Consider the following 144,179-nt stretch of genomic DNA (forward strand, 5'->3'; position numbering starts at 1 on the left):
CGGATTTAGAAAACAACTCTATAATCTAGGTAGCAAGCCAAACAAATATAAATCGCTGAAGGAACTTTTTGATGCACATGATGAACTGATCTGACAGCTTGAAGGTATGGGTGAACATATTTCAAAGATGGAGAAAGTTAACACCTTACTTGTGGCCATTCCAACGGAGTTCAAACACATCATCGGAGCACTATCAGTCGTAAGGAAGGAAGAGCTGGAGGCAATGACGATCGAGCAGGTGAAGCGGTTATTCCTGGACGAGGAAGCATCCACAGCGAAGACATCAGTTCCCTCTTCGGTTGCACTGATAGGAGTTATAAAGAACATTCAGTGTTTCGAGTGTGGGAAGATGGGCCATAAACGGCGAAACTGCTTCAAACTAAAACGGCAAAAAAGGATGGAACAACAGAAGGAGGAAAAAGATTCGGCCTTGAGTGTTGCAATGCTTGCACGACAAGAGGGAGCGTTTATGGTTCGTGTACCATTAGGTAGGCTCGACTTGTCACGTATAGCAGGAATCAGCAAAACTCAAACGAAGCCGATGAGGACTGCAAGTTCAGTTAATTTAATGAAAGCCATTGATTATCAACAAGACCAGAAAATTCGACAGCTGGACCTATCGAAAATGCCAGTGCGATTTCCATGCTGTCTTGATTCCGGAGCTACCCAACATAGGATAAAGGACCTTAGAGCATTTTCGGATCTATGGGAGATAGAGAGATTAAAAATTTCTACCGCGAAAAATGGAACCGAAATTTCTTGTGGACAGGCCGGTAACGTTTTCTTAAGAAACAATACAAATAAAAGAGTGCGTTTAGAACTCTACAATGTTCTTTTCATTCCTGATTTGCATACTAATCTTCTTTCGGTTTCAAAAATTGAGTCTGCTGGATTTTCCATTTTGTTCGAAGATGGTGGCGTTTCAATTAAAGACAAACACGGTAGGTTAATTGTGCAAGGAAAGAAAATAGATGGATTATATCAATTAGATGTACACACTTAATTTTTTTAGCTGAGTCTCGGCAAAAAAATGCCGAGATTCGCACAGCCGAGTAATCAGCAATCATCTCGGCAAAAATAAAATTACTGAGCGTCTCGGCACCCTAAAATTTGATAAACGTTAAATATTGCCGAAATCGTCAGCATAAGATTTACTGTTTGCTCAGTGAAACGTTCACTGAATATTCGGCAATCCAATAAAACGAAAAAATGAAAAAAATAAATTACCGAATCATCAGTAATTAAAAATCTAGTCAATTAATTTTGTATTTTCTCAACATTATAAACACGCCATTCAGGATAAAAAATTCATTTTATTAACACTTAAAGGAGGCTTACAAATTGGTTGCCAGTAGTGCTTAAAGCCTACCTGAAAACATGTAGCATAAATAAAAAGCGGCGTTTCCAGATGCGGCCACCTTGAGTCGAGCTGGAAATATGAAAATAAAAATATGCATTGATTTTCGGCTTACAAAAATGTTCAATATTTAATGATGCATATACGGATTGTTCAAAGAATAAACTTACTTTGATCTATTGAATTATTCCATGCATTGGGTTATTTTTTCGCATATCCCCCAAAGTTTTGTCTCGAGGACGCTTTCCACACGGTTCCACCGACGACACGACCTGCCACTCGTCTATCAAAACTGTATCGTAAATTTAACTACCCCTCAGTAACTGGAAATGTCAAATCGAAAACGCTAGTGAATTTCTTTAACACTCCAAATACCAAGCCTCAAAAAAAGTTGGAACGGTAACTTTGAGCTGTCATAGCTCAGCTGTTTTCCAACGAATCTCAATAAATTTTACACCCTCGAATTTTGTGAAGTTCGTAGATTGATTCCAAAACTTTGTAGCAGACGATTGGTAAAGGAAAACCAATGAAAATTTGATTTTTCCCGTTCCAAGTTTTTTTTACGCGTCCAATATGCCCTATCTGCTTCCCAATTTTCTTTCCTTTGGCATAATCGTCGCATAGAAAATATTGAATACTTCAACTTTACCGAGTCATAACTTTATTGTTAGTCAACCGATCTTCAAAATTTGTTCACCATTGGAAAGGTACTACTTCCACAAATAAAACGCACTGAAAAAAGCTAAAAATAGGGTTGTCTACCCAAAGTTATAATAAAAACTGTAGATAGATGACCTAAGAAAAGATGAGACTTTTTTACAATGATCGTAAATATTTCGAAATTCAAAGCGATGACCTATATATTTTTACACATCATTCGATTGCTAGTGATACCAGCTACAATTTTCGCTCAAGTACCATTCCTATATAATATATATGAAGTTTTCATTTTTTTTCACATGTTTGTATATAACTCAAAAATTAAAGCGATGACATGTACATTTTTTTGATTCAAAATATTGGAATCATTACCAGAAACAATGTATTGATGATCAAAATTATATATCCGTTCAAAGAATTTCAAGACATTTTGTACAAATACAGAGAATTTCTATTATTGGGAAAATTTTTCCAAAGAAAAAACAAATCAAAATTTTGAAATTTTATGACATATATTTTTCTATTATTATGGTTGGAAATTTATTATGAACAAAATTTACAAAAAAACTAAAGCTTGGATTTCACTGAAAATTTTAAAATTTTTAGTAAATAACCTAAAACTCTAAAAATAGTTATATTTGCGTATTGAACAAACGATCTAAACAATTTTTCCCAAACGCAATTGATAACTACTGAAATTCTGATTTTTTGTAGGTTTGCCATAGAATCTCAAAAAATAGGTAAAAGATCGGAAATTTTAAAATTTATTAGGTTATTTACTAAAATTTTTAAAATTTTCAGTGAAATCCAAGTTTCAGTGTTTTTTTTTGTAAATTTTGTTTATAATAAATCTCCAACTAAAATAATAAAAAAAATATATGTCATAAAATTTAAAAGCTTTGATTTGATTTTGTTTAGCAAAATTTTCCCAATAATAGAAATTCTCTGTATTTGTACCAAATTTCTTGAGCTTCTTTGAACAGATATATAATTTTGGTCATCAATACATTACTTCTGGTAATGATTCCAATATTTTGAATCAAAAAAATATACATGTCATCGCTTTAATTTTCCTTTTGAGGGTTAGTTCTGACTCCTACTGCGTCCATTAGTTCATCTAATAGCAAAATTTTTATAAAAATGATGTGCTGATACAAACAAACTCAAAATAGGTTACGAAATCAACAACAAAATGTATAAAAATTTAAGCTTATCTTATAATTTATAGTACTAAATCGCTTGGTTCAAATAATGTTCTTAAGTAGATTTAATAATAAATAACGAAATAGCTAATATGATATTTAAAAAATAAGAGGAATATGTTTTATTAAACTCAAATCGCTGTTACTATATTAGTATTATATTAGGTTAAGAATTCTATGTAAAAGTGATGATACGGCGAAGAAAAACTTATGTAAATTGCCTTAAGAAATAAACGTATTTATGAAAAAAAAAAATCGCTTTAATTTTTGAGTTATATACAAACATGTGAAAAAGATTAAAGAATCACATATATTTATAAATTCATCGATTTCTTAATGTTTTCTTTTGATTGTGCAGGAATAGTAGTTGAGCGAAAATTGTAGCTGGTATCACTAGCAAACGAATGATGTGTAAAAATATATAGGTCATCGCTTTGAATTTAGAGATATTTACGATCATTGTAAAAAGTCTTATCTTTTCTTAGATCATCTATCTACAATTTTCAATATAACTTTGGGTAGACAACCCTATTTTTCGTTTTTTTTTCAGTGCATTCTATTTCTGGAAGTAGTATCTTTTCAATGGTGAACAAATTTTGAAGATCGGTTGACTAACAACAAAGTTATGACTCGGTAAAGTTTAAGTTCTTAATTTCCGATTCACGATGCAGGTGCCGCATGAATGCAGATAGGGCACATTTTTAGCTTGAAAAAAAACTTGGAACGGGAAAAATCAGATTTTCATTAGTTTTTCCTAAAAGATCGTCAATAATGATATACTTAAAATAATCTACAAACTTCACAAAATTCGAGGGTGAAAAATTTATCGAAATTGGTCAAGTAGCAACTGAGCTATGATAGCTCAAAGTTACCGTTCCAACTTTTTTTGAGGCTTGGTGCTTCGCGTAACTTTTTTAGGCTTGGTATTAGGAGTGTTAAACTGGCAGCACAAGTTGATATATTTATTGATTTTGAATAACAGTCACCATAACCTTGGTTACTGCATATCGAAGGCAAGATGAATGTAAACAAAATAAATTTCAGATCGGTTATTATATTACGGAACATTTTAATGGATTTACCTGACTCGAGCGGAATGTAAAAATTGAGGAGTATGAGTTATGTCTTTTATAAAGCCAAGTTCAAAATTCAGGTCTTGACTTGAAACCGTTGTGTGAGAAGGAAGACATGGAAATGACCGACAACGAGCTGAGCTAGGCTAGTGCTCTGCGGTACCTGCATAACGTACGGTAAAATGGTTTTCTTTGTGGAATTCCACTAGTAATCCTCGAATAGTGGCTAACAAGGTGAAATACTGTTTCCACTGCTGCGCAATCAACCGACACAAAACAATTTTGACACCGGCATATTACACCGAATTCTACTGCCCAGAAAAGCTAGCAGTTGAAGTGTACGGATGAATCGCTGGAAGCAGATCATTGTCCTCGTTCGTTGGTTTCATCCATAGTTTCGATTAAATTCCGAAAATCGAGTTCATTTAAATGCATTTCTGCTTAATTTGGACAAAGTTTAACACTAATAGAACTATTCGACCGCTTTCAAAACATGTTTATTTGTTTTGGAGTTCCTTGGTAACTAGTCCATAGCAACTTAAACAGTGTTGTTCGAGAAGATTATTTTTATCATTTACAAGGGGTCGCTAGATTTGTGGTAACTGGCGGTGAATCGTTAGAGAACAGTTTTAATGCTGATTTTTCTTCGGAGTGCCTGGTCGTGTCGTCGGTTCCACGCTTCTTCGAAGATTATCCATTTTTTCACTCGAAAAAATTCAATAGAAAATAATCGCACAATGCGAAGCGAAAATGTAACGCGGCAATAAATGACAGCTGTCGTGCTGAATCTCGGCAACAGCTAGCGCATATTCCGAAATCTCGGCAAACGTCTCTGCTGATGTCGGCATATCTGTTGTTTACTGATAAATTCAGCAAGCAATTATGCCAAATTTCGGCAAAGTGAAGCATTTTACCGAAATATCAGTGAATGCATTTAACGAAGTTCAGAAACATGCGTATTGATTGATGAGCAATCAGCAAATTTACGTGTTGCTGATCAGTTTCGGCATTTTATTATGCCGAGCTCAAGAAATGGTTTTAAGTGTGTAGTTCTGGAAAAAGATGATCGAGTTTTTATTGGCAAAGTGAATAGTTCGCTGCTGCTGTGGCACAGACGGTTAAGTCATTTGGGTAACATAAATTTGAGAAGGTTAGTATACGAACGAATGGTTGAGGGGTTGGATTTACAACCATCATCTTTCGTTGGGGAACCAACTGTATGCGATTCTTGCATAGCTGGTAAACAAACAAGAAACCCTTTCAATACAGTATGTGAAAAACGTTCAAGAAAACCACTTGAAATCATTCATTCAGATGTATGTGGTCAATTGCCAGTGGAAACGTATGATGGATTCAAATACTTTGTAAGTTTTATTGATGACTTTACTCATTTTGTCGTCATTTATCTAATAACAAGCAAAAGCGACGTATTCCAAAAGATCAAAGAATTTGAAGCATTGGCAACAAATCATTTTTCTATGTCAATCTGTAATTTGCGAACAGATAATGGGACTGAATATTACAATCATAATTTAATCACTTTTTGCAAGGAAAAAGGCATATGTAAGCAACCTACAGTGCCTTACACCCCCCAACAAAATGGGGTTAGTGAGTGTATGAATCGTACGCTACTAGAAAAAGTTAGGTCTATGCTACACGAGAGTCATGCTCCCTATTACTTGTGGGGGGAAGCATTATATGTAGCTACGTATACAACCAATCGAAGCCCAACAAATAGTTTGGATTGTTCAAAGACACCTTATGACATGTGGTTCAATTCCAAACCGAACTTAAATAAATTAAAGGTTTTCGAATGTATTGCTTATTCACATATATGTAAAGAGCATCGTTCAAAACTAGACTAAAGGAACCAAACACTTGCTTTCATTGGATATGCTCCTAATGGTTTTCGATTATGGGATTCTGATCGAAAGATAACAATTATTAGCAGGGATGTAATCTTCAATGAATCACAGTCTTTCTTTGATCATGAGAAAAATGTGGCACCTGAAAAGAATTCGGAAAATTATTTTGAGGTAGACTTACCTACAACTGAGTCTAACAAGACGTGTGGTGAGCTGGAACTTGATGTAGTTCTTAATGAATCTTCGGAGAGTAGCCATGATGAATACGCTGAAGCCGTTTCTGGAGACGATTCTGACCTTGAAACTGGCGGAAGACCACAAAGGATGATCAGGCGTCCAGAATGGTTAAATGATTTTGAAACAAGTTTCATGATGTTTGGATTAGCAATGTTTGGGGATATTTCACAAAATATAAAATACCTGAAAACGCGAGCAGATTGGCAATTATGGAAACATGCTATTGATGATGAACTAAAATCTTTGATAGAAAACAACACATGGACAATGGTTAGCGATCTTCCTCCTGGAAGGAAAGCTATCAATTCAATGTGGGTGTTTAATATCAAAGACGAAGAAGGCATTCCTAGATACAAAGCTAGACTAGTGGCAAAAGGTTGCTCCCAACGACCAGGTGTAGATTATAGCAGACCCTGTCAGCTTGGAGCGAAGTCAATCTTCAGTTCAGCAACGCCATCGCACGGCATCACATTCAACATATCATGTCAATTGTATGGGTGCGCAACCCTGCTATTTTGGCGCGCACGAATTTGACATTTTGCTCCCCTACTTCTATGTATAAGATTCGATGCGGGCTCGCCTGGGGGCGACATGCTCGCAAAAAAGGATGTTGCCAATGATTTGTTCGGGAAATGTGAGAGCTGGATATCTTGTTAATATGATGTCTTTGATTATAGTGAAACTTTTGCTCCAGTTGCTAAAATGACGACAATAAGAATTATGCTGTCTATAGCAGTCAAACAAAATTTGATAATACATCAGATGGATGTAAAAACGGCCTTTTTAAATGGGAAATTGTATGAAGAAATTTTTATGAAATTACCTCTAGATGAAATCGGAAATTCAAATTTGTGCAAATTGAATAGAAGTATATATGGTCTGAAGCAAGCTGGTAGGAGTTAGAATTCTGAATTCAATAAAGTAATAACTGAATTAGGATTTAAAAGACTTAACAGTGACACATGCTTGTACATTTCTACTGGAAAAGAATTGTACGTAATTCTTTACGTTGATGATATTTTAAGATTTTTAAGATGAAGGATTTAGGAGAAGTGAAACATTTTCTCGGCCTAGATATCCTTCATGATCTTAAAAGAGGAATCATAGAGATATCTCAAGAATCATATATTTTGAAAGTGTTAAATAAATTTGGCATGAAGGATTGTAAACCCATATCAACTCCAATGGATGCCGGTTCAAAATGGAAAAAGGCATCGAAAATATCTGAAGAAAAATTCAAACAGTTACTCGGATGTTTGCAATATATGGCCCTTATTTCAAGACCAGATATAGCCGTATCAGTTAATGTATTAAGTCAATTTCAAAGTTTTTCAGGGGACGAACATTGGACAGGATTAAAAAGAATTCTAAGGTATCTACAAGGAACTAAGAAAGCACGGCTGGTGTACTACAGGGACAAACTTGACGTACCATTGGAAGGATATCAGACGCAGACTTTGCAAATGATAGTGAGGAGCGCAAGTCTATTTCTGGTAACATATTTACAGTTTTTGGCAACGCAGTATCTTGGAGCAGTAAGCGGCAGCAGAATGTTAGTCTGTCTACAACGGAAGCTGAATTGGTATCTCTTTGTCATGCAACTAAAGAAGGGATCTGGTTATCTCAGATATTGAGTGAGATTGGAATTGATTCGATTCCATTCACAATATATGAGGATAATATTACCTGTATTAGGATTGCTGAGGAGCCTAGAGAACACCAAAGGACTAAACACATCGACGTTAAATATATGTTCATAAGAGATTTATTAAAGACAAACAAATTAAACTTAAAATATTTAGAAAGTGAAAATCAGCTTGCTGATTTACTTACAAAAGCTCTTCCAAAAATAAAATTTCAAAAATTTTTCAGTTTGATAGGAATGACAAATTGAGGGGAGGTGTTAAAGTACAATTTGTTTATCAAAGACTTTTAACCATTTGTAAACTTAGATATCTTTCCGTGTTTATATCCCTCTCAAAGTGTTTTTGCATAGCTTGAACTAATACATAGAACCCAGTGGTAGACCATAGAGAGATTAGAACAATATGCATCGCTATTGAAACAGAGCAGTAATAATAGTCTTGTGAGTGATAATTTGATTGATGTATTGTGAAAACCTTACATGATTGTTATTCTTAATAAATACGATTAAGATAATACGATCTTTTTTGATTGTTGGATGATGGACTTCACCTCCAACGTAAGTAAAGAAAAGGGTTTTGGAAAGTATTTCTTGGAGAAGGTTTTCTCAAGAAATACTTCTCTTCGCTTGTTTGGTGGGTGGTGAGAATTCTTGGAGAGAGTTTTCTCTCACGAATTCATCCCATTCCTTTTATATTGTGCGCTTGCTTCAACATTGACAAGATTTTTTGAATTTCCAACTATTCAATATATTGTACCTACGATTCTACAATTGAATTTATTGTATACTAGCTGACCCGTCGAACTTCGTCTCGCCTAAAAATTATTTGCTCGAATTTATGTTTTCAAACAGCAGAATTGTCAAACGACTAAGTGGTTAACATTTCTCTCCATTATTTTTCTGAATACTATCACCAACTGAGAAATATCATCAAAAATTAATGTGAAAATGTGAAATACTTCTAATAAGCAAATTCACAGATTGTCATCTCATCCTTTAAGTCAATGCACTGAACAGAGTTCCCTTTCTAATGGCTTCGACATAAACGATATAAGGTGCCACGTTTTCTCTTCCAGATGTGATTCTTGCTTTCGGTAATCGACAAAAAAAAGTCCTTAACCAGAATTTTGTATTGATAAACTTAATACAATGTTGAAGAATTTCTCTTCTAGGGTTGTTTATTCGGTAGAGTAGGATGTATTTACAATTTGTATTTAGTCCAAGTAACCAGAAGTTCGTAAATGACGATTTGGCTTATGAAGCATACAAAGTATTTTAAGAAATTACTCATACTTGAATGTTCACCCGATGCAGCAGAACAAACTTCGAAGCGGTCCCTTGTACAGCTTTTAAGCAGCGAGAAAGTTTTCCCAGAAATTTTTCTGTGCGTTCATGTTGCCAAAAAGTGCCACACGTACTCTATAGCTCTAATAAAGTGGATATTTTTCAAGCACTGTGAAACTTTTGGTTGCTTGGAGAGACGACTCTTAAATTTTAATTTGAGAATTATCATTCCAATTCGAACATTCTTCACAGAATATGAAATATAAAATTGCAGTCTCAATCCATTATGGTAATCATCTTGAACATTGTTGTAATTGCCATTTATTATGTGCGTTTAGTGTAATCTAACTCATTCTATGGCAAAATGCAAGGAATGTCTCTTAGTTTGACCTTAGCACTTCTACTGCACGATCCTTTCGTTGATTCATTCAAAAATTTTCTAATTTGTTAAACTCACAATGCTCACAATGACCAATATTATTCATCTGACTCCATTACACAGAATCCATTAACTGGTGAACAATATCAGAACTTTTTCTCCTGCCTAACTGCTGTCAAACCGTTTGTTTGAAGCTAGTTTCGAACCTAGTTTCAACATTGTTGAGCTGAAAATCGAATCTTTTTCAAACATATTTTGTGAATTTACATTTATTTTCATGCACATATTTGGAGCAGGCAATTAAACATAGACTTACTTTACAGTGCTGTACGTTTCAATATAATTCAATCGTAAAGCTAAGCGTTAATTGAAAGATACAGTTCTATTCATTGAAATTTCAATGCAATCCAGTTTAGTTTAACAACGATGATGGTTTTCAATCAAACTTTCGATTCAACCCATTTCTATTCCATGTTACTATTAATTTACATGTCGTGTAAATTACATTATTTCTTTCTGTGAGGTTTGCTCAGATCCCATATACTAAATGCGAAACCAACACAGCTTCGTTAAAAGTGTTTGATGAAACTACCCTGGGCCAGTTTTAACTTTCTGAAGCGAAAACGACATTAGGAAGCAATAATTTTGATACCCAATTAAGCACGTGGCTTGAAGTGAATAATCACATAATTCAAGTATGCATGTTCACACAAAACTACTCGCTGCGCGCCAAAAGATTCTTTCAACGATCTAGTATTCCTTTCTTCGACGGCCAAACACTTATGCAACTCGTTATGCGCCAAACACCTATCGATCATCTAGCAATCATTGGCGACTTTTTCAGTGGAAAATTCCATTGTCCATACAAAATAACTTTATTGGTTTTTCCCACTTTTCCGGTAAGTTTTACTAATTTTTTTGATGTACGAACCCGGTGGGGGTAAAAACTGATCAAACAAAAAAAAGCATCTCAATCCGTCCATCCGTTCTTACGTAATGCGATTACAAAGAATGATCTCTGCATTTTTATATATATAGATGTGGTGTTTCAGACAATATGCAAACTGTACATTTTATTGTTTTCCAAGAAAACACGTATGAGAAAACTTTATGATTTGAATTGTTACGATACTTAACAACCTATACATTCTATTGTAAAAAGCATTTTCACAATTGATTGAACCCAAACAATCAGAAGTTCCACAATTATTTAAAAAGTCCACTTTCTTGCTGCTTAAAAGTACACGTGGAACTTTTGAGAACTTGAAAGTACAGATCAAGTTTCGCGTGAACTTTCTAGCGGCTTATGCCCCGTTTACACTTCTGCTGGCTGTCAGCATGCTGGTGACAGTGTACTGTCCTCTTAGGAAAAAAACGTTCAACGGTGGTCCTTCGTTGGTCTAATACTTTGGATCATTGGACCACAGTTGAACGTGTTTTCCAAAAAAGGCAGTTCACTGACACCAGCATGCTGGCAGCCAGCAGAAGTGTAAACGGGGCATTAAAAAAACACGTGGAAAATTTTGACAGTTCGAAGTACAGAACAAGTTCCGCGTGAACTTTCTCGCTGCTTAAGAGTGCACGTGTTACTTTTAGCAACTTGAAACTACAGAACAAGTTCCGCGTGAACTTTTTCGCTGCATAGAAGCTGAACAATGTATTCTAGAAGCAGCTTAGAAGTTCGTTCCGCTGCGTCGCGCGAACTTTCAAGTGTGGATATTTACTTAAACAATGGGCTGCTTAGAATGCTATTGATTAACTTTGAGAGCTGCTTAAGCCAAATAAGTCCCTTTTATCCGAACTTTTGGTTAGTTGAGAATAGTGTATAACAATATATTAAAATATTTTTCAATGGTCAAAGCAAAATTGTGGCAGGTTTTGTAACAGCAAATCGTATTGTTTTTCTACAATAATTTTTATTCGGGCGAATATTACTCACGTACCCGAGCACTCAGCGCGATCGATTCGTTTTTCTTTCTTCTCGTTTCGTGCATGCGTGGTATTCTACTTCCCTTGCATTAACGAAATAGCAACGTATAGTAAAACACAATTAGCCTTTGCTGAGCACTGACTTTTCTTTACAACGTTAGAAAACAAGCCGAACTCTAACCAAACAGCAACTCCAAATGACGCCAGACAAAGCCACACAAGACGGTGGCGGAGGACCGTCCCCATCGCATAACCTACCAGCGTATCTAAACATCGGTGATGTTATTGATACTCTAACGCTCCTACTGCGAGCAATTAACCTCGAGGGAGAAACAGAAATTCGCTAGCCATCTGACCCGTTCCTCATATATCAGTATGTAATAGCGGTACTACAACGGAACCCAAACGATGTACTATCCGCCGCTAAAGAGAGCAGAGGCAGCAGATACATACTAAGGCTGTGAACCATTTTGCCGTTAATTTTAACTTCTGGTTGAAATCTGACACTTGAGTGGTTATTTTGTGTCGAGTAGTTAAATTTAACTAAAACTGCGGCCCATTTGCCGGACGGAAAGTTATTTGGGTTTATTTTCCACGGGCAATAATTTCAACTAAAGAATTAATATTAGAATTATCATTGCAAGATTTTTTCCAATGTCGGAAAATAACCATCGATCTGTTAAAAATAACCATGCTCTCGAGCAGGGTTATTTTTCCAACATCAAATTAACTGCTCGGGTGTCAGATTTTAATGAAAAGTTAAATTTAACCGCGAAATGGTTCACAGCCTAAAAACAAGAAAAGTATATGGAACCCTACTTAACATGAAGAGCATAATAAACGTACAACCCGTAGAAGTCATCTCTCACCCCACACTGGATGTGTCACGTGGCATCATCTACGACCTAGACACAATGGGCATGACAGATGAACAAATGACGGAAAAATTGAGCGATCAAGACGTGATAGCGACTAGACGAATTACCAAAATGGTCGACGGTAAGGTCACTAATACGTCCCTTACAGTTATCTCGTTCCCCGGATTATACTAACCCAGTCATATATATATATATATATATATATATATATATATATATATATATATATATATATATATATATATATATATATATATATATATATATATATATATATATATATATATATATATATATATATATATATATATATATATATATATATATATATATATATATATATATATATATATATATATATATATATATATATATATATATATATATATATATATATATATATATATATATCGGTCTAGTACGCACCAGAGTCGAACCGACGACACGACTCAGAAGAAAAAAAAAAGTATTAAAATGCTGTGTACGATTTACCGCCAGTTACCACAAATCAAACGACCCCTTGATAGTGATAAAAATAATCCTCCTGAGCAACATTGTTTAATGTCGTTTTCGTTTTTAAATTGCACTACACCGGTGTAGCGAAAGCTGCACTGAAACCGTTCGTTTTTACCAATTGCACTACACCAGTGCTACACTTTTTCTGCACCGATGCCACTGGTGTAGCACTCATCAAAAGTTTGGTGTAGCTCTGTGCAATGGAATCGTTTATTGTAGTCAATGGTTACTGTTTTTGTTTTCGTCGTTTTTGTTCGTTTATTCATGCCTCAGTGTAGCACTGCACCGGTGTAGTGCAAATTAAAAACGAAAACGCCATAAGTTGCTACGAACTTGTTACCAAGGAGCCTCAAAAAAAATAAACAAACGAACCAACTCAAACTATTTCTGAAACTGTCGACTGATAAAAGCCTGTGGTTGTTTACATTTCAGATAAAAAATGGTACAAATTATTATCTAATTATAGTTTCACATGTGTGGCGTTAAAAAAAATCTCTCCAGGATTTCTCCATATAACGGCATTGTGCTCAAAAGAAAATTCGTTATCCTGCTTTTCGAATTGAAATCTCGCATGATGAGGATCTGTTTAAATTAGTCACTGTTCTAGATAAATTCACGCAACTTTGCGGTGTATAAGGTGAAATCAACTGCCCTTAATCAATTATGAGCTGTCTCTGTCGAATCATTGGAATCATATGAAACTAGAATTCTGTATAAAATGTTCAAAACGACGAATGTAACAATGAGATAGTCTCTTTGTTTATTTTCTCTTTCAATTATTATTTACTTTCTCTTTCAATTTCTGCTTTTTTCGATAATTTCATCAGTGCAGATTCAAAGATGATAGCTTTAGTTATTATTAGCGGTAAATAATAAAGGATTGCTGAGTACCGTAATAATGGTATGGCAATCGATGTGACGATGTAGTTGCCAAACTGAAAACGAAGCAGAATTACATTGAAATGAACTCGATTTTCGGAATTTCATTGAAACAATCCTTGCATCAATAAAAGTATAGTGATTTTCACTGTCGGCTAGAAAAGATTGCGATGCGATAAGATAGCGACAAAATGCCGCAAAGATAGCGAAACTGTCATTCGCATCGATTCAACCCCTTCGAGACCACAAGCCAGAAAAAAATATTTTTCAAATTGACCGTTACAACAACTAATTTTTTATTTATTATTAAGAAAACTTCAGTCATAACTAATTCATATTGATAATGCGTATGATTACGGCTTCAACTTGCACGGATTTTTTAGGCGTGTGCTATTTATTTGACTTAATGTACGATTCAAACGAACCGCCTCCTTCCGTCACCGTCACCGGAACGTCAGCTTCCGTCAAATTAGTTTAATACTTTCTTTACCGGAACGTTCACACGCTCCGTCCGTCAAGACGATCCGTGACGGTGATGTTACGTGTGAATGGCTCCATAAGAATGCATGTTATTAATGTTGACGGTGCCGGTGACGGAGATTAACTGTGACAAATAAAAGGCGGATCGTCTGAATCGTACATAATGATTATTTTGTGCTTAGTATGTTCCCTTTTCATTTATATTTTGTATTAATCGACGCCTTGGTTTTCAAAACCTCGTGCTTTAATCGATTGTGCTATTTGTCTACTCTAAAAAGTTGGTCGTATTTGACAGATATACATTTGTTGATGCTTTCGATGAACAATGAAATAACAATTGTCGCTAAGGAATTTTACCAGCTGAAAATGCAATTGGCCTCAATCCAACAGCCGATTAATTTTTCTGTTGGCTCTAATGCTAGTTAATTTCAATACAACAGACAGCGAAGGGGTTAAAACAACTGTCCAATTTTCTGGCAGCGATGCCAGGTGAAATTTTAGGCGTCTGCGTATTAGAAATGGTCCTACACTCAGGCAAATTGAGTAGTGAAAATCATAAGGCAAATCTTATGATGCATCAAAAATCACCAAAATCGAAATTTCATAAGATAAATATGAAAAATATACCTCTGCAATATACATCTTATCTATCACTATTATAGTTTTCATACGAACAACTTATGAACTTCACAATATATGAGAGAAGTTATGTTTATCATAGAATTTTCGCACAATGTTCCTAAAAATTTCGTATAAATTTCATAAGGCGTTTTATTGGAATTCCTGTTTTCGGGATTTCATAAGGCGATCTTATGATTCGCTTACGATATTCTTGTGGCTAAAAATCATACGAAATCATTATGAAATTCCATATATTTTTTGCCTGAGTGTATGCGACCTCAATATTTAGAAGTATGACGAAAAAACCAAACGAAAACCCTACAGTAATAGCAAAAGTCATTAAAATGGACGATTGTTTATAAAAATTTCGAAAATCTGCAAAATAGTCGGCTTAATTGCAAAGTCTACTAACAAACGAAGTTGCAAATTTACATACCAATCTTCAAACCTGGCATCAGTGGTTCAGACGCTCATTATTTCGCAATCCTGCGACGATTCCGTCGCGTTCTATGTCAAGCTGAAAACCACTATATTCAGGAGCAAGACTCTTTGCAAGCGAATGAGTAATGTCAACAATGTGTGCGTAAAAACAAATTCCGGCGCTTCTTTTCCTGATTTTGATTTTTGAATCAGTTTATTCTGTTTGAATTGCAATTCAAGAAAAGCGGAAATCTTAGTCTAATACTGTTTTCGTTTATTGATCAGAGCAACCCGAGAGCCGCCCAAACAACTTCTGATATGTTTGTTTTAGCAACCTGGGGTCGCTCTAGATCGTAATCCAATCGCGTAGTTTCGCTCTGAAAATTTTCTCGGGTCGCACTACGCATCCATGCAATTTTGTTTTTTTTTCTATTTTTTCATGAGTTGTTGTTTAGGGCGCGTACCACGTGTACGTTTTACTCTGAGTCAGAGTCACCCGCATGTAGGTTCAAAAACGAAAACGGTATAAAATTCTTCCGTTTTTCTTAAAACTGCTAGGGAAAAAATATTTCAGTTTCAGCTTACTTCCACTGACACAGCAACAAACACATTCCTATATGGATTTCCTTTTGCAGAATTTAATAAATAAAGATTTACGTACCTTCTGTAAGTGAACCCGCAACCTTTAATTTAATAAGCGAAAGGCAATGGATATGGAATGTTGTCGTAAAACTATTTATTTCTCCGGAAAACTACTTTTGTAACAGAAAATATCTAGTTTTGTTTATGTATCTAGTTTTGTTTATGTTGTATAATACAAATGCATTGAAGCAGGGTTGTTAACTTTTATAATAAGGAATTAAAATCTACAGTCAGCAATGTACACACTTAAAACCATTTCTTGAGCTCGGCATAATAAAATGCCGAAACTGATCAGCAACACCTAAATTTGCTGATTGCTCAGTAATCAATACACATGTTTCTGAACTTCGTTAAATGCATTCACTGATATTTCGGTAAAACGCATCACTTTGCCGAAATTTGGCGTAATTGCTTGCCGAATTTATCCAGTAAACAACAGATATGCCGACATCAGCAGAGACATTTGCCGAGATTTCGGAATATGCGCTAGCTGTTGCCGAGATTCAGCACGACAGCTGTCATTTATTGCCGCGTTACATTTTCCCTTCGCAAGTAAAAATATAATATAAAGTAAAAATATAATATAAATAATATAATGATTCGCTTTATAAAAAGCGACTTTATCAGATCACATTATAAAGGAAAAACACCCAACACGGGGCTCAAAGAGTTCTCGAGACAAAACTTTGGGGTATATGCGAAAATATAACCCAATGCATGGACAAATTCAATAGATCAAAGTAAGTTTATTTTTTGAACAATACCGTATATGCATCATTAAATATTAAAAATTTTTGTATATTTATTTTTATTTTAATATTTCCAGCTCGACTCAAGGTGGCCGCATCCGGAAACGCCGCTTTTTATTATGCTACATGTTTTAAGGTAGAGGCTTTAAGCACTACTGGCAACAAATTTGTAAGCCTGCTTTAAGTGTTAATAAAATGAATTTTTGATCCTGAATGGTGTGTTTATAGTGTTTAGAAATTACAAACAAAATTAATTGACTAGATTTTTAATTACTGATGATTCGGTAATTTTTTTTTCATATTTTCGTTTTATTTTATTGCCGAATATTCAGCGAACGTTTCACTGAGCAAACAGTAAATCTAATGCTGGCGATTTCGGCAATATTTGGCGTTTGTCAAATTTGAGGGTGCCGAGACGCTCAGTTATTTTATTTTGGCCGAGATGATTGCTGATTACTCGGCTGTGCGAATCTCGGCATTTTTTTGCCGAGACTAAGCACTTTTCAATCAAACGTTGGTGAACAATTGATCAAAACTGATATTCATCCAAAATGCCAGGCTTAACATTCATTAGTGAATAAATTATTGTTAAAAAAGATTATTTGAAACTCAATCGTGCAAGTCACTTTGATAAACTCGTTGCACTGCATATATGAATACATAGATCTATGACATACGTACCAAATAAAATGTACGTAATATACAAATTACCAACACAAGTTAACTTGGTTTACTCTTGATCCTTAATAAACCGAAATATTTATCATTACAGTAGTCTCACAGCTTCAATGTGTTAACCAACATTGCCGCCAAATGTACTTTGTGGGAGAATTTAATCAGTGAGGAGGATTCATTCAGTGACCCGTTCCGATTGACATCAACTACAGACACTTTGTGTTCAGTGATCCAAATTTGTTGTTTTATTGTTTCTCAATGAAAGTGGAAGTTAAATAACTTGCTCCAGCTATTCATCGATACACATCAACTACTAGCTCCAGTTGGCCCGGTACAGGAAAGGCTTATGATCAAATCAACTATCTTTCGAGCTGTACGATTTAGTTTGATACGCTGGAGTCAGTAACTCGTTGTGTTATTCCCATGTCCTCCTCATTGGTTTGCACCGAGCTATTAACACACGATGCACAGTGGGGCAAAAACGATCAAAAACGCGACTTTGCTCAATAATTTTATAAAAACCAAAGCAAATATTTTTAAAGTTAGTATTTCTTATGCAAATTTTTCCGTATTTCTGATATGCTCATAAGTTATATGAATGGATTGTTTTTAATAAGATTAACCACAAATAACTATATTCTGTTTTACCCCCAGTCATCTTCTTCCATGAATTTACAGAAAGAAAAGTTCTACTGATCGGTGTTTGGACCAATATTGGTTAAATAAGACAGTTCTATGTTTCGCATATAACCTCAAATAATAATTAACAGATAGTCTTCATGATCGCATGCGTCGTGCTACATCGTTTTACCCCAATTTTCCCACAAATATAATTTTATGTTGAATTCAGATTTACAATCCCGAAGCAGATCCAATATGACCTACCAATATTGGTTCATATCACGTACAAAACATCTGTAATCCAATGAAACACAATGGGAATGACAGTACTAGCAAATACAATTTCCTCCTATATTCTTGGACACTAACTCTCGGTCACTGAGAATAGTTCAGTTATCGGAAACAGTTTGAAGTAGCGGAAGAAAGATAAAGCAGAAATATAGGAGAACAGGAAGACAGAGATATAGATTGGAATAAGAGTACTAAACTAAGTATTCGGAAACCACTCTTATTTCCATCAGCCACAAATTGAGATTTTAGAGAACTAATTTCGCGGTCTTTGGCGTTATCGTTTTGGCGGTTTGAGTTGTTCTGCCGGAGCTTATTTATTTCTTCTCTGAGTACTTTTATTGTTCTGTCCTTGTCGTCGGAGTTGGGGTTCAGCCTATCCATAAGGGCATTGGCGTAACTGGTAGTTTTGTGTTCTTTTTCCACGATTGCTCTCGCTTCAGGGAAGGTGATGTTGTTCGAGATTTTTACCTATATGACCTTTTCTTCCATGACGTATGTTGGACATTTACAGTGCCGGGTAGAATGTCCTTCACCACAGTTGATACACTTGCTGCCGCCCTACATGGTTCTTCTCGGTTGATGTCGTGTCTTTCGCTGCATTTGAGACATGTCGTTGGTTGTTTGCAAAAGTAACTTCCGTGACCGTATCGGCCGTAGTTGTAGCATAACATTGGTCGCGGGAAGTAAGGTTCGACCGACGACACGACCTGCCACTCGCCTTTCAAAACTGTATCGCAGAGATGCCAGGTAAAAATTTCAAATATCTGCAGACAGGGCTTCAAAAGTCTGTAAATGTGAAAAAAAATCTGCAGTCCACTAGAATGCCTGATTTGGTAAAAAAAGGTCGCGGCAATTGCAAAAGTCTGTAAATTTTAACGAAAGTCTGCGACAAACTCGATTGTCTGCAGAACTATACCCGAAATCTGCAGATTTACAGACAAATCTGCAGATCTGGCATCTCTGCTGCATCGTAAATTTAACTACCCCCAAAGACATCATATTAACAAGATATGCAGCTCTAACATTTCCAGAATAAATCATTGACAACAGCCTTTTTTGCGAGCATGGTGCCCTCAGGTGAGTCCGCATCGAATCTCGTACATAGAAGTAGGGAAGAGAAATGCCAAATTCATGCGCGCCAAAACAGCAACACTGCGCACCCACACAATTGACATGGTATGTTGAATGTGATGCCGTGCGATGGCGTTCCTATACTGAAGATTGATTTCGCTCCAAGCTGACAGGGTCTGCTACCCCTCAGTAACTGGTAATGTCAAAACTAAATCTCATGAAAAAATTTGAAACTGGCAACACAAGTTGATAAGTTATTGACTTGAAATAACAGTTACCATAACCTTGGTTACTGCATTTATATTATATCTTGAAACTGACCTAAAGCGCTTTATACTGATTGCCAAAGAGAAGTAAATGTTTTTATATATCGAATTTTCTCTTCCAATAACTTCTATTCTTTTCGGTCAGGTGCAGCATTTCGATCGTAGGGGACATTGTGACACCATCCACTGCTGAGTTAAACCCATCGCACAGTGGGGAAAAATGCACCAAAAACGCGACGATATTTTTGGAGGCATGATACAGCTGACCACAAAGCACTTTTTTGGTGTAAAATGGTCAGTAAAATCGATTCCATGTATTTTGAAGGACCGCACGAAACGCTATCGTGTTCATTTTACCCCAAGTTCCCTTTTTATACTGCATTGTATTCAAACTTAACTATATTGCTAAGCGCTTCACAGATATATACTGTTTGAAGTCGCTCTACTGCTCTCTTGCTCGCTCAACACTCGAATACTGCTCGGTGATATGGAACCCTCAATATGTTAACGGTGTTTTGGTGAATTGAGTTAATACAACAACGTTTCGTTCGTTTCGCTATTCGCAAATTGTCCTGGACCAACCCTCATCAGATGCCGTGCTACGAAAGCCGTGGGATGCTTATCGGGCTCGATACTTTGCAAGTGCGTCGTGACCTGCTCCGTGCAATGCTGATTGCCGATGTCTTGACGAACAATATCGATTGCCCAGCACTTCTTAGTCAAATCAACATCAATGTTCGTTCCAGAGCTCTCCGCAAGAACAACCTCCTCAGATTGCCTCTACGTCGTACTAACTACGGAATCAACGGTGCCGTCATTGGATTGCAACGAACCTTCAACGGTGTTTCTACGGGATTCGATTTTCATTTTTCCCACAGCCGAATAAGAGGAAATTATTTAAATATATTGGGATTCGATATCCGGAACGAGAAAGAAAAACTTGTAGAACTTGACTAAAGTTTATTAAATTACATCTGGTTCATACGGCTTACAAGTTTGGAATGAATATTAAATTTTCCTGAAAACTAGGTCGTTGCTATTAGAAACTATTGTTGTCAATAGCGATCAGAATAGCCGATTGCTACTTCAATAACACCCCCTCTCAATCTGATATTCCAAGACGTTTTGCCAGTTTTTGCAAGCGACATATCTCCATTGGTTTGGTGAAAAGATCAGCCAGCTGTTCCTCAGTCTTCACGTACTCAATTTTCACCTTTCCGCTTAAATCATGTTCTCGAACAAAATGATGCTTTACATCGATGTGCTTTGACCGTTTGGATTCGCAATTTTTGGCCATTTCAATACAACCCTGATTATCTTCGTAGATAGTAACTGGGTTACTGGAGCTCAGGTTCAAATCATCAAGGATTCCAGACAGCCAAATGGTTTCTGAAACGGCTGACCTAAGAGCAATGTATTCAGCCTCACTAGACGATGTCGCAACTGTACTTTGTTTCTTGCTCGACCAGCTGACAAGATTGCCGAATACGAAGAATACGTATCCACTTACAGACTTGCGATCCTCTGTATCAGATGCCCAATCTGCATCAACATAACCTATCAATGGTTCTGCTGAAACATTTCTCTTGTATTCTAAGTATTTCGATATTGTGCCCTTGATATAACGAACCACACGTTTTAGGCATTGCCAGTGTTGAGTTGTTGGATTTTGTTGAAAACGTCCTAGAAATCCAATCGGGTAGCATATATCCGGTCTAGTAGACAGCATCAAGTACATCAAACACCCAAGAAGTTCTCTGAATGGATCAGTTGTTGGTTCTCCTTGTTTTGTAAGCTGTATTCCTTTTTCCATTGGGCACTTTACTGGATTACAATCTACCATCTCGAAGCGCTTCAGAATTTTATCTATATTCGCCGTCTGCGATAGCCGCATGTATCTTTGTTTAGTATTGTAATCTACATCAATACCCAAGAAATGGGCAACTGCTCTACAGTCTGACATCGCGAAAATAGTCGTCAACTTTTGTTTTAGTTCCAGGATGCTTTTCAATTTCCTTTCGCATATCAATAGATCGTCCACATATAGGATTAAGTATATTTCATCTCCAGACTGTAGTCGTGTGTAAAGACAATAATCATGTCTGGAACGTTTGAAACCCAAATTCAATAGTTTATCATTTAGCTTTTCATTCCAGCATCTTGGTGACTGTTTCAATCCATAGAGTGATTTCAGTAGTTTACATACTGTATTCGGTGGTGCTTGAACTCCATCAGGTACCTCCATGTAAATTTGTTGTTTAAGTTCACCGTACAGGAACGCTGTCTTCACATCCATATTGTGAAACAGAAAACTTTGGCGAACACCTACAGCGAGAATAATCCTTATTGTGGCTAGCTTTGCTACTGGAGCAAATGTTTCTTCATAGTCCGGACCGGCTTTTTGGAGGAACCCTTTTACCACTAATCGCGCCTTATATCTCATCGTCTTCCTATTGCCACCATCCTTTATTTGAAATACCCACTTGGCCTTGAGGGGTTTGACATCATTTGGACACTTTACGAAGCACCAAACATTATTAGATCTTATTGATTCTAGTTCTTCTTGCACTGCACTCAGCCTGTTCTGGTGGTCTTCACGTCTTAAAATGTCGTGATAGTTCATCGGGACATCTGAGAAAGTAGAGAGCCCAGTAGTTGCTCCATAATTTACAAAATAATCGAACAACTTACCGGGAAGTCTGCGCTCCCGTTCGCTACGCCTAGACAAAGACTCATCAGAGTTCATTTGTCCTTCCATTTGCAAAGGGAGCGCATCTGCTGCCTCCACAAACGGATTTCCGTGGTTTTCATTATCAGCTTCTGTTAAAATAACATCTTCATCCACCATTATACTATTGTCAGAATCGTTTTCGAGAACAACAGGACCAATTTCTGTCTTATTTTCCCTCTCTTGCTCGAACGAAAAATCTACGTACGTAACGTCTTTCAGTAATTTTTTTTTGTGCATACGGGAATGAGCATTCATCAAATTTTACGTCTCGAGCAATTGTTACTTTATGCGTTTGAAGATCCCAAAGTCGGTAACCATTCGGTGCGTAGCCAACCATGACCATCTCACGGCTTTTTTATCTAGCTTTTTCCGTCGTTGATTCGGTATCCATTCAAAACATCTACAACCGAACACTCGTAGTATATCTAGATCGGGCTTGCTTCCATACCATTTCTCTGCAGGCGTCTCACCATCAGATAACGTAACTGTGGGGCTTCGGTTCAGCACATAAACACATGCCAAAGCTGCTTCACACCAGAGATTCTTCGGTACATTAGAGTCAATCAACATAGCTCGAATTCTTTCTTGCAGAGTTCTGTTGAATCTTTCTGCAACACCGTTTTGTTGCGGAGTATATGCAACAGTCACTTCTAATTGGATCCCTTTCTTCTTATAAAACTCTTTTTGTGCGTTTGAACAGTATTCTGTTCATTGATCAACAGTTAGCTTGGAAATTGACAAGCCGAAGGCTGCCGATACTGACGCATCATATTCACAGAACTTCTCGAAAACTTCAGATTTCTTTTTCAGTAAATAAATCATGGCAAAATGGCTGTAGTCATCTATAAACGAAACTATGTATTTTGAACCATTCCAGGCAGGAGGATGTATTGGCCCACATACATCAGAATGAACACGTTCCAAAAGTCGACTAGCACGATGACGCGTTCCTTTGAACGGCTCACGGCACTGTTTTCACAAAAAGTAATTACAGACGATTTCTTGATACCCGCTATCATTCCTTCACGAATCATAATGTCCATACCATGTTGGCTAATATGTCCCAACCTTTTATGCCATAATTTTACAGATTTCTTCTCACAACTGTTGGTCAAGCTTTGTCCAACGTTAGTTCGATTTCATATAAACTGCCAATCATTTTTCCGGATGCAATAACATTTTTATCTCTCTTCAAGACTACCGAATTTCCAGAAAAAATAATATTGATTCCCGCAAGCGCCATTTTTTTAACTGACATTAAGGTGAAATGTAGCGTCATAAAATGCGCGCAAAATTTTATCCGCTTCAGTTGAACGAACCCTCGCACAAAGCATACCAAGAAAAACGGACACATAGAAACAAGAACTTTTTTCAATGATTGAGCGCAGTGGGTTTACCTCTCGTTATATTAGCTTGTAAAAAAGACTGAACGTAATGGATTTTGAATCCTTCACACTTTGAATATATGCTAATACAATCGTTATTGTTAGTGATTACTCTTACACTAGAGCTATAAATCATGAGTAATTATGAATGACTAACATGAGGTTATATATATATGTATTAACCAACTTGATAACCATGTATATGCCTATTGTTTATCAATGTTTATCACATTGTTTATATCACGATAATACTTGGTTTGTATTTCATTCAGTAGCTTGTCAATGACGAAGTTATAGTTTTGCTATAAAAATTGCTACAATCTAAAATAATACCTGTTAAACGATATCACACAGCCAAGTTTTATTGCTTCAGCAACATCAATGCATTGAACTCAACAGAATTGGACATTATTAGCATTATAAATGACAGTTACTTAGAAAATAAACAATTTCTTACAATACCCATTTTATTGTATTCAACTCGTTTTTATTTCAACACAAAACCCAATGCTGCATAAATTCGCGTCATATTTTTACATGTAATTTTTGCTCACGATATAATGCCACCGTGCACACCGTGCATTTCTCACACCACCTCAATACGAAACAGCAGCGCGCAAGCAATAAAAAAAATGCGGAAAAGTTTATGTAAACTTTTTCAAATTTCGGTTGTTTTAGCTAAAATTTTATAATTTTGAGTTGCATTTTCAGATTCTTTGTGAAATTCTGCTACAAACACTACTTTTCAGTTCTAAAATCATCCCCGTGGAACGGAACAGTTACCGTTTATACATTTCAAAAACCAATTACGGCTCGGCAAAGCAAAATTTCAAAATTCTAAGAATACTTAGTTATGATAAATTTGATTTCGAAAACTTAAGTGTTTTTGGTTTTTCGAAAATCGGTCTAGTTTTTGAATAATTGATCAAAAACGCGATTTTCGCATTCCGCTACATTTCACTTTAAGTTCTCCCTTAAGTTTGGGACTAGAAGAACATCCTTCATGTAAAACATAACATCTTTATTACTGATAGCATTGATGTTCCCAATCGTTTCAGCTATCATTGATTGACCTTCCTTTGCCACCTTTATCTCAATTGGATTCAACAAGGCTTTAACGTATGAAAAAACTGATACATCACTCACCAGGTGGTCGCTGCAACCAGAATCTAACTTAAACACCACCTTGTTAGGATTTCCACGCTTAATTTCATTTGTGTCTGCCATGAAGGTCTCTGCATCCTTCTTCACACAGTTTGCCACGCGATTTCTACGTTGGTAACTTCGCTCATTATAACGACCATTAGTATTATTGTATCCTGGTTTATTATAATTACTGTTATGATTTTCCTTATTATGCTGCGGACAGTCCTTTATCATATGTCCACGAACTCCACATTTGTGGCACTTTCCGTTAAATTGCCTCTGACTTTTTCCAGAAAACGCGGCCGGACTTTCTTTACCAACATTCTCTTCACGATCCGATCGTTTCGATTCTTCAGCAAGCAATCTATGTTTTACCAGATCTAGGGTCAAATCCTCTTCATTCACATTCTCCAGTGCTGTCACCAAAGGGTCAAATGAATCCGGTAACGTCAGAAACAGATGAGACACCAAATCACTCTGAGTTAGTGTGGCACCAGCCGTCTTGAGCTTCCTGACTAAGATGTCGAACTCGATCAAATGATTACGCATAGTGCTTCCTTCTTTCATTCGAAGACGTGCCAATTGTTTCCTTATAAACGTCTGACTAGCAACGGACTTTTTTGTGTACGTTACTTCTAAACTTTCCCACATCTCCTTGGTAGCTGCCTTCTCACGTACGACTTCCAAGCACTCGTCTGATATGCAACTCACCAGAATCGATTTTCCCTTCCGGTCTAGTTCAATAAATTTGGTTCGCTCAGCTGCTACTTCCGGAACATTCTCGGTGAGCACTTCTGATACACCAGCGGCTTCAAGGTATAGCTTCACTCGATAACTCCAGTTCTGGAACTCATTTCCATTTCCTCGGAACTGCGGAATTCCATGTGTCAGCTCCTTCTGTGTGGTGCCCATAACCTATTGGGATTCGATATCCGGAACGAGAAAGAAAAAATTGTAGAACTTGACTAAAGTTTATTAAATTACATCTGGTTCATACGGCTTACAAGTTTGGAATGAATATTAAATTTTCATAACAACTAGGTCGTTGCTATTAGAAACTATTGTTGTCAATAGCGATCAGAATAGCCGATTGCTACTTCAATAACAAAATATTCTTAGAAACAATTATTAGGACTAAAATTTGTCTATTGATTAAATAAATAAAACAATAAATAAATATAACATGAAACCGAAGAACTTTCAGAAGAGCGAATAGTGTTTCCGATGTAAAAACAAGTCTAACAAATCGATTGCATATAGTTTTATTGACAGCAGAAAACTAATTGTACCATTTTACCCTATTTCTTTTCTAGTTATAATACTCATTTGAAATATGATCTGCGAATCGAAGGTTGAGCTAAAATCAATGTCCTTATTACTTGTGATGATTGAAAATATTGAACTTTGCTTTCCTAAGACCCGACGTTGAAATCTACAAAATTTACGCTGCATTTCGCTCGACTGATAATCTTTGGTCCCGAAATGTGCAGAACATACGTGCCAGTTCTTTACACTATTGACTCCAGTCCGCAAAAAATAAATCAGTTTTTTTTTAATAACCAGGTTCTTCGATGCTCGATGATATGAAATAGACAGATAAATTCCTCGAATTCGACGATTGAAACATCCCGTAACAAAACACCACATTTTTGTGGAGAGGTATGCGGCAGATTGGTTTGTCGTACCCGAGATAATGAAGCAGACAGGACGAAATTTCTAGTGGAATACCCACTCAGAAATTCCTACCTTAAACCGTTGTTTATTGAAACACTGATAACTGTTTGATGTATAATTTATTTATGGGTTTATTAGAACTAACATTTAAACGTTGACTGAACCTAGTCTTTATTGGCGAACAAATTCCTTTAGTGATGTATATTGAATATCCTTAAATCATATCCTAATATCAAAGTAACATGGGCCTATACCTATTTATATCATTGTGGTTTCTATGGAAAGAATAGTTTATTTATATCTTGTTTTTCTATTTATAGATCAGCATACTATGTTATTATAGTTTCTATGAGAAATGATAAATTGTTTATATTTTCACAATTTTACTGTCAATATTTTCGCAAACAAAACCAACTCTAAATATTTTCATAAAACCAACTCTCGCAACGTCACTTGTTTATGTTTTTTCTTCTTCACGTCTCACTGTTATTCCGAAATAAAATGACAACCGCACTAACATATACAAAAACGTTACGAGTGCAAATATAATGCACATTGCTTTAAAGTATGTAGGATTAGTGTAATTATACATTAACAATGTACAAATAGAGTTGTACATGTGCAGTGATATAATGCATATGGTTATTTGGGATGTTCTGTTAATCATTTTCAAAATATTTTATTTATAGCGTACTACATGAAATGTTACTCGAAGGACCGTACATATGCACAAACCGAACCAAATATGCGATATTATGATGAGAAATAGTTTTATACTGCCTTTTGATTTATTTCTCTAGCGTTTAAAATAACCTCAACCGAACCGAAATAAATCCCGGATCTCAGTATTTGTCTACATATCACGCGTATTTTTTTTAGAACAGCTAATAAGCCACCTGTCAACATTCACTTTGAAGAGTAATTTCGAATGACTCGATACTCGCTGAGAGTAAATTATGAGAGTAAACGGCAGAGAAAAGTTTTCTCTTTCGTCTGGTGTTAAATTTAATACTCTATCTTTCATAGCTCGCTTGCAATTTCTTTCGAAAGTGGAAGTTGATAGGTTGATAGGATAGCCGTTCTTAAAAAACGCGTGATATCATCATACAAAAATTAAAAATGATTACACAAAATAAAAGAAAATTAATTTTCTTGTATTTTCAAATGAATAGTTCTTGAAACAGATCTCAAAATTCTACAATGTAATAGTCAATAGATTGCCAATCGGTTCTCGATCCTATATTGGGAAACTCTCGCAAAACTAATTTTACCAGATGCGTCTGTCCTGTCTGATAGCATAAATCAAATAAACATAGATTTCTCTCTGTACGGTGACACTAACAGCACCTTTAGTGACAAACGGGTGTACTTTTTTCCATTAGCTACTGTGGTTGTGTTAAATGCGCAGACAACTTTTTGCATGCATTTTAGGAGCATTTACGCACTCATTCTCCACCAGACGGTGCTTTTGGTGTCACGGGTTGCTCAACTACATTACTATTACACTGGGAAATCTATGTTTATTTGATTTATGCTGATAGTCTGTATAAAAAATTCTTTGTTTGAATCAGAATCTAGTGTACTGCAAAAATATCAAATGTGGAAAATGATTTTTCTCGCAAGAATATAAGCTTTTCGCATGAACAAATGATTTTAATAATAAATAAATAATTTGAAAAATTTTAATTTTTCAGAATAAAAAAATTTTAAATTTTCAAAAATAGTTTCTAATATTAAATTTTTGGTGATAATTTCTTTCAGTGTATACTCGTATATGCCAGATCTGCAGATTTGTTTGTAAATTTGCAGATTTCGTGTGTAGTGCTGCAGGCATTTTTTGTTGTGCAGATTTTTGAAACTCGAGAGTTTTGCGGACTTTGAGCAAAATTTACAGACTTTTGAAATTTCCGCGACCTTTTGTTTTTTATTTTGCTCGCCAAGTCAGTTTTGCGTATTATACTTTATAGAGAAACTGCTGCCATACTTGCTGACTGAAGATTATTTTTCGGGTTTACAGACTTTTTCCACCAAGTCTGTAGATATTCGAAATTTTTACCTGGCATCTCTGGTTTTGACCAATACATATGAAAATGTTGTTTTTTGGGCAACCTATTCTCTGGTTCGTTGTCATACGAGTCAGGGTAGAGTACACAAGTCATCACGAAAGTTTCGTAAGCTTGATGTTTTACGAATTGAGGTTGATTTTTAGTAGTTTCATGTGTTTATAAAGAAAAGTATCCTATATGTGTCATGTCGATCGGTATTAATTTACGTGTAACTGGTCACACTTCGATTGGTGGCAGAAAGTATCAGGAAGATTTTTTCTCCGTCGCATATCAGCAGGCAGAAAATGACCAGAGCTTGGAGTACGCCTTTTTTGGGATTTACGATGGTCACGGTGGAGCGGAAGCGTCTCTTTACGCAAAAGAACATTTAATGAATACAATAGTCAGTCAGAAGCTATTCTGGTCTGAAAACGATGACGATGTATTGAAAGCTATCCGGGAAGGTTACATACAGACTCATTATTCAATGTGGCGTGAACAAGGTAAGTCGAGAAAATTCACGATTTATTGCATCTCAGAATAGAGGTATCGCGTCTAAAGTTGGAAATTTTCTAAGCTTATTAATGTGTTGGTGTGAGTATAAAATGTGATGCTATACTGATTCGCTTGGGATTTGTTTTGTTTTTTTTTTGTGTAACAGCAGCCCTGTATTATTAGAGTCCCTGATATATTGAGAGTCGCGCGAAGAAGAAGCCAAACGATTAAACGAGCCGCCAATCGTTTAACCAAAATAAATAAACATTATTTGTTGATGAAAAACTCGAGATGAAAATTGTTATCAAAGCAGTGTTTTTTTAATTAAACGAAATGTGAAAGAAACGATTTTGCCTAATATCGATCAAATTCATCCCATGCAAATATTATTTTATGATTTTGATAATCAAGTAACATAGATCGAGCGTGTATGCTAAACCCAAATGTGATTCAAATTATTTCTTTGGCGGTGCATAAACCAAAGATAAACTCAAGATGGAGTAGTCTGAGAATTCTTATGTATCATTTGAATAGCACCCCTTGATGAGCTCGATTCACTGTCAGCCTCAGTGTTTTGAAGCAAAACAACAAGCGTCTGATCCAGCCCGGTGACAAGGATAAGGCGCTGCAGCAAGTGCTATCGTGCCAACATCTGGGGCATTTGGTGGGCAATCAGAGCGCACAGTGTATGGTAAACAAACATACGAGCATTTCAAATCGAGTAAAATCTGAATTTCCTTATCGTAATGATGATATTCAGATCGATAATTTGCGGGGAAATGCGAAAAATAAGAAAGTAAAAACTATTGTCTAGAATTTATTTAGTTTGTTATTGAAGCATTGAAGTCAGTTGTGGGAAGAAATCATTATGTGCTTCCTTTCTAACTTGTATTGTTTCCATGGCATTATGTCGGAACTAGTCGACGCTTGTTAACGGAGGGTCAATAAAATTACATTATTACTGAACCAACTGGTTCACGATTACTGACATCATTTTTCAATGAATTGTATGGAACATTGTGATCTTGAGTTTATCTTTGCATAAACATCGTAGACTCAGGGGGAGGAGGGAGCTTCACAAAAGTATACAGGGTCCGCCATGTAACTTTTTTTTAAACATGCAATAAAACACAAACGGTTCATACGATTTCAAAATTTATCTTTTCATTTTAAAGTACAATCCTTCCGGTTAAATGTGGAATATAATTTCATTCGAATGGCTGCCTCGGCTAGCCTTGCAGTACGCCATACGATCGGTCCAGTTTTTTAGTACATTTTCGATTGTATGCAGCTTTATTTCTGCTATGACTGCACGAATGTTGTCCTTCAAGACTTGAATTGTCTCTAGCTTGTCCACATAACACAGCTCCGAGCCGGCCAAACGACATCCGAATTTCGACTGATAATTCGATCTTAGAGGACTGTGCGCAGAAGATCGATCGTAGCGTTGGCTGTGTGGCACGGAGCGCCGTCTTGTTGGAACCGATTGGTGTCCAAGTCTTCCTCTTCAAGTAACGGGAAGAACCAATCATCATGGCGCGGTAGCGCTCGCCATTGACCGTGGCGGCGGCTTCTGCCTCATTTTCGAAGACAAATGGCCCAATGATGCCGCCAGACCAAAAACCGCACCAAACCGTCACTCTCTGAGGATGCATCGGCATCTTCATGATAACGTGCGGGTTTTCCGTCCCCCAGATGCGACAATTTAGCTTATTAATATACCCGCCGAAATGAAAATGTGCCTCATCCGAGAAAATGATTTTTTGGCACACATTCCGCATGATTTTCAAAGTAAAACTGCAATATTTTCACGCGTTTCTCAAGCGTATACACAATTATTTTTGTTCAGCGGAAGGATAAAACTAAGTTTCTGTCAAATCAGAAGTGACATTAAGGTTACCAATGTCGAAATAACTGCTAGTTCAAAAAACACCATTGCATGAATAAGCGATCAAAAATGATGAAAACATCAACAGTAACCCTTGATACAAAAAACGATTTCATTGAACAAAGCTACACCAGACTTTTGATGAGTGCTACACCAGAGGTATCGGTGCAGAAAAAGTGTAGCACTGGTGTAGTGCAATTGGCAAAAACGAACGGTTTTAGTGCAGCATTCGCTACACCGGTGTAGTACAATTCAAAAACGAAAACGACATTAGAACACGAAATATGTAATAACGTAGATGATGCACTATCATGCAAGTTAGTTCAATACTTGTGACCGAAGCATTTTAGGCCTTACCACAGGCAAAGGACCGATGTTAGTAGGGTGAGAATATAGTCAGAATTTATCGCTCATCTATACTGCCCATACTCGCATATCAGTTCCATATCGATTTTCGCCAATATTGAGTTAGCTTGAGGAATTAAATCTATTTTCATTATACTCTCAGAAATTGCAATAATAGTTGAGTGTTTGTTCAGTAAAATGTGAAAAAATATCAACTCTTGTCTGTTTCATTTGCAAAATACCCGCATATCAGTCCCATTCAGTGCAAATTTTCAATAATTTTATTTGCTGAAATGTTGGATTAGTAAAGGTGTATTACCGATATTTCATGTAATAATACCATGATTCAGCATTAGGTAGCACAATATAACAAAAAATTCGGAAATAATATTTTAATCGTCTTTTTCTCGATTTATCGATTTTCCATATGGGACTGATATGCAAGTATGGACAGTATAGCCGATCACCAATAAAAAATCTGTTTTAATCCACCTAGTGGTGTAATGATGCCTTTCTCATATCAATCATACTATCATATATAACACTGTAGTATTCTTCAAAATAATTTTCTTCGATTCTTAAAAGAATAACCGAAATCGTTTTGTTTAACCGTCTACTGATAAAAACTATCAATCGGAAAAGATTTGAGGTCGATTCAGAAATTTTTTCATGGTTTTTCCCCATTTTCAGTGATGGTATACAATTTTCAACCCACTTTACCCTATATTTCCGGATCCGGAAGTCGGTTTCGCATGATATTCAGGAATTACGTATGGGACCACAGGACCTTTCATTTGAACCTAAGTTTGTGAAAATCGGTGGCGCCATTTATGAGAAAAGATGAACACATAACTCCCAAACCGGAAGTCGGATCCAAATAATATTTAGGAAATTTTTATGGGACCTCAAGACCTTTCATTTGAATCTAAGTTTGTGAAAATCGGTTCAACCATCTCTGAGAAAAGTTAGTGCACTCATTTTCACAATTTTTTGCACATTTTACCCCATAATTCCGGAACCGGAAGTCGGATCCAAATAATATTCAGGAATTTTGTATGGGACCACAAGACCCTTCATTTGAATTTAAGTTTGTGAAAATCGGTTCAGCCATCTCCGAGAAAAGTGAGTGACGTTTTTTCCCATTTTTGGTGCATATCACCCTGCAATTTCGGAAGCGAAAGTCGGATCCAAATCATATTCAGGAATTTTGTATGCGACTATGAGACCTTTCATTTAAATCTAAGATTGTGAAAATCGTAGTAGTAATCTCTGAGAAAAGTGATCGTGTAGTAATCTCTGAGAAAAGTGAGTGACATTATTTTCACATTTTTGGTGCCTATCACCCTGTAATTCCGGTACCGGAGGTCGAATCCAAATGAAATTCAGGAACTTTGTATGGGACCGTGAGACCTTTCATTTGAATCTAAGTTTGTAAAAATCGGTTAAGCCATTTCCGAGAAAAGTGAGTGACATTGTTTTTTCACATTTTTATTGCATTATTTCCCCCTTTTTAGTGCATATCTCCCTGTAATTTCGGAACCGGAAGTCGGATGCTAATGAAATTCAGGAACTTTGTATGGGGCTATGAGACCTTTCATTTGAATTCAAAGTTTATGAACATTGGTTAAGCCATCTCCGAGAAAAGTGAGTGACAATATTTGTCACTCACACACACACACACACACACACACACACACACACACACACACACACACACACACACACACACACACACACACACACACAAACACACACACACACACACACACACAGTTTGTCGAGCTGAGTCGAATGGTATATGACATTCGGCCCTCCGGGCCTCGATTCGAAAGTCTGTTTTTGCAGTGATTGTATAGCCTTTCTATATGAGAAAGGCAAATATAAAATAATTATAAACATATCGATTCGCGAGAAAGTATAAAAAGTTTTCTAAATTTTGGTTCTGACGGGAGGCCATCATCAGTTTGGTATTATCGAAAAACAGATTTGAACAATAAAATGATTAGGATAGCGAAAGTAAACATTTGCCAAAAAATACACCACAGTGGTTGAAATCGAACCTGCAAGTAATTTCCATCAAAATAAATGAATGAAATGAAAATAAATGAAATGAAATGAAAGACCTAAAAGTGTAAACCTTGTTCATTAGCAGTTTTGAATTCACGACTGCTGCTTGTGGATTTCAGGATCTGGAAAATCTGAAACGTTTACAGAACTGTTTACAGTATGACGTACTTGAGGCGATCATAAGTCGACTAATTCTTCCAGATATGATCAGCGATCTTCGTAATCGTTTTGGAAGACTAGAGAAGTAGCCGAAATCGTTACTATCGAAGGTGAGAGGCGCTCCAGCACCGAGAGCTGTTCGACATTTTTGCCTTTTTGTATCACTGTGAAGCAATTATGTGACCATATAGAGGAAGCAAGGCTTAATGATCATCAAAACAATTCAAACTCAGAGTGGAAAGTGACCGGGGAAATCGGGAATTTGTTGTTAGCATCAGTTGTTGTTGTTGGAACAGTTGTTAGCATCATGATTTTTTTTCAACAAGTGAAAAGTAGGAGACAATACCCAATTTTGCGTTTGAGCGAGATGTTCAGTGAAAGTGTTGGAACAACTTATTGTCCCGTACAGGTTCTATGTTGAACATGTTATTGGATATTGGGCTAACACCCCATTTTTGCCATTTCCGACACCCTGAGCTGTAGTAGACACAGTTCTATCACAAAATGAGTTGGTAAACGTACATCGAACAATGGTCTGAATCCTAGCCGTCTATCGACCGATACCATATATCCAAACATCTTCTCTGTTCATCAGACAACAAACGCTAGTCTTCTCGCTCTATCTCTTTTTCCGCTCAAGAACTGGGTAGGAGAATATGTTTATAATCGCTTGTTGCTTTCTCTACTGTGCCTGACTATCATCAGCGACAGACCCTATGAAGTCTGATAGGCTTGATAGTCTGTCTTTCTTACCAGATTGTTACGGAAAATCAAACCGTAATTGTTTTTAACGTTTTGGACGCTTCTTTGGATTTTTATGGAGATCAAGAATATGTATTCAACACACTTGCAAACTTCATGGTAAAGTCTCATAACGTTTTTAAGTCTCAAGGCGTTTTTAAGTTTGCTTATGATTGTCCTTATTTCATCATAATTTGTCTCAGTAACGTCATCTTGAGACAATACTTGTGTTATATTCATATTTCTGTGAGATGTCAATAGGACTCACAAATTCGGAAAAGTTGTCGAGTTTGATCTCATCTCCCGTATGCAGGGAGTATTTGAGTTAGTCCTTTGAGAGCTGAAACTGGTTTCAGAAGACCAATATAGAAATCCCAAAAATTTGATAGAATCTTAGAAAGATTTGGAGTATGGATTGTTCTGTTAAGTGAATCTATGTTTAATTTTCTTTTAAAGGTCCTTAACTATTCTATAGTAGGATCACAAGAACGTTAATATTGATGTAGATGAAGGAGAATTGTATTTGAGCTTTTGGAACTGATAGACTCCTATCTTTAAAAATGTAATGATTTAAATTATGATTTAAATGACTGCATCGATATTTCCCAAAACAATTCCAGGGTTCACAACGCCCGGTCGCGTTTGTAGATAATATCCAGGATATGTATCATCAGATACTGATCAGATCGGAGGATAGGCAAGCGCAACGGTTTCTGTTTCATCCAAATACGTAAGAGTGTCCGCACGTATACGTCATAGATGTGGCTACATTTGGTTCCACGTGTTCACCGTGATCGTTCAATACGTAGAAAATTTAAATGCGAATATCTCTTAATGTACTCAACCCAACAACATATTTTTTTCTGCAAGCTGTCAGAAATATGATCAAGAATTTGTGATTAAATTTTCATGCATGTGAGATAACCATAAATAAGTGAAAAACAACGTTTTCTAAAACTTTTGGAAATAATGAAGAAAATTCATCACGCTTGCTTGCCTTTTTCGCATCCGGACGACGGTTTGGAAGTAGTCAAGCACATATCAGTTCCGATTATATACTGGACGAGTATAAAAGGTAAACGACGGAACTGAATGTCGAGGTGAAGTTCTCCCACCAACATCAGTAAGAACAAACCAGGTATAAAGCGTGAAACGCTCAGGTCGTGCTCTCATTTGGACTTCGGTCGTCACGAGGAGCAGTCGGCAATGAAAGCAGACCTTTTGCTTGGTATAAAGCCTCAAACGCTTAAGTCGTGCTTTCATTTGGACTTCGATCTTCGGGAGCAGCAGTCGTGAGAAATGAGAGCAGACCTTTTGCGTGGTACAAAACCTCAAACGCTCAGTTCGATTTCATCATCCTACTACTTGCAATGGAACAACACGCAACGAAAAATGGACAATAATGGGGAACATTATTCAAAATCAGCCCTTCTAATGCTCCAAGTTTTATTTATAGAACTATAAAAATTGCATATTTGCAAATCGATAATTAAAAAAATCAGTGTAGTGCAAATCTGGGATAATTTGATTAGTTTTATGCAATTTTTTCAGTGCAAAATTCCCAACAGTGTTTAATATCGATTTTTTTCAAGCAGTGTTTAATATCTCTTCAATAGTTTCTTTCACTGTAATATTCAAATCCAAAATGAAATAATCGACATCAAAATTCTGTATGTTGTTATTTGGAACCATAATTGTATACCCAAATAATTATGCGAAATTTTCCTTCACTATACTGCCCCCTACTCGACTATTCGCGGCGATCTTTCAAATCGTTCCACTATGTTCCGGAACGATAACAAAATCCTGCCTATTATATAAATATTCCAATTACAACAATTTTAACACCTATTACACGATTTCCCTAAATGTTAAAGACAACTCTATTTCCATGTCGCAGATATCGGAATAAAACAAAAAATGAACTTGCCATTTTAACCAACAGCAAATCAAAATTGTGGCTCATGTGAAAGCGGCATCCAAATCGTGGTTGCACCTCATGTCGATCGTGGAGACATCTGTAAGTGTTCGCCAAGCTGATTGAGCAAATTTTACACACAGTTGATATGTTAGCCTGTATATCTGTTATCTGTGATGTAACTGATCTGTACTTTAGTTTAGATGTATCGTTTCAAAATCTAGAAGTGGAGAGCTTGCAAATTTCACACAATCGGTAAACTAATTGATGTCGCAGTGTATGTTATGCTTTTCATTCGTCGCAGTACTCCAGGGAATATAATATTTCTCTTCTAGTAATAATAATAATAATAATAATAATAATAATAATAATAATAATAATAATAATAATAATATAATATAATGTAATATAATTGTTCGTTAATTTAGCTCAGAGGAGTTGAGTTTCAGATGGTTTAATGGTGATTCAAGAGTCAATTAATAAAACGTGCTTTCGATACAAGCGTATATATCTAACTGAGTCAACCTTCTCTCTTACTTGAGTTCTAGTTCTTAAGCCAAGGGGTCTACCGAAATGCAATTACACGTATCCATTACAATATCATTGCACCGAGTTCGAATTTAATGATGTTCTTGTGCCACTTAGGTCTGGAATGAAGATGATGCAAATATTCAGCGGACCATCGCTTCCAGAAATGCTCCTTCATAAGCTGAATATATTGCCTATGATCAAGCCGACCAACCTTTAGTCCTTCGTATGACGGTTCAGGAATACTTACTGCTGTTCTATGAATAAGAAAATGCGATGGAGTCAACGCCTAATAGTCGTTTGGATTATTGGAAACCGGAATCATCGGTCGACTGTTTAATACGGCTACACACTGCGCCAAGAAAGTGGTCATTTCCTCAAATGTTAATTTGGTTTCACCAACAACAACAGATGGTGCTTCACTGATTTGATGTATGCTTCCCAGACGCCACCGAAATGTGGACTACAAGGAGGTATGAAGTCCCATTGGATTACCTTTGCAGTGCAGAAGTCGTTCAATTTGCTCTGGTGTGTTTGATCTTCAAATAGTTTGCGCATGGTAGCATGTTCGTGATTGTCTCCAACAAATGTATTGCTATTATCGGAGTACAAATTAGCAGCATATCCTAGTCGACTTAAAGTTTCCTGTCGTGAGATTCGATACCACTTCAAAATGAATAGCTCTGGTGGCCATACAAACAAACACACAAATGTATGCTTTGTACAACGTTGTCTTCCTTCCCATTTCCATTAAATATATTGGACTGGCATAGTCGACTTCTGTGTTGGCAAACACGGCTGAAGGAGTAATTCTATAATCCGGCAATAATGTTGCCCATGAACTGATTTATTTGTTGAGGATTGTTTCGACAGCATACATAGCATTTCGAAATTAATCGTTTGATTAACATTTTCACGTTCACAGGCCAAAATCTTTCTCTAACAATCGACAGCAACCCTCGCTGTCCGACGTGAAGATTATCTTCGTGTATTTGTTGGATGAGTATACGTTACATGATGTTTCTCGGGAAGCAAAATCTGGTGTTTTCCGTCGTATGGAATGGAAGAGTATTTGAGCCGACCACCGACTCTGATCAGACCGTCAGTGGCAATAAATGGAGCTAACCCACTGAACCTGTTCTGCTTTTTACCGTTGCACAGTGGTCCGAAACGGGAAATTAGCGTGATAAAAATATTTTCACTATTAAATATTCGTTTTTTGTAGTTGGCGTCTTCACAAAATTTGTTTGTAATCAAATGGCGCTCCTTTTGATGGAAAAAGTTACTAGGGTTGTCCTTATTTAGATTGAAATCTGAAATCTAGCTTTCTTAATTGAGCTCAAAAACGATTTTGTTGTGCAATAAAGTTGTAGAAAATTTTAATTTGAGCAACTTTGTTGAAAACAAAACCTCTCTAGCTCTTTATTCGATCGAGTTAAATTAATTTTTCCGAGTAAAAATAGGGTGGCTCCCAAAAATTAACTATTTTTGTTCTAACTTTTTTGTGAAACGTTCTATCGAAAAGTTGTCTTTATAAGAGTTGTTGAACTAATCATTGCGCACAATTTGGCTCAACCAAGCTTTTTCATATGAGCTACCAGTAAAAAGTTATGAAGCTTCAAATATCAATGGCCCTTATTCTACGAGTCGAGTGAGGTGAGATAAGTCGAGTCACCCGAGTCACACGATTCTGACAGTCGAATGCAGTGACAAAAGTCACCATGAGTGAACTCCGATGAGCTCTCACCGTATTCTTGCAGTCGAATCACGGTGACAGAAGTCACTACGGGTGAGTTTTAAAGTCAGTACCGATGAAGCAAGTGACAGAAGACAAATTAAAAAAAATCGTTAATATTTTCAATTTCCTTTCACCGTGAATGTAAATTTTGTTTGCAAGTAGATTTCGTATTTGATAAAAAAAAATCTTAAATTGCTGTGCAAAATTCATGCCTTTGTAAAAAATCTTTAGTTTTCAGCGATTGAGCAACTGCCGCCGTTAAATTGAAACCAAAAATTGAGACCAACTAAACAAAGCGAAGTGAAAATGGATACAAAACGGTAGTTGTAAAGAAATTTGTTTCCTTCGTCTATTTTATTTTATGAATTTCTTTGAATATAATGAACAATTTGAAGATAATGAACAATTTGTTTTTAATACAAATACTTAGGTTGAAAGTAACGAATAGAAAGCAATTCGAGGCGATGGTTTCTCACATGGAGAAAAAACCTCATGTAGCAAAAAGGGCAAAGGTTTGCTGAAACGGCAAATATCTCGAAAACCAATTACAATAGTTTTGGAATCGTTTAACCGCTGATTTGAATAGTCTTGGACCTCCCAATCGTTCTATAACGGAATGGCAGAAAGTGAGTAAGAAATATTTTTAATTATTCTTAATGGTGCAGCTTTCATCATGTGAAGAAGCCGATTCAAGTCTTCTTTCATTGGACGTGGCGGTGAAAACAAAAAACTTTTGTAAATAAAGCAAATAGAGAAACAGTGTCCTTTTTACTACAGGTAGTATCACTAAATTTCTGTTTGAGCTGTTAGTAGAATGTTGTCACTAATAGTACTGTTGTTGTACCGTTGAATTCCACTATGTTATATCACGTCATTACACTCTCACAAAGTCACTATTTTCACAGTCACTATTTTTCCGAAAGTGTATCAAACGTTATAATACAGATACGTATTTCGGAATGCTATTTGCATCCTTCTTCAGTGTATCGGTTTTATAAGTTTATTGAAAGAATGCTGCAATGAAGTTCCTTTTATACAAACTTAAGTAGGTAGAAACGTAAGTAGGTAAACCACAAAATGAAAGGTAAAAACAGGTAACAGAAAACTGGAAGAGTTAAGTGTTTTCTATGTTTGTTTTTATCTTGGATATGGGTAGTAACTGGAAAAGCCAAGAAGATCTATTCCCTTGGTCTCGGTTTAATAAAGAGATGGAGTTATTTTTGAAAATTTCTAAACTTTCTGCTGAATCTAATTTCCATGGATTGGAAATTTGTCTTAAGATTTTTATGTCATTAGTAGAGAGTTCATGATCTTCAAAAAAGGCATGTTCTGCTACTTTTGACTTGAAGTGATGTGGTAGTCCCTTTTCCAATTCTTTGGATGCTTTCGCTATTTCTGAGATATGTTCCTTGAAACGAATGTCCAGTGTTCTCTTTGTTTGTCCGATGTATATTTTATCGCAATGAGGACACGAGATTTTGTATACCCCAGACTTTTTCAAATTCTCTGTAGGATCTTTTGTAGAACCTAGTAGAGTTTTCAATTGGTAGTTCATACTGCTGAACACTAAATCTAAACCAAATTTTCTTAGTTTTGATTTTAGTGGGTGTGAAATGTTTTGATTGAAGTCCACTGATATTCTTTTAAAATTTTCAGAAGGGGGGGTCAAAGTTGTAAGTGATTGTTTTTTCAACAGTCTTAATTTTTTATCGAAGATGGTTTGAATTGTATGCTCTGGATATCCATTGAACTTTCCAATTTCGAAAATAAAGTTTTTCTCTTTTATCGCAGCATCTTTTCTAAGGGGCAAGGATAGCATTCTGTGAATCATATGGTGGAATGCTGCCATTTTGTGTTGATGGGGATGATTAGAAGTATTTGGTATGACACGGTCCGTATTGGTTGGCTTCCTATATATTTCGAAAGTTAAGGATTTTGCCTCCCGGACAATAAGAATATCCAAGAAAGGTAAACTGTTGTCTTTCTCTTCCTCATAGGTGAATTTAATATTTTTATGTAAATTATTAATTATTTCTAAAAAGTTCGATAAATCGATAATTTTCGAAATTGGAAAGTTCAATGGATATCCAGAGCATACAATTCAAACCATCTTCGATAAAAAATTAAGACTGTTGAAAAAACAATCACTTACAACTTTGACCCCCCCTTCTGAAAATTTTAAAAGAATATCAGTGGACTTCAATCAAAACATTTCACACCCACTAAAATCAAAACTAAGAAAATTTGGTTTAGATTTAGTGTTCAGCAGTATGAACTACCAATTGAAAACTCTACTAGGTTCTACAAAAGATCCTACAGAGAATTTGAAAAAGTCTGGGGTATACAAAATCTCGTGTCCTCATTGCGATAAAATATACATCGGACAAACAAAGAGAACACTGGACATTCGTTTCAAGGAACATATCTCAGAAATAGCGAAAGCATCCAAAGAATTGGAAAAGGGACTACCACATCACTTCAAGTCAAAAGTAGCAGAACATGCCTTTTTTGAAGATCATGAACTCTCTACTAATGACATAAAAATCTTAAGACAAATTTCCAATCCATGGAAATTAGATTCAGCAGAAAGTTTAGAAATTTTCAAAAATAACTCCATCTCTTTATTAAACCGAGACCAAGGGAATAGATCTTCTTGGCTTTTCCAGTTACTACCCATATCCAAGATAAAAACAAACATAGAAAACACTTAACTCTTCCAGTTTTCTGTTACCTGTTTTTACCTTTCATTTTGTGGTTGCAAGGTAAAGGGTGGGAGATCTTTTTCTAAAAATATTCAAAATAAAATTCAACACGAAATTCTGAAAGAGAAAACTAAAAAATTGTTTAGCATTCTGAACGTGAAAACTTTGGAATGTTATAATCTTCATTTAAAATTAGCGAAACAATATCCCCAAGGTTTCGAAATTTTCCTAAGCAAAGTTAAATTTGCAGAACACTGCGAATCTGAGCGAAAACGAATTCTCCTTCACAAGAAATTCGAAAATTTACGTTTCAAAAATTCCGCACGCCGCCCCCCAAAACCTCCAATACAGTTTTCAGAAGACTTCCTAATCAATCGGTCATCTCAGAATTTTACCAACGAACAAACAAAACTTCTCAATCTTGGGTTAAATTATGCAATTTCTTCTAAAGTAAATCTCGAACAAGTTATTATAGACGTAGAAACAGGCCTAAATAACTGTAATCTTTCTTTTTCTCAAATTAATGATGCCAGAACTATTGTAGCTGGTATCATTAAAAATACCTCACTGAAAAATCAACAAAATATGGGTGATAAAGAAATAGTGAAACAATTGCGGGAAAAGCCTGTATTTTATGTTAAGGCTGATAAGGGAAACAAAGTGGTAATTATGGACAAAGAAGATTATGATAATCTGATAATTAAAAAAATCAATGACGGCCCTTATAGGAAACAAAGAGCCGACCCCCTTCCAGATATTATTAAAAAAGTAGATAAAACTCTTCATGAATGCAACCCAAACTTCGATATCAATCTCAGTAGTCTCAAAGTTTCTAACCCTTCTTTATCCAAAATAAAAGGACTACCAAAGGTTCATAAACCTGGTAACGAAATAAGGGAAATCATTTCTTCAGTAGGGGCCCCAACTCAAAAAATATCCAAATGGCTAGTAAAAGAATTCCAATCTATGCCAAAAAAATTCTTCAGTAAATTAGTTCCTAACACACAGACATTCGTTACTCAACTTCAGAATTCAGGCGATATCAAAGATGACGAAATGATGGTATCTTTCGATGTAACCGCCTTATTCCCAAGTGTCCCAGTGAAGGACTCAATCAATCTGTTGGAAGATTGGTTACTTCAACAAAATAGTAGTAGTTTATGGAAATGCAAAGTACGGTCTTATCTTACTCTAACCCGGCTTTGTATGGATGTAAATTATTTCAAATTCAGAGGGGAATTTTATAAACAATTACAAGGGGCACCAATGGGCAATCCACTCTCCCCGTTTTTATGTGAATTATTCATGGCAAACCTTGAAGAACTTCTAAATAAGCAGGGATTATTACCTAATCGCTGGTGGAGATACGTAGATGATATATTTTGCATCATCAAACGCAACGATTTATCGAACTTTTTAGAAATAATTAATAATTTACATAAAAATATTAAATTCACCTATGAGGAAGAGAAAGACAACAGTTTACCTTTCTTGGATATTCTTATTGTCCGGGAGGCAAAATCCTTAACTTTCGAAATATATAGGAAGCCAACCAATACGGACCGTGTCATACCAAATACTTCTAATCATCCCCATCAACACAAAATGGCAGCATTCCACCATATGATTCACAGAATGCTATCCTTGCCCCTTAGAAAAGATGCTGCGATAAAAGAGAAAAACTTTATTTTCGAAATTGGAAAGTTCAATGGATATCCAGAGCATACAATTCAAACCATCTTCGATAAAAAATTAAGACTGTTGAAAAAACAATCACTTACAACTTTGACCCCCCCCTTCTGAAAATTTTAAAAGAATATCAGTGGACTTCAATCAAAACATTTCACACCCACTAAAATCAAAACTAAGAAAATTTGGTTTAGATTTAGTGTTCAGCAGTATGAACTACCAATTGAAAACTCTACTAGGTTCTACAAAAGATCCTACAGAGAATTTGAAAAAGTCTGGGGTATACAAAATCTCGTGTCCTCATTGCGATAAAATATACATCGGACAAACAAAGAGAACACTGGACATTCGTTTCAAGGAACATATCTCAGAAATAGCGAAAGCATCCAAAGAATTGGAAAAGGGACTACCACATCACTTCAAGTCAAAAGTAGCAGAACATGCCTTTTTTGAAGATCATGAACTCTCTACTAATGACATAAAAATCTTAAGACAAATTTCCAATCCATGGAAATTAGATTCAGCAGAAAGTTTAGAAATTTTCAAAAATAACTCCATCTCTTTATTAAACCGAGACCAAGGGAATAGATCTTCTTGGCTTTTCCAGTTACTACCCATATCCAAGATAAAAACAAACATAGAAAACACTTAACTCTTCCAGTTTTCTGTTACCTGTTTTTACCTTTCATTTTGTGGTTTACCTACTTACGTTTCTACCTACTTAAGTTTGTATAAAAGGAACTTCATTGCAGCATTCTTTCAATAAACTTATAAAACCGATACACTGAAGAAGGATGCAAATAGCATTCCGAAATACGTATCTGTATTATAACGTTTGATACACTTTCGGAAAAATAGTGACTGTGAAAATAGTGACTTTGTGAGAGTGTAATGACGTGATATAACATAGTGGAATTCAACGGTACAACAACAGTACTATTAGTGACAACATTCTACTAACAGCTCAAACAGAAATTTAGTGACAATGGTTACCAAGCCAAGTGAGCCTAATAGGTTTATTAAGTTAAGAAAGAAAATTGTGGGAATATCGAGAGACATTGCATTTTTGAAAAAAAATGCAGTAGATTTGGATTAACTCCCACATGCTGCAAGGTAAAGGGTGGGAGATCTTTTTCTAAAAATATTCAAAATAAAATTCAACACGAAATTCTGAAAGAGAAAACTAAAAAATTGTTTAGCATTCTGAACGTGAAAACTTTGGAATGTTATAATCTTCATTTAAAATTAGCGAAACAATATCCCCAAGGTTTCGAAATTTTCCTAAGCAAAGTTAAATTTGCAGAACACTGCGAATCTGAGCGAAAACGAATTCTCCTTCACAAGAAATTCGAAAATTTACGTTTCAAAAATTCCGCACGCCGCCCCCCAAAACCTCCAATACAGTTTTCAGAAGACTTCCTAATCAATCGGTCATCTCAGAATTTTACCAACGAACAAACAAAACTTCTCAATCTTGGGTTAAATTATGCAATTTCTTCTAAAGTAAATCTCGAACAAGTTATTATAGACGTAGAAACAGGCCTAAATAACTGTAATCTTTCTTTTTCTCAAATTAATGATGCCAGAACTATTGTAGCTGGTATCATTAAAAATACCTCACTGAAAAATCAACAAAATATGGGTGATAAAGAAATAGTGAAACAATTGCGGGAAAAGCCTGTATTTTATGTTAAGGCTGATAAGGGAAACAAAGTGGTAATTATGGACAAAGAAGATTATGATAATCTGATAATTAAAAAAATCAATGACGGCCCTTATAGGAAACAAAGAGCCGACCCCCTTCCAGATATTATTAAAAAAGTAGATAAAACTCTTCATGAATGCAACCCAAACTTCGATATCAATCTCAGTAGTCTCAAAGTTTCTAACCCTTCTTTATCCAAAATAAAAGGACTACCAAAGGTTCATAAACCTGGTAACGAAATAAGGGAAATCATTTCTTCAGTAGGGGCCCCAACTCAAAAAATATCCAAATGGCTAGTAAAAGAATTCCAATCTATGCCAAAAAAATTCTTCAGTAAATTAGTTCCTAACACACAGACATTCGTTACTCAACTTCAGAATTCAGGCGATATCAAAGATGACGAAATGATGGTATCTTTCGATGTAACCGCCTTATTCCCAAGTGTCCCAGTGAAGGACTCAATCAATCTGTTGGAAGATTGGTTACTTCAACAAAATAGTAGTAGTTTATGGAAATGCAAAGTACGGTCTTATCTTACTCTAACCCGGCTTTGTATGGATGTAAATTATTTCAAATTCAGAGGGGAATTTTATAAACAATTACAAGGGGCACCAATGGGCAATCCACTCTCCCCGTTTTTATGTGAATTATTCATGGCAAACCTTGAAGAACTTCTAAATAAGCAGGGATTATTACCTAATCGCTGGTGGAGATACGTAGATGATATATTTTGCATCATCAAACGCAACGATTTATCGAACTTTTTAGAAATAATTAATAATTTACATAAAAATAATAAATTCACCTATGAGGAAGAGAAAGACAACAGTTTACCTTTCTTGGATATTCTTATTGTCCGGGAGGCAAAATCCTTAACTTTCGAAATATATAGGAAGCCAACCAATACGGACCGTGTCATACCAAATACTTCTAATCATCCCCATCAACACAAAATGGCAGCATTCCACCATATGATTCACAGAATGCTATCCTTGCCCCTTAGAAAAGATGCTGCGATAAAAGAGAAAAACTTTATTTTCGAAATTGGAAAGTTCAATGGATATCCAGAGCATACAATTCAAACCATCTTCGATAAAAAATTAAGACTGTTGAAAAAACAATCACTTACAACTTTGACCCCCCCTTCTGAAAATTTTAAAAGAATATCAGTGGACTTCAATCAAAACATTTCACACCCACTAAAATCAAAACTAAGAAAATTTGGTTTAGATTTAGTGTTCAGCAGTATGAACTACCAATTGAAAACTCTACTAGGTTCTACAAAAGATCCTACAGAGAATTTGAAAAAGTCTGGGGTATACAAAATCTCGTGTCCTCATTGCGATAAAATATACATCGGACAAACAAAGAGAACACTGGACATTCGTTTCAAGGAACATATCTCAGAAATAGCGAAAGCATCCAAAGAATTGGAAAAGGGACTACCACATCACTTCAAGTCAAAAGTAGCAGAACATGCCTTTTTTGAAGATCATGAACTCTCTACTAATGACATAAAAATCTTAAGACAAATTTCCAATCCATGGAAATTAGATTCAGCAGAAAGTTTAGAAATTTTCAAAAATAACTCCATCTCTTTATTAAACCGAGACCAAGGGAATAGATCTTCTTGGCTTTTCCAGTTACTACCCATATCCAAGATAAAAACAAACATAGAAAACACTTAACTCTTCCAGTTTTCTGTTACCTGTTTTTACCTTTCATTTTGTGGTTTACCTACTTACGTTTCTACCTACTTAAGTTTGTATAAAAGGAACTTCATTGCAGCATTCTTTCAATAAACTTATAAAACCGATACACTGAAGAAGGATGCAAATAGCATTCCGAAATACGTATCTGTATTATAACGTTTGATACACTTTCGGAAAAATAGTGACTGTGAAAATAGTGACTTTGTGAGAGTGTAATGACGTGATATAACATAGTGGAATTCAACGGTACAACAACAGTACTATTAGTACAGGTAGTATGTTTGGACTGGAGTCGAACGCAAGTTCATCGACCACACCGACGAATCAACTATCCAGTGAAATTGAACGATGTGATGAAAATTTAGTTTGTTTAGAGAATGAAAATCCGGAGATAGTAGATGAAAATGCTAACATTCGTCGCTCGCATAATCTGCCACTGTGATATGTTTAAGTTAAACCGTTTTTAACCCCAAACATTTGTGTTAAATTATTAAGAATTCAAACTAACCATTACATTCATTACATTATTTGAGTGAAGGTTTTGCTGTAACGGGGAGATGTGTTTTTACAGCTCTCAACGAGCTATAGCAATATGCAATGAATGTTCAATGAAAAAATATTCCATGCTGAATATTATTCATTATAGATTTATTTTTCATCCAGCTGGTTGATTTACTCTCATGCACCATTTCGATTAAGCCCAATTAAAAACTATTTAGCTAGAATTTGATTTTATAGAAGTAACAGGAGTGCATAAGTGAGTTTCTTTCGAGCAACTAACAGATAAAACACTAGTTTATTCGCAGTATTTTCTTAGATCACCAGATCACCATCGCTAATTCTGCGCTCTTGCTACTTCTGTTTATAATATTCAGGTATAACTAAGAATTCTTACCCTGTATTAATTTGACACGAATTAAATAAGAGATATGACATAGTTTATGTGGCCTAAAGTCATCATTAACAGCAGTTAGCATTCGAAACTCGCAACTTTAATTTGACCGTTAAAAGCCAATCATCAGTCTGTTGGCGCAAACTGAATATTCAATCTACAGCACTATCCAGCTTCATGACGACAGTGGCTTGGTATGAATTATATTGTGAGAGGAAGGACGTTCCAGACCACGAGATAGAAAATTATACGCAGGGCATCTGTGCTTCATGAAGATTCTAATACCAGCACAGTGTACCATACACAGGTAATAATTCGAATGCCCTATGGTTCTGATTATAATTTATAGGAATTTTGTAATTGATTTTTCAATCACTACCTGTTTTATGACAACTATAATAAGTGTCTCTTTTGACAAGTAACATCATAGTTTTTAAAAGCTTCTATAAAACTCTTTACCCAGACTAACACCCAGACTAAAAATAAAATAACTTGTACTAGAATAAAATCATGCATTCAGTCTTAATATTGCTTTCAAACATTTTCTTTAAAACATTATTGTCAGTTCAATTCTTTCATAAATCTAGTTTTGTGTGTTGCGTATTCATTGAATGACAGTTTAATTTAAAGTAAAGTTGTTATGTTCTATTTGATTTATTACTTAGCTTGAGTGTAATTTTCATTATGGCAAGGAATGAAACCAACACTTAAATTAGACTCGTCATTGCCGGAACCGCAGCCACTATAAACTACTTGATATTGTTGAGAGATGAACTGAAAAGGATACACTTAGGAATCATGTACGATCTTTTAACTGGAACAAGAATGTTACAACGGGCCTTTGTCCCCCGGTAAGCATTTTATTCGAATGAGTGGCAGTGGTCTGAACTGCAATGTAGGTAAACTTAATACCTAATTCAGATCAAATAAACAAATCTTACAGCCGATATTTTGCTCCTCAGAAGCGTACTTTGCAAATAAGAACGATCGTTGCAAACGATTCAGAAATTTATTAAGTCCAGTAACTTGTAGTGATGACCAGGATTATCGACATTAATTATTCATACCAACTAACGGCAATTCATACTAACTAACGGCAACGGAACTCGTGATTCGAAAAAAAAAACAAACCGGAATCCGAAAACAAATTCAACACTAAAGATTTATATCGAGAAAATTTAAACCTCACAACCGGCAACAATTCCAAAATTAACTTCACAACCGGCAACACATCCCACTCTTTTTGACGTTTGGGAAAATGAATCGTTCGTCACTTGAGGTTCACCATCTGACTCACCATGGAATGAACCTGTCACGTCACCCGAGTCGACTTCTAAAATAGGGTGACTACAGTCATGTGATCGTACCAAGACGCCTATGACACTGGCCCTTCTTTCTCATCCACTTGTGTACCGAATAGCCTATAAAAGCCGGAAAACGACGCACAATGAGTTTTGGTTCGAATAAATACATTCTACTCATTTTAATAAACTAATGATTTTCTTGGGTTTAAGAAAGCGATTTGACTTATAAAAAAGGCGGGTGGGTAATGTCAGAGACATAACTGGATGTCGTGAATACGAAAACAACTACCATGTTCCTAAACACTTCCCAACATCAATTAGTTGATCATTTGTATGAATTATGCAAGCATTCCTCTTTTCCACATTTTTCTCAAAAACAAAAAAGGCTTCACTTGATCTCGCTTACTGTGAATTTCACACAGCGAAAAGTGCACAAATCAAATCAAACAGTTCTAGATTTGCACTAAACTGAGGATATTTCCCTTCGATTTGCGAGCAAGAAATCCTACTAGTTCTTTAGAAAACTTTTAGAGCCATTAGAACGGCTGATTTTGTGAAATGCTCTCCACCGATGCTTTTTCACCAATGCAAATGACGCAGCTGTGACGTTATCGCTCTTGTCGGAAGCGAAACTAGCTTTGCAAACGACACAAAATACATCTGCTCGCAGTGGCGATAGGATCCAAATTGATCCAATTTTTGTTGATTTAATTTTGTATTTAATGTCGATTATTTCATTTCGGATTTGCATAATTTATTGAAAGAAACTATTAATATACTGTAGGGATTCGTTTCTAGCATTCAGAAGGACCAAATTGAGGAACTCACTGCGATATTCAACACTTTGCGGAACATTTTTCTCGAACAAAGCAGATATTTTGTTCTTCTCGTCAGAACCAGAACGCGTTCTGATTGGCTGGTGTTGACATGGGTCAAATGAGACAGGTTTTTCAATACTATTGTACTAGTACTAGTACTAGTGTACTATTGAAATACTTCAATGATTTTGCTATACACGTTTAAGTTGAAAAAATTCGATTCTATTGGTAGTTAGATTATATAAATCCTTTCACAGACCACTGAGCTACGAGCTCTAGGAAAAAATCTAGGAAAATTTGGAAAATCTGGTAAAAGATCTGGTGAGTTTGAGTGTGTGGCGAAGCGAGAAAAATCTGGCATTTGCCAGATAAATCTGGCAACCTGGCAACGCTGGAGTTCAGCACTATGTATTATTTACTCAAGTTAAAAACTTATCTCTCTTTCTCTCTTAGAGGGTACGGTGTTAAGATTTATGTTCTTTTCGCAACATTTAAGTCTGTATTGTTCAGGAGAAGTAAAATACAGATTAATCTGTATATGTGGCAACCTTATTTCGCACGGCATATTTCGAGACACCAATTGAGCAATTTGACGTCTCAGTTACTCACACCACTGCAGAGTGCGCAGATCTATTCATATACGAAATTAGAATGTGTGCGAACCGAAGTCAAAGTTTGTTGTGGGTTCAATTTTACACTGAGGTAAAACATTTTAGACTCATAATCATACACTGCGAAAAATGCATATAGAATTTTGTAAGCTATGAACTAATGAACCAAGTAGAAGACAGTTCCATTACATGATATACAGTTTTATGAACGATTTTATGTCTTTCTCAACTGTTCTCTTGGCATTGCAGTGTTTTTTATTGCATATATGTCTTCAATAATTGACACGATGCGGCTCGACAAATTCACTGGGTTATTTCGACATACTCACACTAGCATTAACCTTTCAACTGCTGAGAATAGCCACACCAACACATTCGCACCTTGATTGGACTATACTTGTATAAAGATGTTTCTAGCACAAAATTTTCTTTTTCGTATTGCGAAACAGCGTTACTGTCGTAATTGAATGTGTTAGATATCACGACCAAAAAGCGCCCCATCCTAAAGAATTCACGACAAAAAATACATATTGATCTGTACGTGGCAACTCTTTCGTACGGCATATTTGTATACTAGTATAAAGATGTATTCAACATCATCACTTCTACTTTCGCATTGCCGTTCGTAATTGAATGTGTTAGTGACGGTGCAAATTAATTTAACTTCTCGTGTGTGCCTTGTTTCGGCAACATTTGCTCGGAAAATGGTAGGAAAGCGACAAAATTCAACTAGTTCTTTATGATTATTTTTAGCACTGAAAAGTGCTATTTGAATGGGCCTGCTTGCTGGATTTCTTGTCTGCCTTTCTACGGGTTTTCGCTTTCAGCGTGCTGGCGGCGTCTCGTACGTTCAGAGTAGCTGCTTTAACTTAAATGATGCTATTTCTCACATCACATTTTATTTTATACCTGCTATTGGTAATGGTGTAAGGACCACCCATATGTTAGAATTCCTTTCCTTTACGCAGAACGGGAAACAGTGAGACGATATAAAAGAGAGAGTTAGCAGAGTGGCAGCTAGTTATACTGAATTGGCTGTCTAGCTCTTAACAGCATCTTGTGGGATTTCGACGCAGAACCACGCATACAGGAGGAACGGTTAAGGGCAAGGCAAAGCTCAAACCGTGCTGGTCTGCAGTTCCCAGTTGGCGGCAGAATCCATCGTTTGCTTCGGAAGGGGAACTACGCCGAACGTGTCGGTACCGGTGCATCGGTCTATCTGGCGGCAGTGATGGAATACCTGGCCGCCGAAGTGCTGGAATTGGCCGGTAACGCTGCCCGTGACAACAAGAAAACGAGAATCATCCCTCGTCATCTGCAGCTGGCCATCCGTAACGACGAGGAGTTGAAAACCCCGTCCTTTTCAGGACGACCACATCACTGATAAAGAAATATTTAGGATTGCTTTAAATTTAGCCAGTTCTGATACGCCTGGAAAGTAGAGTGCGCAAATCAAGTGGAAACATTTGTTCTAATAATTTGTATAAAGTATACTAGTATAAAGATGTTTCTAGCACAAAATTTTCTTTTTCGTATTGCGAAACAGCGTTACTATCGTATTTGAATGTGTTAGATATCACGACCAAAAAGCGCCCCATACTAAAGAATTCACGACAAAAAAAAATACATATTGATCTGTACGTGGCAACTCTTTCGCACGGCATATTTGTATACTAGTATAAAGATGTATTCAACATCATCACTTCTACTTTCGCATTGCCGTTCGTAATTGAATGTGTTAGTGACGGTGCAAATTAATTTAACTTCTCGTGTGTGCCTTGTTTCGGCAACATTTGCTCGGAAAATGGTAGGAAAGCAACAAAATTCAACTAGTTCTTTATGATTATTTTTAGCACTGAAAAGTGCTATTTGAATGGGCCTGCTTGCTGGATTTCTTGGCTGCCTTTCTACGGGTTTTCGCTTTCAGCGTGCTGGCGGCGTCTCGTACGTTCAGAGTAGCTGCTTTAACATAAATGCTATTTTTCACATCACCTTTGTAAGAATTCCTTTCCTGTACGCAGAACGGGAAACAGTGAGACGATAGGTCCACGATGTTGCTCTCGTGTGTCTTGTTTCGGGAACAGATGCTCAGCAAATGGTAGGAAAAATGAAGCACTCAACTTTTATATATATGCTCTTGTATAGATGCAGACATCTCGCGTTCTGATTGGCTGGTGCTGTCATGGGTTAAATCAAACAGGTTTTTCAATAGTGTACTATTGAAAAACTTCAATGTTGTTGCAATACACGTTCAAGTTGAAAATTTTCGTTTCTATTGGTAAATAGATTATATAAATCCTTCTACAGATCAGTGTGCTATGAGCTTCCAAAATACCAGAAAGGCAAACGCGCCTTATGAATTATCCTCTTTGACACTCGTTTGTACCAAACATTTAAGAAAAGTTTAATTTTGAACTATTTGAGATTATGTCACACAACTGAAAATTTTATCATAAAATTGTGATCATATTTCCGATGGCATTTTGCAAGAATTATGTTGATTCATTAGATACAACAGGAGATATTCACGATCAAAAACTTATCACTCTCTCAGAGGGTAAATTTTGAAAAGGCGCCCCATAGTAAAGTAAGTCGTATTCACGACAAAATCTATTTTCGGCTGTAGTTTTTGTGTGTCTCATTTCTCGAAAAAAACAATGTATGGAACATTTGTAGAACTGATTTGATACTATTATTTTGCTCAAGAAAGTATGTTGATACGTTAAGGCGTTTAAGAGTTATGCAATGTTTTTAATTTTTTTGAAGGTATTTTTAAGACTAATTTAAAGCCAATATGCAAGGGACCACGGGGATGTGCCTCAACAACGTAAATGCTTTAAGGACATCGGACAAGTACCATGCGCGCGGGTGGTTTTAGGAAATTTTGAAAAATTTGACAAAACCTAAAACATACAGACCTTTGAAATACTTTTATCTATCTGCAGGGTAAAAATGGCCGAAAAATTCGGTGGATTTTCCGAGTCTTATCAAAAATAGCACTGAAAAAATGAGCTTTTTTTGGAACTTTTCACAATTATTCGAAAAAATAATTCGTTGGAATGAATTTTTTTTGTCGTGAATACGACTTCCTTTACTATGGGGCGCCTTTTCAAAATTTACCCTCTGAGAGAGTGATAAGTTTTTGATCGTGAATATCTCTTGTTGTATCTAACGAATCAACATAATTTTTGCTACATGCCATCGGAAATATGATCACAATTTTATGATGAAATTTTCAGCTGTGTGACATAATTTCAAATAATTCAAAATTAAACTTTTCTGAAATGTTTGGTATAAACGAGTATCAAAGAGGAATGGAATGAATCCCGTACAGCATTCTGATAGTTTCTTTCGATGAAATGCAAATCCAAAATAAAATAATCGACATTAAAATTCTGTATGCGGCAAATTTTATAGCCGTTAGGACCACCCATCAGTTAAAAAACTACAAACGAAATCACGTAAAAAGAAACCTCTTAACAAAAATTGGATCATTTTGGATTCTATCGCCACTGCGAGCAGATCTATTGTATGTCGTTTGCAAAGCTAGTTTCACTTCCGACAAGAGCGATTACGTCACAGCTGCCAGTTGTTTGATTGGTGAAAAAACAACGGTGAAGAGCATCACCTCAGTTTAGTGCAAATTTAGTACTGTTTGATTAGATTTGTGCACTTTTCGCTGAGTGAAATTCACAGTCATCGAAATCAAGTGAAGCCTTCTTTGTTTTTGCGAAAAATGTGAAAAAGGGGAATGCTTGCATAATTCATACAATTGATCAACTAATTGATATTCGGAAGTGTTAAGGAACATGTCAGTTGTTTTCGTATTCACGACATCCAGTTATGTCTCTGACATTACCCACTCGTCGTTTTTTTCAAAAAACCTTATGCTGGCAACAAGGATCACATTCGGAAACATTTTTGGAAAACCTTTTCACGCTTTTCATGGAAAATTAACGAATTTCATATAACCGATTTCGTGGAAAGTTTTGAAATTCATGGAATTTCTATGAAAAGCGTGAAAAGGTTTTCCAAAAATGTGTCCGAATGTAATCTTTGTATCCATCATAAGGTTTATTTGAAAAAAAATTATGTCGTCGCATTATTTTTCCAGATAACTGTGAAAGATCACAAAAACACTCATTTTTTTAGAGCTATTTTCGATAAGACTCGGAAAATCCTCCGAATTTTCCATCCATTTTCACCCTGTAGATAGATAAAAGTATTTCAAAGGTCTATATGTTTTTTGTTTTGGCAAATTTTTCAAAATTTGCATCGAAAATTTCCTAAAACCACCCGCGCGCATGGTACTTGTCCGATGGCCTTAAAGCATTTACGTTGTTGAGGCACATCCCCGTAGTCCCTTGCATATCGGTATCAGATGGTTTTTGAGAAACTTTGTGGAAACTAGTCACCGATGGTTGACGTTTGTGTCTCATGTTGTTGTTTGCCTCGCATTTACGAATGTGGTTGAGGCTGTCGTTGAAATGGTTTACACATATCTGGTCATAAATTGGGTCCAGGGATAATCCTCTAACGATGTACACTAAGGTCTCTTTTTACACGTTTTTTTTACACGGTTTTTTATACACGGCTTTTTTTTACACGGATTCCGAAATTAACACGGTTTTTATTCACGCGGTTTTCACAATTCTCACGGTTTCTGATGAGAGTGTAAAAGGACTGTCATTTATTTTTTGAGAAAAATGAAAAAAGGCAACATGTCTGGAAGAAAACCTAATTAAAGTCGCCGCTCCCCGCTAATTTAAATTGCCGCCCCCCTAAAAATGTTGCGCCCGGGGCGAATGTCCCCTTCGCCCATCCTAGATACGCCACTGCAAACAAATAATCAAATCTACGGTTTTTGGGATTATTTCGTGAAATTTTCCATGCGTTTTTTTTGCACGGTTTGCGCAATTAACACGGTTTTGTTTTACACGGATTTTTTTAACACGGTACGTAATCCCCGTGTAAAAAGAGACCTTAGTGTATGTCACTCTCGCTATTTTACTCATCTGAACGCGCGCCGCCAAAGCTTCCACTCGAAAAACAAAATGTTCGTAACTTTCATCTTTTGATTTCACCAGATTGGACAACGTCAAATGAACTTCCGCCTCATTCTCGGAACTACTATACCATTCTTTGGCTGCACCTTCCAAACGACAAGATGCATACAGAAGCGTAGTTTGATCCGTCCAATGATAAAGATTTTTAAAGTGGTTCACAATAGTACATTATGTTTTTACATCCTATCCGCTGGGCAATGTTGGGAGCAATTTGTTGACTTCATCTGGATGAAGATGCCCTTCACTTCGCTCTTCCTGATTATTGTGCATTGCAGCAACTTCCAGAACTGACAGCAATCTTCTCATCAAATTTTTTAATTCCTGCCCATCGTGTGCGTTGCTTTCGTCCTCGAATCCGTGGAATTCCGCTTCGTCAGACATTAATCGTATTCCTCGAGATCATATCCCACTTCTGATAAAATTGTAAGCTCGTTACTTACAATTATCTACGATCGGAAATTTTTCTCAGCACATTAAACTCGGACGCACCGCTCGTGAAAGAAGAACAAAATATAATGCGTTTATTTTTCGTAGTTCTACAAAACACATACAGGTAGTCTACACAAACTGCTGTTCATATTACTGTGAATCATAGTTGATGGATACGATGTAGCAAAGTTCGTTTTTTGTCGTGAATACGACTTACTTTACTATGGGGTGCCTTTTTAAATTAGCCATATGGAAGAATGGGCAGAACTTAATCGTGAATATCTTGACTTGTATTAATGGTAGCAACATAATTCTTTCACTATTTCATCAAAAATATGATCAGGAATTTAGGATAATATTTTGAACAGTGTGCGATAACCACAAACAACTCAAAAAAAATGTTTTCTTAAAATTTGAAAACAACGTGGAAAACTCTTTTCTTTCGCTTGGGTTTTTCGCGCAAGGACGACGATTTTGAGGTAGTCAGGCACATATCTTCAACTGAATGCGTATAAAAGAGGGGCCCGTGGTCGAAAATCGATCATTCGTCATCTAACACTCGATGTGGATAGACGAATAACCTACTACGACTAATTTCGATTTTGTTTTATTTTTTATTCGCAGTTGTCTACCTACCAAGCTATGGGTAAAAACCGCCATAGATCCGAGAAGGATCCAAAGGATGCTAAGCGTCTGAAGCCAAGTGATGTACAGGTTGCGTCTGAAGCCAAGTGTGACCGTTTGCTGAGTAAAAACCAATATGCTGATCTGCCAGTTGATGTCGAAGAGGAACTGCAGAAGAAGGAAAAAATGCCGCCTTTCTACCTGAAGGGCTTCCCACCAACTCTACGCTCGGATTTCAACACACTGATCAGCAAAGGACTACAGGCAACAATCCGATTATGTACTGAAGGCTACAAAATAACTGTTCCGGCTTTGAACCACTGCAAAGGAGTGGAATGTTATCTGAAGGAGACAAAAGCGGAATACTTCACACACGATATTGCCGCCAACAAACCTATGAAGGTTGTACTTCGAGGACTACCCGACATGATGGAAGCCGAACTAAAGCAGGCACTGTCGGAGGCTGGACTAAAGCCTTTGATGGTGTTTAAAATGAAGCGACATAATACGGACAAAAAGTATCGAGATCAACTCTACTTGGTTCATCTGGAGAAGGGCTCCATTACCATGAGTCAACTGAAAACGATTAAATCGTTATTTCACATAATCATCGAATGGCAAAAGTATAAACCGGCACATCGGGATGTCACACAGTGCACGAACTGTTTGAACTACGGCCATGGAGCGAGGAATTGCCACATGAAAAGTCGGTGCGGGAAATGTGCCGAACCACACAATACCAACGATTGCCTACTAGATGACATCGCTGTAAAATGTGTGAACTGTGATGGTGACCATCCAACTACTAGCAAATCGTGTCCCAAACGTGCTGAGTTCACACAAATTCGACAACAGGCGTCCCGTAAACAATCAACGCGCAAGAATGTTCCACAGAAGGATGAAGTTAATTTTCCACGGCTCCCACCGAAAAGGGATATTCCGAATTTGCCGCCACTTCCTCGCAGCAATCCAAAAGATTCAGCCGCTGGACCACAAAAAGAATCTTCCTCAAAAATCACTCCGGGATGCGGCAATAATCAACCACAAGCAAAGGATGACTCTGGTGACTTATACTCTGCTGAACAACTTATCGTCATTTTTGAAACAATGACAGCAAAACTACGAAACTGCAGAACGCGGTTAGATCAAATCAACGCCTTAGGCAAATTCATCATCGAATATGCAATATAATGAGTTGGTTATAGTAAATTGGAATGCTTGCTCACTCAGGAGCAAAACTGCTGAATTGTCCGACTTTCTTCAAGAGAAGAATGCCGATATTGCTATATTAACTTAAACTCATCTTAAACCTGAAATTTCTATTTTTATTTCCAATTACAGGATTCACAGGCTCGACAGGACAACTACCAGAGGAGGGGGAGTTGCCATTGCCGTTAAACGATCCATTCAGCACAGGCTTCTGTCAGCCTTTAAATTGCAACTTATAGAAGCCATCGGAATTGAGATTACAACGACGATGGGACCCATCATCATCATTACAGCGTACTGCCCCAAACAAACCACTCTTCGAGATGGTACGTGTGCATCATTGAAGCGAGATTTGGCTATGCTCACTCGACGACAGAACAAATTCATCATTGCTGGGGACCTCAACGCACAGCATGAGCTGTGGGGAAACAAAAGACAGAATCGAAACGGATTCGTACTTGCCGAAGATTACGAAGCTGGACAGTACAACATCCTCGCTCCGGAGCAACCAACGCGACTTTCCAGATCGGGAGTTCATTCCATTTTGGATATATTTATCAGCAACATCGCCATAGACAGCTCTCCGGTTGTCTTCAACGAGCTATCTTCCGACCACTTTCCAGTAATATTGACGTTGGGATCTTCACCAGAAACAGTGCCTATGCAATCTCGGAGGAACTATTATCGCACCGATTGGGTCCAATTTCAACTAATCGCCGACCAACATATTAATATCGATCTGCCACTTGATTCCCCGATGGAAATCGATGCGGCCCTATCTTCCTTCCAGCATTCAATCACAGTCGCTCGTGATAGGACGGTTCCAGTACAACATATGCCGAGTTCCTCTCTTCAAATTGACAGTGTCACAAAGAAACTCATCCGACTTCGAAATATCTACCGGAGGCAGTATCAACGAACAGGCATCCTAGATAGGAAGACTTCTTATAACAACTTAACTAGGATAATCCAGGAAAGGATATCTGAGTTTCGCAACAGGAACTTCCAGCAAAAGCTTCGAGAAATTCTCCCACATTCAAAGCCCTTCTGGTCCTTAACGAAGGTGCTTAAAAAAACTGAAGCCTATTCCTCCTTTGCTGTCACCCCAGGACGCAGCTGAAGGAATACCTTTAATCACACCAGTAGAGAAGGCAAATGCGCTAGGCAATCAGTTTGTGTGATCCAAAAGTATAAAGCCCCCGGTTTCGACAACACATTCAATATTGAGCTGAAACATTTGAGTATTCGCTCATTTGTCTTCTTAGCTAAAATTTTTAACAGGTGCTGGGAGCTTGGTTACTTCCCTTCAATGTGGAAGTTAGCTAAAGTTATTCCAGTTTTGAAACCAGGGAAAGATCCTTCCTTTTCCAAGAGCTATCGGCCCATCAGCTTACTCTCTGCCCTATCCAAGCTGTTTGAAAAGTCAATACAAAGGCGAATTCTTGCTTTCGCAGATGAACAGGATATATTTCTGGAAGAACAGTTTGGGTTCCGGAAAGGAAGATCCACCATCCACCAACTCACAAGGGTTAACAACGTCATCCAGCAAAACAAATCAGTGTCCAAAACGACTGCCATGGCAATATTGGATATTGAAAAGGCATTCGATAATGTGTGGCACGATGGCCTGGTGTTTAAACTGCATAGGTATAATTTTCCCATGTATCTTATTAAAATTATCAAAAATTATCTTGCAGATAGAGCATTCCAGGTTTCTCTGAATAATGCACTTTCAGAAAGATTTACTATTCCTGCTGGTGTACCCCAGGGAAGTATCTTAGGTCCCATTCTATACAACATTTTTACATCAGACATCCCACCTCTTCCGGGTGGTGGTGTTCTGTCACAATTTGCTGATGATACTGCCATTCTTTACAAAGGTCGTGTCATTAATGCTCTGAAGAATAAACTACAGACAGGTCTGGACGCTTTAACGGAATATTTTACAAGCTGGAAAATTGTGATCAATGCAGCAAAAACTCAGGTCATCTTGTTTCCACATTCAAGATCTCCAAAACTTGTTCCATCAGACGAATTCCGAATACGATTCGGTGATGAGGTCATCCAATGGTCCGACGAAGTTATCTATCTAGGACTCACCTTTGACAGACATCTGATATTCAGGTCACATGTTGACAAAATCGTTCAAAAATGCAGCATACTCATTAGGTCTCTGTATCCGCTGATTGGTAGAACATCTAAACTGTGCCTGAAGAATCAGATAGCTGTCTATAAACAAATCATCTACCCCGCAATTGAATACGTAGTCCCTGTTTGGCGGGGCTGTGCACGAACACACAAACTTAGGCTTCAGCGCATTCAAAGTAAGATCTTAAAGATGATTCTAAATCTACCCCCTTGGACAAGGACTAGTTAAGTACATGAGATGGCCTCACTGGATATACTAGAACAAAAATTCGAACAATACTGCACGAAATTTGAAGAGAGGTGCTCAATCTCTGAAATACAAATAATTCAAAATTTGTACGTATTAGGTTAGGGATAGTTATAAGTAGGTAGATATTTTATTAATAATTAAAATAAATATTATGATTAAACATTAGTATGTAAAACAAGAACAACAAAACAATAAAACAACTTTCAACCAGCAGCGCCGGAGAATGCACCTTCTGCGTGGTTAAAACCTCAAACGCTCAGGTCGCATCTCTCATTCGCTTGCTGGCCATCGAGGCGAGAGGACTGGCATCGCGGGAGTTAAACTTTCAACCAGCAGCGCCGGAGAATGCACTTTCTGCGTTGTTAAAACCTCAAACGCTCAGGTCGCATCTCTCATTCGCTTGCTGGCCACCGAGGGGAGAGGACTGGCATCGCGGGAGTTAAACTTTCAACCAGCAGCGCCGGAGAATGCACCTTCTGCGTGGTTAAAACCTCAAACGCTCAGGTCACATCTCTCATTCGCTTGCTGGCCATCAATGCGTGCTGGAAGTGGATTCTGGAACTGTAATCCGGAACTGATTTGAGTTTTGAAATTGCAGTTCTAGAATTGAAACTGGATTCTGAGTCTGTTATTGGATCTAAGATTAGGTCTTGAACTCAGGGTCCGGTTCTCTATTCCAGACTTCTATTCGGTTCTTTTTAAAACCATAATAATACTCCTAAAGTATTATGCGGAATTTACTTTACTGTACCTCATACAACCCATTTTTATTCATGGCGAAAGAAAAGAACAACGCTCTCATTAAAGGTTCTTTTCAGAGCCACCATTATTTTATTATAAAGAACTATACTTCTTATTTCATAATATTTAATTGCGTTTCAGAATGTTTAATGTAACTAATCTGTAATTTAGTCTAGGCGCATCGTTTAAAATTCTAGTAATGAAAGAGGGGAAAGTTGCACAATTCAAACAATCGATCAACTACCAATTCGAATTCGGAAGTATAAATAAAGCGTGTCATATTCGTATTCACGACATCCAGTTATGTCTCTGACATTACACACCCGTACTTTTTCTCTTACAAATCTAAGTTCATGAAATTGGTTCAGTTTCCGAGAAAAGTGAGTGCAAAAAATATTACATGCATACATACATACACACACAGCCCTCTGAGCCTCGGCTTGAAAAACGGTTTTCACAGTGATTGCATACCCTTTCTGTATGAGAAAGGCTAAGCATAAGTTTATTTAGAAAAATGTAGGGTTACGGCTCCAGTAGTGGTCTCGTATACGAAAACCATTAGTTAGAGTGAGATCTGCTGTCTCTGTGCGATAAATTGACCTTGAGAGTAAGATTAAAATAGATGATTTATATAAAGTCGAGTTATTATAAATATACCCTACTAATGAAGTGACTTAACGAATTCGAATCATATTCCACTTGAACCCTTTTATAAAACTAAAACTTTTTCAAAACATAGTCTAGACGCTTTTCAATTAATTAGGGATTATTATACACAAAACTCAAAATTATTAAGCCTTGTGTTCAAATTTCGTTCCAGATAAATGGCCGAAAACATCTTCTGGTTTACCTAGTACAGCGGGCACAACTGCAAGTATTGCATTCATACGCCGCGGAAAAATCTATATTGGGCATGTTGGTGATTCTGGAATTGTGCTTGGATATCAAAAAGAGGAAGAAGAGCTCACAGGTCAACAGATTGTCAAATGGGCTGTGACACCGTTAACTGAAGATCATAAACCTGAAGCATATGCTGAAAAAATGAGAATAATGAGTTGTGGGGGCAAAGTTGTTACAAAATCCGGTGTTCCAAGGGTGGTATGGAATCGACCTAGAATAGGTCATAAAGGACCTGTTCGTAGAAGTACTCCCATAGACGAAATACCATTTTTGGCAGTAGCACGAAGCTTGGGAGATTTATGGAGCTATAACTCAGCGGTCAATGATTTTGTAGTTAGCCCAAATCCCGACGTTTCTGTAATTGAAATAGATCCAAAGAAATATAAGTAAGTTTTTATAATGTATCAGCGGTTTGTTTACTTGTTCATATTCCACTTCAAAAGCGTGTAAATGAAAACGTAAACAAACCACTGAGAGCAGTAAAACATGAACATATTATTGTAGGTCCTGTCAATATGTTTGTCAATACTTGAGATTTCGTCATTACTATTGATAGTGTAATGCAAAATAGCCGTATGCATTCAAAAGGAATTGTTGTATTGATGAAGATTTGACAATACTGAACATTTACAATAATATTGTCTCGTGTACGGTCAACAATTGACTAATGTAACAACGGCTATTCGGGAATGTCGTTATTTTCGTATCGAAATAAATTCCTGATGAGAATAAATACCAGACCGATTTAATTACCATTGAACAGTAATATTTTGTTTCAATACCTTTTTACAGATGTTTAATATTTGGAACCGACGGTTTGTGGAATGTTTTGTCACCAAAGCATGCTGTAGAAATTGTACATGCTGCCGAAATGGATAACATTCGCATCACTTTAGAAGGTGGTTGTAATTGGAAAAATCCTAGCAAATTATTGGTTAACGAAGCACTAGAACGCTGGAGTAGGAGTAATATGAAGGCTGACAATACATCTGTGGTAATTATTATGTTGGATCCCCCTGGGCCTCCGCTCCGTGATGTTTTACGATCAATGAAAACTCATTTACCACAGATTAACTATGAAACTAGTTACGCTCAACCACTGGATCACACGAAAATTACTTTATATGATCATACCACTCGCGAATCCATAGATTTATCCCAAGTTACTTGCCAAGAAACATTATCAGAGAATGAACAGAACCAACAATATCTGGAATCCACAGCATCAACATCGTATCAAGATACATACACGAACAGTTTCGCTGAATCTTACAAAACGTTTCTGGGCACAGGAAAGAATGATCATGCGTGCACAAATTACACAACTACGCAGCAGTATACATTAAACCATCATCTCCATCATCAGAATCAGAATCAACACGTTCATGTAACGCAACAACAAACTTCCTGTTCTCCTGTCGTTACCCGAGAGCGCAACTCACAAGATTTAGAAGACACTTACTCGCTTACCAACTTGCAAACGAAATCCGAAAGAATACATTCTGAAATGATGGAAGCATCTACCTCACTACCATCGGATTCATTGCGTCAATCGCACCTGGAATGCACGGGGAACGTTGCTATTATAGAAAATTTTCATGATTATCCATTGCCGCATATGCCTTCTCATCAACTTTATGATATTCATTACCAAGAGAGTCCTTTCCAGCAAGAAGAGCACCACGAGCAGCCGACGTATCAAATGGAACGGTTCGATTACCGTCATCCACAACAGCAAGATCAAGTGGGTTGTAGCTATACAACTCAGCAATACACAGCACACGATTTGTCGGAGCACAGTTATCAACGAGACGCGCTCGATTATCTATATCCAGTCACCGATGAACACATTTGTAATACAGCAGAGAAAATATTAGAATGCGAGTTGCCAAGCTGTTCTTTGGAATCTAGACTCGCCAGTAACGAGTTTGAACAAACAAGTAATATTCTTCGTGTAAGAGTAGATCGTCAATCCAATACTTCCTGTCGAGATGAAGAAGGTATTCAGATTAATGAGATATCATCGTCTAGTTTGGCTGCCCTGACGCAAGATTGCATCAATTTTTCCGACAGTGACAGTTGTGCTAGCGGTGACGAAACTAAGGCATCATCATCGACATATTCTGGGGTAAAGAAAAATTCAACAACTCGCAATTCATTACATAACGGAAAAGATAAAAACCGAATGAAGAATGCGTTGAAGCATATTGTTAAAATTGTGTATGAAACTAGAAGCAGTCATAGAACACGCTGCGCGAGACGGCAACAAGAAAATCGTAACACAAATACTAGGAAAAGTATACCGGGTAAATTTGGCAATATTCTTTCTAAAACCAGTGGCTCGGTCAGTTTGCTTACTTTGAAAAAAACAAAACAAACTGTCGGATTCAATAAACCCAATGATAACAGTAGGACAGTTATTTCTCAAACCAATAACAACAAAAACCTGAGTTTAAAAGGAATTAAAAATAATGGTAGCAAAATACCAGTTGAAAAGCGAGTACTGCGATCTACTGATCTCGTCAAATCTACGGAAAGGACACTAGTAAAGAGGTCATTGCGGAAAGCTGATTGTATTACAATACTAAGTACTTCGACACACAAGGTGGGAACAAAATCGAAGCTTATTGCAACGGAAGTGACGCGGAAGCTGCCCATGCGGAAAGTGTTGTTGCGGAAGGTTACACTAAGTGCTAAAAGAACAAAACGTCGATAACAACATTTGTAGCACGCTGGTAAGTGGTAACGAGGCGACGTGGCGACGAGAATGGGCTGTGAAACCGTCTCTAATTACTTTATCATCATTATTACACATATGTCACAGGCGAAATTTCGTATTCAGTATCTTACCATCAGTCTATAATTTGGAATAATTGTACATAATTTTATATCGGCAGTTAATTATGATTAACAGTTTGATCATACTTTTACAAATCTACTGTGTATGCTAAATAGTGAAACAATATTGTGTCTAAATTTTTTTTACCGAATCTATAATATGTATTTTTAGAGAATTTTGAAGTTTTGTTCAACGCGCATGGTCGATTTATTTTTTGTTTCTGGTATCGATAAAGCTTTGCTTGAAACGCGAATATACAAAGTTTGAGGCATTTCCAGTATGTTATTTCGAAACAACGCACCTAAAGGTTAATGTGTGGCTGAACTTTTGTATGGTTATTTTCATCGTATGTGCACGTCAATAGATAAATTATTTGTGAAAAGTGCCTATATTGGTGATGAAGTGTATATACTGAATATATGAATTAAAATCCTGTGCAAAAATAGATACACAACTAGATTATGTTAAAATTATTTAGTATTTTATGTATTCACTAAGTAGTTTAATTGTAGATCTGTGTATTTTTTAGAAATGAAATGCGAGCATAAAAAAAATAAAAGTGGTAAATGTGTGTTGATAACTAATTTGTTTCGAAAAAAATGAGCTACGTGCAAGTGTCGCATAGATTCTACCGCTTGAGAAACAACATAATGACACTAAGGCGGAAGAATATTTAAGTTGAAACGCGAAATTAGTTTCATCAATATAATAGGAAATGTAATTTATATTTTTAGAGAAAATAAACACATATTTGAATAACGAATATAGCATTTTGTTACTTCTGTCGAACCCGCCTAGCACACAGTGTGGCTTGTTCAATTTTGTATAGCAGGGTTGCCACATTTAAATCTATATTAAGGTAGCGCTTCGCCGTGGTCAGGTCGAAGCGAGACAACTCACTGCTTCCTCTTGCTTTGTCGCCGAAATTTCACCCTAAATTGCAAATTTCTCCAATACTAACCCGATTCACGAAAAATCAAAAACATACAATTGTAGGTAAATGATTTAACTATGCATTTGGCGAAAAATATCAGTTAGAAAGCTTTTCTTTCGCGAGATTTCGTGCGAGTTTTGTTAAACATTTTGTTTTATTTTTTCCTTTTCTCGCTATAAACAACTCGCATATGTAGGGATGTGCTACGTTTTCAACAAAGCGTCAAAGCTAGTAACGATGAAAATCATTACTGATTTCTCGTTCTATTGAAACATGAATAGTAATTATTTTATAAAGTAGTAACACTTACTTACATTTTCTACTCATCTATATTCAACGTTTACGCAGAGAGAACGGAAAACGAAAACAAAAGAAATGTTACTAGCGTTTACCACATGTTGCATTTTGCACACCCCAATGCATGCGTTGACATTGTGTGCGTGCGAAAGAATAAGGAAAAACTCATTTATTTTTATAACTCGCACGAAATCTTTCGATAAAAACGTTTATCAGGCACAATTTATATACGAATCGATAGAAAAATTAATTATCTAGAATCGTACACTGAGCTAAATTTTCTTTTTCACATTATATGATATTCTAATGATTTTGCACTATTAGCATTTTCAATCATAGTTTCAAGATGTGTTCAACATCATGTCAAATATATGAGATAATCTTATGAAACATAAAACTCTTCTAAACGTTATTTTTACAGGATTTCCATATAACGAATGAAATTTCCAGTCTGAGTCAAATTTATTGGCGCGTCTTATAACCATTTCTAGATATCCGCACAACATACATTGGAACAATTTATGAAGCGCATATTATATTCACTTCGAATTTATTTATATAGGTTCATATATACCATATGACTAGTTTTATAAAATTTATATATATATATATATATATATATATATATATATATATATATATATATATATATATATATATATATATATATATATATATATATATATATATATATATATATATATATAACTTTCAATATAGGTCATACGAATAGCAGATAATTGCCAACTACTACTTTTCTTTGAGGATTCAAGCTATACTAGTATTCCATTCGGTAAGGGAGCACCTCATGATATTTGCGAAAGAGAAGTGAGATCCCGAGACTGAAAATAAAACAATGAATCTTACTAGACAGATAGAGTAATGAAATGTACCGGATATATATTTCATGGTCCGTTAACGCATATCCTTGAACGAAGTTGGATGAGCTGTCTTGTCAGCGATTTAAAATTACATTGAGATGCGAAACTTCCTGAAAAAATGGTCTGGAGCAGTTGATGACTATCGAGGACACCACTATTCACGACTTTCATCGAATTTCCATATAAATTATATGGGATATTTTTTAATGTGGAACACATTTTTGTTTTCTATATAGTGGTGCAAACTAGAAACTCAAGAAATATACACGTAGAAATGTGGTCAGGTTTTGAACAATTACAGCTCAGTCAATTTTGTATCAATTATTAATACCATGTCACCATTTGATTGGAAATATTTCTACGTATTGATTTGAATGTTCATAGCCATGTATTTTTAAATGTATATCATTAAAATGTTGATTATTAGCTAGCAGTGTCCTATTTTGTCTGCAAAAAAACTCCGACATACCGGATTTCCCTGCCATAGTCGACGGTTTTGAAGGAGTAAGCGATATATCAAAGGGAAAGCAGCGCTCTGATTGGTCAATCGATGCAAAAGCGAAGCTGTTGGAAGCACGCGAAGCTATAAATATAAGCAAAATTATAGCTAACGTTTCAGTCCTACATGTAGCTTTCTAGAGGTAGGTTGCTGCTAAAGAGCAAGACAAAAAGTGCCATAAAACGATTTGAAGCTTTAATTGCTATGCTCTGATCTTGTGTCATGCAAGATTGGATGAAATCCCATGTTATGTCGTTTCGCCTGAGAAATTGACAACTACCCTAGGGTAAATTTTGAGTGCATAAGATTAATTTCTTATTTATATAAGATGAACTCGATTGATAATGAGAAAAAGTTTATCACTTCAACCGAAATCACAGAATGGTAGTAATGGTAAAGAAACGCTATAAAAATATCTACTTGCATACGAATCTTGAACACAAGCTTGGCGAAAAGAAGCTTAAATATCGATATTTGTATCGCATGCTTGTATAAACATATAATTGCATACATTTGGGCTATTGATGTAATTTCGTTGGCTAAAAAACAAATACAAATCATGACAAATATAGTCTATATTCATGGTTCGCGTGTTCTGTGTTGGTTCATAATTAAGACTAAGCAGACTCTCGTGCATTTGCGGATTCAAAAGTGTGGCGATTGATTAAAAATGTCGATCATTAAAAATTTTGGTTGCCTTGTTCCACATTAATGGCTCGAACAACCCTACGGGGCTGATCCTTATAGTTTTTAACTTTCATTATGATAACGTTCATTTAGATTTGACGTACACATTAAATAAAGATTATAAGTTTCCATATAATGTCTATGAATTATATTCTGCATATGATTCATATGACAAATCTAATGAATATAAATAAGATTTTCATTTCAGTGTATGTTCTTGGAATTTCCGTTTTCTTTCCCGTTTTCTCACAATTTTGGGTAAAGTGCGTGAAACCCCGGGATAGGCAGCGAACTCCCGTGACCACGGCGAAGCGCTACCTTAACATGACATAGCCGTTTACAAATGGCACATAGTCCAATCCACGTGCGAATGTGTTGGTGTGACTATTCTCAGCAGTTGAAAGGTTAATGCTAGTGTGAGTATGTCGAAATAACCCAGTGAATTTTGTCGAGCCGCATCGTGCCAATTATTTAAGACATATATGCACAAAAAAAATATCATTAGTTTTATAGGATTACTCACGTAAATGCAGTGCTTTATTTATATTTGATATTCTACGTGATGTCTATGAATAACATCTGGAAACCCAGTACAAGCTATGTGATTTTCACATAATCTTCAAATGGAGAGTCCCATGGCATGTCATGTCAATTGTATGGGTGCACAGTGCTGCTATTTTGGCGCGTACGAGTTTGACATTTCTCTCCCCTACTTCTATGTACGTGATTCGATGCGGACTCGCCTGAGGGCGGCATGGTCGCAAAAAAAGATGTTGCCAAAGATTTGTTCGGGAAATGTGAGAGCTGGATATCTTGTTAATATGATGTCTTTGCTTTTGACTTTTGACAATTTTGCGCTTAGTTTTAGTAGAATGCGATATTGGCTGGTTCGAGCTCTTGATCTCCGGAAGTATTTAGAACCAACAGCATACGGATCAACATTTTTTTCAACAGAAACCAGTGTAATGTTGATTTCTCGAGTACTAGAATGTATAGCGATCGAGTACTTTTTATATTGGATACATTATTTGTTATTTCCAGGCATTCGAAAAATAGTATCAAGCCAAGTATAATGCTCTATTCTAAAAAAAACGGTAGATTTCGCACAATGAACTAAAATCAACATTACCACCTCAGACTAAAAACTTTTTCTTCAACTTCTACTATGATTTTTCACCTGTTGGTGTTATCCCATATTGTTTCCTTATTGTACATTTTGGTGTGGAGAAGGTTCCGATCAGCATAACAACCCTACCCAAACTGCAGTCCCTCAACGAAAAAAAAACCAAAAGCACCTGTCTGCGCTGTCATTAAGCAAAAATTCACAAAAAAACGAAAAGGCGGGTGGGTAATTTCAGAGACATAACCGGATTGACGTGAATACCAATAACATTGGTTCGCTGGAACTCAAACTGTTCTTTTATAAAGCACGATATCAACTCCGGCGATAGAAACACAAATACCGGTTGAGGCAAAATAAAAGAAATATAATAAGTCCAATATCAAATATAATAACACAATGAAAGTATAGTTAATAACAGAAATAGTTCTTTATTATAACGCATGCTATTGTGCATGCAGATAAAAATCGGAAGCGACGTCTCTCTCGCCTGATTATGTTGCTCCAGCGAAGTTCACTGTGTCCCAATGGTATGTAGACTGCCATGCGATATATTAATCATTCATAATTGTACGAAAATTCACTCCCTTGTAACGTTCAGTATCAAACCCATTGATTCCCAAACATACATTATCAACTTTAAGCGCATACAGAAAGTAATATTCCATTGTTATGTGCTTCGATAGTGGAGGCAAGACAATGTATTCATTTATGTTGAAGCACGTGGTTCATAACAAGACAACAAAATATGTATAAAGTAACATGATTCTGTCAGTTGATGTATAGGAAATGGCAGTTCAACTGACGTCGCTCGGCAACGTCGCTGCGCTGGACTGTCCAGCGAATTGCAGATTAGTGCTGCAGCGACAATATATCCAAACAATGAACATTTAAACTAGAGTTATTTAACACATCAATGAAGATTATAATTCTTTGTGTCTAGAACCCAGAATCGTGACCTTTAATGGTGATATAGTTTCGATAACGTTTGAATTACTACACCAGGTTTTATCAATTTTAATTTCCGAAATACACAGATTTTTATTTTAAATACTTGGCACCGCTGCTATTTTATTGTAAATTACGCAATTTTGAGAAATCTCGGTTGTTTATGAATTACTTGAACACAATATTGCATTATGATTTACCAGAGATTTTGAGTGCATGAACCGGGAATCAGAACTAATTGGCTCAAGTGGCACGTTTCTCTAGTTATTCGGAGATTTCTATCTTTCCGTGGCTTCTCACCATTTTAACTTCCTGATGGGAAGGGAAGGATAAAAGGAACATGAAAGGGAATTGTAAAGTGGGTGAGGTGAAAAAAACCTGTTTTAATCCACCTAGTGGTGTAATGATGCCTTTCTCATATCAATCATACTATCATATATAATACTGTGGTATTCTTCAAAATAATTCTCTGCGATTCTTGAAAGAATAACCGAAATCGGTTTGTTTGACCGCCTACTGATAAAAACTATCAATTGGAAAAGATTTGAGGTCGATTTAGAAATTTTTTCAAGGTTTTTCCCCATTTTCAGTGATGGTATACAATTTTTAACACACTTTACCCTATATTTTCGGATACGAAAGTCGGTTCCGCATGAAATTCAGGGATTATGCATAGGATCACATGACCTTTCATTTGAATCTAAGTTTGTGAAAATCGGTCGCGCCGTCTATGAGAAAAGTTATAACACATTTTCTTTTTTGCACATTTTACCCCATAACTCCCGAACCTGGAAGTCGGATCCAAACAATATTCAAGAATTTTTTATGGGACCTCAAGATCTTTCATTTGAACCTAAGTTTGTGAAAATTGGTTCAGCCATCTCTGGGAAAAGTTAGTGCACTTATTTTCACAATTTTTTGCACATTTTACCCCATAATTCCGAAACCGGAAGTCGGATCTAAATAATATTCAGGAATTTTGTATGGGACCACAAGACCTTTCATTTGAGTCTAAGTTTGCGAAAATCGGTGCGCCATCTATGAGAAAAATTTGGACACATATTTTCGTTTTTTTTGTGCACATTTTACCCCATAACTCCCGAACCGGAAGTCGGATCCAAATAATATTCAGAAATTTTTTATGGAACCTTGAGACCTTTCATTTGAATCTAAGCTTGTGAAAATGGTTTAACCCATCTCTGAGAAAAGTTAGTGCACTTATTTTCACAATTTTTTGCACATTTTACCCCATAATTCCGGAACCGGAAGTCGGATCCAAATAATATTCAGGAATTTTGTATGGGACTACAAGACCTTTCATTTGAATTTAAGTTTGCGAAAATCGGTTCAGCCATCTCCAAGAAAAGTTAGTGCAAAAAACGTTACATACACACAGACACACACACAGACATTTTACGTACTCGACGAACTGAGTCGAATGATATATGACACTCGGCCCTCCGGGCCTCGGTTCAAAAGTCGGTTTTCACAGTGATTGCATAACCTTTCTATATGAGAAAGGCAAAACAGCACAAAACACAAAAGAAACAAATCGTTCAACATCCCCGAAAGGATACTGAACGATCTGCTAATGATAAAATGCACATTTAATAATAGTTTCAACCCCCGAGAGGATTTAGAGATTTTATAAAAGCGACACCATTCACCTCTCTGACTATAGCTACTTACCACACTAGATGAGAAACAATATCCTTTAATTTTAACTCCGCATGCACAGACTCAGCCATGTGTGTAGAACCAAAAATCCGGATAAGTAGTTGCGTCAATGCGGGACAGTTGCATATCAGATGCTATGTGTAACGATGTGTTAGTCATGTAAAGTTGTTACTTTGTTTCCTGTCGTTGTTACTGGCTGCCCTGGAACGACTTCGCTGGTACAGGACTATGACAAGATTAGGGGCGGCCAGTTCCATGAAATATTGGGGGGCACAAAAAATTATTACTACAAATCATTGAACTTTGCAATATATAAAGCATTATTATAAAGGAAACGAAGAGATTAGAGCAAAAAAAAAGCAACCAAGTAAAAATCACAAACATTTTTCGTACTATTTCAGTAATAACTAATATTAAAAAGTGGTGAAGTATAACACATTTCACATTGTAGTAGATTAGTTTTAAATTTCAGTAACTTAGTTAAGGAATATGAAGAATTACGGAGACGAACTACGGGGATTATATTTTTCATAAATACGTTTATTTCATAGGCAATATACATAAATTTTCCTTCGCCGTGGCATCCACAATACATAGTACTTTAAACCTAATACATTTCGAATATCATATTAGTATGTTGGTATTCATCAGGTAATCTAAACACTGTTTTTATCAAGCGAGTTGCTATTAAAAATTACATTAAATGAAATACATTTATTTTGTACATAATCTTATAACTATTTCAGGTTTGTTTGTATCAGTTCATCACTTTTATTTAATATAAGATAGCTGGCTATTGGTTGAACTCATGGAAGGAGAAAACAGTCTAACATAAAATAAAATTTAAATTGGAACTCCAATGGACTTAATGAAATAATAAAGAAGTTTCATGTAAGGAACGTCACATGTCTCGCATGTCCAAACGACATGGTCAATATCGCGGTAACCTTCGCCATAAGCACAATGATTAGTCTCGGAAAGTCCAATTCGAAGGAGATGTGCATCTAACGTGTAGTGATTGGACATGAGTCTGGACATCACACGAATGAAATCCCTACTCCCATCCAGTCCCCTGAACCATGTCTTTGTCGATATTTTAGGAATAATTGAGTGCATCCACCGACCCAGATCATCTTTATCCCAAGAAGCTTGCCAGCCTGTAAGTGTTCTTTGGCGAGACGTGCTATAGAATTCGTTGAAAGCAATCAGTCTCTCATAAATTTCACCCTCAATAGCACAACGTTTGGCTAAAATATCGGCTCTTTCATTGCCTGGCATGGAGCAATGAGCCGGGACCCAAACTATTGTGATTTGATAATTATATTCAAAATGTCGTTCAGATATTGTTTTATTTTGCCCAAGAAAAACGGTTACTATGCCAAAAGCGTTTGAGCAAATGGCTTCAATTGCACTCAGACTATCTGTGAAGAGAAAATAATGGTTTGGAGATAATGTGACGAACACACTCAAACTATAATGAACTGCTGCTAACTCTGCTATATAAACAGATGCAGGTTCTTGAAGCCTAAATGAAGCCGAAACATTATTGTTGGATATACCAAACTCAGTAACCTCTTCAATTCGTGATCCGTCCGTGTAAAATATTTTCTCTGAGTCAATATGCCTGAACTCACTTGTAAATATTTTTGGGATTTCCATCGAGCGTAGGTGTTCCGAGATTCCACGCACTTCGCGCTGCATGGATGTGTCGAAAAATTAAGTTTAATCAAGACATTTAAGAGGCTGTCACGGATAGGAATATATCTTGAAGAGTCGATGGAATATGTATGGAATGTAGCAGCCTAAAGCAATTCGCAAATAACGATACTGAATTCGCTCCAGTTTGATAATATGAAAGTTTGCAGCGGAACGAAAGCAAACGCACCCATATTCCATCACTGAAAGTATTGTTGTCTGATACAATTTTATTAGATCTTCCGGATGAGCACCCCACCAAGATCGTGTTATTGTTCAAAGAAAATTTACTCTTTGTTGGCATTTTGTTATCAGATACCTAATGCATTCCTTCACACGTGCATTTGGAATCAAACCACACCCCGAGGTATTTGAAAATCAAAATCTGTTGGATCATTCTTCCCATCATATGAAGCTGAAGCTGCGCGGGATCATGCTTTCTTGAAAATACGACCAGCTCTGTTTTCTCCGCAGAGAATTCGATACCCAGATGAACAGTCCAAACAGACAAGTTATCTAAGGTATCTTGCAATGGTTTTTGCAGATCAATAGCTTTGGGTCCAGTAACTAAAACCACGTCATCATCTGCCAATTGTCTTAGTGAGCATGGACAGCTGTCAAGTGTCGAGACGTCGAAGGATAATCTTTTCTAACAATTTTCTGATGTAAAACAACATTGCAATGGGTCTATATGAGTTGTGATTGGAAGCTGATTTCCCCGGCTTTTGAATGGCGATAACTTTAACTTCCTTGAGGGCTTCGACCATTTCATTAAGCTGTCGTTGTCCAACTTAAGCTCTTGGAGGAATATATACCGAAGCAATGCAAATGTCCTTTCCTTTAATGTTTATTTGACAAGCAACAACTTCTATACTAGAAGTCGAAGGAATGTTTAATTTATAAAAGGAATAACATTTCTTAATTCCTAAAAGCACTCCACCATACGGAGAGTCTCTATCGAGGCACATTATTCATTAAAATTTAAGGCTATGTTTGATGTAAGCCATGTTTCGCACAAAGCAAATACATCACATTTTTGACTATGCAACAAAACTTTAAATGAATCAAGTTTTGGCATGATGCTTCGACAATTCCACTGCAGGATAGTGATTGAATCATTTGCGGCGGATGATAAATTATCCATCAAATGATCCAAAACCTGAGCGAACTCGCCATTGAGCTGATAACTGTTTCAAAAAAGTTCTAGCTATTGGAAGGAATGCCGTTATGATGGTCTTTAGTCCATTCTAAAATTTCCGAAAACTTCAGTAATCCTGATGGTGGCTGTGAAACGGAGCCCACAGGATTATTGTCTTTTCTTGTGCTAGTTCCTGGATTGGTTTGTGAATATGACAAACCAGGAGGCACAGTTTTTGGTTTTAAATTTGGATTTTTAGATTTAACACGGGTAATTTTAGGTGTCTTTTTTAGTATTTTGTGGTTTGGTAATCTCCTCTTAACAGACCCGTGAGGAGTCTTGAGTCTTCACTATTTCCGTCAGACTCAGATTCCTCTGGCTCCGCAAGATTTGGAAAACCGTTTTCGGTTTCCAAAGGTGGGACAACAATGAGCATTTCTGCGTATGGGCGCTTAGACCGTGCTTTTAAAGAAAGCTTCATTTTGTCTTTACGCAACTTAAATGCAGCGCATACTGAAAGATCATAAGGATTATCCCCACAATAAACACATTTTTCAATATCTTTATCGCAAAGATTATCCTTATGAGGCCCTTGACATTTCATACATTTAGACTTATTACTACAATAAGTAGCTGTATATCCGATTTTTTTACAGTTTGTGCAATTCATACCATGCGGTACGAAAAGCCGAACAGGAAGACGAATTTTATCGATATAGACATGGCTAGGCAACGCAGATCCGGCAAATGTTACTCGAAACGAATCTTAGGGACGATAAGAATTATCCTTCGACAATAGATGCAAGTACAATTGCTTGCACTCGAGTATCTTCATTTCCTCAAGCATGGAGTTTTTAAAACGACCAACTCCATTTTTTAGTAAATCATCCGCTGTCAGACTGGCTTCAGTCACAACACCGTCAATTTCCACCTCCTTCGAAGGAATGTAAACTTTATATGCAACAGCAAATAATTTACAGGTTACAATATCGTTTGCCTGTTTCAAGTCATTAACAACAACTCGAATTTTATCTCTATTAACATTAGAGATTTCTTCAACTTTTGAAATATGTGATGTCAATACCTTTGTAATTTGCATCAAATTTAATACCTTTTCTTTTTTGCGAAAATAGACTATCCATGGCCCAGTGGTACCCTCTGGATAATGTTTAGCCCTTGGAGTATTTAAGATCTTACTAGTATCCGGAATCGGATTCGGATGATCTTCCATGAGATCATCCATTAAATTAACTGTTTTTTTTTGTAAATTAATTATATCCAAATGAAATCTTATATATAGTAAAATTTCAGTTATAAGAGAAATAAAAAAATTAAATCTACCTTGTAGGTGTCATCTCTGTTCCTCTATCGTAAAGAACGACGTGAAGCTTATCCAACGATTTCCAATTGGCAGTCTTTTGGTATCGTCTCCTGCTATCTCAGTTGCTTTGCCGAAGTTGTGGTCACCACTGAACTTGGTGTGCTGCCTGTACAAGACCTCAGGTACAGTGCCATTGCTCTTGGAGGCGATCAAATATGATGCTTGCAGTGTAGCACCTCGCGATATATGTCGTCTCTTTCGATCATACGCAGCGTACAAACTCAGGTACCTGGTAGATTAGCACTGGGTTTCTTTAGCACCTCTGTGCCTTTGCACTCCTTCGTCTTCGCACTTTTATGCGATGGCACCTCTGTGACTCGTCACTTCTATGCGCTCGCACCTCTGTGCGTATGAACGGGATGACCTTCGGTGCTAGCTTTCCAGTCGGGAAACGCCCCGAATATTGCCTTGGCTATTAGCACCAGCAGCCGTTATTACACGAGCAGTATAATCGAAACACAACCTCTTCGCTTGAATGGTTTTTACTGAATTCGGGTTGATCAATGATACAATAGGCCTATGATATGAAAAGTATGAAAAATATCTACGGCTTTATATGTTGATATTTTTAGCACATACGAGATCGATACATGTGCCTCCAAGCGTAGTAGCTTGTGAAGGAGAAGATTTCATTTCCAACTTCATATACTTGCTCATGAAATCAATGAATTTAATAAATTCTTGTTTTGAGACATCTATGTTGGAATCCCCCACAACTACCCGACTTTTTTTTAAATAACTAATAATTGGAATATGAGTTAAAATTAAAGTATTAGGATTTAAATTGGGTGTTCAGCCACAAGTGGCGACTTTTCAGCCTTATTATATACATGATTTGGTTATTACCATAAAGACATTCTGCAATTCTGTGATTTTGTGTAGGGAGAATTGTAAACCTACTTGTATTGTGTAATGGGGAAAAGGAACTTATATACTAACTCACTAACTAATACAGAGAGCGAATTGAAGATTGCATCGATTTTTGTCGGAATTTGCTTATAATATTATGTGACAGTACATCTAATGGTTCTATATTTGTGAGTCTGTGTAACTCATTTGTACTAAACCAGGGAGGACGCTTCAAAATTATTTTCAGAATTTTATTCTGAATCCTTTGAAGCGTTTTCTTCCTGGTTGAACAACAACTTCACCAAATTGGTACTGCATAAAGCATGGCTGGTCTGAAAATTTGTTTATAAATTAATAATTTGTTTTTTAGACAGAGCTTAAATTTTCTGTTTATAAGAGGATATAAACATTTAATAGATTTATTACACTTTGCCTGGATTCCTTCAATGTGATCCTTGAAAGTGAGTTTTTTGTCATACGTTAAACGTAAGTATTTTGCTTGATCAGACCATGTCAATTCCAAGCCATTTAATTTGAGAATGTGATTATTGTTTGGTTTAAGAAAAGAAGCTCTTGGCCTAATGAGGAAAGATAATTAATTGCGTTTTTGCTGCATTTGGTTTAATTTTCCATTTTGACAGATAATCACTGAAAATATTTAAACTTCTTCGTAGGCGGCTGCAGATCACTCTTAGATTTCTACTTGTGGCTAACAGACTTGTGTCGTCACAGAATAGCGATTTCTGACAACCAACGGGTAGATTTGGAAGATCAGAAGTGAAAATATTATACAAGATTGGAACTACGCTCGAACCCTGCGGAACACCTTCTCGTACGGGTAGCAATTCAGATTTACAAGTCTGATAGCTAACCTGAAGAGTACGATGAGTTGAATAATTTTGAATCATTTTGATCAAATAAATAGGAAACTGGAAATCAGACATTTTTGTATTAAACCTTTGTGCCAAACACTGTCGAATGCTTTTTCTATGTCTAGAAGAGCAATTCCAGTGGACTGCTTTTATCATGTTCGTTACTCTGACAAGTTGATGAGTAGTTGAATGTTCATGACGAAATCCAAACTGCTCTGGTAAAAAAATGAATTCTCATTTATATGAGACATCATTCTCAACAAGATAATTTTTCTGAGTTTACGGATAGAAGAAAGTAAACAAATTGGTCGATAAATTGATGCTTCTGCTGGGTTTTTATAAGGTTTGAGGATAGGAAATACTTTAGCGTTTTTCCATCTTTTTGGGAAGTCAGCTAATGAAAAACACTCGTTGAAAAGTTTAGCCAAGAGTTTCAAGGCAACATCTGGAAGATTTTCAAAAAGAATATTAAAAATTTAAGCATTATCAGGAGCCTTCATGTTTTTATGTTTCCTAATGATTGACTTAATTTCATCAAACCCCAAAAACCCCAGTACAGAGACAGCCATCAACAACAATGAAGCTTGCTCCTCAACGAAACCGGTTGTACCCTATGTAGGACAAGGTACTCCAGCTACAACTAACAACGCACCCAACGCTTGAACAAATCTAAGTAATAACGACGATTCCGCCAACAACAACGACACCGAACGAACGGACAGGAGCGTAAATAGCAAACCACTGTTCCTTCTTCATTCGCTGGATAGCAATGAAAACGCCTCTCCACCAAGAAAGAAGATGACAAGATTCAGCAATAAAATAAATTTGTTTTTTGTTAAACGGCCACGTTAAGCCGAAGAACGAATGAGCCGAAATGCTCAACATTAATCCAAGTACAGTGATTTCTTACTGTGTCAAATTCATATATTCAGGAGAATTATAATATTATCGCAATAAATGTTCAATCCCCATATTGTTTTTTTCGTGCTTATGAGTAGTGTTACATCTTCAAACATGTAATTCACAGTGCCAATTTAGCTCAGGCAGAGCCACTAATCGAGTCATTAGAGTATCGACCACCGATCGGTGATAATATATGTATAGGGTGTTTTTTAAGAGCTCGCTCATTTGAAATTTACATAAAACTCATGCCAAATTATGAAATGGCCAATTTTTTTTATTTGGTGGATAATTTCTTGGCATTTAACATTTAAAAAAATGATTTCTGACATATGGCCGCCACGACTTTTTTCTACAGAGGTCATTTTGGAGGTCCAATTTTCGGCCACTTTTTCAAACATTTGAGGGCGTATTCCAGCAATGACACATTTAAAACGTTGAACCAATGACTTCATGTATCCCCACAAAAATAATCGAGTGGCGCCAAATCACACGAACGTGGAGTTCAATTCACCGATCCATTTCTCGAAATAATGTTGTCGTTGAAATAATCTTTTAATAAGTCGATTGTTTCGGCCACAGCTTTTATAATTTGCCCCATTCTGTTGAAACCACATCTCGTCCACATGAATATTTTGAATATTTGGCAACAAAATTCATTGATCATGGTTTTGTATCGATTTCCATTCACGGTAACGCGTCGTCCTTCCTCATTTTTAAATAAATAAGGACCGATGGTTCCACCAGCCCATAGACCGCACCAAACGGTACATTTATCGGGATGCATCGATAATTCTTGATTATTGATTATTTTTGCTCCAAAAACGGATTTTGTTTGTTCAAGTATCCATCCATCCAAAAATGCCCCTCATCACTGAAAAGAATTTGACGCTATAAATCATTTTAATCCCGTTATCATACAGTCCACAATACGAACTGTTTTTGCCTTTCTCATATAGAAAGGCTAAGCAATCAAAGTGTGTGTATGTATGTGTGGAACAAAAATATGTACTCACTTTTCTCAGAGATGGCTGAACCGATTTTCACAAACTAAGCCTCAAATGAAAGGTCTCATGGTCCCATAGCTTGCTATTGAATTTCATCCCAATCTGACTTCCGGTTCCGGATATATAGGATGATATGTACCAAAAAAATGTAAAAAATATGCACTCGCTTTTTTCAGAGATGGCTGAACTGACTTTCACAAACTAAGATTCAAATAAAAGGCCTTATGGTCCCATAGTCTGCTATTGATTTTGTTGGATCCGGTTCCGGTGTTACATGGTAATATGTGAAAATTAAAGAAAAAGTGTGCACTAAATTTTCTCTGAAACGCCTCAACCAATTGTAACAAACTAAGATTCAAATGAAAGGTCTTACAGTTTCCTAAAAAATTGTAGAACCTTTTATCCAGATTCGACTTCCGGTTCCGGACCTAAAATATGATAAGTGAAAAATTACCAATTTCATTGTTATTTTTCCACGAACGATGGTAAAAAACAGGTACAAATCCCGTAAAACTAACTGATCAATTCTTCGAGTTTGCAAAGCTTGTTAGTTTGTGGGCATAAAAACTTAATTCGGCACTACTGGTCCCCTCTTTTCCTGTTCCGGGAGCACCGAAAGTGATGATGAAAAACCCCAAAAACAAAATTCACTTCGATTTCTCTGCGATGCTTGAACCGATTTTCACCAATCTTGATTTGAATTAAAGCTTATATTATCTTTAAAGCTACTGTGAAACTTCATCCGGATCCGACTTCCGGTTCCGCATCGCCGTATGTGTACAATATATAAAACAATATAGAATATGTACAACACCAGTACGAGGTGGAACGGTGGAAGAAGAAAACACAAAACGAACGATGCGTGCTTTGTTCTATTTCGTACACGCTATAAAGAAAGCGAAACGGTTACGGATGTCTGCTACTAGTGTGTGATATTGGTAAAAGACGGTGGTGCTGTTGATAAAAATGTTAGCTATTTTATGATAAGTTCGACCGAAAGAATAAAAGAATGTAAAGCCGGTGTAAAATTAATGATATAAAAGAATGTCAATGAATTGAAGTTTATTTGAACAAAAATGTACAATTTTCACAGCCGGTAGTGCAGCAATACCACGCCGGTGGAGTAGTGATGTCAGTAATAATAATAATAATAATAATAATAATAATAATAATAATAATAATAATAATAATAATAATAATAATAATAATAATAATAATAATAATAATAATAATAATAATAATAATAATAATAATAATAATAATAATAATAATAATAATAATAATAATAATAATAATAATAATAATAATAATAATCCTACTACATGTTTTATGCTGTTTAGCTTGACTTACATATGCAGACGTAACAGAAACGCAAGTTTGTTGCGTTTGTTAAATTTCGTTTCATTGGTTTAATCGAAATAGAGCATGAGATAGTAAGTCTAGGTTAAACTAGGTGCAAAACTGTTCCAATTTGGAGGTTATATTTGTTGCTGGCAAACGAACCAGCTTCGGCTATTCCGGTCAACTCAATTCGGTTTCGGAAGAATTGGAATGGTGATTGAAAACTGCAAAAAGGATCTCACACACTTTTCTTCAAGACTGCCAAATCGATTTTCACAAACTTAAGGAAAAGTCTTACAGTTTCATACGGAATTCCTAAATTTGTTGTGAACACTACTTCCGGTTCCGGAACTACAGGGTAAATAGGATTTGTAGAGTTTGTAGATTAAGTTCTAGCAAACTTTCCTATTTCTATTCAATGCACAGTTGTTTTTGCGAATTCCACAGTAATATTTATGATGTTATGAATAATATGAGAAAAGCATCATTACACCACTAGGTGGATTAAACCAGATTTTTTAGTCTTATATTTAAGGTAGCGCTTCGCCGTGGTCAGGTCGAAGCAAGACAACTCACTGCTTCCTCTTGCTTTGTCGCCGAATTTTCACCCTAAATTGCAAATTTCTAAAATACTAACCCGATTCACGAAAAATCAAAAACATACGATTGTAGGTAAATGATTTTACTATGCATTTGGCGAAAAATATCAGTTAGAAAGCTTTTCTTTCGCGAGATTTCGTGCGAGTTTTGTTAAAATTTGGGTTTCTTTTTTCCTTTTCTAACTATAAACAACTCGCATATGTAGGGATGTGCTACGTTTTCAACAAAGCGTCAAAGCTAGTAGCGATGAAAATCTTTACTGATTTCTGGTTCTACTGAAACATGAATAGAAATTATTTTACAAAGTAGTAACACTTACTTACATTTTCTACTCATCTATATTCAACGTTTACGCAGAGAGAACGGACAACGAAAACAAAAGAAATGTTGTTAGCGTCTACCGCATGTAGCATTTTGCACACCCCAATGCATGCGTTGACATTGTGTGCGTGCGAAAGAATAAGGAAAAACTCATTTATTTTTATAACTCGCACGAAATCTTTCGATAAAAATGTTTATCAGGCACAATTTATATACGAATCGATAGAAAAATTAATTATCTAGAATCGTATGTTCTTGGAATTTCTGTTTTCTTCGCCGTTTTCTCACAATTTTGGGTAAAGTGCGTGAAACCCCGGGATAGGCAGCGAACTCCCGTGACCACGGCGAAGCGCTACCTTAAGTTAATAATTCCGATAGTTTCCCAGTCTGTGATTTGCGAGTGCAGTGCCGACCACAACCTAAAATCATTTTTTTAGTTTGGTATTTAAGTTAATAATTCCGATTAGGCTTCCCAAATGTACCGCCGCGCGAGAGTATTATTGAGGCCGTCATGCTTCTCTTTCCATGACAGCCTTGTGATTGCTTTCATCACGACAGCGCGCAGAAAAGCAGTATTGTAAGCTAACGTTGCCGTCATTCACTACGTTCGACAGGTCATTCCATCTCATGACATTTTTTTCATGCTTCACGACAGCCGAAGAAGCATGAAGTTTTCGCTAATGCGACCGCATTTTTCGAAAAAATCAAGGGTTTGGAACTTTAAACATTGTAACAGAATAGTGAAACATTTAGAGAAGAGTTCATTGTACATATTTAACAGATTACTCTCCGAAAAGAAAGTGTTGTTGAATTGATTAGCAGTTTTGACATTATGACAATATTTTCGTCAATCCGATGAAGTTGCCGCTACACGATTAAAGCTTTTGTCAATACTCCAATCAATACTACAATAATATGGGCTCGTGTAAGAGCTGCTTTATACAAGAAACATAAGCCTACAAGCCAATTGTATCAGATTTTAGATTTATATGTAAACGGTAAATAAATGTTAACAAAAAAGTCGTGCATATTTGGCGCAGTTAGCAACGAAAGATATTTTTCAATTCACAGATTCCATATTCGATACTCACTAGCGTGATTCTGAAATGCCAAAACCGATGCACTTTTTTTCAAATGATGAGAGTTGCAGTCGACTCGTAAGTCTACAGGACTATTGCATGACCAGTGCTACGATACTACGGACACTAATGGCGTTTTTCATTGAAAAACACTGGTGGCGTGGATTGCTCTGGTTTTGCACTTTCGAGCAGTAATGACAATAAAACATCGTCGAAAAATTGCACTTCTGTTCGAAAGTGCAAAACCAGAGCAATCCACGCCACTAGTGTTTTTCAATGAAAAACGACATAAGAATCCTTCCAAGTAAGGATTCTAACATACAAAATTTGGTTTGTCAAACCAGTTTCTCATACAACGAACCGCCAATCGAATGCGAATTTTCAGAGTTATGCGGTTTCCCTTCTGTGGTTTTTTTTATGCGAAGTTTCAGAGTTATGCGGTTTTTTTATGCGAAGTTTCAGAATTATGCGGTTTTTTACGCGAATTTTCAGAGTTATGCGGTACGTAAGTTCTCATAAAAAAAGACTTCAGTGTACAAACCTTGAGTGCTTATGTATCGGGATGTAAAGTGAAGCCATAATATGATCAATTTTTTCCCAAGGGATACGGGCAGGGCTTGCATATTGAAGCAACGAATATGAACGAAAGGGTTTCACCATCTGTGCTATTCACACACATTCGTATGTCAGGTAGAATTCACAGCGCAACCCAAGCCAGGAGAGCTACTTCGTTCGTTCATTAGTTCATGAATATGCCCGCTTGCTGAGACCTATGCTTCATTAGGTTAGCATTTGATGAATGGTTCTCATATTGTAGATGCCTATAAGGAAACTAGTTTCATAACTTTTAATTCCGATGAATATTAATTTAAAGAACATTGCTTTTAGTGTTTCTAGGATATATACACAGTGTAAACTGCCAAGAAACAAATTAATCGTTTTGAAAATGGGCTCAAATGCAAAATTTCTGCTATAAAATGTTTAAAGTCTGTTTGAAATGTGATCAAATTTGGTTTTGGAATGCGAACATTATGTTAAAAATGATTTCTGTAAACCTACTTTTTAAAAATAAACCGTAAACATTGCCTATATGACGTTGCTTCGCGTCTTGTAGCACACCGTGAGGCAAGGTCTTCTTTCTCGTACAATACTAACGAGAGTGAACCCTTCATTTCATTACATTGTCATGGATTGCTTAGTTCATGTGTTAACTGAGAATGAGAGCACAGACAATTTACTTGGCAAGGGGAATTGGTCTGCTCAGTAGCATATACTCTCACGCATCCAGTTTCTCTCTAATATAGGTCTCTCATTCAGCTATGTCAAGCAAAGTGTTCACAGCAGATATTTTTTGTTGCTTCGTTCGTTTGAGGATTCACAATACAAGCCCTGGATACGGGTAGACTGAGAATAGCCCTGATATGATTCATCCATTTACTTTCTTACTACGGCTGTTACCAAACAAGCGAACAAAAAGGGTTGGACGGATTATTTGTAAAAATGCTCTTTCAATCATAATATCATATATGAATATTGTAAATTTCAATTTCATGATCAAAAAATATTCAAATTACAACAAATATCTTATTTTGGTTAAAATTTTCATATTCTAAAATTTCATCGAAATCGGTGTGGCACGGGTAAGTATATGTAAATCTTAAACAATTTCTTCATTTCGCAATGGTAATGTGCAATGAAACCCTAATGTTTCGTGCTAAAGTAATCCCAACAACGCAATCGTGATGTACTAGTACCGTTTCATTGAGGCAGCCGAAATAGTATGCGCGCACTTTGAATAACAGCTCTTCTCTAGAAACAGCCGGTTAATTGCTTCAAGAGATATTGATGAGACAACCGGCAGTAATTCCCTAAAAATCAAGAATGTCATCGATTTTCGAAGGCTGCCACCGTAACAGTTTATGTGAATGAGCGAAAATAAAGAAACAAGACACAAACAGTTCGTTCGGTTTCTTCTTCTTCTTCCTTTCTGGTTGGCGTCACCTCACTTGAGATGACGCCGAATTTATGGCACAGCAACTAAGGCTATATTGCCAGTTAATTTTCGTTTATAGTCCAATGGACTTTATTTTCACTTGACTACAAGCGAAAATCTCGCTGTGTGGCTGCGTCGAATCGTCAAAGTACGGCTGAAAATCCTTTCTTTCTTGCGAAATACTCGAATTTTCTCCGGACTAACACGATGCAACGTGCTCACCCGTTGAGAGTTTCACCGGAAGTCCGTCCGTTCGGTTTAACTCTTTAACTACTCTCCGGATAGAATACTCTCATTAAACTGGCGAATAGAAACTGTCTCAGTGACAGTATTCATTTAGACACGCGAGCGCTGTTGCCATTACGGTTCGACATATGCTTCACACATACTGTAGACAGTGGCTTTCGACTTTGCTCTCAGACAGTCCATGCTGCCTCGAGGCTGCTGTCATTGAAAAGTAGTACTGCTGGGAAGCCTGATTCCGATAGCTTCCCAGCACAGAAAGACAGAAATCAGGATTTTGGCGAAAGAATTAGTTGATTGTCTGATTTAAGCTAGATATTTTTTGAGACAATTGAAAGATTTGCTCATTTAGATTTAATTCTCATTCCCTTAATAAAGATAAAATATTAGTTGAAATGGCTATTTTTTTAGTTGAATTCACCAATTAAACGTGCTGTAATTTCTTAGCTAAGGCACAATTTATTTCCATTCAACTTATTTTTTTGTTGAATTAGAAAAATAAAATGTTGTTTTCAACCAACATGAATGGTTGAATTGGCTTCTGAGATCTGCAGCTATATGGCCCAGTGTAACCGAAAAAACGTAAACACTGTAATGATCACTAGCCACTAGATGGCACACTACTACCGAAAAGAATTTTGCCCTATCGGTTGTCTTTTTTATATGGGCAGGTGTCGCAACTTCTTGTTGCAACTCACCATATATCGAACCCGAAAGTATTGTTTTTTTTTACTTTGTTTGATAGGACCTTAATCATTGCAATACCAAGCAGCAGTTTATCCGTGTAAAGGGACCATAAAGCGATTATCACTGACATAAGCATGTAACAGAGAGAAGAAAGCTGTCGAAAGTAAAAAACAAACAAAACGATTATTGCAAGTCATATTTGCAAACCGTTGTAAATCTGGCATTCCTTTTTTAAATTATACTTCAGCAACACTTAAAAGGGAATTTTTACACCAGTGAAAATACTAAAAAGCTGGCGAATTCGTCATTTTTATTGTAACTGTTTAAAAAGTAATTGGTTATTCTAGTTAAAAAGCGAATAAAACACTCAAGTTTATAATAACAGTTCGGCTGAAAAGTTCGTATCGTTTAATAAAAACACACATTTTTTTTGCCAAAATTCGTTTTTATTATTCAACATAATTGCCATCAGAGGCGATACAGCGATTATAGCGATCTTCCAACTTTTCGATACCATTTTTGTAGTACGATTTGTCCTTTGCCTCAAAAGAGGCCTCAGTTTCAGCGATTACCTCTTCATTGTTTCTAAATTTTTTACCAGCGAGCATTCTCTTGAGGTCTGAGAACAGGAAAAAGTCACTGCAGGGCCAAATCTGGAGAATACGGTGAATGAGGGAGCAATTCGAAGCCCAATTCGTTCAATTTCAGCATGGTTTTCATCGACTTGTGATGCATTGTCTTGATGAAACAAAACTTTTTTCTTCTTCAAATGAGGCCGTTTTTTTTTTAAATTTCGTCCTTCAAACGCTCTAATAACGTTATAGATTAGTCACTGTTGATGGTTTTTCCCTTTTCAAGGTAGTCGATGAAAATTATACCATGCGAATCCCAAAATACAGACACCATAACCTTACCGGCCGATTGTTGAGTCTTTCCACGCTTTGGGTTCGGTTCATCACGTGCAGTCCACTCAGCTGACTGTCGATTGGACTCCGGAGTGAAGTAATGGAGCCATGTTTCGTCCATTGTTATATATCGACGAGAAAAATCAGTTTTATTTCAATATGACAGCTCCAAGACTGCTCAGAATCATCAATTCGTTGTTGTTTTTGATCGATTGTGAGCTCACGCGGCACCTATTTTGCACAAAGCTTTCTCATATCCAAATATTCGTGAATAATATGTCCAACACGTTCCTTTGATATCTTTAGGGTGTCAGCTATCTCGATCAACTTCACTTTACGGTCATTGAAAATCAATTTGTGGATTTTTTTCACGTTTTCATCGGTAACAGCCTCTTTTGGACGCCCACTGCGTTCATCGTCTTCAGTGCTCATATGACCAGTACGAAATTTTGCAAACCACTTACGAATTGTTGTTTCGCTCGGTGCAGAGTCTGGATAACACTCATCAAGCCATTTTTTGGTAACGGCGGCACTTTTTTTCATCAAAAAGTAGTGTTTCATCAACACACGAAATTCCTTTTTTTCCATTTTTTTCACAATAACAAAAGCAGCTTCACTCAAAATGCAATATCTCACAAACTAATAATCAGACAGCTGTCAAATTTATACACGAATCTTTTGAAGGTTGGTACATACTGAAAATGGTATGGATTTAACTCTAGTGGCGCCCTCTCATAGAAACGATACGAACTTTTCAACCGATCTGTTACGGTTTCACTAAATCAGGTTTGTCAGCCAGCGAAACAATTTTGTTGTTAACATAATATCTAAACGAATCTGTTTTTGCTACCTATCTGCTGTTTGAATAGTTAAAAAAAAACAACCTGTGGATTCAAGCAAACCAAAATAAATGTTGAAAATTACCAAATGATATTCAAGCCCTTTTGGTAATAGGTTTGAAGGTAAAGTTTAAAAATATTTACATGGTTCATTATCGATATATTGATTATTTCATGTATCTTATTAACACTGCCCTACTGATGATACAATGTTCACTGTCCTACTTGACATGATTATATACCCTACATTAATGTGCTTACACGCAGCGTGTAAGGCTACACGCAGGCCCAGTGAAATTTGTTGACCCGCATAAGTCCGATCATCGGCCCGATTATCGGACCGATTGAGCACGATATGGTCGTCATCGGACAATTCTGCACCATTTGCATCAACCGCGTCGACCTAAAAAAGCTTTATGTTTACATTATGTATCGCTAGAGAAACAGAGCGAAGGAATATCGAACAAGGCATTTTCGAGCCGACGTCTCCCCGATAGGGTGTGAAAGAGTGTTAAACATTCTTTTGTTTCGATCATAGAGGCTTTAACCTTTAGGTCATTCGCCTCTTAGGGCCAGAAAAACTCTGGCCCTATGTTTGAGGTTGGAAATCCAACCCCGATATATCTTATCACCTGAGTACTGGGTATCCGCTCTCTGCTTTGGTATATCTTCACTCTTTTGTTCTACCGATACACTATGTAAGCTCGAAACGCAATCAAAAGCTTTCGTGCACGATGCGTCCGATGTTTGAATTTACTGGAGGTAAATGTCACATTGAAGCTTTCGCAGTGAAGCTTTCATAGTTCAGTTCCGTCACTGGCAGTACCCAGTGAAATTTGTCGACCCGCATAAGTTTGATTATCGGACCGATTGAGCACGATATGGGGCCCATCGTAGTGCTTCGATCGGCCCGTCATCGGATAATTCTGCACCATTTGCATCAATCGCGTCGACCTAAAAAAGCTTTATGTTTACATTATGTATCGCTAGAGAAACAGAGTGAAGGAATATCGAACAAGGCATTTTTGAGCCGACGTCTCCCCGATAGGGTGTGAAAGAGTGTTAAACATTCTTTTGTTTTGATCATAGAGGCTTTAACCTTAAGGTCATTCGCCTCTTTGGTCCAGAAAAACTCTGGCCCTATGATTAGGGTTGGAAATCCAACCCCGATATATCCCATCCCGTGAGTATCAGACATCCGCTCTCTGCTTTGGTATATCGTCACTTGTGTGAAGCTGCCAATGCCAATCAGTAGCATATTCGGAAAAATTCTTCAATAGGTGTAACATATGATACGCAGTTTGAGAAATTTCAATCGTTTGGTTATCACGGTTAATTTCCATTCCAAGAAAACGTTTTACTTTTAACATATTTTTCATTTGGAATAATTTATTGAGCTTTTCTTTAATCCTTCATCTCTTCAGTGGTTTTGTCGGTTATTAATATGTCGGCTACATAAAGGATTAGTATTATTCCTTTATCTTTTGACATATACATTTTCAAGAGTTCAAAGCCAATTGCATCATCAAAGTGTGTGTTCCACGATCTACTTGCTTGTTTTAGGCCATATACACATTTGTTTATTCTTACAATTTGGATTTGATCATTCGCGTTTGGTGGGAGTTTCATATATATATATATATATATATATATATATATATATATATATATATATATATATATATATATATATATATATATATATATATATATACTCTTTTTTCTATCCATTTGATGCATTAAAAACTTTTGCTTATTAGCAAGTGATATAGCAATTCTAACACTGGTTACTGGTGCAAATGTTTCACAATAAACAAATCCAGGACGCTGTGAGCATCCTTTTGCTACAAGTCTGCCATCATATTATATTGAAAAAAAACCATTTTGAATGTATCGGTTTCATACTCTTGGGTACACTTAACCAATGTCTAAGTCTGCAGTTTTCCTAAGATTCTTGATGTTTTGTGGAATCTCTTCATCACATAGTACAGCCACAGATAACAGATATACAGGCTCGAACAACACTTTTAAAAATGCTGTGTAAATTTCAAATTTGCTATACGTTGGAAACACTACTGCCACCTACTCGACTATTCACCGTGATTTTTCAAAACGTTCCACTACGTTCCGGAACGACAACAAAATCCTCCTGCCTGTTATATAAATATTTCAACTACAATAATTTTAACACTTATCATACGATTTCCCTAAGTGACAACTTCATTTTCATATCGCATAAAACACACGAGAATTCGATCGGAATAAAACAAAAATAAACTTGCCATTTCAACCAACAGCAAAACAAAAATCTAGCGTGAAGTGAATGTTTTACCCAAAATTGTGGCTGATGCGAAAGCGGTACCCAAATCGTGGTGGCTCCTCGTGCCGATCGTGGTGACATCTGCAAGTGTTCACCACGCTGATTGTTTTGTTGTGGAGTATACGGAACTGTAAATATCATTCGAATTCCATTTTTCTTGTAATGATTCTGGAATTCACTGCTTCTATACTCTCCTCCGTTATTGCTTCTCTAAGCATAGAAAACCGTCAATAAATGTTCCAAATAACGATAGCCATCATATGTTTCTTGATCCAAGCTGCTACAAACATCCCAAGTATTATTTCTAATGGACGCCGTGATCTCGGTTGCTCCATTTGTTTTAATTTAATCGTAGCTTGTTTATCTCCTGCACAGCCATTGCACACGTGGACTGTATTTATATCTTCCGAAGTAAGATTGATTCCCTCAACCATTATCTTCGTAATTAGTTGCCCGAGCCTTCTATGCCAAGTTTCAAAACTTACTTGTTTTCCAAAAAATGCAGAATTTATATAATTTTTCTTAGATGTTTCTTCTCGAAACAAATCGAGGTGAAATAAGTTATCAGCGAAACTTCCCGAAGCAATAACCTCGCCTTCGGTCTTGAAAATAACCTTTTCATTGATGAACATGCCATTTATTCCATGCTTGCTTACCCTTCTAACCGAAAGGAGATTTTCTTCAAGTGCAATCTGTAGTTATTCAACTTGTGATTACTCGCTCCCGACAGCCAATTTATCATTTTTGTGGTCTTCTACTCTGGTTATTATCGCGAAGCCTTTCTTCCGTTTCAGATATTCTTCCTTATCCTTTGACACAAACTTTTTCATCAGTAGACGGTATACTGGAGGCCCATTTTAGCTAAACGGTGCTCCACTCTCCAAACGCTGCTTCCGAGCCGTCAAAGATCTATTCGCGGCTGCCGCTTCCATGAAGCATCATCAGAACCGTGCGCTCGAGAGCTCCCCTCTCGTAGCCACCATTGCTTCTCACTGAGTCAGATCTCCCCACTCAGTAAGCGATTATATTTTGTTGGTCGTTGAGCGTTTGTTGAACGACATACTTCACGAAATAATCGTTCAGTTTACAGGAACGGTTTGTTGTTTTTACTCCTACAAAAATAGTGTGGAAATTAGGTGTTATCTTCATATAGAAAGAAAATTTGAGGATGTTCTACATAAAGTAGAAGTATTCTACAGGTATGTAGTATTCATTTAAATAAAGTGGACAAAAACTTCCAAAATTTTCCAGTAAAACTAGTCCAACGGGGCTTCAACTCCTCATATTCAAAATGGCTCATCAATGGACCTCTGTCTGCCAGATTTGTTCAACCGAAAAAATGGCGCTTGGTTCAATGGTCTGTTTCAAAATCGGTAAACGAAGGTCTCGTGTTGGCCTCCCGTTGAACGATTAATAGGAAGTTGATTGGGTAACGGTACAACATATTGGGGCAACGAAAGACCACTGTTGAACGTTTTTTCAAAGACGGTCGCTACTTCTAACCGAAGCGCTGAACCAAATGGTTGTTTATTCAACAATCTATCCTTTGCTGCTCCAGTAAAGTTCTGGGCCCAAACATAACCTGTTACCAAAAGTGTTACAATATCATTTGATAATTTTCAACAATGAACACCAAACTTGGGGTAAATAAGATATCGACAAACTGATATTCTAAACCTAACCTAAAATATAATCAATCTTATAGCATATCTATTACCGGTTCATGAGATAAACATTAGACACTAAACGTAAGTCTGAATGCAGAAGATACAGAATTGAATTTGTCTCTCGATATGGATTTTTAAGAGGCGTTGTTGTCGTCACAGGAAATTGTTACCTTAAAATAAAGAAACGTTCAAGAGATCGGAAACTTGTCTCTGTATGTCGGTGCAACCTTTTAAAACGTCCGTTTATCTCGCGAAGACTTTTATGCTTGGAGAAGCGAATGCAACGAGACCTTGAGCTAGCTGAAAATTTGAAGCAGAAGATTTATGATTACGAACGAAGCGGATATGTTGAAAAGCTAACTAAGAATCAGTTGTCGGAGGTATTACCATGCGTTTGGTATCTTCCTATTTTTCCTGTAGTGAATCCTAATGAACCAGGAAAATTCCGCATCGTATGGGATGCTGCAGCAAAGGTGTCTGGAGTTTGCCTAAACTTATTCTTGCTCACTGGATCAGATCTACTCAACTCTTCACCGTGTGTTTTGCAACGCTTTCGTGAATTCCAAGTCGCCATCACCGGGGATATACAAGAAATGTTCCATCAAGTTATGATGAACATGAACGAGCAACAATGCCAGAGGTTTCTGTGGCGGAATAGTGATGACTCTCGGAGCTAACTGTTCACCTAGCTGGGCACAGTATGTGAAAAATCACAATACGCTACGTTTTCAAAAACTATTTCCGAGAACGGCAGTAGCGATAGTCAAAGAGCACTACGTTGACGACATGCTGTCTAGTGAGGAATCTGAGGAAGACGCAGTACAACCAGCCTTCGATCACAATTCGTATCGGCCGATTGCTATGCTTACCTGTATCCGGAAATTGTTCGAAAAATGATTCTCTTTCGTCTAGATAATTGGGTCGAGACTAATGGCTTGCTTTCAGATACAAAGAATCGAACTATTGTCTTGCGTTGCTCTCAACAGAAATTCAAATGGCATTTGCTCGTAAAAAACAAATGGCATCAGTTTTCCTTGGCATCAAGGGGGCTTTTGACTCAGTTTCTATAAATATCCTATCTGAGAAGCTGCATCAGCATGGCCTTTTGCCAGTTTTGAACAGCATTTTATATAATCTATTGTCTGAGAAACACATGTATTTCGCACATGGTGATTTGTCGACAATACGATCCAGTTACATGGGTCTTACTCAGGGCTCATGCTTGAGCCTCGTTTTATACAAGTTTTTCATAAACTATATTGATGGATGTATCAACTCATCTTGCACGCTAAGACAACTTGCCGACGACAGCGTTGTGTCTATTTTAGAACCAAAAGCTGCCGATCTCCAAGATACTCTCGACAACTTGTCAACATGGGCTTTTCAAACGGGTATTTAATTCTCTACGGAGAAAACTAAGTTAGTTGTATTTTCAAGGAAGCGAGAACCAGCACAAATACAGCTTCAACTAAGGGGTGAAACCATAGCTTAGGTCTTCACATTCAATTCACCCAGGAGACCTGATCAGGTTGTACCAAACAACGTTATTGTCCGTGATGGAATATGGATGCTTCTGCTTCCGATCCGCCGCAAACACTCATTAAGCTGGAAAGAATCCAGTATCGTTGTTTGCGTATTGCCTTGGGTAATATGCAGTGGGCTTATACGATGAGTCTCAAAGTGCTGGTAGGCATCCTACCCTTGATTTTGAGATTTGTCATATCGTTTGCTAATCCGGTGCGGTATCTAGAATCCGATGGTAATTGAAAACTTCGAAAGGCTTTTCGAGCTTAATTCTCAGACCCGTTTTATGTCGTTGTATTTTGATTACATGGCTCAGAATATTAATCCTTCTTCGTTTGTTCCCAACCGAGCTCATTTCTTGGATACTTCTAATTCTACTGTATTTTTCGACACATCCATGAGAGAAGATATTCGTGGAATTCCGGATCCCGAATGCCCTACAGTGGCCTCGAATATGTTTCATAATAAATTTAGAACAGTCAACTGTGGAAAGATGTTTTACGGATCAAACATCAACGAGTCCATAGGCATCGGTATCTTTAATCAAAACATCCCGCTTCGAACAAACTCAGTGATTCGCTTAGCACAAACTCAGTACACCCTTGAGATCATTGAAACCATGCCCAAAGACCATTACTTCATTGTCACGGACAGTCTAAGTTCAATAGAGGCTCTCCCCCATATTTCCTGGGGAAAATACGAGAACATTTGAGAGCTTCATCTGAACGGTTTAATTAATATCCGATATATTTAATATGAGTTCCGATTTCATTCGTGTTATGTCATGGCTCATGTCAAATCACAACTTTTATGTGAAATCACACTTTCAACGCACATTGTGTTGGCGTGTTGGGCTCGCGAAGAGCGATCTCTGCACCTTTGGCGACGGTTATCAAGACATCGAGCATGTGTGGTCGTGGTCGTGCGTATCGCGACGCCAGGTCGGAGCTGCTGGAATTCGCCAGGGCCCGAGATAGACCGCCTGAGGTTTCGGTTGGGATGTGTTGGCGAGTCGGAATAGTTCTTATATGCTTCTCTTCTATAGGTACTTGAAAAACATTAATTTACAAGTCTAATCTGTTGTTGTGTCTTCCTAAGCAAGTCTTCACCTTCAGGTTAGACTCTAGCATCCTCCCCATCCCATGACTGTCCACCATCTTCATCGGAGTTAACTTGATCTTTATGACGTCATTAACCTAATAAAATCTTTTTGCCGATTGTAGCTCGCTTCGCTCCTCTCCCTGCTTTAAAGTTCCATTTTCTGCATCATTTACTTTTCTCAGTTTATTTCTTTCTTGTATACAATATTACCAACCGTCACTAATCGAGGGCCGCTCTTGACGATGACCAGCATGCGAGCCACTCGCCGGGTCTTCGTGACCCGGGGGTGTTATCCGCGGACCACACGTATGCGGCCACCATCGATATGTGCCAGCGTCACCGAGATAAGTTCCAACCCACCAACCATTGCCAACTACCATCAGGATTCCCCAGAATAGATCACCGTAACCCCAATGCGACATCACCACAAAAGTTGAAATTATACTAATTTTAAGTAAATAGTTTTTTTGTCGTGAATACGACTTACTTTACTATGGGGTGCCTTTTCAAAATTAGCCATATGGAAGAATGGGCAGAACTTAATCGTGAATATCTCGACTTGTATTAATGGTAGCAACATAATTCTTTCACCATTTCATCAAAAATATGATCAGGAATTTAATATTTTGAACAGTGTGAGATAACCACAAACAACTCAAAAATTAAGTTTTCTCAAAATTTCAAAATAATGCGGAAAACTCTTTACTTTCGCTTGGATTTTTCGCGCAAGGACGACGATTTTGAGGTAGTCAGGCACATATATTCAACTGAATGCGTATAAAAGGGGAACCGTGGTCGAAAATCGATCATTTCTTTTCGTGCGTTCGGTGGAAGCAGACGTCGTGGGAGTTGAGAGTTCGCTTGCTGGCCATCAAGACGAGAAGACTGCCATCGTGAGAGTTAAACCATCAACCAGCAGCGACGGAGAGTGCACCTTTTGCGTGGTTAAAACCTCAAACGCTCAGGTAGCAACTTTCATTCGCTTGCTGGCCTTCAAGGCGAGCAGACTGCCATCGCGAGAGTTAAACCATCAACCAGCAGCGACGGAAAGTGCGCCTTTTGCGTGGTTAAAACCTCAAACGCTTAGGTAGCAACTTTCATTCGCTTGCTGGCCTTCAAGGCGAGCAGACTGCCATCGCGAGAGTTAAACCATCAACCAGCAGCGACGGAGAGTGCACCTTTTGCGTGGTTCAAACCTCAAACGCTTAGGTAGCAACTATAATTCGCTTGCTGGCCATCAATACGAGAAGACTGTCATCGCGAGAGTTAAACCATCAACCAGCAGCGACGGAGAGAGCGCCTTTTGCGTGGTTAAAACCTCAAACGCTCAGGTAGCAACTTCCATTCGCTTGCTGGCCTTCAAGGCGAGCAGACTGTCATCGCGAGAGTTAAACCATCAACCAGCAGCGACGGAGAGAGCGCCTTTTGCGTGGTTAAAACCTCAAACGCTCAGGTAGCAACTTTCATTCGCTTGCTGGCCTTCAAGGCGAGCAGACTGCCATCGCGAGAGTTAAACCATCAACCAGCAGCGACGGAGAGTGCACCTTTTGCGTGGTTCAAACCTCAAACGCTTAGGTAGCAACTATAATTCGCTTGCTGGCCATCAAGACGAGAAGACTGCCATCGCGAGAGTTAAACCATAAACCAGCAGCGACAGAGAGAGCGCCTTTTGCGTGGTTAAAACCTCAAACGCTCAGGTAGCAACTTTCATTCGCTTGCTGGCCTTCAAGGCGAGCAGACTGCCATCGCGAGAGTTAAACCATCAACCAACAGCGACGGAGAGAGCGCCTTCTGCGTGGTTAAAAGCACAAACGCTCAGGTAGTAACTTTCATTCGCTTGCTGGCCTTCAAGGCGAGCAGACTGCCAGCGAGAGTTAAACCATCAACTAGCAGCGACGGAGAGAGCCCCTTTTGCGTGGTTAAAACCTCAAACGCTCAGGTAGCAACTTTCATTCGCTTGCTGGCCTTCAAGGCGAGCAGACTGCCATCGCGAGAGTTAAAGCATCAGCGACGGAGAGAGCACCTGCCATCATTTGGTTTTCGGTAGTCATAACGAGAAGTTCAATTTTCAGATTGTAGTTCCGCAATATAGGTTTAGAATTCAGAGCCTGTGTGCTGAAACTGGATTCTGGAACTGTATTCCGGAACTAATTTGAGTTTCTAAATGGCAATTCTAGAATTGAAACTGGATTCTGAGTCTGTTATTGGTTCTAAATTTAGTTTTTGAACTCAGGATCCAGTTCTTTATTCCAGACTTCTTCTATTCGGTTCTTTTTAGAACCATAATAATACTCCTAATAAATTATGCGGAAATTTACTGTACTCTATAAAACCCTTTCTGGTAGTCATGGCGAAAAATCGTCTTCATGTTTTAGAGCTTAGTTTTGGAATATGGGTTTAGAATTCAGAGTCTGCGTGCTGAACTAACTCAAATCGTCACCATTTTTTTTATTGTAAAGAACTATACTGCTTATTTCATAGTATTTAAGTGCGTTTCAGAATGTTTAATGTAACTAATCTGTAATTTAGTCTAGGCGCATCGTTTAAATTTCTAATAATGAAAGAGCGGAAAGTTGCACAATTCAAACAATCGATGAACTACCAATTCGAATTCGGAAGCATAAATAAAGCGTGTCATATTCGTATTCACGACATCCAGTTATGTCTCTGACATTACACACCCGTACTTTTTTAATTAGAAAATGTTTAAAATAACTAATAAGTAGTAGAACCAACTTTCAAACTATTTCGAAAGAAATCATTTCATTCTTAAAGACAAAACAAAATGAATGATTTTAACAAACAAAAGCGTAAATTGAAATACAAATCATTTTAAGTTAATATCTTATTATTTATTTAAACTGCCAAGTGCATAAATTCAAAGCACTGCAAACATTATCTTTATTTAAAGTTAGTTAATTTTAAACTGATTTTGCAAGGTGAATTTACTATGAAATTGTTCGTCAAGAAATTGACAGGAACGCACAAGTAAAATGTTTGTTAGGTTTATCAAATATTTATTAAAACAAAGTCATCCACTGAGAAAAATCGAATATCTAGTTTTGTTGTTCCGAGCAACACAATTTGCTATATGAAACCAAGTTTTCTATTGTCACTAGTTCAGTAAAATAAATCGTTGCAAGGAACCCAAAGTTAGTTGCATTTACAATATTTTTCTCTGCGTGTAGAGCTTAAGCAGTGTGCCTCTAAACTTACATTATAAAATAAAAAAATGCTGCAACATGCATGTGCGGGCATAAATCAACAATAACTGCACGGATTTACACAATTCTTTTTTTATGTTATCCTCCTCGACTTTTCTTATAATATAACATATAGGGCTATTGTACCAATAGTCATCTTATTAGTAGAGTCACCATGGTATTTTATGGATCACTCGGCCTTTAATATAACAGAAATAACTGAAGAACGTGAATACGAAGAACTGACATGCTTTTTCACACTTCCGAATATGCATAATCGTTCGTATTGATAGGTTGTGTGAATTTTGCAACTTTTATTGCTTCACTTTCAGAATTGCAACGGTGCATCTAAACTAAAGTACGACTTATTGAAGACAAACATATTCTACCAAACAAATAACTAACAAAAAATAGTTTTCGTATTCACGTCCTCCAGTTATGTCTGTGACACTACCCACCCGCCTTTTTGTTTGTCTGTTGACAGACGGATAAAACCATTCACGGTTCATCTCGCCTGAATAGAGCTTTAAAACATTTGGTGATTATTCGATTCGGTTTGTTTTAAACATTTATTAAAGAATAGTGGCTAATTGCGGACGCTGGTCTTAAAAGCCAGTTTTCGTATGTTCGAGCCCCGACCTGGAGTATTCTTAGTGTCAGTAAGATCTATAGTACTAGCCATGCAATGATTCTGTACACTAAGAATCGGCTGCGAAGTCTGTTGAAACCGAAAGGCCAAATTCCACAAAAGGAATGTAATGCCAATACTTTGCTTTGGCTAATTACGAAATGCGAAGATCATTGTTCGAGATGTGTTCCTCGATTTTTTAAAGCTTGTTTGTAAATAGTCTGTCAAGGATGAATGCTTGTTCATTTGTGACGTCACGATGAAAAATATATATTTATTTATTTTTCTTTGAGCGAAATGCATAATATGCAGAACGATGCGGTGTTTTTATGCATGACACGAAGCCTCTATTCTAGCTTATAGCAACCGAAGCAGAGTTGCTACTAAAATGAGTTTCGAGGTATAAGCAATGATTGGCACAATGACGCTAAAATGAAATATAGGGGCGCTGCTTGTTTAGAGATGATACTTTCAGCAAGAGCTGTCAACTCGGTAGGACAATCTTTAATTATTTCACCTTTTTAACGATTTCTCATAAAAACGGCCAAATTCATTTGAAAAATCTTAATAGCAGTGGAATAAAAAGTTGTTAATCTGAGGTGGTTATGTTGATCTTAATTTACTGTATGTATGTGTGAAGCCACCATCAGTTTAGGGCACTACCAGTGTGTGAGGGTAGACTTACAGTAGATCCGAATTTAATTATCAGATAGTTTTCATATAACTGCTGTTAAGAAGGCCAAAATGGATTTTGAGGACCCGGCGCCTTCTAGCGAGAATATCCGGCCATATAATAAAGAATTTCGCTACACCAGCTGAAACTCACACGATGGTTTGTTTGTTAGAAGGGTGCGTCTTACTCAAAAAGCTTCCCTCGCGCGACTCAGGTTGGCAATCCACTCCATTATCCAGTCATTCACTTGTAAGATATCCTGATGCACTTCCTGCCCCTCTCCGTTGTCAATATGGCCCTTATTCTGCGAGTCGAGTGAGATGAGATAAGTCGAGTCACACGATTCCGACAGTCGAATGAAATGACAAGTTCGATGAACTCTCACCGCATTCTTGCAGTCGAATCTGGGTGACAAGAGTCACTACGAAGTGAGTTTCAAAGTCGGTACCGGTAAAGCAAGTGACAGGAGGAATATTAAACGAAAAATCTTAGCGATTTTCAAACCTTTAAATTTTTTTAACACAATTGATGTGATTATTAAACAACAAAATTAATTGTACTAATTGTGTTACCTTTTAGCTTTTCGATTCTAATAAATTAGGATAAATGTATACTTCCAGGGAGTTAGAAGAGAGATTGAGCTGTAACATTGTTAGATACAGCTTTATGAGCACGATGGACTAGGCTTATAATACTTTGGGATGAAACGACTAATACTTACGAAATGCGCATAAATGAAATTACGAAATCTCAGATTATTGTAAGAAACTGTTTTAACCCACCAAGGATGTAACACCACTGTGGTGTTATGATGCTTTTCTCATATAACTCATGTTTTCATAAATGTTACTAAGGAAAAAAGCTTTGAATTTTGAACAAGGAAAGTTGTGTAAGCATATAGCACAACCTATATCATGAAATTTGTGAAATCGAAAAAAAAATTTCTGATGCCAAAACGCTTAAAATTGCATGAAACGTCGAGATTTAGTGTCATCTAAAAAAAAAACTTTTTTTTTTAATCGACTTTTTGGTACTCAGAGAAAATATCAAAATTTTTTCTAAATCCCAGAAAGTTAATTTTTCCTAAAAAAAAATTTTTTAAATGATACTAAATCTCGACGTTTCATGCAGTTTTGAGACTTTTGGCATAAAAAAAAATGTTCGATTTTGGAAATGTCATGTACTCCCCCCTATGGTGCCTTTTCAAGATCGAAAATTGTCAAACCTTTACCGCCGAGCAGCACCCCTTACGCATGTCCGATTTAGCTCAAATTTCGCATAAGGGCTTTTTTCGAGGGGCTTAAACTTTTGAGCACTAGAGCTTTACGAAAATAGACGTGATCCCAAAATTTTGGCACCCTTATATATAAGAGCGGTAAACATCAACGTGTTTTGTCGGTTACGTCACTTATACCATTATATCTCTGGAACCAAAAGTCACAGCCATTTGGTCTTCGAACTTGATCAATGGTCCGATAGTAGCTTTCAAACAAGCCTAAGTTTGTTAAAATCGGTTCAGCCATCTCCGAGAATCTTGCGCGGCAAAAAACAACGCGTTTTGTCAGTCAGACGTAACTTTTACCATCATATCTCCGGAACCAAAAGCCACAGCCATTTGATCTTCGAACTTGATCAATGGCCTAACAATAGCTTTCAAACAAGCCTAGATTTGTTAAAATTGGTTCAACCATCTCCGAGAAACTTGCGCGGTAAAAAAACAACACGTTTTGTCGGTTACGTCATTTATACCATCATACCTCCGGAACCAAAAGTCACAGCCATTTGATCTTCGAACTTGACCAATGGCCCGACAGTAGCGTTCAAACTTGCCTAAGTTTGTTAAAATCGGTTCAGACATCTCTGAGAAAATTGAGCGGTAAAAATATCTTCGAAAAGTGCGCACACATACACACACAGACATTTTCCGATCTCGTCGAACTGAGTCGAATGGTATATAACACTATGGGTCTCCGAGGCTCCGTTCGAAAGTCGGGTTTTCTAGTAATTCTAATACCTTTCTATAGAGAAAGGCAAAAACTTTAAAATTAAAACATTTATACAATTATTTCCGAAAAAAAGGTTGTTAAAGTGAATTGATATCTTATCAAATAACCTATTGGTAGATAGCATTTTAAGTCAAAAGTATGAAATACGTAATTCACAAAATATCAAAGTTATTGGAAAGCCACAACATATTTGCTTTGTTTATTTATACCCGATTTTAACCGTAACTAACGTTGTCCAATTCAGGTGCAGTAATCGATTAGACAGGAAATCTCTTTTACATTTGTGTCGAATCCAGTAAGAAATCATAATGAATTTCTAGTCAAATTTTGGACGATTGAAATGGATACAATTGCGTTCGGCTCAGATTAGCGTTCGTTAAACTTAACCGATCTTAACAAATGGATGAGAGATATAACATTTTTTTTAATAACTATTTATTGGAATATGAGTTAAAATTAAATTATTAAGATTTAAATTGGGTGTTCAGCCACAAGTGGTTGACTTTTCAGCCCTATTATATATATGATTTGGTTATTACCATGAGGAGATTATTTGTTTCCGCAATTCTGAGATTTTTGTGTAGGGAAAATTCTAAACCTACTTGTATTGTGTAATGGGAAAAAGGAACTTATATACTAACTTACTAACTAAAATATAGAGAGCGAATAGATTCAATTGAAGATTGCATCGAATGGTTCTATATTTGTTATTACATCTAATGGTTCTATATTTGTGAGTCTGTGTAACTCATTTGTACTAAACCAGGGAGGACCCTTCAAAATCATTTTCAGAATTTTATTCTGAATCCTTTGAAGTGTTTTCTTCCTGGTGGAACAACAACTTGACCAAATTGGTATTGCATAAAGCATGACTGGTCTGAAAATTTGTTTATAAATTAACAATTTGTTTTTCAGACAGAGCTTAGAATTTCTGTTTATAAGAGGATATAAGCATTTAATATATTTATTACACTTTGCCTGGATTCCTTCAATGTGATCCTTGAAAGTGATTTTTTTGTCATACATTAAACCTAAGTATTTAGCTTGATCAGACCATGTCAATTCCAAGCCATTCAATTTGAGAATGTGATTATTGTTTGGTTTAAGAAAAGAAGCTATTGGCTTATGAGGAAAGATAATTAATTGCGTTTTTGCTGCATTTGGTTTAATTTTCCATTTTGACAGATAATCACTGAAAATATTTAAACTTCTTTGTAGGCGACTGCAGATCACTCTTAGATTTTTACCTGTGGCTAACAGACTTGTGTCGTCACAGAATAGCGATTTCTGACAACCAACGGGTAGATTTGGAAGATCGGAAGTGAAAATATTATACACGATTGGAGCTACGCTCGAACCCTGCGGAACACCTGCTTGTACGGGTAGCAGTTTAAATTTACAATTCTGATAGCTAACCTGAAGAGTACGATCAGTTAAATAATTTTGAATCATTTTGATCAAATAAATAGGAAATTGGAAATAAGACATTTTGCTATTAAACCTTTGTGCCAAACACTGTCGAATGCTTTTTCTATGTCTAGAAGAGCAACTCCAGTGGATAACCCAGAAGATTTATTTGCTTTTATCATGTTCGTAACTCTTACAAGTTGATGAGTAGTTGAATGTTCATGACGAAATCCGAACTGCTCTGGTAAAAATATTGAATTCTCATTTATATGAGACATCATCCTCAACAATCATTCAGTAAAAAGCGTTCAAGCAGACAGGTTGTGTTACTGGCTTGTGAGTTAACGGCTATCACCGAGCAAAAGCTGGTGTACAGTCAATATTCGGGGCGTTCCCGACTTGGAAGCAATCGAAGAAGGCCATCCCATTCATACGCACAGAGGTGAAGAGACACAGAGGTGCGAACGCATAGAAGTGCTCAGACACAGAGGTGCGGAGACGAAGGGGTGTAAAGGCACAGAGGTGCTAGGGCGCATCAGCGCAAAGCCGCAAAGACAACCACCAGGTATCAGTTCGTATGGTGTACAGTACCGGTTGCGGTGGACAAAACGAAGCATTATCGTGTGGTGCTACACAAGAAGCATCACAACTCATTGTCAACAAGAGCTACAACGCTGTATCTAAGGCCAGGTACAGACAGCGTACAGACCAAGCTCAGCGAAGACCACGACGGCAGAGCAACGGAAATAGAAGACAGCAAATTTAAAATAGTTGGAGCGAGCTTCATGCCGAGTACCTGTGGAAAGCAGAAAGCGACTAACAGGTAGATCTATAAATTTATTTTCTTTCACTTCAAAGAATATTCTCGTTTATATTTCAGTTGAGATCAATTATTTAAACATATTTATGTAATGGATGATCTAATGGATGAGAATCCAGGAGATCCATCTCTGCCACCAGGCGAAAATTTAACGGTTCCTAACTCGCAGAGAACGAAGTTTTACAATGAAACTTCTGCGGGCCCATGGATAGTCTATTTTCGGCGTAAAATGAAGGCATTGAATTTATTTAATATATCTAAAGAGTTGACATCACGATTTCCCGCTACCAAAGAGATCGTAAGAGACCATAAAGACAAGATCCGCGTTGTAGTCGATTCCTTGAAGCAGGCTAATGAGATTGTTGTTTGCGAATTATTTACCCGCGAATATCGCGTATATATTCCTTCGAAAGACGTTGAAATAGACGGTGTTATCACCGAAGCGGGTCTTTCGGTTAAAGAGTTGCTTGAGCATGGAGTTGGACGTTTTAAAAACTCTATGCTTGAGGGAGTAAGAACACTCGAGTGCAAGCAATTGTACTCAGCATCTTTCGAAGAAGGAAACAAAACTTATCGACCTTCAGATTCGTATCGAGTAACATTCGCTGGATCTGCCTTGCCTAGCCATGTCCACATCGATAGAGTTCGCCTTCCTGTTCGGCTTTTCATACCAAATGTTATGAATTGCACGAACTGCAAAAAATTTGGCCACACAGCTACTTACTGTAGCAATAAGTCGAAATGTACAAAATGCCAAGGGCCTCATAAGGATAATCTTTGCGATAAAGATATTGAAAAATGTGTTTATTGTGGAGAAGTCCTCATGATGATCTTTCAGTATGCGCTGCATTTAAATTGCGTAAGGACAAAATGAAACTTTCTTTAAAAGCACGGTCTAAGCGCACATATGCGGAAATGCTCAAAACTATCATTTATGTCCCACCTTTGGAATCCGAAAACGGTTTTTCAAAACTGGCGGAACCAGAGGAATCTGACTCTGACGGAAATAGTGAAGATACCTCGTTTGTCACTCCTCAAGGGTCTGTTAAGAGGAGATTATCAAACCACAAAATACCAAAAAAGACACCTAAAATTACACCTTCAAAAAAAGATCCCCGTGTTAAATCTAAAAAGCCAAATTTAAAACCAAAAACTGTGCCTCCTGGTTTGTCAAATTCACAAACCAATCCAGGAACTAGCACAAGAAAAGACAATAATCCAGTGGGCTCCGTTTCACAGCCACCACCAGGATTACTGAAGTTTTCGGAAATTGTAGAATGGATTTTTACAGCATTCAATATTTCTGAACCTCTAAAGACCATCATAACGGCATTCCTTCCAATAGCTAGAACTTTTTTGAAACAGTTATCAGTTCAATGGCCAGTTCTTTCAGGTTTTGTATCATTTGATGGATAATTTATCATCCGCCGCAAATGATTCAATCACTGTTCTGCAGTGGAATTGTCGAAGCATCATGCCAAAACTTGATTCATTTAAAGTTTTGTTGCATAGTCAAAAATGTGATGTATTTGCTTTATGCGAAACATGGCTTACATCAAACATAGCCTTAAATTTTAATGACTTTAACATTATACGTCTCGATAGAGACTCTCCGTATGGTGGAGTGCTTTTAGGAATTAAGAAATGTTATTCCTTTTATAGATTAAACATTCCTTCGACTTCTAGTATAGAAGTTGTTGCTTGTCAAATAAACATTAAAGGAAAGGACATTTGCATTGCTTCGGTATATATTCCTCCAAGAGCTCAAGTTGGACAACGACAGCTTAATGAAATGGTCGAAGCCCTTCCTGCTCCACGTTTGATTTTAGGAGATTTCAATTCGCACGGAATGATGTGGGGTTTCGTTTACAATGATAGCAGATCATCTTTAATATATAATATTTGTGACAATTTCAACATGACAGTATTGAATATGGGTAGCATGACACGGATTCCAAGACCTCCTGCACGTCCAAGTGCATTAGATTTATCTCTTTGCTCGACTTCAATTCGACTAGATTGCACCTGGAAAGTATTTCCTGATTTACACGGTAGCGATCATTTACCAATCATCATCTCAATTAGCAGTAACAAATGTATTGCTAATTCAGTTAATATTCCATATGATTTGACAAAAAATATTGACTGGATTAAATTCCAAAGTAATATGTCAAGTATCTTAAATTCCATGGAAGAGCTCCCCCCCACTGGAGGAATATGACTTCCTCGTTTGTTCGATACTGGAGGCCGCTGAACAAGCACAAACCAAACGATTTCTTGGCCCATCGTCTAACAGAAGACCTCCAAATCCTTGGTGGGATAAAGAGTGCTCAGATGCTAAACACGCGAAACAAAATGCTTTCAAGACATGTTTAAAACGAGGAGGAGGAACTCCTCAGAATTTTGAAAAATTCTTGGTTTTAGAAACCAAGTACAAGAACATACTTCGGGTCAAGAAATGCAGCTATTGGAGACATTTTGTGGAAGGTTTGTCAAGAGAAACCTCAATGAGCACTCTTTGGAATACGGCCAGACGAATGAGGAATCGTGACGTAGGAAATGAGAGTGAGGAGTACTCGAATCGATGGATATTTGATTTTGCGAGGAAAGTTTGTCCAGATTCTGTTCCTACGCATAGCATTATTAGGGAGTCTTCTTTAAATGATGATTCCATTGATAGCCCCTTTTCAATGATGGAATTTTCCATAGCACTCATGTCTTGTAACAATAACGCTCCTGGGTTGGACAGAATTAAATTCAATTTGGTGAAGAATCTGCCCGACCTCGCAAAAAGACGTTTGTTGGAATTGTTCAACAAGTTTCTTGAGCAAAATATTGTTCCACCTGACTGGAGACAAGTGAAAGTTATCGCCATTCAAAAGCCGGGGGAACCAGCTTCCAATCACAACTCATATAGACCTATTGCAATGTTGTCCTGTATCAGAAAATTGTTCGAAAAAATTATTCTTCGACGTCTCGACACTTGGGTCGAGACGAAAGGTTTGTTATCAGATACTCAATTTGGCTTCCGAAGAAATAAAGGGACGAATGATTGCCTAGCATTGCTTTCGTCTGACATCCAAATTGCCTTTGCTCAAAAACAACAAATGGCCTCTGTATTTTTAGACATTAAAGGAGCATTTGATTCAGTTTCCATTGATGTTCTTTCAGACAAGCTCCACCAACATGGACTTCCAGCGGTTATAAATAATTATTTGCACAACCTTTTGTCAGAGAAACGCATGCATTTTTCACATGGCGATTTGGCAACATTCAGAATTAGCTACATGGGTCTTCCGCAAGGCTCATGCCTCAGTCCGCTCCTGTATAATTTCTATGTAAACGACATTGACAGCTGTCTCGTAACCCCATGTACACTAAGACAATTGGCAGATGATGGCGTGGTTTCAGTTACTGGATCCAAAGCTATTGATCTGCAAAAACCATTGCAAGATACCTTAGATAAATTGTCCGTTTGGGCTGTTCATCTGGGTATCGAATTCTCTGCGGAGAAAACAGAGCTGGTCGTCTTTTCAAGAAAACATGATCCCGCGCAGCATCAGCTTCATATGATGGGAAGAATAATCCAACAGGTTTTGACTTTCAAATACCTTGGGGTGTGGTTTGATTCCAAATGCACGTGGGGAGGACACATAAGGTTTCTGATTACAAAATGCCAACAAAGAGTAAATTTTCTTCGAACAATAACAGGGTCTTGGTGGGGTGCTCATCCGCAAGATCTAATAAAATTGTATCAGACAACGATACTTTCAGTGATGGAATATGGATGCGTTTGCTTTCGTTCCGCTGCAAATTCTCATATTATCTAACTGGAGCGAATTCAGTATCGTTGTTTGCGAATTGCTTTAGGCTGCATGCATTCGACACATACAATGAGTCTTGAAGTTCTGGCGGGAGTTCTTCCATTGAAGGATCGTTTTTGGGAGCTTTCGTCGCGACTGCTAATATGATGCGAGGTACTGAATCCCCTAATTATAAATAACTTCGAAAGGCTAGTTGAGCTTCAATCTCAAACAAGATTCATGACAGTATATTTTAACCATATGTCACAGGAAATCAACCCTTCAAGATATATTCCTATCCATGTCAGCCTCCTAAATGTCCCTGACTCAACTTTATTTTTCGACACATCCATGCAGCGTGAAGTGCGTGGAATCCCGGGTCACCTACGCTCGTTGGAAATCCCAAAAATATTTTCAAGTAAGTTCAGGCATATTGACTCTGAGAAAATGTTTTACACGGACGGATCGCGAATTGAAGAAGCGACAGGGTTTGGTATGTTCAACAATAATGTTTCCGCCTCATTCAAGCTTCAAGAACCTGCATCTGTTTATATAGCAGAGTTGGCAGCAGTTCATTATAGCTTGAATGTAATCGTCACATTATCTCCAAACCATTATTTCCTCTTCACAGATAGTCTGAGTGCAATTGAAGCCATTCGCTCAAACGCTGCTGGCAAAAATAAACCGTTTTTCTTGGGCAAAATAAAACAGTGTCTGAACGACATATTGAAAAATAATTATCAAATCACAATAGTTTGGGTCCCGGCTCATTGCTCCATTCCAAGCAATGAAAGAGCCGATAGTTTGGCCAAACGTGGTGCTATTGAAGGTGAAATTTATGAGCGACCGATTGCTTTCAACGAATTTTTTAGCGCGACTCGCCAAAGAACACTTGCCAGCTGGCAAGCTTCTTGGGATAGAGATGATCTAGGTCGGTGGATGCACTCAATTATTCCTATAATATCGACAAAGGCATGGTTCAAGGGGCTGGATGTGAGTAGGGACTTCATTCGTTTGATGTCCAGACTCATGTCCAATCACTACACGTTAGATGCACATCTCCTTCGAATTGGACTTTCCGAAACTAATCATTGTGCTTGTGGCGAAGGCTATCGCGATATTGATCATGTCGTTTGGACATGCGTGGAGTATCGTGATGTCAGATCTCAACTAATAAATTCTTTGCGTACCCAAGGTAGACTATCCAATGTCCCAGTTCGAGACATTCTTGCTTGTCGTGACCTTTCTTACATGAAACTTCTTTATCATTTCATAAAGACAATTGAAGTTTCAATTTAATAATTGACCCTTTTGAGGGTTAGTTTTGACTCCTACTGCGTCCATTAGTTCATCCAATAGCAAAATTTTAATAAAAATGAACAAACTCAAAATAGGTTACGAAATCAACAACAAAATGTATAAAAATTTAAACTTATCTTATAATTTATAGCAGTTAATCGCTTGGTTCAAATAATGTTCTTAAGTAGATTTAATAATAAATAACGAAATAGCTAATATGATATTTAAAAATTAAGAGGAATGTGTTTTATTAAACTCAAATCGCTGTGACTATAGTAGTATTATATTAGGTTAAGAATTCTATGTAAAAGTGATGATACGGCGAAGAAAAACTTATGTAAATTGCCTTAAGAAATAAACATATTTATGAAAAAAAAATCATCCTCAACAAGATATTTTTTTCAAAAAGTTTACTGATAGAAGAAAGTAAGCTAATTGGTCGATAACTTGATGTTTCTGCTGGATTTTTATTAGGTTTCAGGATAGGAATTACTTTAGCATTTTTCCATCTTTTTGGGAAGTAAGCTAATGAAAAACACTTGTTGAAAATTTTAACCAGGAGTTTCAAGGCAAAATCCGGAAGATTTTTAATAAGAATATTAAAAATTGCATCATTACCAGTAGCCTTCATGTTTTTGAGTTTCCTAATAATTGATTTAATTTCATCAAAATTCGTCTCAATAATGTCATCGTGTGATAACACTTGGGTTGAAATATGCTCATATTTCAGTGAGACTTCATTTTCAATAGCACTCACAACCAGAGATGGCATTTCACCAGAGAGATACACGCTAGAGTCAGATTTTTGTCACACCGAGGATGAAAAAACGAAGCACCGCACAAAGCGGAAAGCGCACTCACTCAGTGTCGAATAGACAGCATTTGAGTGTGTGCTTGTGGTTAAAGCAGCTGGCGCGAGTGAAACACATTCATCGCATGAATCGCTCACACGCGCCCTCGTCTAAATACACCCAAGTGACCACTGGCGCGTGATGTTGAGCGAACACTTTTGTGAACTTCAATTAATAGAGAGTAGATCTGGCCTTGCTATGAAAAATTTGCAAGGAAAACCGAAAATTTTACGATAAATTGTTTTATTTTGCTGATTTTGCGTGTCCACGCTTCATCTACGCAAACCATACAGCAGAGTGCTCACCGGCGTGTACACCTCTGTGAAAGTATCTGCATCCACCTCAGAGAATTTATTAGCTAATGCTCTAGCACTTTGGTGCGATTCAGTGGAAGAGGTAAAAGGAAATAAACAAACGCACTCATGATGCGTGTACACTTTACACAACAGTGGTGTATAAATGTGAAAGAGAAGAGCTCTCGTTGAAGTTGTCAGTGCGAGGGGAGAAATTTTGCTTGCTCTTCGTCACACAGAGGAGATAGACATCTCTGCTCACAACGATCAAATTAAAATTGTGTACACTCTCGAACTGCTGAGCAAGTTTTTGAGCTTTTTCGCCATTTGTAAGAAATATTTGATTTCCTTCCTTGAGAGCAGGAATTGGTTTCTGAGGTTTCTTAAGAACCTTAGAAAGTTTCCAGAAAGGTTTAGAATATGGTTTAATTTGTTCAACTTCGTTAGCGAAATTTCGCAAAAGAGTAAATCTATGTTTAATTTCTTTTTGTAAATCCTTAACTATGTTTTTCATAGCAGGATCACGAGAACGTTGATATTGTCGTCGATGAACATTCTTCAACCGAATGAGCAGTTGAAGATTGTCATCGATGATAGGAGAATTTAATTTAGTTTGAGCTTTGGAAACTGAAAGATTTCTTGCTTCGATAACGTAATGATTCAAATTATCAATTGCTGTGTCGATGTCCGCAGAATTTTCTAAAATAGTTTCATGATCCACATGATTTTCAATGTGAGATCTGTAATCCAACCAATTAGCTCTATGATAGTTGAATATAGAACTAATTGGATTAATTAAAGTTTCGTTGGAAAGTCTGAATGTTACAGGAAGATAATCTGAGTCAAAGTCAGCATGTGTAATCGGTTCACTACAAATGTGACTTTGATCCGTTAGAACCAGATCAATTGTAGACGGGTTTTTCATGGAAGAGAAACAAGTCGGATTACTGGGATGAAGAACTGTGAAATAACCAGCTGAGAGTTGATTATGAAGTATTTTACCATTACTGTTATTTTGCCTACAATTCCACTGGACATGCTTAGCATTTAAGTCCCCTATTACGAAAAATTTCGGTCGATATCTTGTGAGTTTTTGCAAATCGCCTTTGAAGAAATTTAATTGTTCGCCGGTGCATTGGAATGGCAAATATGCTCCAGCGATGAAATAAATTCCATGAATGGTTTCAACTTCGATTCCCAAGCTTTCAATAACTGTAGTGTTGAAAGAAGGTAAAATTCGATGTTTAATTTGCCGTTGGACAAAAATGTCAACTCCACCACCTATTCCAGTAAACCTGTCAAATCGATGAACCACATAATGTGGATTACTTTTCAGTTTGACATTTGATTTAAGAAAAGTTTCTGTCACAATGGCAATATGAATTTTGTGAACTTTGAGAAAATTATAAAATTCATCTTCATTCGATTTCAAAGATCGAGCATTCCAATTTTAAATATTCAAATAATTATTTAACATCACTGTTAAATTTTAAATTCATTATAATATTATTTGCAAATTGCCATCCGATTTGAAATGCTTCAAAAAGTGATGAAGTCGAATTCATTTGGATGATCATTTGAAAAAGTTGATCTTGTTGGTAGATCATTTTATTTTCAGTTATATCGCCTAAATCGACTTTATTTAAAGAAGCGAATGGCATTGAAGGAATATTTGTAGGTAGACTGCCATTAGAAGAAGATGATTTGGCCGGTCTGCCTATTATAAATTGTTTTTGTTAGAAGATGAACTGCAAGGCGGTCCTGTGTTTTGATTATTTACATTAGAAGAAATAGGTGGTAGATTTCTACCTAATATACCAGCATAACCGACATTAGAAGAAGATGATGACGAGGTCGATCTAGCTGTCAATAAATTGTTTTCGTTAGAAGACGAATTGGGAGGCGTACCTGTTTTTTGTTTTGAATTCGAAGAAATAAGTGCCATAGAAGAATTAGGCGTGGCATTTGTAACGGTTTTTTGATTCTCAGGTATGTTCTGTAAATTTAAGGTCGTTGATTTGACTTGTTGTCTAAGCGAACGAGCGTTTGAAATTTTTTCCCTGACAGGATTTATGATTTCCATTGCAATTTGAGCATGAAAATTTATCAGTGGTTTCATTCATTGGACAAACGTCTTTCGAATGCGATTTACCACAATTCAAACACCGTATATCCATATGACAATTTTTGGTTCCATGGCCGAAGCCTTGGCAACGACGACATTGCGTTAAGTTTGCAATACGATTATGCCGTTTATAATGTTCCCAATGAATTTTAATGTGGGAAATGAAACGTACTTTTTCTAAAGTTTTCAAATTGTTTACATCACTTCGATTGAAGTGTATTAGGTAAAGTTCATGGGAAATTCCAGAGCGTGGTTTAGAAGTACCATTCGCTCTTTTTTTCAAAAGTATTACTTGGGAAGGGGTAAAACCAAGCAATTCTTTTAGTTCATTTTTAATTTCATCAATACTTTGATCATTTGACAAGCCTTTCAAGACAGCCTTGAAGGGTCTGTCTGATTTTATATCATATGAATTAAATTTATGAAGTTTCTCGGACATATATCGAATAAGACGTTCGTAATCTTCCAATCTATCAACCAAGACTCGACATTCTCCTCTTCGTCCGATTTGAAATGAAACTTTTACTTCCAGGAGAAAAGTAGAAAGAATGGTTTGAAGTCGGAAATCATCACCGTCACTGGTGGCATAGATTGTTATTTCTTCCCAGAACGACAAGCGTCCATTTTGGGAATTTTTGAAGAATTTTCTTCTATGTCGCTACAATCGGATTCAGGAAGAAATAAATATTAATAAATCGTAAATCGTAAATATTGTTAGACGACATAGAATCAACGGAAGGGAATTCCGTCCGTTGTCTTTTATTTTTACATTCAGATTCTATAAGATCGTGAATGTTATTAGAAAAATGTTGAATAACGGATTGTGATTTATTCCGTATTGAATTATTTTTAGCCTTAGGCTTGTTGCCTTTCCGGTTGGACGCAGGCATTTTTGAAATGAAATTAACTAGGCTAAACTAGTCTTCGATTAGACTCCTAGTTTGGAAAAGTCTTGATAAAGACTGATTTTGTGGTAGTCTTAATAAAGACTGATTAGTTCGAAAAATAGTTCTTTGAATAGCTAGCCTTAAAAAAGGCTTATTAATTTCTTAGTCACTCTTATATCACTCTTTGTATCACTTAGTCACTCTTCGTATCACTTAGTCACTCTAATATCACTCTTTGTGTAGCCTTGAGAAAGGCTGACTAATTGTTAGTCTTTAAAAAGACTGTTAGTGATTCTGGTAGCCTTGAAAAAGACTGAAGCCCTGAATCAATGAAACTCTAGGTAGCCAGAAAAAATTTCCAGTAGCCAAGAGCTATACGCGTGCGATGCGAACGACTGTTCAACACCGACTGAGAGATATAACATTAATGAAGTTCAATAGTCGATAATCGATTCGAACAATTCTGAAGAGTTTTTGCCTTTCCCATATAGAAAGATTATACAATCACTGTGAAAACGTTTGAACCGAGACCCGGAGGGTCTGTGTGTATGCGTGTGTATGTATGTGTGTGTATGTGTATGTTACAAATAATGTCTCCCGATTTTCTCAGAGATGACTGAACCGATTTCCACAAATTCAGATTCAAATGAAAGGTCTTGTGGTCCCATAGATCGCTATTGGATTCCATCCCGATCCGACTTCCGGTTCCGGAATTACAGGGTGATATGCACAAAAAAGAATGAAAAAAATTGTCACTTTTCTCAGAGATGCACACTTAAATTGGATTACTGATTTCAGTTGTTCCGACCTCGGTAGCTGACTTCTTCAGTAAAAATAACACAATAAGGTACAATAAGGTACTGCTGCCAACAAATGTTTATTTGTGCTTATATATCAGTAGAATGAAAATGTTCGACAGTTTAGCTGTTCTAAACGCGTCAAAAGATGAAATAATTACCGAATGAATTTTAATGTGTGGCGTGACCGATTTTCAAAAACTTAGATTCAAATGAAAGTCTTATGGTCCCATCACAAATCACAAATCATGATTAAAGCTTTCTGTGTCATAAAAGATACTGTTTCATCCAAATCCGACCTCCGGTTCCGAATTTATAGGGCAATGAGTATCAAAACTTTCAAACTGTCTTAAAAAATGATGCAAAACCGGTACGCATCGATACCGTGCAGGGTTACCACATTTAAATCCATATTAACTTGACATAACTGTTTACAAATTAAAAAGGTGATGACCAAAGAAAGTTTTTGGATTTTATTGAAGTTAGAAAAAAAAACTCGAAAGAATCTTCTAGTGATGTTTTAAAAAATGAAAGTAATATGAGAAAGGCATCATTACACCACTAGGTGGATTAAAAAAGGTTTTTTTTTATGAAATAAATCATATTTACGTATAGCTAAACAGCCGAGGCTTCACATCTAAACAGCCCCATGTGGCTCGTGAGCCGCTGGTTTAAATAATCTAATAGTAACTTTCAAAAGCGTCTAGAGCTTTAGAAATCGGTTCAAGCATAAGAAGTTTTGACGCATTGAAGAACACTGCAATTTGTCGGTGAAAAACCTTCTTAGAAAAAAAAAGTTCAATACGTCGGATCAAATGTACGTCCAATTAATCGTTCAACGGGAGTCCAACACGAGACATATATATATATATATATATATATATATATATATATATATATATATATATATATATATATATATATATATATATATATATATATATATATATATATATATATATATATATATATAAATATATATATATATATATATATATATATATATATATATATATATATATATATATAAATATATATATATATATATATATATATATATATATATATATATATATATATATATATATATATATATATATATATATATATATATATACAATATAATATAATATGATATTATATAACAGTTGTAAGTTAGGGTCTTCTTTCGTTCCAGTACTGCAGGAAATATAATATTTCTCTTTTTATTACAAGAAATATAAAAATCATAATAAATGTAATAGTAATAATAATATAATAATAATAGTAATAATATATAATATTATGTAATAAATATATAATAAATAATGGAATGAACAACAGAATTATATTTTGCATTATACTATGATAAATATTGCACCTTAGGATGGGCTTTAACGTATAAGCCATTTCGCACCCTCTCATTCTGTTACTAACGCAAAAGGCTATAGCATCCAGTCGAGGGCATTCTATTAACCAAATGTCATCATAAACACACGGGGAGGCATGAGACAGGAACTTGTGAGGACTTAGTTATCTCACCATTTGACAATCATAAAGTTGATCTTAATTTATTGTGCGAAAACTAACGTTTATTTAGGATGGCCCGGAATGCTCGGAAATAACAAATAAAGTATCCAAAATAAATGGTACTCGATCGCTGAACACTCTAGTATTCGAGAAATCAACTTAACACAGGTTTCTGTTTGAAAAAATGTTGGTCCGAAAAAACCTAACCTTACCACATTCCACACATTTCTGAAGATTTTAGTTTACACTAAAATAGTAGTAGTAATCACTTTGATGTCGATTTTCGTCTGCTCTGAGTTCACTTTTATTGCTGATATATATTTGTACTATCGAATTAACGAAAAAATCGTTGCAAATCACTATTGCGGATATGAAAGTTTTTGAAAGAATTCGCCTTTTTCTGGTTCCATTTATCATTGGTAGGTGTCGCTACCGGTTACTCAGTTTTACGACAATGTTTCAATCGAAACCGTCGGCCGTACGAGAGAAATCAAACGGATGACATCATGATAGCATGCTGTGATTGGTTCGTGAAAACATTTGTATAGTATTGAAATTTTGAAATGACGTTGGCATACAGGTTTAAGGTAAATATTTCCGAATTTATCTATCTATGTTGTTAAATTATATCTATCCACCGACAAATGACAGAGTTATTATCGTTTAAAATTATGACAGAAAAAGATTACGCGGCTAGTTTTATATTTTTATATTGACACCCAGTCCCGTTGAGTTGGACTGCCCAATATAACAAAGTTTGCACTTCTTAGTGGACGTCATGTTCAATTATTTTTGAGATTTCATATTTGATGCATGCTAAATGCAAGCTATTTACCAATATTGAATTGGTAATCTTTTTAATACATGTTTGATTAAAGCTTGTAGATACAGATTAAATGGTCTATGCGAAAATCGAGCGCAACCCGTGCACAAAGTCATTTTCACGGTGGTTGCATAGCCTTTCTGTATGGGAAAGTAAGAAAAGAATTTGGATTAAAGAGCATACCAAGACCCTAAGATACGGAATAGATTCGGATAGCTTTAGCATAATACGGTATCCATAAATGAAAACAATTCATTGTTTCTATTTATAAGCATCACGAGAATTAAGTAGATGATTACATACATACGCATTAATAAATTTAACTCACAAGTGGTGCTTATTATTGTTGATCTGTTTATTATAACACACACTTACCATATTGTAGAAAACAATTTGTATGATTATAAAATATCAGGTACGTCAGGTCATAATAATATTACAACATGTCAACACTACCAAAATTGCCGAAATAATGTGACTATGATATCAATTGTATTATAGTTTATTTACTTGTTTTAATATTAATGGTAATAGTAGAATTTGCTGGTATATATATATATATATATATATATATATATATATATATATATATATATATATATATATATATATATATATATATATATATATATATATATATATATATATATATATATATATATATATATATATACATATATATATATATATATATATATATATATATATATATATATATATATATATATATATATATATATATATACATATATATATATATATAATTAATAACAATAACTTCAGAAAGTGTTGAATGTGTAGGATAGACTTAATTTTTTTCTTAATGCTATTGTGCTCTAAGGCGTACACTATTTGTTTCCTACATAGTTTCAGACATGGATTTGTTACACAGTGTTATCAGTATATCGTCAGAGTATGACTGTCGTTCGGTTATATAACACTCATGCGATGTATTATTATAACGTGCACACAAACATATTTTGAATAATTATAAAGTACATATTTGAGCTACATTTAAATACTTTATCACTAATCAATTAATTTACTTATGAAGTATATGATTTAGAATATAGTTAAGACATATATTTTGTATTTTTGTGGATTTTTTCTGCAATCATGATGCAAACATTATAAACTAAAAAGAATGAATGAGAAAAACGATGAATGTAATTTTAATGAAGATGAACACAATTATTAGTTTTCTTATGAAAACACTAGAGTCGATTTGAACAGATTTTTACTTTTCTTGTTTTTTTTCTTGGGATTTCTATTCTTGAATAGCACATATTACTATTGTGAAAGAAATATTTTTTCAAACAGATGTCAAATTGAAAAACATCCCATATTATTTGGTTTATCAATTTGATAGGTTTACTGGAATGGGTGGCAGAATATTCTATTTTGTCGAACGGTTTATCAAACGATTTTGTCGTGAATAAGACTTACTTTACTATGGGGCGCTGTTTCAAAATTTACCCTCTGAGATAGTGACAAGTTTTTGATCGTGAATATCTCTTGTTGTATCTAACGCATCAACTCAATTTTTGCTACATGCTATCGTAAATATGAAAATAATTTTATGATAAAATTTTCAGTTGTATGACATAATCTCAAATAATTCAAAGTTAAACCTTTCTGAAATGTTTGGTATCAACGAGTATCAAAGAGGAAAGCTCACGCGTCATGAGTTTGGCTTTCTCGTATTTAGAAAGCTCAGTGATCTATAGAAGGATTTATATGATCTAACTATGAATAGATTCGAATTTTTTAACTTGAACGTGTATTACAGCAACATTGAAGTGTTTCGATAGAACACTATTGAACAACCTGCCTGATTTGACCCATATCAGCACCGAATCTTGTCGAAGCAAGACATACAGGAGCAACATCGAAGACCTCACGCTGTTGGAATGAAGCGAGCGCCGAACAGCCGTAGCCGGTCAGCGGAACTCGTCAGTCGTCATGGAAATGTTGCTGCTGCTGAAGTTATCAAAAGCTTAGGAATCGAAATAGAACTCATGGAATTTACTTTATCGCTGGAGTATATTTGCCTTTTCTCACAAGTCACTATATCATGCCTCAATGTGTGTCTTCTGATGACCGACGTCGACTGGTTGCTAATAATAATAATAATAGTAAACCGCGAGGGTTTGGAGCTGTTATATCGAAATAAAACCGATTTTTGTCGTCGATATATAACAATCGACGAAACATGGCTCCATCACTTCACTCCGGAGTCCAATCGACAGTCAGCTGAGTGGACTGCGCGCCTATTTTGGCCTATTTTGAGGCAAAGGACAAATCGTACTACAAAAATGGTATCGAAAAGTTGGAAGATCGCTATAATCGCTGTATCGCCTCTGATGGCAATTATGTTGAATAATAAAAACGAATTTTGGCAAAAAATGTGTGTTTCTATTAAATGATACGAACTTTTCAGCCGAACTGTTATATATATTCCAATATTTTTTAGTCAAGTTTTAAAGCTTTTACTTAACCTTTCTTTGATCGAGAGAAAAAAGCGCAAAATCATATTGAAAAATATTTATTTTTAATAAAAAAATTATATTTTAATAAAAACCTCACAATATTTAAGTAGGAATTACTTAGGAACGTTCTCAAATTTGAAATTTAGGCCGACATTTCAAAATCAAATACCGAATTATTGTTTTCAAAAGCATCTTTAGGTATGTGAAATTAGAAAATATGTTTGTTGCTGCTCTTTATTGAAGCAAAGCATTACTCGGGTTGAAAGTCAACAACAAGATCGACAAAAGTGTTTGAACTCTTTTTTTCTCAATTCTCTAGTATGGTTTTACCTGAAATATAACAGTACTTAATATAGTATCTGGACTTGCTATAATCTTAATAAAATCTGAATGTTTGCTTCTGATTTGAAGCCATATTTATAACATAACGAGATATAAATATTAATATCATAGATATATAATTTTGATAGAATCCTGTTATGCTCTGTTGATCGGAAAACTAGCAAATTTGATGTCGAAGCACTGCAGGAACTTTGTTGGCCAGGACAGAAAGTGTGGAAAAGCGAGCTTCGAGCAGCCACCTTCTACAAGAGCGATGGTACATCTAGTGTACTAGGAACTGGCTCAGTAGTGTTGGGCAAGATGCGTCAGCGCGTGGTTGGATGAGACCCGATGAAGAGAAGGAAGCATTTTACGCGCAGCTTGAACGAACATACGACAGCTGACCACGGCGAGATGTGAAAATCGTCATCGACGACATGAACGCTCAGGTTAGCCGTCGCACACGAACGCCGAGACTCAATCTCCATTAGCTACGTAGCTTTCGTACTGTTGAGGAATACGCGCATCAGTTGGAGCTAGTGCTAAAAATGAAAGAGTAGCTTGGAGCGGCGACTCTTGAAGATGGCTGGAGGAATAGAAGGCCCACCATAAGTAGTACTACCACAACAGCGCTAGGTATGAGGTTATTGAATCGAGGAAATGACTTGTTTGACGGCGAATGCCAGCAGTTGGTCAAAAAGAAGAATTAAGCAAGGGCGAGAATTCTGCAACACCGAACGAGGAACGATACAGACAGGCGCGAAACAGACAGAATTCGGGTTTCCTGAGGAGAACTACAAGGATCAGCTCCATTGGGTTGTTCGAGCCATTGATGTGGAACAAGGCAACCAATTTCTAATGATCGACATTTTCAATCAAACAGTTCAATCAATCGTCAGACATTTGAATCCGCAAATGCACGACAGTCTGCTTAGATTGGTCTTTATTTGAAACCAACACCGAACACGCGAACCCATAATATAGACTCTGCTTGTATTTGTATTTGTATTTGTTTTGTTGATGACGAAATCACTTCAATAGCCCAAATGTATACAATTGTATCTTTGTACATACTTGCGATACGGATTTCGATATATAAGCTTCTTTTCGCCAAGCTTGTGTTCAAGTTTTGTATGCACGCAGCTATTTTTATAGCATTAAGTTTCTCTACCATTACTACCATTCTGCGATTTCGGTTGAGCGATAAACTTTCTTCTCATTATCAATCGAGTTCATCTTATATAGATTAGAAATTAATCTTAAGCACTCAAAATTTACTTTGAGGTAGTTGCAAATTTCTCACGCAAAAAACGACATAACACTCTGAACTCGCATGACACAATATCAGAGCATACCAATTAAGGCTTCAAATCGTTTTAAAGCGCTTTCTGTCTTGCTGTATAGCAACAACCTACCTCTGGCATGCTACACGTAGGACTGAAACGTTGGCTATCATTTCGCGTATATTTATAGATTCGCGTCCTTCAACAGCTTTGGTTTTGCATTGATTGACCACTCAGAGCGATGCTTTCCCATTGATACATCGCTTACTCCTGCAAAACCCTCGTCTATGGAAAAATCCGGTCTAGGGAAATCCGGTATGCCGGAGATTTTTAGCAGAGGAAATAGGACACTACTAGCTATCAATCAACATTTCAATGACATATAGTTACAATGATCCCGTCCATAATAACTGCTGACCCAACAGAACTTCATTAGTAACAACACCAGAAACACACGGGTGCCTACAGCAAGAAACGCTGACTAGACAGATCGACCATAGCAACGACGAGCGACGATCCCTGGAAGAAGAACGGAAGTCCACCGCCACATCAGCAGGATATCGATGAGACGCGTGCATCAGCAGGATAGGTTAGCGCAGGTAAAGCCATGATCGGGCTTAGGAGAGGCAGTTAATTGATTTCAGTTGAGGAGTACAGTTCGTGTAGGCGTAGAAGTAAGACGTTTGTAATTAGTTAAGAGTTAATGTGAATAAAAATATATTTTTTTGAAACCCACGAGCCACGACTCGTTAATGGCGCAGCCGTCCGGAGTTTAGTGAAAAGCGAAAGTGGACAACAGTGCTAAAGAAGAAAAGAGAAAATCTTCTAAAAGTGTACCCCGATATTTATTTTTCAACAGAAGAAATAAAATAACATCATCATCAGACAAGAAGTCAACGTCTGGTCGACTTGTGAGTACCGCCGCCGACCCACTGGAGCAACTGAGCAAAGGAACCAAATCGTGAGTACTAAAATCGTATTATAGTAACATTTTTTACCCACGCCCTTAAGAGACACTACAAGATAGATCTCTCAGGAACCAAATCGTGAGTACTAAAATCGTATTATAGTAACATTTTTTACCCACGCCCTTAAGAGACACTACAAGATAGATCTCTCAAGAAGTGTTCACGAGAAAACTTCCTCCCGTTTATTCGCGAACAAACGCTTTGTGATAACTTAAGAGGTGTCATACAGCAACCGAATACCGCACTACAAGATAGACGGTTCTCGGTAAAATTAATTCGAACCACTACAAGATAGAGTTCGTTTTTCCATTTATTACACAAACTAACGTGACAAGGCAAATTTGGTAAACTTCATGCCAAAAGTCAAAGCTTTAAGTAAGACACGAAAACTACTCGGACTGTTGGAAGACGCATCCAGCTCCGATTCGGACAACAGTGAAAAATCCAACGAATACTCCCACGTACCAGTTGATAATTTATCACTGACAGTCGAAAGTCTCAGCATGAACGAGCAAAATCAAACCCAAATAAACCATTTAGAAGTTTTTGCCCAGCAAATGCAAAGCATAATGCAGGCAATAAACGACCTCACCGCGAAACAAAACATGTACGATATACACTTAAATAACAGCGCATCGACCAGCCAAGGCACCGTCGCCAGTAATACGAGAATAGCGTCAGGTGATCCGTTTAGAATACCTGACCCTATCAAAATGCTGCCAACATTCAACGGCAACAAAAAGCAGTTGAATTGGTGGTTGGAAACTGCTGAAAAAACACTTAACAATTACGAACTTCTGGTTTCTCCAGAAATTTTCCAAATTTATCTAACTGCGGTTAATAACAAAATTGAAGGACACGCCAAAGACGTACTATGTACCAATGGCAACCCGAACACATTTGAAGGCATAAAAGAATTACTTATTCCAGCGCTAGGAGACAAACAAGACTTGTCTACCTATAATTGCCAACTTTGGCACAACAAAATGGATGGTAGTATAACCAAACACTACCATCGAACAAAACAACTAGTTCAAAATATAAAATCACTAGCTAAGCAGAAAGTTAAATACAATGATCATTGGGATGCCATTAATGAATTCATAGACGAATATAGTCTAGCAGCATACGTTAGCGGACTTCAGAAACCCTATTTGGGTACGTTCAGGCAGCAGAACCAAAAAACATCGAAAACGCATACGCTTTCCTGTGCAAATTTTCATCTAATGAGTCTAACAGAAATTTGACCCAGAATCCGTCTTCACAGTCTACATACAAATCAGAATCTCATTTCTCACGAAAACCCAGGCAAGAAAACGAACAAACAGAACCAAAACCTTATTATTCAAAGCAACCCAACCAAAGCCAACAGCCTAAATTAGAAAACGCGGTCGAACCAATGGACACAAAATCAACGAACTCGAGGCTGACTTTGAACAAGCGCACTATCCACAATAACGAAATTTGTACAGACCCAGATGCAGAAGACATCTCATTAGAATCAGAATCCGACTCAGATCCTGAAATCGACACAAATTTTCAACTAGTTACGCTAGAACCACAAACGACTTGAATTTTCTCCCTTATTTAGAATGCTTCAATAAAGAAAATAAAGAAGAAATTAGGTTGCTCATTGACACGAGAGCAAATAAAAACCTCATCAAACCAGGCCTTCTCAAAAACTGTAGAGAAACTTCTGAAACAAAAATTAAAAACATTACAGGCCACCATCGCGTCAATAAGAAAGGTAAATACAATTTTCTTGGACTAGGTTTCCCCGCCCAAACGTACTACGAATTAAAATTCCACGATTTCTTTGACGGATTACTAGGATCCGAGTTCCTTGCCAAAACGAAATCGCAAATTAATTACCATAAAGGTACTATAACGATTTCAGGCGTTGAAACATTATTCAAGAAATTCTACCCAAACAAAATTCAAAACCACAACCACATCATTACCCTACTTACCGACAACAACGGAGATTGGTTCGTACCAAATTTTTCCAAATTATCTGACAGCATAACTATATGCCCAGGCCTTTATAAAGCTAGAAACCACAAAACAACTGTTCTAATAACAACGAACAGCAAAACAACCCCTGATTTCGGAGCCGAAAAGTTGAAACTCCTTGTGAATAATTTCGAAACATTAAGCTCAATTCCTACAACCGAACACGAAGAGCTCACCATCGACACAATCGATGGTCTCATCAGAACAAATCATCTATCCAAATTCGAGAGAGAACAACTCACTCAACTGATCCTAAGACACCAACGAACCTTGTTGAAATTTAATGAAAAACTAACATCCACAACCGCAATCAAACACAGAATTCTAACTCATAATAATCAACCAGTGTACACCAAATCATACAGGTATCCACATGCTCTCAAAAACGATGTAGAAGAATAGATTAAAGAATTATTAGACCACGGCATAATCCAACATAGTATCAGCCCATACTCCTCTCCCGTTTGGGTCGTCCCAAAGAAAATGGACGCATCAGGAAAGCGAAAAATTAGAGTTGTAATCGACTATCGCAAACTCAATGAGAAAACGATAGACGACAAATTTCCGATCCCGCAAATCGAAGAAATATTGGACAATCTCGGCAAATCGACATACTTCACAACGCTCGATTTGAAATCAGGCTTCCACCAAATCGAAATGGATCCTGATCATATGGAAAAAAACGGCATTCTCAACAGCACAGGGTCACTTTGAATTTACCCGAATGCCGTTTGGACTTAAGAATGCCCCCGCTAACTTTCAACGGGTGATGAACAATGTACTATCTGGGTATATTGGAGTTATTTGTTACGTATACCTTGACGATATTATTGTCATAGGATACAACCTTCAGAATCACCTTGAAAATGAATCTAAAGTATTAACTCGCCTTTCTGAATTTAACCTGAAGATTCAGTTAGATAAGTGCGAATTTCTTAAAAGAGAAACAGAATTTCTTGGGCATATCATCACACCCGAAGGAATCAAACCTAACCCAGAAAAAGTAAAAAAAATTCAAGAATGGCAAATCCCAAGGAATCAAAAGGAAATAAAACAATTCCTTGGACTGACTGGATACTATAGGAGATTTATCAAAGACTACTCTAAAATAACGAAACCACTTTCTAAGTGTCTAAAAACAGAAAGCATAGTTGACATCGAAAACACGGAATATCAAGAAGCATTCAAAAACTTAAAAGAAATTATCACTTCAGACCAAATTTTAACATATCCCGATTTCAAATTACCATTTATCCTGACCACGGACGCAAGTAACTATGCGCTTGGTACTGTATTATCACAAATACAAGACAAAGTAGAAAAACCAATTGCTTTCGCTAGCAGGACATTGAATAAAACTGAAATTAATTATTCAACAACCGAAAAGGAAGCACTTGCAATAATGTGGGCAGTCGATAAATTTAAACCTTACCTACACGGAAATAAATTCAAACTGGTAACAGATCATAAACCGCTAACATTCATCCAGACAGCTACCAAAAATTCAAAAGTACTCCGTTGGCGCCTCGAACTCGCCACTTACGATTTCGACATCTCTTACAAACCCGGAAAAGCGAACGTCGTAGCGGACGCTTTAAGCCGAAAAATCGAAAACGACAATAGCAACTTAGAAGTACACGTTAACACATCCAGTAACAACAGCTCCAACCAATCCGATGACGAAACAGTTCACTCCGCGGAGTCATCAGAAGATTATTTCATTCACTTCACAGAGAGACCAATTAACAACTACAGGAACCAAATCATATTCAAACAAACCAATTTCCACAGCATACTAACAGAGCACCCATTTCCGAATTTCAGAAGGATAACAATTTGCTCACCCAATCATAACCTAGAATCCATAACACAAAACTTTAGAACATATACTAACGGAAGACAAACAGCAGTCCTCGCTCCGGAGAACATGCTACAACTAATACAAAATGTTTATAGAACAAACTTTTCTAACATTCATTTCGTAATCACGCAAAACATCGTCGAAGATGTAGCTCTCGAAACCAGACAGGACCTTATCGTAATAAAAGAACACGAACGTGCTCACCGTGGAGTAACGGAGGTAGAAAATCAAATCAAACGTTCATACTTTTTCCCTCGAATGACGAAGAAGATTCGCCAGTTCATCAACTCCTGTCCAATTTGCGCTCAACATAAATACGAGCGTAAACCGTATAATATTAAAATTTCACCTCGCCCAATAGAAAACAGACCGTTTAACCGAGTCCACATGGACATTTTCAGCATGGATAAGTTTTACTATCTTTCCTTAATTTGCGCTTTTTCAAAACATTTACAATTAATCCAGATCAACTCACGCAACCTCACCGACATTAAAAATGCATTATCCCAATACTTTAGAACGTTTCAACCTCCTCAAAAAATAATTTGCGACCACGAAGCTTCATTTACAAGCGTTCAGTTTCAATTTTTTTTGGCAAACTTCGGAACCCGCATTGAATTTGCTTCATCGTCAGAATCGAACGGTCAAATAGAGAAAACACACAGCACAATAATCGAACTCTACAACACAAACAAACATAAATTTAAAGAAACTGGTTCACCAGCAATAGTTCAAATAGTTACATCATTGTATAACGACACAATCCACTCCGCTACGACCTACACACCCAACGAAATAATCTTTAATCAACGAAACTCAACAGATCGTAGCGAAATAACAGAAAGGGCTAACCAAATTTTCGAAAATGTTTCAAAACATCTTAATAAATCAGCCAATAAAATGAAAAAACATAACCAGCTTAAAGAAGAACCACCAGTAGTAAACGAAGAAAGCAGCGTTCACTTGAAAAAGAACACCAGAAAAAAACTAGACCCAAGATTTTCAACAACAAAATGCCTTAAAAACAACGACAGAACCATAATGATAACAAGAAACGTGAAGAGAAACAAAAATAAACTGAAAAGACTAAGGAACCCAAATTAATTGATTATCTTTTTATCTTTTCAGGAATTCAATATTATGGATGTTATCAAAAAAAAAAAAAAAAAAAAAAAAAGAAAGAAAGAAAGTGCATAATACAAACAGATACTATAAATATGATACATCCAATCAATATAACAGATTTGGAAAGTACCATAAATCTCTTGTCTAATCTAATTTATTCAAAGTCTGATAATTACTTAAGCCAAATAGCAAAACACAAAATTAGAGAACTTCATTCAAATTTCTTAGAAATTATGCCTAGGAATCGCAGAGTTAGAAGTCTCGAATCGATCGGAACAATATGGAAGTGGATAGGTGGAAGTCCAGACGCAACGGACCTAAGAATTATCAACCAAACCATGAACGAGCTGATAAGCAGTAACAACCAACAGTATAAAGTGAATGAGCAACTCGGAAACCGCCTCAAAGCAGTTACAAAAGCCATTAAAGAAGTGACGGAGAACAAAGCAGCAAACAAACTCGTATTAAATGAGATAGACACCATCGTCACGATAATGAAAATAGACATCATCAATAAACTTTTAGAAGACATTTCAGACGCCGTCATACTATCCAAAATCTCGTTAACCAGCAACAAAATTCTTTCATGGAATGAAATATCAATTGTTAAATCTATCCTTGATGATCAAGGCATAAGAACAGAGCTTCCAGATGAGGCGCTCAGTTTGGTAAAACCAATAATAGCCGTCAACGATGAAACACTATTGTACATCGTACGAATCCCACCCAAATTATCTGATAAAAACGAGAAAAACCTTATACTTGACGACAAAACCAGATGAATACATCCAACAAAAAACATTCATTAACCAGTTCTCCGACAGTTGTATACAACCCCTAATAGAAGGACGACGCGGTAAATGCATAACGAAAGAATCACCTCAAACTAAGACACAATTTTTAACAGACGATCTGCTACTCATAAGCAATGCTAAAAATGATCTGTTGCAGTCAAACTGCGGTCCAGATGATCGGAACATAACCGAAAATATTTTGATATCTTTTACAAATTGCTCCATTAATTATAAAAATCAAACTTTCTCATCGTATTCAAAAGCAATAACGTCGGAAATTCTACAAGGAGCAATGCACAACCTTTTGATAGATCAACAATCGGAGGAAAACGTCCTGGAATTGATAAACAACATGACAATAACCAACAGGAAGAAATTGGAACACGTCTACCTGATGCAATTCAAAAGTCAATTATGGAATTGGAGTCTGCTCGGTGGAATCTCCATCTCAATGATATTCACCATTACGATTTCTGTTTATGCTTTCCTCTATCACCGAAAACTATTATACAAAATTATTATTAAACTCGTGAAGAAAAGACGAACCAAAAGCTCATCACAGGCAAATCAACAAAATCAGGACGCATGAGGACATGCTTTTTCACCCCCCGGAGGAGATACAATGATCCCGTCCATAATAACTGCTGACCCAACAGAACTTCATTAGTAACAACACCAGAAACACACGGGTGCCTACAGCAAGAAACGCTGACTAGACAGATCGACCATAGCAACGACGAGCGACGATCCCTGGAAGAAGAACGGAAGTCCACCGCCACATCAGCAGGATATCGATGAGACGCGTGCATCAGCAGAATAGGTTAGCGCAGGTAAAGCCATGATCGGGCTTAGGAGAGGCAGTTAATTGATTTCAGTTGAGGAGTACAGTTCGTGTACGCGTAGAAGTAAGACGTTTGTAATTAGTTAAGAGTCAATGTGAATAAAAATATATTTTTTGAAACCCACGAGCCACGACTCGTTAATATATAATTGAAAATACATGGCTATGAACATTCAAATAAATGCGTAGAAATATTTCCAATCAATTGGTGAATTAATATTACTGATAGAAACCAAAGTAACTGAGCTGTAAGTGTTCAAAAGCTTACCACATTTCTACTTGTATTTACCATTGCATTTCTAATTTGCACCCCAATATAGAAAACAAAGATGTGTTTTACATCAAAAAGCGCCACCAGGAAGATGGTAATTGCGAAGCAATGGAACAGTTGAACTGCGTATTTGATACACTGAATCAGAATCAGAACAAATTGGCTCAAATGGCACGTTCCCCTTGATATTTCAGCCGACGACAGATTCCCAGCACCTGATCTATCGGAGATAAAGGAGGAGATCGGCAAGCTGAAGAACGACAACTCCGCGGGCAATGACCATTTGCCAGAAGAGCTGCTCAAACATGGAGGAGAGTTGTCTATCACAAAAGGATATCACCTAAGGGATTCGTAGGGCCGTACCAAGTACTCCAGAAGTGTCGCGAATATAAAGTACCCGCGCATAACCTATTCATTGACTTCAAAGCGGCACACGACACAATCGATCGAGAACAGCTATGGCAGATGATGCACGAAAACGGTTTTCCAGATAAACCGATGCGATTGGTCAAAGCAACAATGATGTTACGTCCGACGCTCTTGGATTCCTTCGAATCTCGAAAAGGGCTACGGCAAGGGGATAGACTTTCTTTTCTTTTGTTCAATATTGCTTTGGAATGTGATTATATGAGCGCGAATCGACACGACTGGTAAGAACACACGTTTTCGTTCGGCACGTTAATAAAGACATTGCGCTTGGTTGCAAAATAAAAACTATTCTGCAAATAGCAGAAGCTTTACGTATGCTCAGCGGTTCAAATTGTACTGACAAGTTTAGCAATAAGCAGTTCAATTAGAACTGCTCCGCACTGATGAGTCAAAGACGAAACGTAAAAATAATAAAAACGGTTATGTGCCCTAGCACAAAATTTTACTAACCCCTGAATGACCAAACCTGCATCGGCCAGAAATAGTCGAAAAAACGTTTTCGTTCGGCACGTCAGAAAAGACATTGCACTCCGTTGCAAAACAAAAAGTGTTCTGTAAGTAGCAGAAACTTCACGTCTGCTTAGCGGTTCAAATTGAACTGCCAAGTTTAGCACTAAGCAGTTCAACTTGAACTACTCTGCACTGATGAGTCAAAGACGAAACGTAAAAATAATAAAAACGGTTATGTGCCCTAGCACAAAATTTTACTAACCCCTGAATGACCAAACCTGCATCGGCCAGAAATAGTCGAAAAAACGTTTTCGTTCGGCACGTCAGAAAAGACATTGCACTCCGTTGCAAAACAAAAAGTGTTCTGTAAGTAGCAGAAACTTCACGTCTGCTTAGCGGTTCAAATTGAACTGCCAAGTTTAGCACTAAGCAGTTCAACTTGAACTACTCTGCACTGATGAGTCAAAGACGAAACGTAAAAATAATAAAAACGGTTATGTGCCCTAGCACAAAATTTTACTAACCCTTAAATGATTTCAAGAATGTTTTGTCAAGTTTTTAAGTCTATCGAAGCAGAAATCTTGGACCTGTGTGCCGAGCACTTATCTTCTCTTCGCAGTATGAGATAAGCAAAGATAAAGACCCATAACTTGCCGAGTTTTTTTTCCGATAGGCTTGAAAATTTCACAGAAGATTCTTGAAATGTTTTATTATGAGAAAATACAAAGAGTATAATAAATGATTATCTCATACTGTTCAAAATATTATCCTAAATTCCTGATCATATTTTTGATGAAATAGTGAAAGAATTATGTTGCTGCCATTAATACAAGTCGAGATATTCATGATTAAGTTCTGCCCATTCTTCCATATGGCTAATTTTGAAAAAGCGTCCCATAGTAAAGTAAGTCGTATTCACGACAAAAAAATCATTCAAGTCCTTATGGATTATTTCAGAAGTACGATTGCAGTTCAACAAAATGGGAGTAATCATTATTATTTCTCATTTGTCGTTTATTAGTGGTTTTCGGCGAAATAATCCCTTTCGGTAGCAAGGTAGTTTAAAATATAATATTGAGTCTGATCAAACGGTCGTCACTTCCGTTTCCAAAGATATAATGGTATAAGTAACGTAACCGACAAAACTCACATTGTTCTTCCAGCTCAATTTTGTCGGAAATGAATGGAAGTTCAACAATAGTACGCTCGTTTGAATACACCTATTCGGAGATGTCTTCAACTTTTTGCTGAAAATGTAAAAAAGCATTGGTATTATATTCCTTTTCGTGGAATTTGACCTTCTGTTTCAACAGATTTCGCAGGCGTACTTCATAGCGTACATAATTCTTTAATGGCTGGTGCTTCGATCCTACTGACACTAAGAATCCTTTCAGGCTGGAACTCGAACATATGAAAACCGCCTTTCAAACTCAGCGCGTTATGCATTGTGCTGCCGGATTGGTTAAAAATGTACTTTTCGCGAAACTTGAAGATCTTTTTTTTACCAATTTTCTGACATTCGCAAATACAGTGGACTAGCCATTATATCATGCATTTATAAATTATTCATAACACCTATTCTTAATCCAGCTAGTGGTGTGATAATGCCTTTCTCTTTTATCGAAACAGTCTCATTAAAATATTTTTACCTTTTTATCAAGATAATTTTTGACACTAATTTGGGCTCATTTCTTACACCCATTTATTCAGATTGTAAATAGATATACAATTCATACGGTAAATCTAAATAGTCGCCGAGTACGGTAAAATAAATACTGTCCCTTTGGTAAAATTATTTTCCAATAACCGAACTTCTGTGAAAACTGATTGTCATGAAACTAACTGTCAAACAGTTTTTAGTAAGTGTCTTTTTATTTACCGAACGAAAAAAATCTTTAAGAGTTCATCGAATGGATTGAAGTACAGGTACAAAAGTTTTTAAAACAGTAGAACAATAGTATAGATAATTCCGGTTAGCCGGAACATTTGACCCTTTTTTGTGGAATAAAACCATAGCCACAACAGGTTGGAATTACCTTCATTCGTTTTTGTGAATTTGTGTTGTTTTTTGAAATTCGAAAATCCAAAAGAAAACAAACAAACGAAAAATTACCAAACAATCAGTTAGATCCAATTGGTTTAAAGTTTACGGTAGTTGTTTGACAGTTCAGCAATTACCGAACGATTGGTAATCAATTTAATTACCGAACTGATTACCGAAAGTTCAGTTGTTGAAAATTCGGTAAAAAATTTCCGAATTCAGCGAAATTTTCTAAGTGTGTATATTATTGATATCAGTCAATTAATTTTCAAGAAAATTGAGTATTGACGTTTATGTCACTTATACCACGATATTACCGTAAGCGTGACAGCAATTTGACTTCAAACTTGTTTAATGAACACACAGTAGCATTGAAACAAGTCTGAGTTTGTTGAAACCGGTTCACGTATCTCTAAGAAAATTGAACGGCAAAGAAGTAACACGTTTTGTTGGTTACGTCATTTATACCATTATATCTCCGGAAAAATAATTGACAGCCATTTGATATTCTAACTAAATCAATAGCTCTAAACCAATATCTGAGAAAATTGAGCGTTAAAAAACAACGCATTTTATCGATTATATTTTCACTTATACCCTTATATCCCCGGAACCAGAAATTACAGCTATTTGATATGCGAACTTGATCAATGACCCAATAGTAACGAGTGTATCGATAAGTAGTTAGCAACATTCAAACAGTTATTACTCTGAAATGGCTTAATATTTTGCAGCGTGTTTTGCTGTGACATGTTTGTTTACATGCCAATAACAGCTGCGCAATCGATTGGTTTCGGTACGGTTTATCGTTTCAATGATGAGTCGAATTGATCCGGGAACGCGAAAGAAAATTCTGCACACTTGGTGCTCAGAAAGTGGTGTCACGTACAACGAAATTGCAAAAATGTCAAAAGTGTCAAAAATAATATCGAGAAGTTTGGTAAGACCCTTTCCATGAAGGGTTTGCCCCGATCCGGTAGGAAAACGGGTCCCAACCAGCCCGGCCGGGACTTAAAAATGGTTGAGTACATCAGGAAAAACTCATAGGCGTTGACGCGGGATTTGGCCAAGCAGTTCAACACCAGCATCGGGATGATTCAACGGATCAAAGTTCAGAACTCCCTGAAAACGTACAAGAAACAGTAGGTGCGGAAAAAGTCCCTGGTACAGCAAGTTCGCGGAAAAGGACATCAACCCACCGAACTACCCGGATCTTCGGCCAATTGAAAGGTATTGGGCAATTGTCAAGCGGCTTTCGGAAGGAAGGTACAGTGTCCCAAAACATGCAGGATAAATAAATAAATAAATAAAGGAGTTAAAAAAACTGGACAGCTGGCATCAGGATAGTCACAAAAGTAACTGTGCAGAATTTAATGAAGAATGTCAAGTCCAAAAGGCGAGGGTTTCACAGAAACTAGGATTTTCTTCAATATAATATATGAAATGCATAAAAATGTAATTTTTCTACAATATTTCGGAAAACTGATGTCAAAATATGTTTTTTTTTTCGCTTTTTTATTCAATAATCAATGTTGCTAACTACTTTTCGATACACTCCTTAGTTCTAAAACGAGCCTAAAGCTTGCTTCATTTAAAATTGGAAGAAACTTTTGCTCATATTGTGGCGCTCCTGGTGGACGGATTCGGAAGTTCTTGGCGCCACGTGTCGGGAATTTTGTCAGCTTCGCGTATGATTTTTGACATTCCGCAAATCGACTGTACTTTGTAAACAATCAACATGGAAGCCGAAAGAAGGAAAACAATTGTGCACAGTTATTTGGAAAATCCATTGTGATCTGCATCTAGGCTAGCTAAACAGCTTAAATTGTCCAGAAATACCGTATGGCGCGTTATCAAACGGTATAAGGAAACATTGACGACGATTCGAAAGACTCAAGCCAATCGTCGGAGTGAAACCGACGACACGACCAGACACTCCGAAGAAAAATCGGAATAAAAAGTGTTCGTGAGCGATTAACCATTAGTTATCATAAATATAGCGACCCCTTGAAAATGACAAAAACTAACTATTCGAGCAACACTGTTTCAGTTGCTATGAACAAGTTACCAAGGAGCACCAGAATAAATAAACAAACAGTTTGAAATAGTTATGGAATAATTCCACATTTCATTATTAAAAATATTTTACAATTTTTCATTATTCGGAAGTGCATTCGACGTTCGAATAGAATGCAATCACTAGACGGAGTGTGTGCTATTGTTAATAACGCTGCTAGTTGCTTGGAACAGACTTCATAAATGCTTTGAAATCACCTCTGAAATCTGGTTACCGGTTACATAGATCTAGCCCAATCGGCACTTCAAAGTTCAGTCCAGCAAGGGCAATTACAAACTAGTGACGTTGAACAGGCACGTTCAAAATTTTTGACAATATTAAACAATGCTGATATGTCCACCAAGTTTATAGAAACACTGTGGTCACCTGGAGCTATCAAAAAGTCTACATTCAATCGGCTTGGTGGACTAGTTAACCAGGAAGCTCGAGCAAAACTTTAAACCAGGAAGCTCGAGCAAAACTTTAAACGAGGAATGTAATTCTGGGAACATTATGAAAGTGATAAATGCTTAGTTAGATGAATATATTCCCTCTGAAGATAACACACGAGAATTTTTTATTGCCTTAAACAACCGAAATCAAATTTTTGTTAGTCAATAATATTCGTTGCCGGTACGGTACGCCACTACGAATTACATATTCGTTATGAGACAAGTATTCCAGAAGTTTCGAGAATACAACGCGCCATTGACTTCAAAGCGACATACGATACAATCGCTATGGCAGATTATGCACGAATGCGGATTTCCGTATAATTTGACGTGATTGGTCGAAGCAACGATGGATAGAGTAATTTGCTACGTCCAAATATCTGGGACGCTCTCGAGTCGTTTCAAGTCTCAGAGAGGGCTACGGCAAGGTTTTGGATTCTTTTGTGTCTTGTTCAATATTGCTTCGAAGAGCGCGGATCAACACGATCTTCCGAAAGTACGTACAGCTCTTTGGCTTCGCTGACGATGTTGATATTGTGACACGTAATTAGATTATGGAAAGAAACATCGAGCTGATAGCCGAAGCTAGAGGTATCTGACTGGCTATAAAAAGATACAAATTAAAAAAAAATTACTCAAAACTCTCTGAAAGAATAAATTTAATACCTGCCAGCGGCCAACTACACTCAGTTTCATTGCAAGTGAGAATCTCTTGTTTTTGTTTACATTCCATATGTAGTTACCAAGGCTACTGTTAACTGTTTTTCAAAATCAATAACTTACCAACTTGTGTTGCCAGTTCCAACATTTTTTCAAGCAAATTTGTTTTGACATTACCAGTTACTGAGGGATAGTTAAATTTTCGATACAGTTTTGATAGTCGAGTGGCAGGTCGTGTCGTCGGTGAAACTGTCGACCGGAGACTGCGTGGTAAGATTTTGAAGACGATTAAGAGGAATCCTAATTTGTCGGTCCGAGATTTGGCCAGAAAATTCGGTGCTGCCCATAGTACCTTGAGGAGAACTCGACTCCGGGAAGGAATCAAGTCGTATCGAGCTAGCAAACAGCCAAATCGGACCGTACCTTATGATAAAAAAAGAACCGGAATTTTCATTTTAAAATTCCCGCGCTTGTCCAATCGGTAAACTTTTATTCTCTCAACGTTGGTAACACTTTTATACACATTCTGTTAAATTTTGACGCATATCGTACGATTAGTTTTTGTTTTGCGTCTATACAAAGAAGTTTAAAAATTTTCGTGTGGCGATTTTTATAATGGATGAAAATTTAGAACAACGTGCGTGCATCAAATTTTGTGTTGCAAATTGATTTAAGTGTTCCGAAACGTTGAAAATGATAGAAAAGGCCTTTGGTGAATCGTGTCTAGGAGGCATACGAGTGGTATAAACGCTTCAAAGGTGGTCATACAAGCTTGGATCATGATGAGATCCCGCCAAACGCCAAACAAAAACTAATCGTACGATATGCGTCAAAATTTGACAGAATGTGTATAAAAGTGTTACCAATGTTGAGAGAATAAAAGTTTACCGATTGGACAAGCGCGGGAATTTTAAAATGAAAATTCCGGTTCTTTTTTGATCATAAGGTAAAACAGAATAGTGTGGTCAAAATTCGTGCTCGGAAACTATATGACCAGGTGCTGACCAAGTTTGACGGGTGTCTTCTGATGGACGATTGAACCTATGTCAGGCTGACTTCGAGCAAATCCCAGGTCAAAAATTTTACTTGGCAACGGCTCGGGGGGATGTTCCATCCAAATTTAAATTTGTTTTTGCCGACAAATTTGCAAGAAAATTTATGATTTGGTAGGGCATTTGCTGCTGTGGCAAAAAAACGAAAGTTTTCGTTACAAATAAGACAATGACATCGGAACTATACCAAAAAGTGTATCTCCAAAAACGAATTTTGCCGTTCATTCGATCCCACGACCATCCCGTAATGTTTTGGTCAGATTTGGCAAGCTGTCATTACAGAAAAGTCGTTCAAGAATGGTATGCAGAGAAAGGGGTTCAGTTTGCTCCGAAAAACCTCAACCCACCCAACTGCCCCCAGTTCCGCCCTATTGAGAAATACTGGACAATCATGAAGAGGAGACTCAAGGCAAAGGGAAAGGTTGCCAAAGACATCAATCAGATGACGACCTGGTGGAATAAGATAGCTAAAACGATGAACGAAGAAGGTGTGCGCCGCCTAATGAGCCGTGCTACATTCGTGTTAAATTCGAGAATTCCTTCGAAACCGTGACGAATAATTTTATCCGTATTTTTTTCTTAAAAATATGAAGAAACGCTACATTTGTATAAAAAAAGATCTTGAATTTAATAATAAATAAATAAAATACAGGTAATTGTCTTTGTTCCAATTCTATCTGAAGCAAGCTTTAAATTCGTTAAAATCGATTTACCCATCTCTGATTAAATTGATCAGTAAAAAACGCGTTTTATTGGTTACGTCTCTTAAAGACGAATTTCGCGCCAACTCGAAAAAATGCTGGCAGCATCCTCTCAGATTTTCGCCCTTATTGTGAATAACGTCGTATCGTTTTTTCCCTCGTATTTCATTTGTATTCCCCATAACGCTAGCAAAATCAAAGGTAGCTATGATTCGATCGAACCACATTCGATCGAAAAATCAATGCGTGGTTATTCAGAATAAGGGCGTTTATTGCAACTTTCTGACTTTGTTACAAAAAACCACTTGGCATACTTTGTTTTTTTTTCCAAAAATTATCTAGACTGTCTTTTAAAAAAGGTCAAACTTGTTTTACCAATTTCAAATTACTACAATCTAAGAATGACAAATGTCACAAAAAAATGCTGTAAGAGTGATTTTTAGCAAGTTAGTCAAATTTTTGAATAAAAATATTTAAAATATTTTTGATCGACTCCTACTCCTACAAAAAAAATCTTTGATTTCGATGAAATTTTATTTCTACATAGGCAATGTTCCCTACTTATCGTCGAAATCTCAAGTTAAACACTTTTAAAGAGAAAAAATTGAAAAAAAACTTGCTTGTCTATATTGATTTTTTCAGTGTATTTTTATTAAAAACTAAACCAATGGAAATCATAATCATCTCAGAATCGACTACTAGTTGCCTAATACTTGCAAAAAGTATCAGTAACGAATTTGGTATATATTCATAACAAAGTTGAATTAACTTTTAAATGAGCAAGTGGTCGTTACTGATAAACTAAAGTGGACAAGACAAAGTTAATATAGCAATACTCAGGAAATACGCCTCACATGGTTGTTCCCTGCGCAAACTTTGTACATGCATTTTAGGAGCATTTACGCACCCATTCTACACCAGACGGCGCTTTTGGTGTCACGGGTTGCTCAACTACAGTACTATTACAATCTAGGTTTATTTTATATATGAAACAAGTTCTCACAGAGCCAAACGTGACAGAGAAAATCAAATCTCAGCGCTATGCTGAGAAATTTCTTCTCTTCTTGAACCTGTGCAGTAACTCATGTGCATGGAAAAGACACTAAACAGCAACAATAGATACTTGAAATTTTAGTTTGGATGTATATGAGATGTGTGAGAATTGCAAATCAATTTCAAACTAATTTTAATATGCCCTACTGTGATTAGAAGCAATTTTAATGACATCGCAAAGTATATTTCAAGCAGCAGTTTCAAAAATAGTAACACCATTTACTTGAATTTCATACATAGAAGTGACAGAAGCCCAGGAGCGAACACAAACAAGCGTTCAAACCAGCCCGACTTTGCGTCCGTGCAAAGTGAAAAAACAAGTATTGAAAATAGCAGTCCGATCAGTTGTATCTGCAAAAAATTTGTTGCATTTTTCTTGCAATTTTGTCATGTTTTCGATAGTCTACTTTTTTATTACATTGGTAAAATCATGCATTTCATATAAAATAAAGTACTACATTCGAAAAGAAATTGATTGAACTGTTTCCAATGTGTTCGAACGGTTGATTCGCAACACTAACCTGACAAATCCAAATCACGGCATTTCGTTTATTCGTCTGTAAACGAGAATAGGACTTCGAAATCGCTCGAAATCGTTTCGGCATACATTCTAGCGTTTCTCTGGTTAATCGAAAGAATTGGAGTGATTTAATCATGGCTTAGCATTTGTTTGAAGAAGTTTACTGATATTTAAATATTTTGTGGCGGGTCTTGTTCGAATTCATTCGAGTTAAAACAAGAATGGTTTTTTCGTACTCGTTCGAAAGTATCCGTTCGTCGTATGGTCGATACGAACGTAATCAAGAATTATCGCATTTGTTGGCAGTTCAATGCATAGGGCACTGGTCTTACAAGTCAGTTATCTTATGTTCCAGCCAACACCTGGAAGGATTCTTCGTGACAGTAGGATCGTAGTACTAGTCATGCAATGATTCTGTAGGCTTTGAATCGGCTGCGAAATCTGTTGAAACAGAAAGTACAAATTTCACGAAAGGAATGTAATGCCAAGACTTTGTTTTATATATACATTCAAACTGTGTAGAACGTTACTACTATTTTTATATATGTGAAGATAGCATTCATCACACTAAATAGATGAGATTCATTCGCATTTGATTGTATCTACATGTATTTGTTAAATAATTGACAAATATTATCCACAAGTTATGATGAAAGTTATGTGGTTTGCGCTTGACCTTCAACAGACATAGCTTGAATGGATTTGTAGTCAAATCGGAATTATGTGACCTTTTTAATGATCTTTGATATCTATTTTTCAACTTTACGATTTTTCACCCTTGTGTTTTATAATATACTTTTGTGTTCAAATACATTATTTATTGCATTCATGCGATTTGAGGCTGTTATAAATTTAATTACGATAAATGAATACTACTCAATCAATTAACAACAAGCGATCTAGTTAGAAAGAATCTTTATAAGAAAATGGTTTGCTCATAGTAGATGAAATTTAGCAACCGGCTCTTAACGGTACCACCATAATGTTAAAATCAATATTTTACACCGAAACAGTGAACGATAAAAAAAATTACTACAAACTATTTGGCCTAGCCATGTCACTTTTGGCAGCATTATTATCAATTCAATTCATACTTTGGAAAACTAACCCAAGGTTTATAATAAAAATTCGCATGATAAAGCTAAATAATGAAGGATAAACATCAACAAAGATTAATTCGTAGTTTGGCTTAGCGTTGTTATTGAACTCTCCATGCTTTCTGAAGTATTCTGCTTTGTTGATGTTGTGGGTGGAGGAGGAAGTGATGTTATATTCAGATTATTCGCCTCAATTTTCTTTTTTAAAATGTGAAATGTCTGCGTCATTGTACGTAATTGATACCTTAGCGAATATGTCATTTCTTTTTGTAATTGTTGCACTTCCTGAAGATCCTTTCGAAGATTTTGATATTCATTTTTCACCTCGGTTACTGATTCCAGCAATTCCATCATACCACTTTCGAGACCATCCATGTCATTTCCATCCAAATTTTTTTCGACATCAGTTATTTTGTGAGCCAGCGAATCCAATTGTGTCCCAGCCGTGTCAACCTTAAAGAGGTCTCGTATTATCGTTACCCATATTATAATATATATGAATCTATAACAGTATACTTACACATTTTTCCAAATCGCATAATGCGTCAGATATCATTTTTTAAAGTCAAATGACTAATATACAAAAATGTCAATTCAAAAAGAATACCATTAAAAGTATTTTTTATTTTATTTTACAAACGAATGCAGGAATTGAGTTTATGAGGCATCGATATGGTAATTGAGTTCTGTTGCTTTTTTTACTTTTATACAGGCTCAATTAAACGATATAGTAGTTAAGATGATCTTTTAAACTATTTGTTATTAACACCAATAACCAATAAAAAAATAAATCTACACGGAAAATATAAACTACCTATTGTTTGACTTCTTACTTAATTTTGAGTTGTTTAAATATTTTCAATTATTCCCGCTTGTGAGCAATTCTGGCAACCGTCAGAATGCTGGCTGCATTCCGGCTGCTGTCAAAATTGTCCAAAGACATCATATTAACAAGATATCCAGCTCTCACATTTCCCGAACAAATCATTGGCAACATCCTTTTTTGTGAGCATGGTGCCCTCATCGAATCTCGTACATAATCTCGTAATTGCGTCATTATTTCTCCGTACGTGTCTTGTTTATTTTCCTCCACCTTCTTTTTTTTATTCGACTTCATTTGATATTCGTCAATTACACATGTACATACAAGAAATGAATCTTGAGACGAGGTAAATAAGATTAAATTATGGGTATGTTTGGTAGTGAGAAAGCAATGTTATTGACAATAACATTTTTCATAATTAGTCTATATGAAGGGCAATAACTGCCTTTCATATGTACTTTTTATTACCGGGGGACGGGTATAGCGTGATGGGTAAGTCGATGCCTTTCACGCAACCCGCCTGGGTTCGATTCCCAACCCCGCACATAGAATCAGAAAGTTTTTCTGGCCCGAAGAGGTGAATGACAACATTAATGTTAAAGCCTCTATAATGGAAACAAAAAGAAATACTTTATATTTAAAAAAAATAGAACCAAGACGCTAAAAATGTAGAACCAATTCAAAACGGTTCTGCCAATCTTGTATGGCAAGAATGCGACAGAAAAAGATCCGTTAATAACCGCTAGGCGAGATTCTCTGCCGGAAACGATTGTTGCATTGTTGGCTGGCTGACATAGCTAGCCGTCTGGGGGGAAATCAACCCGCCGCGTGCAAGTGGGTTAGCTCTTTCCAACCCGCCTGTGAGGAATTTTTTCAACCGTCAGAAGATGGCTGCATTCCGGCAGTTGTCAAAATTGTTCAGGCGAAATTGCGTCACTATCTCGCCGTATGTATCTTGTTTATTTCTCTCTTCCTTCTTTTTTTTATTCGACTTCATTTGATGCTTGTCAATCCCACATGTACATACAAAAAACGGATCTTGAGACGAGTTAAATGAGATTGAAATATGTGTATGTTTGGTAGTGAGAAAGCACTGTTATTGGCAATAACATTTTCCATAATTAGTATGTATGAAGGGCAATAATCAAGGGGCAAATCACTCTGAAATTTGTCTGAACTCAAACAAGTTTTACCGGGAGTTAAAAGGTTTAGCAGGGATCTCGCTGGATTATAATGGGATTAGAAAAGTTTAACCGAGATTTGGAAAAGCATTATTTTGAAATAAGAAGCTGTCAACGTAGTATTTGTTTCTTTTCTGTTTTTTCTTTCTTTTTTCAACTGCTCAATGCAGGCAAAGACATCATATTAACAAGATATCCAGCTCTCACATTTCCCGAACAAATCATTGGCAACATCCTTTTTTGTGAGCATGGTGCCCTCATCGAATCTCGTACATAGAAGTAGAGGAAGGAAATATCAAATTCGTGCGCGCCAAATTAGCAGCACTGCGCACCTATACAATTGACATGATATGTTGAATGTGATACCGTACGATGGCGTTGCTAAACTGAAGATGGATTTCGCTCCAAGCTGGCAGGGTCTGATGCAGGCTTGGATGCAGGTCAACTCTTTGTCTACACTCAGAAAAATAATATGATAACAGCTACTACATGGGAGACTAATTTAACCATACGAGTATAGTGACTTTCAGCACACAATAAAATGAGATGATATTAACAATATGCAAGTTCACTTTTACTATGAATGGTTTTGGCTCTAGAATAGTAATGTTGAACTGTATATCCTATGAATAACTACTACAGTTGGAATGTTTAGCATAACCACGATAGTACATATTTTTATAATGTACTTATTGTTTCAACTAGTGCCATGGTATTTTTAACATTTCACTTCTGGTTCTTTCGAAAAACGGAGTTATAGTTAATTTGACAATGGTGAAGATCATTCGATCATTGGTAGCACTGCATCAGCAATGCTAGGTACGGCGGCTCCGAACGTCAGGAACGACTGGTTCGAAGACGAATGTGAACAGTTAGTGGCCGAGAAGAATGCAGCTTGGGCGAGCAAGCTGCAACACCGGACGAGAGCAAACGAGGAGCGATACAGACAGGCGCGGAACAGATTAAATTCGGTATCCCGTAGAAAAAAGCGCCAACAGGAAGACCGAGATCGCGAAGCGATGGAACAGCTGTTCCGTGCTAATGACACAAGGAAGTTCTACGAGAAGGTGAACCGTTCGCGCAGAGGCCATGTGCCACAGGCCGATATGTGCAAGGACACCAACGGGGATCTTTTCACGAACGACTGTGAGGTGATCGAGAGGTGGCGGCAGTATTTCGACGAGCACCTCAATGGCGATGTGGCGGAATACGAAAGTAGCGGCGCGGTAACGAACTTGGGAACGCGCACGGAGGACGATATACTGCCGGCCCCAGACCTTCAAGAAGTGGAGGAGGTGGTAAGCCGGTTGAAAAATAATAAGGCCGCTGGCGTTGACCAACTACCAAGCGAGCTACTAAAACACGGTGGTAATGCACTAGTGAAAGCACTGCACTGGGTCGTTACCAAGATCTGGGAGGACGAGATTTTACCGGAGGAATGGATGGAAGGAATCGTGTGTCCCATCTACAAAAAGGGCGATAAGCTGGATTGCTGCAATTACCGCGCGATAACTCTGCTGAACGCCGCCTACAAGATACTCTCCCAAATCTTATGCCGTCGACTTTCACCGATTGCAAACGAATTCGTGGGACAATATCAGGCAGGATTTATGGGCGAACGCGCTACCACGGACAGAGTGTTCGCCATCCGCCAGGTGTTGCAAAAGTGCCGCGAATACAATGTGCCCACACATCACTTATTCATCGATTTCAAATCAGCCTACGACACAATCGATCGAGAACAGCTATGGAAAATCATGCACGACTACGGATTCCCGGACAAACTGATACGATTGGTCAAGGCTACGATGGATCGAGTGATGTGCGTTGTTCGAGTATCGGGGATAAACTCGAGTCCCTTCGAAACTCGCAGAGGGCTACGGCAAGGTGATAGCCTTTCGTGTCTGCTATTCAACATTGCTTTGGAGGGTGTGATAAGAAGAGCGAGGATAGGCACGAGTGGCACGATTTTCAGAAAGTCCGTCCAGCTACTTGGTTTCGCTGATGATATTGATATTATAGCACGCAACTTTGAGAAGATGGAAGATACGTACATCGGACTAAAAGCTGAGGCCAAGCGGATCGGACTAGACATCAATGTGTCAAAGACAAAGTACATGAAAGGCAGGGGCTCGAGAGAAGATAACGTCAGCCACCCATTACGAGTTCTGATTGGTGGTGATGAAATCGAAATGGTCGACGAGTTCGTGTACTTGGGCTCACTGGTGACTGCCGATAATGACACCAGCAGAGAAATTCAGAGACGCATATTGTCAGGAAATCGTGCTTACTTTGGACTGCGCAGGACGCTTCGATCGAGCAAAATTCGCCGTCGTACGAAGTTAACTATCTACAAAACGCTGATTAGACCGGTTATCCTCTACGGGCACGAGTCCTGGACAATGCTTGCGGAGGATCAACGCGCACTAGGTGTTTTTGAACGGAAAGTGTTGCGAACCATCTTCGGCGGAGTGCGGATGGAAGACGGTACGTGGAGAAGGCGAATGAACCATGAACTGCACCAGTTGCTGGGAGGACCAACCCTCGTCCAAACGGCCAAGGTCGGGCGGTTACTGTGGGCCGGGCATGTTGTTAGAATGTCGGAGAACAACCCGCTTAAAATGATCCTCGACAATGATCCGACCGGTATAAGAAGAAGAGGCGCACAGCGGGCAAGATGGATCGATCAAATTGAGGACGACCTGCGGACCCTTCGCAGCTACCGAGGCTGGCGGCGAACAGCAATGAACCGAGTTGAATGGAGACGCCTCCTGTATACAGCAGAGACCCGCGTGGTCTACGACTGAAAGAGTAAGAGTAGGAGTAAGAAGATCATTCGAACATGCGAAAATGTTCAAAAGTTGTATTATTTGAAATTTCGATGCAAGAATAACAAGAATAGATTAAAACCTGCTTTATTTACCTAATACATCTATACACTAATTTAACATTGTATATAAACATTATCTATAACATTTAAAAAAATCATTCATAGTTTTTCTTCAGCTTGATGAAAAACCTGATTCTGAGCCAATTTTTTTCAGCAATGAATCAAGCGACTTTTATTAATTCATTCTGACTTCGAATATTCGTTACTTTCAACTATTTTATGATGATAAATTTACCTTCACTTGTTAGCGAAAGAGTTTATTTTTTGATCGCTCGTAGACATTCAAAATCATCAACTCGTTGCTCTCTTTAACGTTTTAATGTTTCCTTTTTGTTTCTGTTATGAAATCGATCATGTAAAAAAACCAGAAGGGTTTTTTACCAGCGATTTTCTTGGGGAATAATACAGTTCCTATAAAAGTGTAGAAAAATCGTTATATACAAATTATTAATAAAAGTATTTACAAAGAAACTTAACAGAAAAAACACATTAAAAAAATGTCCGGATATTATTTCCGAAAAAGGTTCCATATTCGCTAGAGATATTCATTATTGGCGATGTATCGATCGAATACGTCATGTGCCATTTTTCCTTAATCATTATTTCTTACGAAATTTACTCACCTGCGATACCAATGCTGAAGCACAACTGCGCACTATTACAAAATTAAACACTTATACAAGATATCGCAATTTCGTCGTTGGAATATGAAATCTGCCGCTGTTATGAAGCTTTATGTGACACTAAAAAAGCAGAAGCGTTGATTGACTATTTGTATAGTCGTGCTGAGTAAGTACATAGTCGGTTGAAAAACAGCATACAGACGATGTTCTTTCTACATAAATTATGTTGATATGAACAATATGTATAGTGCTTTCAAACTTGACAATTTCTATCCAACTATACGTTTATTCATGGTAACATTTCTATATTCTGAAGAAGAACTTACTTACATGGTAGTCATAACTATATCACTTCTCAACTTTATGGTAATCGAAAATTCAATTTCATCTTACTTGTAATTGTCGTTGGGATTTTTTTTGTTCTTATTTCAATGATTGTCAGAATTACCATGCCACAAGAGTCATAAAGACAAACAGTATAATCAAGTAGTAGATATTTTGTTCTAGTGCTTATTACAATACAGATGGTAAATAATCCGATATTATGGTCGTTACTATTATTTGAGTGCATAGTTGAAATGACCCTGAGGAACAATTGGAACTTAAGTTGCGGTTACTGTAATATTTTTCTGAGTGTACTTGTCAGGCGCGTATACAGGGGGGGGGGGGGGGGGGGTTTTAGGGGTTCAAACCCCCCCCGAAACAAAAAATTACAACCCATGGGAAACATTGTGATATAAATTGTACATGTGTTGATTTATCACCATGTTCTAAAACCCCCCCCGAAAATTTTCTCTGGCTACGCGCCTGGTACTTGTCATACACTTTTTTGCGAGCAGAGATGCTAGATATTTTCAAAGAAAATTTGTTTTGTTTTGTATCTGTATTCTCTAATCAAATAAAATTTTGGAAAAGTTTGTACTAGCTTGGATGTCTGTTCTGTATGAGCATGTAAAAATCTTTATAATACAGATAAATTTGTATAAATAGCGGCCCTTACACGAGTCATTAAAAATGTCATTACTAAAAAATAATATCATTTTAATGAACGTGTAATGGTGCACTAATGACGAGATTTCTAACAAATTTGAAATATATCATTACTTAGTCATCATTTAAAATGACATTTTTAATGCTCGTGTACACGCTTAAAAATAGTAACTCAAAAATGAGTAAGATCTCACTCATCTACAGAAAAAGTGGAACAACTCTAATTTAGAGTAACTCCGAAGTTACTCAAATTTGAGTTCTTCCACTGGAAACGATATTTGGGTAAAATCTACTCATTTACTGAGTAATACTTTATTTGTACATGTA

General features: G+C 36.8%; 2 protein-coding genes across 2 annotated transcripts; one reads left to right on the forward strand and one right to left on the reverse strand.

The window, feature by feature from the left end:
- The first annotated feature begins 28,780 nt into the window (after nucleotides 1–28,780).
- On the forward strand, nucleotides 28,781–65,002 carry LOC131427976 (uncharacterized). The gene is made up of 3 exons (XM_058591591.1): nucleotides 28,781–29,224; nucleotides 61,321–61,786; nucleotides 62,193–65,002. Exons 1-3 carry the CDS (start codon nucleotides 28,927–28,929, stop codon nucleotides 64,114–64,116), a joined length of 2,688 nt encoding a protein of 895 aa, XP_058447574.1. The 5' UTR covers nucleotides 28,781–28,926; the 3' UTR covers nucleotides 64,117–65,002.
- Nucleotides 65,003–124,998: 59,996 nt separating this feature from the next.
- On the reverse strand, nucleotides 124,999–138,107 carry LOC131427616 (uncharacterized). Its single transcript, XM_058590983.1, has 2 exons — nucleotides 137,866–138,107; nucleotides 124,999–137,798 (listed from the first exon to the last, which is right to left on the reverse strand). Exons 1-2 carry the CDS (start codon nucleotides 137,899–137,901, stop codon nucleotides 137,421–137,423), a joined length of 414 nt encoding a protein of 137 aa, XP_058446966.1. The 5' UTR covers nucleotides 137,902–138,107; the 3' UTR covers nucleotides 124,999–137,420.
- Between the last annotated feature and the right edge of the window lie 6,072 nt (nucleotides 138,108–144,179).

This window comes from Malaya genurostris, chromosome 2 (genome assembly GCF_030247185.1).
Source record: "Malaya genurostris strain Urasoe2022 chromosome 2, Malgen_1.1, whole genome shotgun sequence".
Taxonomy (NCBI): Eukaryota; Metazoa; Arthropoda; class Insecta; order Diptera; family Culicidae; genus Malaya; species Malaya genurostris.

Bases quoted from the DNA above. Each gene is read 5' to 3' on its own strand.
- LOC131427976 (XM_058591591.1), top strand. From the start codon at position 28,927: ATGTCGATCGGTATTAATTTACGTGTAACTGGTCACACTTCGATTGGT. The intron at 29,225-61,320 runs GTAAGTCGAGAA...ATTTCGTTCCAG, and splicing joins TTCAATGTGGCGTGAACAAG to ATAAATGGCCGAAAACATCT. The intron at 61,787-62,192 runs GTAAGTTTTTAT...ACCTTTTTACAG, and splicing joins ATAGATCCAAAGAAATATAA to ATGTTTAATATTTGGAACCG.
- LOC131427616 (XM_058590983.1), bottom strand. From the start codon at position 137,901: ATGATATCTGACGCATTATGCGATTTGGAAAAATGT. The intron at 137,799-137,865 runs GTAAGTATACTG...GACCTCTTTAAG, and splicing joins TATGCGATTTGGAAAAATGT to GTTGACACGGCTGGGACACA.